This window comes from Colias eurytheme, chromosome 11, assembly GCF_061535395.1.
Source record: "Colias eurytheme isolate Ceu_HAF_F1 chromosome 11, ilColEury1 Martin Lab GWU primary, whole genome shotgun sequence".
Classification (NCBI taxonomy): domain Eukaryota; kingdom Metazoa; phylum Arthropoda; class Insecta; order Lepidoptera; family Pieridae; genus Colias; species Colias eurytheme.
Genome location: NC_142990.1, coordinates 3,505,699 through 3,609,633, shown reverse-complemented (window position 1 = coordinate 3,609,633; position 103,935 = coordinate 3,505,699). Strand labels below are relative to the sequence as shown.

Here is a 103,935-nt window from a genome sequence, read left to right as displayed (position 1 = left end):
AATTCCGATTTGAATGACATTAACTTATGGTCTGAACGCAATTCTTTAATTCTGAACCCATCCAAGACAAAGTTTATGATATTAGGCAATCCAAAAATAATCAATAGAATTAATCAATTTGACATAAATGTATTAATTAATAATAGGAAACTTGACCGCGTACACGAAGCTCGTAATTTAGGAATAATTTTTGACGAGAACTTAAGATTCGAGAAACATATAAATACCATTATTTCCAACTGCTTTTATCGACTTAAGACTCTGTATAGAATACGAAAATATATTGACACTTCTCTCCGTATTCGACTTTGTGACGCGCTTGTACTATCCAAGTTTCATTATGCTGACACAATGTACGGACCTAGATTGCTCTCACGGACAAAAGCAGCAATTCAACGTGTACAAAATGCTTGTGCACGTTATTGCTGGAATATACCGCCTCGAACTCATGTTAGTCCATATATTCGAAGTGCTAAGATATTAAATATGGAAGCTCGAAGGCGCTTACATTTTGCCACTCTTCTTTTCGGTGTCATGCAAACCAAAGTTCCATCATACCTATACCAAAAACTTGCCTGGATGGGTGAGCGCAGTGCCCTAAGCTATCAAACAAGATCAGCATTTCAAAAGCTGGCCATACCTAGACACCACTCCGCAGGGTTCAAGGGAAGTTTCCGATACAGTGCCACCAAGTGTTGGAATAATCTTCCACCACCACTACGTAATTTGCGCAATAAGGAAAATTTTCGACGCAAATATCGAAATCACTTACTTTTAAACCCTCCATAGGGGACTTGGTGGCGCTGTGTAACTCCCTTTTGTAAATATGTCATTTGTATTGTGTATGTCTAAGTAAAATAAAAAAGGTGATGTTTTGAGTTTAAGTTTATTTATTTTCAATTGTTTTTCTTCGTAAGTGTTTGATGTTTTGATTGCATGATTTGCTTTGTTTCTCCTTTGGTTTTATTTATTCTGTTTTATTTTTTTATCTTTTCTTCGTTTTGTTTTCATTACTTTATTTTTTTATTATTTTTATCTCTTTTAGGTTTAAGGTGTAATGTATTTTTTCATTATTTTATTGTTCAGTGTGTAATTGTCAACTCCAAATGTCATAAGGGGCCACTGAAAATCAGTGGTGCGAATGGTCCATCTCATCATTCGTGCCAGATACTGAGTGGTCCCTTTTGTCAACAGAGAAATGTTCAATACCTATTATTAACATATGCTTTTCTTATATTTTATTTCTATTGTTATCTCTTATTTTTGCTTTGAATGTTACTTTTGTTTTTATTTTTAATCTTGTATTGTATGTTTTTGTGTGCTGTTGACAATAAATGTTTTATTATTATTATTATTATTATGTTTCTCATTTCCATAATACTCGGGTACCACCAGAAGGACAGTACCCGGATCTTTGGAAGGCTTACGTGGGGACACAGATCCAACACGCAGAGGCCCTTTCGAGAATTTTAATGTGTTGTGGGATACCAGCCGCAGCCTGCCCATGACTGCACTATAGAGATACAGCCCTAGGCAGTCCGCGGCCGATGTAGGACTATTGCAGGGTATGTAAATTTAATAATTGGGCTATGGATTGGGATGCTAAATGGACTGGTATTGGGGACTATGGGAAACTATGGCACCTGCCTTTCTACTAAAATAAAGTAAAAATATGTTGGCAGGTGGTGACTCGCCCTCTCACTGTATGGGCCCCCGAAATAAGTCGCTGCAAAAGTGCGACAAGGGGGCAACATATTGCGAGCAGCTAAGGGTGGAGAGGCGTCCCTGGACTTTAAACTACGATCACGCGCTCCCTGAGGGTCCAGCATCACGTGCCCACTCGCCACTTACGCTTCGCATCCACCCTTCGAGCTAAAAGCTCTCGCGACTCCACTCTGGCCGGCCGGTTAAGGCAAGCCAGAGGTGGGGGTCCTGTCCTCGTCAGGCTTCACTCCGACCGGCCGGTGAAGGCGAGCCGGAGATGAAGACAGGGGCCTCCCCCGGGAGCACTCGGTTCCCGCGGGGTCGCTACTCCCCGACACCCCGCCACAAGGTGTCCTGCGGGTTGACTGATTGCACGGGTGGAATATCTATTGTCAAGTAAACAATAGATATTCCAACCGTGGGCGATGGGGTCGTCACATCCCTACGCCCTTATTATTATTATTATTATTAGATCTCGAGGGAGGAAATCTGCTTTGAATCAATTTTTATAATTTTCCCAAAATGAATGAACTGTTTGTATTTGCAGTGTAACCTAGGTATTTGTAGTGTAGATATCTTTTTCAAATATCCTTTTGACTTTTCGTCGTATTATTTGGAATAAAGTTAAATTGACAATCACATAAGTAAGAGAAAAATCAGTCTTAATTATTTCTATTACCTACTTATTCTGTATTCACTATAAATTTTAAATTTCTACCCACAAGTGATTGGAGTTGTAAAATACAAGTTACCGGTTTTAATCTTTTAGCTAACAATTTACCTCGAGGTTCAGTAACACATTAATAGAGATATTTCAGCAAATTGCCGTTAAAATTGCTATAATGATTGTCAGTGTTGGATAAGATAATTGAGCATTTGATATTTTGTAATTTTCTAACATCGCACCCATACTATAATAATATAAGAACTTATTGAGTTATTAGTTAACAATAAGGTGAACTGAGGTGGGGTTAAATTATATAGTTTTATGCAATTAAGTATTATTCGGTAAGTGAATGTTAAAATCAAATTAATGCATACCTAGCTTTCGACCGCCCTTTCAGTGATTATTTTTATAAAGTAGGTAACTAAAGAAATCTTATGGTGAACTTTTAAGTACAAAATTTGTTGAATTATGTAGAGATACTTCAGTTATAACGTTGCACATTATTCTTGCTACATGCAAGTATGTAAAAAATAAATAAACTAATCATAGTAAATAGTATTAAAATGCCAAAGGCAGGAATGATAGGGACAGTATTTGATGATATTCAAAGATCATTTTGAAAATATCCTAAGATATCTATAGAATATAAAGATGTATTAATAGGTATCTATTCATCTTTGTAATTTACATGACTTTTATAAAACGTTAATTTGCTCCTGCCACTAAAGCAATAAGCAAATGTGAATAGGCACCTTGTAGGTATAAAACATGCTCTAACTAAGGACGCATTGTCACTTAGGGTATAAGGTGAAACAGTGGCAAAATGTAATCTATTTATGATAAAAAAACGGTTCATATTATGAGGACCTGTGACCAACCAATGTACCTACCTAATCTCCGGTCTTCCACAACAAATCCGGAAGCGTCCCACGGCCAGGTAATTAAACTAAGGTATATTTAGTGATGAAATATTCTAATCAGTCACTACTATAGGGCCCGGGCGATGTACGATAAGGCTGTGACACACGCGCGGGCCGCACACGGCGTTGCGCGCTTTGCATAACAAAAGACGCAATTTGGTCGAAAAATGGCTACAATCGCTTCATCTCCAGTACGGGGACTTGAGTCTTGGGTGTCTTGATACTAATGTTATCTGTGTTCTCTATAATTCTGATGTTCTAACCTTTTTGTTTACACAACCTTTTTGTAACCTTTTTGTACGAGTAAAGTGAATTAGTAAGATGATGCTTACCTACTTAAGAACGTGTAAGTCATACATCCATACTAATATTATAAATGCGAAAGTAACTCTGTCTGTCTGACTGTTACTAAATCACGCCTTAACTACTGAACCAATTTTCATGATATTTGGTATAGAGATATTTTGATACCCGAGAAAGGACATAGGATAGGTTTTATCCCGGAAATCCTACGGGAACGGGTTTTTCTTTGAAAACGCGGGCGAAGCCACGGGCGGAAAGCTAGTTAATTATAAAAGCTAAGATAGGCCCTACTCTACGTTATTTTTATAGTACAATGAATAAGTATTTTTTCTAGTTCTAGGTAGGTACTATTCATTTTGTGATAGAGAAGGTAATACAAATACCTATACGTTTTTATAAGCGTTTGTTTGTAATTTTTTCCCCCAAAACCATAGATAGCCTAATTGATTTCACATCGTTATACAGTTATAGTTACCTATTGTAATTTGGTTTATCATTTTAGGTTTTATTATAAGGAAGCCACATGAAAAAATGTGTCACAAGAATAACATAGAGTCATGTTCTTAATCAAAGACTATTTAAAGTGTAGGTAAACTTTTAAGAGCTAGCACGCAAGAGCAACTTTTCTCTCCGCAACTATTTTGTCTCTCCCATCAAATCAACCTATGGGCTAGTAAGAAAATGCGCGCACGTAGCGACGCAACTCCCGGGAGACTTTTGACGTGACAACGTCTTATAATTCGATAGAGCCGGCTGCACGCACGAAAAAACATGTCTCATGCGGCGTTACCTCGCTCTGAGGCGTTCCATGTAAGGCTTGAAGTGCAAGCGAGAGCGCGGAACGAGCGACAAAGAAGCACAATCGGACGTTGTCACGTTCAACTATCGTCAGTAATCCGACTTTACAGACAACCAATTTTTTTTACTAGCCCATAGAGTTGATGCGAGAGACAAAATAGTTGCGGAGACAAAAGTTGCTCTTGCGCGCTAGCTCTAACTATATAAATTTATTGTAAACCATTTTCTTAAACCGTGAACTTTCTTCCAAGCACATAATTACAAATGAAGTAAAGCCAGTAATCTAATTCCAGGCATGTCTGCACTGTTACAGATTCAAATATGGCGATATTATCTAGATATTTATTATTCCCAGCCGCGCCGCACGACTTCTATTTCTCCTAATGAATATTTTAAAAGATTTATGTTGAAACACGAAACTGTGTTTATGTAGCTCTATGATTTTATGCTTTTATTGCTTCCGCGGTTTGTAGTGAACAAGGTGTTTGGATGCCAGTCTAAAGATTATGGTGACATGTAGATTGTAGAAACATTTTTTTTTCATATTTTCAATACGTATAAAAGTAATAACAGATACAATTTTCACTTGCACAAAAGTCCAAAAGATTACCTACTTCTATAAATTCTATGGATTTATGAGAAACTGATTGAATCATAATCTGATTAAAGTCTTAATCTTAAGTGTATTTATTAATTATAATCTACCTAAGTTCACATATTATATATATATGTAACTTGTATTCATAAAATTAAACAAATAGATAATTATCAGTTTGTAAGCTAATTGATCAATTAGCCAACGTTCTCTATCCTAACTTTTCATTTAACTCTGCGAACAATATGCCGAGTACGTAGTTTCATCATTATTTTATTCCTGAACGAAGGAACAGAAATCTGTTCCCTTAACGATAACCCTTCCAATGTCCGTACCAATTAGACACAGTTACTAGCTCTATCGACAATGCTCTGAGTCTGGAATTAAATAGATTTTGAATAGGTTATAGGTTTTATTGTAGTAACTAGTGAGTAAAACACATTTTTTTTTATTTCTACACAAAATGCACAAAAATGCCTCAAAATTTTTGACATCAAACTTTTTGTAAAAAAAATTCGTTGAGTATCACTACAATCTAAAGGTTCATTGAACTTCCTAAATCATGAAAAACATGATAAACGTAAAACAATCATCTATCCATTGAATAATTCTCTCATTCAAGGATGCATAACTATGCATACGAGTAACTACTCGTACATTACGTATTATAACAATTGTTAGTTTTTAGTAAATTTACATGCGAGCGATAGAACAATGCAGTTGTATCGGAATTAACCGGGAGTGGGTTGTCGCGTACTCGCACAATAAACAATACAAAATGTTACTGAACAAAAAGGAACTACAGAAACGTCGAGCAACAAGAAGAATAGGAAAATTGCTTTAAAAAATCTATTTGTTCGCGTCTCGAGATGAACGTCTGTGCGTTTGCGGCGGACCAATCGCGCGCAGGCCGTTTCCCGCCTCCCACCCGCCGGCCAATCAGGCGCGCCCGCCGCAAGAGCAGTTTGCTTTTTTAAAACTTTCTGCCGAGACTTCATCCGATTTCCCGCCTTAACTTCTTAAGTTATGGAAGTTGGAAATACGATGTTTTTGTTTCAGTATTTTTTGGGTTATGGTGTTACTGAAAATTGAATAGGTACTGTATGATTTTAAATAGAAGGATGTAATTGGTGATTAAAAATTTTGGTTAGATATAATAAATTTTTGATTAATTAAAAATAATTTATTTAATTGGTCTCCTGAGCATGACTGTTTATTACACAGAATATTAGATAGATACTTAGATACTTCCTTTTTTAGAAAATAAAACACCTAAGAAATTCAGTAAGAAATTTATTTAAAAATATACTTAACTAACTAAAAATTTTGGTAATTTATTTCAAATATTTGTTCATATATTTGAAACTTATTTCTTCAATTTATAATTTTATAGTTATGTATTAGGTATCTAGATACCTATGAGATCTAAGCCAGGTAGGTATTTCAAATTTATAGCAGTAGGTAGGTAAGCTAAATTTTAAACAATAATACTTATAATTTAATTTTCTGAAAGCCTTACTCGATATAAATACCTCAGTCAATAAGTTATAACAAACATGTCACATTTCGCATTTAATATTTCAAAATTATTGATTTAATGTTGGATTTCTTGAATGTTGTATTAGGTAATAAAACTGATAAATCTAAGTAACTATGTCTTTGTCATAGCGATACAATAAATAAAGTTACTTGAATCTTACAAAGAAAATGCACTTACCCAATAGTCATTCTAATAATGATTATTTAAAATTTTACGCAGTTTTTGCTGTCTCCCCCAAAATCGTGTTTGTGGGAAAAACATTCTACGCTTTCATACTTATTATACCTACCTAGGTAGGTAAGTCATGGTTAATCTATCATTAAGAAAACAATTACTCTGCCATTAATTATTATTATGAAAATATCGGTTCAATCTACTGCGATTGCGGAGGTAAGGTCATAAATCCATACTAATATTATAAATGCGAAAGTAACTCTGTCTGTCTGTCTGTTACTCAATCACGCCTTAACTACTGAACAGATTTGCATGAAATTTGATGTAGAGATATCTTGATACCCGAGAAAGGACATAGGCTACTTTTTACCATACCAAATTTCATGCAAATTGGTTCAGTAGTTAAGGCGTGATTGAGTAACAGACAGACAGACAGAGTTACTTTCGCATTTATAATATTAGTATGGATTAAGTGTGAGTAAAATAACGTACCCAAATGCATTACGAAATCTAAAGTTGAGACTTAAAAACAAATCTTAGCTTCTTTTATAATGAGCCAATTTAACTTTTAGGGAAAATTAAAATACCCATTTGGATTTAGATACATTGCATTACGAATTCAGTCACTCTGGTAAAATGGTCATTAATAGGTATCCCTTACCTATAGATTCTTACTTAAAAAAAATCATTCATGAAATTGTCATTGTAGGCAATAAGATTATACCTAGATATTAAATATCAGTCATAATTTCTTTATATATAAAAATGAATCGCAAAATGTGTTGGTAAGCGCATAACTCGAGAACGGCTGAACCGATTTCGATAATTCTTTTTTTATTATATTCCTTGAAGTACGAGGATGGTTCGTATGTAGAGAAAATGTAAATATGTACCACGGGCGAAGCCGGGGCGGACCGCTAGTTTTTTATATTATTTAAATATGTTCTTGGACGTTTCAAGGTATCATTAGCAAATTAATAATTTAATTTGCTGATGTTTAATTAAGTATAATAGGTTAATAATATGTATAAAATGATCTTTATTAACTTGCCTACTTTCTGTCTCTAAATTAAATAAATTAAATCAACACACTATAGTTTCACAGACATAATGTAGAGCCTTGGTAGAGCCTTACTACTAGTGTATGATTTTTCAAAATCAGTCCAATAACGTCTTAGATTATTTTATTCGATCTCTTATAATAATGTAAACCTACGTCGTTTAAAAGCTGTCTGTTGTACCGACTACCAAATATATTATTCGATATAATAGATATCTACCTATAACAGTAGTCAATAAATACAATGGATATTTACTTGTAGATAAGGATGTTTATACCTACAATATTACAATTAGGTACATTAACTTATTTCATATTTTTAGTTTTTTTTTTTACTTTTAAATCAGGTCGTAATAAGAGAGTCAGCAATACGATCAGAGAAAAATAAACGATTTTTTTATATCGTTGGTACCTACGTGTTAGAATCATACATTAATTGGAATTTAATAATTACACCGAATTTTTTTATTATTTACATAACTACAAGCTATCGTTTTGTTACTGAAGAAAAGCATTTAAAATTGACCAGAAACAAGTTCTTCCAACAATTTTTGTTACGCGTACCTAATCGTTATTTTTTTTCTGTGCCATCAACAGTACAAATCTACCGAATATTTAACTGGGTGTATTTTATTATCTGTCTCCATGATCCACACTTCAGATTATCACAATCTTAACAATCAATAAACATTCAATCAAAAATCAATTATACCATAGCGCAGCCTATCATAAATCGATTTTTCGAAAACACATATCATTTACCTAATTAGATTGGGCGTTAAATCGCCAAACAACCATTTATAATCTGTTCATTTAAAAATAATGCCGCATAAAAAACTCGTCAAAGATATTGTCAGGAGATACCGTCCAGTGTTCGCAGGCATCGTTTGAAAAAACTAAAAAAACTCCCGAGGCGATCCGTGACTCCTATTTTTTTGTTTTATTATTTTTAATTCATATTATCGTACGGCTATCCCCTTTAATTTTGTTTTTAAGTATGGGGCTCGGTATGCTGCCAGCTACGTTTATGGATATATACAGAATTCCGTGGAGTATCGTCTACGGGCCGATTTCGTTTATGTAAATGCGCTGCGCCTGCGCAGGTGTGTTTTAATAATTGTGACAGATGTAAATGCTTCAACCATTGCCAGTAATTAAATTATAAACATTAAATGTGCATCGTTTTAACATAATAACCACAATCATCTATATATTTTTAATTTGAAAGTGCGGCAGTAAAAAAACATATATTTATTATTACTATACTGCATTACTTTCGTTTTATTTTTACCCGACTGCCAAAGAAGGAGGGTAATGTTTTTCGAGTGTATGTAAGTATGTATGTATGTCTTTTCCTTTGTGACCACCTGTAGCCTAAACGGCTTGATGGGTTTTGATGTATGAGGTATCGTTAGATTTGTCTTGATTACGGGAGTGTCATAGGATACATTTTATCCTAAAAGTCCCACGGGATAAAGACATAATAATATTTTTTCTAAATTTTTACTCTTTTTTTAGTGTGCAGTCGGGTATTTTGTTTTTTTAATAATAATAATCTTGTTCCTCATTAACACGACGTAGGAGCAATATGTAGAGTCGGATATTAATATGGTAGAGTATCTATATGTCATTTGTAACTAACTATTAAAATTAAAATAATGCTGATAATATTGCTTTCGTCTGGGAGTATACATACCTCAGTATTTAGGTATCGTCCTTTTATAATTTTATGCAGTCTATTATACTAGGTATAAGTAATAGAGAATTTCTTCATAAGTTCATATATTTTCAAGGAGTTGTAGCATCCATAAATCGGTTAATGTCTAAATCTGTGTTGGCGTTAGATAAGTTCGGACGAAGATTTGATTCATCGTGGTCGAAGGGCCAAGCATCGCACCATCGACTCCGCCTACAAGCGCCTCATCGCTGACTTATGAAGTGGGAAACGGATAGTACAATTAGTTTTCGAATAACTTAACAGGATAAATGAATATTCGATATTTATGCGAACCACAAATGGTTGCGTTAATTGCATTGTATCAAGTGTCGTGCGAAATAGCTGTTTTCTCAGACTCGTTCGAATTTCAATGATACCATCGTATATGCATAAACAATATTTATAAGCGTAGAAACTATTACGTTGGTAATATATTATGATAGCATCTACAATCAATGAGCACCTAATTACTTCAAAATTATGGCAAACGTTCAGCTATAAAATAAATATTCTCAAATAGTATTAACGAGTGTATGCAAATGTATATTGACATTAACTTAATATGAAGCAAATAATTGTATTAAAAGATCGGAAAAATAAAATGCTACATCCTAGATTATGCTCATTCGAAGTCAGTAAATAAATATAATTATTATACTGACGTACATAGTAAATTTATTCTCAATAAAAATTTATGTATACCTACCGAATATTTCTGTCCTTTATTCGTGCATTTAGTTACTTGGTTGATAAGTAGATATATGTACATACTTATTTTTGTTACTTAAAAATGACTTGACTATCGAAGATCAAGTATTGCAAACATAAAATAGATATATTTCATAGTTGTTAAACTATAGGTATGTCTTTGAAGATATTTCCAGTAATGCTAACACAAAAAAAATATAAACTTTATATAATGAAATCTACGAAATAGAAATCACAATTACTACAACATTAACGAGCACAACGATATTTTGCATTTAATAAGGGCTATAGAGAGCCCAAGGCGAGAGATGGACGTAGCGATACAGAAACTTTTCGATCGAGTCTCGTTGAGTATGAAATTATTGGAAAACTCACTTCGTGCACGATGCATCTGCCCGCTAATGTTGTAAACGATCCGAGAAAGCCGAGTAGGTTTTAAGAGATAAATCTGAAAGATATCGACTGTGCCTTAACTGAACTCGCATACGATTTGCGTTGAGCAAAAGCTCAAACGGTAGTTGCTATTTAAAGTTTATTTTATTGAATGTTTAATTTTGTTTGAAGATCTAATCTTACAGGCTATAAAATTAAACTTCAGAGGACATAATTATAATGTGTAAAGAAAAATCAATTAGCAAGAAACCAATATGTTTGAAGAATATACCTACCTACTTATAAATTAAGCTAGAGGCCATGTAGAAAATATTGCAATGATAGATCCTTGATATTGATCCTTCTTTAGTGACTTATTTAAACGTGTTCTGAGTAATTCTGATCAGACCTTAATCTAGGTACTAGATTCTTGTAATCACAAGAAGCACTACTTCAAATTTGATATTTTTATAAATTTTCCTTTTAAGTTATTTGGCCTTCGAAGTAAATGAAGAAGTTATGACTTTTTCTGTATACAATTCCAAAGATAAACAACAGTAACTAGATAGATCTTACGACGATTAAGCAATTTCTTGTCCGTTCCACAAAAAAGCGATGAAGTCATCCACAAAATAATAGGAATACGTAAATATGGAATAATAATAATAAAACATTTAACATATAACTGTTATTGAGTGTGGAGAGCTCGAGGGCTGGGCGGGTCCAGACACCTGTACCATACATTTGAATATTCTCCAAATCGATATTTTATTATCGCCCTGTAATTAAGTACGAATTAAGCGTCGATTGTTGAGGATCGAATGTTCACGCCTAGGTGTTGCTGCGGACACTGCAAGATGGGTCTTGTTTGTTTTGTGTATTCGTATTTTGATGACCTTTGGACTTTATATGAGGTTGTATTAACCTCTTTTGGTATGTTTGTAGATTTTAGGGTTTGTTATTAATAAGAATTTTGGGCGATATTTAATCCCTAAACGATTAAAGAAGGCCTATGAATTTCCTCGTCCTTCCCAATCTATTCCTTTATTGCTGTCGTTATTCCTTTCTTTATTCTCATCATGCCAAGAAGCTGAAAATAATTTGTAGAGATATAACCTTTGCAAATGTCCATTGTCAATGGACGGTGGTAGTCGCTTACTATCACATGAGCTTCAAACCCAGTCGTCTGCTATGGTATGAAAAAATCTTCGGAAGATTTTTTTTAAATGCGGAAACTTTTGAAAATCATAAATCAATTTACATTTTATGGCGTTTTATATTAAAAGCCATATTGCAAAAATGGTTCAACATTTAGTTATTAAGAGAGGATCCCACCGCATTGAGTGTACACATTATACACATAAGATCATAAATAAATAAATAAGGCCGAATTTAATAACAAGCCTGCGCCTAAGTAATGGCCGCCAGGAGGCAACGCTACATATATTATGAGGTCCGTCATTTTATAACTTTTACGTACATTTTTTAGCGTTATATTAAAACGGTTAAACACTATAATTTGATCGTCGTTGTCGACCTTTTTCGTTTATCCAATGTTCGGAGAGGAATTTCTTGATGTGGAAAGCTCCGTTTGATGAATGATGCTTTTCTACCAATAATATCCTCATGAATTTTAAATGTTTTTAAGATGAAATTCTTTTAACGTTAATCAGATCGACCGAGTAATTCACATTAATACTTACTTGTATACCAATAAAGAAAAAAGCATAAAGGTTTTGACATTATATTTTCGCGAACATTTATGAAGTTATAAATTCATATCTTGTTAATCATAATAATTATTGTGCATCGCGCAAGCCGTATTGTTGCTCGAATTAATTGCATATTTATGTTAAAAAAGTTAAGAATTCATATGACATCGTCCGCTCGGCCACCGCCTATAGGTCCGATATCGACACCATCAGTGACGAAACTCACAGTGCATAAAAAACAGTTAATGGCATTCTGATACAGCGCATTGCATTGATTTTCTTGTTGCGACCATTATGACAGATTTTCGTCAATACAGATCGATACTTTGTGTTTTTGCGGCGCGTTCGCACGAGAATTACAATGAGAGCTTATTATCAATGGATGAAGTTGTGCACTGAATCGCAACGACGATGTATGAAAAAATGTGGTGTTAAAGCGAGTGCGATAGGTTCTAGGATGCCATCACGATCGGCGGTGTCGAATGGTTCTCAAAGGCGTGCTTGCGCGGGTGCTTGTCGCCTCGTCGCATGTGAAGACTTTATCCGTCGAGGGCATGTCTTTGGCCCGTAGCCGCGATCTAGATTGGCGGCGCCGGCGACTGGTCGGCACGATGCTATCGTTAAGCTGTGCCCGCGCGACAATTGCTAACAACGGCGCTGAACAACGCCGAGAATTATTCGCACCGAAACCGAGTTCCCTGCGTTTGTAATCATTGACATTCCAATGTCTTATGACCATATGCTCGGTGCCTACATACCGGAGGTGTAGACTGTACGTGCATCTCGGGTAAAAAGCGATGAGATATCTTGATTATAAGGAGAAATTATACGAGCTTCACAAGTTTTAGTTCACGTTGAATGCCTCTAGATGCGGATTGATATCATTGGACAATTTAAATATTTCTGCTATCTCAAAGTAACAGGTTTGCCGCCTTTGTGGCGAAATTGTATGTCATTAATATTTATTAACCCTTGCCAAACATAGTGTATGAAAGTTATGTGCGGTTAAATATCAAGGAAAATAGCAAGGAAGCAATATCAACCTGCTCTTGTTTGTGCCCATATAATAATTTAATGACAGTAAAAATCAACTTAAATTTGATAATATTATATTACATCAATCAATACTTAATGGAAAATCATTAGACGATCCTGCAAAAAGTATTTTTTGCAGTCACCGATTTCAAATAGTCTCAATACAACAATAGCAACGGAAAAAAACATGTTCAAAGCTTTTTCAATAGCATTGCAATCATACTTTTTACCTTTGTATGACCATAGTATGACGTTATGCAATCCACAGTTGTATAGAAGCTTCTTTAACTGTAGGTAGACTAGTAAGCGGCTACCTCAAAGGATTCGTGCAATCACGTACCATACATAGGTAAGTTTAATAGTTTCTAGGAAGCTAGATGAAAGGCCAGTTTTCTAATCCCTATCTATATGGTAGAGTACATCTTGCTAAGCGTGCACGTTTAATCATATTTTTACATTTGTTTTGCGATGAGTCATGGTAATCTCAGTTTTATATTAGACAACATAAATGAACAACAATTTAAGATCTTTAAAACTACTGTGCTGTTTTTATGATGTCTCTATGTGCTCAATCTGAAAATACCTTTGTAAAAAAATCCTAATCAACTTTCTTAATTAAATATAAGTCATGAAGACTAGAGCTCTGAACATAAAGTGATATAAATAAACATACAATAAAAATACAATTTTAAAGTCATTATAAACTTAACTGACCCGTCTTTTATTTTTCTTAAGAATATGTGGCGACCCTTTAATTAATGTTACCTGCCTATTTTAAAAAAAGTTTCCACAAAAAAAAATTAAAATGTTTCAATAGTTTTGCATATTTATCGTTCTTTCATTTTGTTTTACGCTGCATCAGGATTTGCAGTAGAATGATAAATAAGTGTCCCTCATGCAATCCTTTCATTCAAAAACTCCTTTTTATATTAGAGTAAGTACCTCGTTTGTGGTTCAACCACCTACCACGGATCACCCAAGAGTTTATCACTCAATCAAACTACTTCTACGCGTGCTCTACGCATTCGTCCCGACATTTTCATACTAATGAAGTTCCAGCAAATTATCTTATGGTCAAGATGTACCGTTTCGTGGAAGGCGTAGTAGGAAGAATGGTAGAATGCCAACACGTGCGTTGGATCTGATAGCTGCGTACAACTCGACATGCAAAACTCCAAGTAGTTATAGTGAAATATAGTTCAAATGTCACTACTTATCTCACGATCTGCCGTGCCTTATAACGTTCTCCATGACTTAAATGGTGGTAAACTTTGTACGGATATTATGCTTATTACAAATTCGTTGCTTTAGGATTTTGTAATCCGGCTGTTTACTACAATTCAAAATATAATTATAAAAGATTTATAAAATCTACTATGTATTAAGTATGTATACCTATTCGCTTAGTTACTCTTGTATAATTATTACCTAATACGATGATATGATTAAGACATCTCTACATCCTTTTTACCTACCCAGTGATTTGAATTCCTTAATTCTATTATTTTGTGAGAATGTTCGAGTAGATAATTTGTTATCAATCGGCCATCACGGTAGGTAGTTGCTACTTTATATAGCTTGTCATCACGTGAAGAAAGGTTAACTCTACTAGTTTCTCTTTTTATCTGGTAATGCTATCCAGGATTTTGTCATTTTCAGGTTGACATCCGTAATTTTCTAAGTTGCATAATAATTGATCTTTTGTTTTGTTAAAGCTCTTGGTTGTGGATTTTCATCATCCAATACAACGGATTGGCATTAGGTAGATATTAAATACTTTTTTTTCGGGGATATAATTTACAAACTTGATGAAAGTATGGTATGATTTTATTGATTAGGTTTATATTACTTATGTGGAAATTGTTGGATCAATATTAAATTATGAGGTAGAGCTTTCATACTAAGTATGTATATCTACTTTTAGAGCCTACTAACTATATAAACTGTTATAAGCAAGAGTTATAAAACGAAAACTAAATGAAATAACAATAAACCGTCATAAATAGCAAAGACAAAATCTTACAAATGTAACAAATAACAATGGTCTATATACTACACCCGCTAATAGGCACAAAACGCGGCAATAAACAATGTTTCAGTGTTCAACAATTCTTTCACTTAGCAGACAATTACGAATTCCTCTCACGAAATTCACCTGCATCACTCAAACAACAAAGGTCTGAATGTGATCGCAGATAAAAAATATATCATCGAAAATCAAATATCGTTATGAAAATTTGTTTGACGTACGAAAAAGCGCGAGGAACGACGCATGCGCGGGAGACCGCCGGGCGCGCGCGCATTCCCGCCTTTTTGTGCTCCCTCGACGTATTTATTGCGAGCTCTGGAGCATTGCTGCTCTTCGCTGAAGATACCAGATTCGACAACGATTTCTCCCACTTCGATATCTAAGCTATTGTATCTCCGCCAGTTTTTATTACATGAGTTATATGCGATCGCGTTAGACTTTTGTGAATGGTTGTAAATTTGTGTTTCTTTCCATTTACCTTCCATATAAGTACAAAGTACCGAAAGCGACGCTTTTCCCACGCTTTTTTGTCCTTTCCTTTCCAATTTTAGCAATTTCTTTTATTAGAAATGTGAGGAGCTTTCAGCATATACGAAGGAATGTGTTCTATATCAGAAAACATTGATACAACAATTCTGAAAGTGCTTTATGAAAATTTAAAGCCTCGAAATATACGACACAATAAATTTTAATAAAAAATTGGATATCGATTTAATAATGCAAGCGGTTTTGTTTTAATTTAGCTCTTGGACATCGATTTGGATGGCGGCGGCGGGATCAGCACAAATATGAATACCTAAATTGCATAAATATTTATCAGCACGCATTATGCTACCGCGGCCCGAGGCCGGCGTCTAGAGACAAAACGAACAATACAAGAGTCGCAGCCGACATAATTGTTTTTGTAGATTCGCCAATCTTATCGAAACACCGCTAGTGCTACTTCTGTGAAACTGATTTATACTTTGTATCTGAAACCTAGATAAATGGCAAATACAAATGTAATGATTGCGTATTTTTGTACTTATAAGTGAACTGAAGCAATAGAAGGGAGATGGAGAAAGAATACGTACTTCCAAGTTAACAAATTTTATAAAAGAACAAAAACATTAGAATTCTTTGAAGTTGTAAATGTTATGTGACGATTGATAATCTTATTGAATGTTAATTTAATAGAAATAAATGGTTAATTAAATATCAAAGACCATATTATTACATTTAGCTCTACATTTTATCGTAAAAAGCTCTTATTTTAAATGAAACAAAATAACTCTTCTTCATTGAAGATGGCATAAGCTTTTTTGGTATTTTATATTTCTTCTAGACCGGAGTGATAGAAAAATCTTGTGTTACCGACGGTCAATACTTGCTGCAGCATACATTTTCATGCTCTAAAACAAACGATTTTACCTGAAAATGATTTAATATTACTGCAATAACAATTTCAATTAGTATTAAGTATAATTTACTATATATGCGTATGACAATGTGAACGTACGTAACAACACTTTTGTACCCCATATTATATCTATGTACTAAAATAGTTTAGAACTTAGAATACCATTCCACCAAACACTCCAGTAATGCAGCATCCCGTCAGAATGCAAAACAAAAGGCGGTGAACAATTTTTCAAATCGTCCAGCTACATGAGGTATTGTCAGCGTTGCATTGCAGTAAATCAAATCGTAGCTCTATCCGTCGAGGGCCCTCGGCTCGGCGTCCCGCTGTTTAACCGCACAAATTTACGATCGCCCCTGAACATTTCCCGAGACCATACTACACGATCCTGATCGGCTCCTCCGCGTTATTTCAACAAAATATCGTGATTTATACAAAAGCTCGATTCGCGGATTTATTGTGGTATAGCCCGCTTTTACGTTTCAGCTAGTTTAGTAATCTGTATAGGTTCTTTAATATTTGTAGTAGGCAATATCGAATATCTGTCCTTCCTGCTTTTTATACAAGAACTATCGTATCTGCCTATTGCTCTATCTGCAGGGTGCAGTGGTAGGAAAGAATGAAACAAAAACTAAGCTAAATGGTTGTACTCAAGCACTATTTTACCAATGTTGCTTCGTCTTTTCCAAGTAAGTATAGGCGGCGTTTCTACTTTCCAAACATTTCGAAATTGAGGTTATGAATTCCCAAGCACGCAGGACATACAATACACACCGGAGGTTTTACGAAAGCAACATGAATAAATATTCCTTTTATTCCAATTTGTCAGCTAAGCCACTCTCAGCGGCGACTTATCTCCGTATTCAACGGTAAGCTCTCGCCAAAACAATACGCCTGAATCGTTAAAAAACGTGCTCGAATACAGCATTTATCATCGTTGATTAAATACCATTGTTTTGTATCGGCCGGAGACGGGAACTCCGCGAGTCTTGCTCCTTTTGCGTCTCCCTGCGCCTCGCATTATGGGCCCTCGGAGACAATAAGTCTGTTAAATTGGCCTCCTATGCTTTGTATATTGTATTGCGTATATTTATTTCTGGTTATTCGTGTATGCTTCAACGTAATGATGTACATACGATTTAGTATTTTAATAGCAGCTGTGTTGTAGTATTGATAAGTACTATGAGAGAACATGGAAAGTTCTTATCGAACTAGCCGTAGACTGTAGATGTAGCTAAAGGATACAAACTGGAGACTATTTATAAAATAAAACATTAATGTATTTTTCTATGATAAGTATATAAAATTCCTTCACATAACATAAATTAACTTTGTTCAAATATCTAACATCCTTTTTCCACATGCTATGCTGTTCCAACTTGTAGAGACATTTAAGTTTTTTTGTTTTTACTCTTTCCTATTTCAACCAAAAGGTATTAATACGATTATTTGAATAATTTCAGGAACTGTTGTTTTAGTAGGTAGTAAGAGCTCAATTCTTTTAAGCTAACGTTTGCTTGGTCTCCATTATATTATGTTCTTCCCAAAGCTTTCAACAATCTGTGTTGAACTTTCATGTCCTTGCAAAACTGTCAAATGTTGGAATATTACATAGAAATCCAAATAGAAATATATACCTATTTAGATGTCTATGGTATATTGTATGTATGGATGGTTGAAGCTATATTAAAAAAAATAACACTTATGGGTTGCTATTCAATTGATAGAGCCTAAATTGCATAATTAATAGAAAGTGTTACGTTTTGAAACAACGAATCTCACTTATCTTATGCCCACAAGACTCAGTAACACGTACGTATCTAGATAGATGGCGACTGGCCAGGGTTCTTGAAAGTGTACATCATTTTGAGAATATACCATCTAGTACGTGACATACCTCTGTCGGCATACATCAATGGCTCTCGTTTGGCCTGCATGGAAAAAGCATACGAAGTGTTATGTAGGAATTTTATATGGGACTAGCTGTGCTCCGCGGTTTTACCCGCAGTGCTATGCTCCTGTTGGTCTCAGCGAGATAATATATAGCTTATAGCCTTCCTCGATAAATGGGCTATCAAACACCGAAAGAATTTTTCAAATCAGACCAGTAGTTCCCGAGATTAGAGCGTTCAAACAAACAAACAAACTGTAAGCTCTTATGTAGATGCTTCTATTGTAAACAATGTAATATTGTAGAGCATATTTCTTATTCCTAGTTAAAACTAATTTCAAAGCTTGTCTCTTGTATCTTAATAAAGTTATTATTTATGTTTAACCAATATTGAAGACATTAAATATACATATTAATAATTTATTTTTATGTATTGGAATTAAATTATATAATTACGTATGATTAATATTTAAAAACCAGTAAGAACTGGATATTATATTAATTTGATAGCCACGCCTCAAGTTCAGTATGACAAAAATCCCGAATACATAAAAGTTGCAAAACATATTGACACATAATTTTAATTAAAATCCGGATCAGTGTAAGTAATTAAAATATGACTGCACCTCGTTAATTAGGCTCAATTGGGAGTTCGTCCAATTAGGACGTATCGATTCACACTTCTTAATAAATTAATTACATAATTATACACTATCTCCATTAACATATAAAATATTAAAACATCTCTTACAAAACTTATAATTTCAACATTTCTTTTACCGTTGCCCATTACCTACTAATTACATGAAAAATACGTGATTAATGCTAAGATGTACCAAGAAACGAACTCATTGAAGCATCTCATTGACATGGTTAATTAATTTATTAATTAGAATCGATTGATGATGTGGCGGTGCGACGGCCCTCAGTCGATGCTCCAGTAGTTTCCAGGAAACATATATTCTGTATGACAATTACAGCGTAAAGTTCTTGTATATTACGGATTCGTAAAGCTACCGACACTTTTTACTGTATCGCTACGATTGATAGAGTTGCTTATAAAAAACTGTATCGATCGATTTACAATGCTCTTATGCTCACACGTTAAGTAACATTGGCTAGAAATATTCAATTGTAATGTAAAAACCATTTTCACTTAAGATTTAATACAGAAAACAATTATTACAATAGAAGTAATAGAATTTATTCATATCGTAAAAACAAGAAACGGTTGCTTGGTCTTGATTAATGTTTCTATGGAGGATGTTTTTCTAAAAACAAAACTTCACAAAGGATAAATAATTTTCTGAAGGATAAAAAAAACAATCAATAAAGGTGTTATTTTGCTTTTAAATGTAAAGTCGTGTATTTAAATTTAATCTTGCATTGCACCTGCAATGTGTGTTTATCCATACCAATATTGTTTATCTAACAAAATTTGACGAGAATCTTTCAGTGAATCAATCCTTTATCAACGGAGCAAATAGTTTAGGACACATTTGCACGATCCATTTATGTATTACATTTTCACTCAGCGTAATACATTGAGTGCTGTTCAATATTTTAAAGAGGGTAAAGAGACACAAGTCAATGCAAGCATTGAAATACGGCACTCTAATTAATTAAGAAATCAACTAGCTGACGCTGAACAAAAAACGTCTTGTCTGAAAATAGAATGTCTAGTATTTTTTCGTAACCGGTCACAGCTAATCACGAATACAGGTAGCATATCGGTGTATCTTGCGACACTATCCGATCCGGTTATTAATGAACACGGGGCATTTACGAAATTCGCTCAGACACTGCATTGACAGCTGTTTATTTGTCAATGTCCATACTCCGAATGAATCTGAAAGAAATTAGAGTAACGTATAGGCTTCAAAAGCTCGTATCATGTGCAATTACTTATTCATTGCAGTTTTTATTAGAGGCTTTTTGCTGAGTGTGGAAGAAACATGCTTCTGCAATTACTTTACTCATTAGATTGTTGTACGGATATTATGACTTTTTACAAAAAAAAATAATGCTTCTGTTACTTTTTTGTTTAAAAAAAGCGTGAATCATCACCAATATATTTTAACTTCATTTCTATTACTCTCTTAAACTTAAAAAAATGCATAGATATTTTTATTAAAATGCCATAAGATCTTATAAATTCCGATGTATCTTTAGGTATATCTTGTGAGAAATAATAACGATCATTTTTATAATCCATTAATGCTCACAGCGAACATGCAAGACAAACATCAAATTTCTTATCGGAATTATATTTAATAATCTTAATGACATATATGAATGCTACTGTAAGTTTCGGTAGCTATATGCACTTATCTATTATCAGTTTTCTGTTTAGCTATTGACGTTTTTACTAGTGTTTTTATATGGTACCAAATGAATGTTGGATCACAGATCAGATAAGGTTACTAGGGGTTACAATTCGGAGATTACGGACATGGGATCGTTAAAGAAATACTTTGAATTTTTCAATGAAGAAACTGGAATTTTATTTTGGATATTTTGTAACTAGATGGTACCTACTTATGTTAGGCGTAGGTTTGTATTGAAATTTTGGAATTGATAGGTTATCCCATTTATTTAATAAGTTTATTATCATCACAGAATGAAAGATAATGTCAATTGTAAATGTGGAAAAATTGATCTTAGGTTCTAAATTTGATTTCAAATAGTATTATTCAAGATTTTTCTTATAATCTAACGAACATATTTTTGAGATAGTAAATGATTCAACATTGCTATTCTGCAATATTATGCTATGTGATTCAGTATATAATAATGTACCTAGTTATTCTAGTAGGGTGATTGATTATCATTAAAATGAACATGTTAATAAGTTATAAAACTGTCCTGTTAGGAATATTAATTATAGAGACAAAAAGTATTGATTTAAAGTTATTAGAGAATGTATAAACATTCTATCTATTTTTGAGGATTTTTTGTCACTATGGGTAATAAAATAGAAAAAACAAACTTGTTATAACCATGAAATATCCAATCCATTGTTGTCAGATTATTAAACAAAACAATCAAAATATACCAAAAACGATGAAATTTTAATTCATTGGTCTATTAAGTGACGTGACGCCGGCGGGGGGCGCAGGGCTACCGGGGCTTGGGGCTTTGCCCCCCGGGGTATTAGGGACATGTAGTTCTGTCTAGTCGAATATTATCTGTCATTTTTAATTTTAAAACAAACGACGATTCATAAAAATGTCAGTTTTTTAAGCCACAAATTCTACATAAATGCAGTTTTAGGTAGGTATACTTACTCATGAAAAAGTTAATGTATTTAGTCCATTAGTTTAAGTACATTAATCAGTAGTGTATATAGTCATTGTAATTTTATAGTTTCTAAATTCTAACTAATAAAATATATTATTAGATTTCAGATTAATTTATTGAGCGATATAAATATTGTATTGTGTCTTACCTATCACTTAACTAGATACCAACGCAATAATACAAATAACATTGTATCCAGTTAAACACAATATTAATTTACAACACTCTATATTAATATCATTGTTATGAGATATTATAAATACCGGTACGAAGCTAGCCACCTACGAGAGACGCTTTCTTGGAAACGAACATAAGCCTTCCGGAGTACCAACAACCAGCTATCATCAGTCACTGCTTTTCAGTTATAATGATGTTAAAAATGTAACCTAACAGCCGTGCTTGTCCACCCATTGTACGAGCTCAATATCCAAAAAAATAACGTTTAAAAAATGACTTCCAATTTATTTGAAGTATAAAAAGTCTCATTTCCCATGACACCCGCCTGGGCGTTCCGTTTATTCACATCGGAGCACCATCCTTCTTTATATCTCGATGTCGTTTTTTATTTAAACAGCTTTGACATTTGGAAGCCGGGTCACTTATTAAATTAGCCTTTGTATTTAAATGAACAATTATAATTATCTGTGTCGCTTCGGTTGGCACATTTCGATGTTAAATGGGTAGTTAAGAGACAGATTTAACTAACAGTTTTGACTTAATGATTGCCATAATAACTGTAGATATGAACCAATTGTTATGATAGTTGGAAAAAATCGCGTGAACCGGTGACTTCCTGTGACCTCCTCTACTGATTTATAGTGATGGAATATTCAGTTTTGTTTGAAGTAAATATCCTTTGGTAATACAAATTATACCTGTATACAAACATTATTATTAGTGAATGATTATTTAGGGCCGTACTCCTACACATAATTAGGTTAATTGGTGTTTATTGAGATATGCGATAGTATGTAGAGACAAGAGCGATATGTAGAGACGTTTTTATTATTCTTAATTACAAAATCACAAATGCATGCAAATAGCACGAACTAAATAATTTACCGTTTAGCACATAGATGAATTAAACCAACAAAAACTTACCTGTGTTTCAATTATTTTGAGGAAATCCATCATACACATGGGATAACTCGTCACGATTATGCTAATGCCTAATTCGTAATATTTTATGTCGCAATCAGTAGGCTGATACAGTAGCATCAGATGTATGGAGCCGAGCTCGTATATCAAAAGTCGATACAGATCAATCGATCTTTCGAATCAAGCGATTGTGTCGGCATTCCGATAATGTACAGTAATGAACGATATGATGAACGATTCTCTATCGACATTCTTGCTTTATTTATTACGGATATTTGTTTTATGATTACTTGGTGTGGTATTTTTATATAAAATGTTTTTTAGATGTAAATGATAACATTAATATGAATGTAAAGGTGGGCATACTTGATAGTTACCTACTATATAAGCATGCTGTCATACAAGTATCGCTGAAATTAAAAACAAGGAAGGGTTTATGAAATAAGAGCCATGAAACAGAACCCTTTTAAAGGTTCCAAAGAGCTGGTAAACAAAAGATTCGATAAGGATACCAAGAAAGGCGCGTTACCGAACACGTAACACAGTATTCAAGTTTAACCATTAAATATTCGATTGTCGTGTCAGTTCGCCATCAGAACACAACAATATAAGGAGACAAGCGGATAACTGATGCCCGACATTAATCCTAATGTAGCGATCTACCTAAACGTCATTTTATCTAAACAAATATTTCAATGCACCAATAAAAGTATAGCAATGAAAAAAGCAGAATGGTGCTCGTAAGGTATTCGATGAGTACGGGTTCTGGGAAGCTGCAGACCACTGTCATATCACGACAGATAGTGATGCGCGCTGATATTTGAGGAATTTTTGTCGATGCTTTTGTTTCTAACTCGTTAGGTTACACGTGGATCGGGTATTTTGGGAATTTTATCGTTCGTGAGATACTTCCGTTTTATAATTATTGAAGTTGGATATAGTTAAATTTGCTTCAGTTGTTTTCTTTTATTTATGTGAGTTAGGTCTCTATTTCCACATTGAATGTCATTTCTCTATCAATTATATTCTTAAAATAATTCGCACTCTACAAATTATTGTTCAAAATTAAACAATTTTCTATTACATTAACTTCGAATCGAACTAGAAAAATAACATGCACAGGTAAATAAACAAAAACTATCGATAACACAGCACATCACTAGTTGCGCAAGCGCAGGCGCACGACAGATGATCAGTCATGACCAGATGCTGCGATAAGCCAGCAGTAGCCACTCATTAATCTCCCCACTCCCCACCAATAATTAACCCGAAGCAACATAGACACTGATTCTACGAATCTTGGCTCAACCAAATTTCTACGCTGGTAAAATTTAAACCAGTTGTAATCCAATCCGAATAGTTTATTGACAAAGCAGTCGATGCCCGTGATTTATCAAGATAGAACTTTCTATAATGTTCACTAGAACAGTTTTATGCTAAAGTATTTTAGAATTTTTATTAGTAACGATAGGTAGAGACAGATAGATTGAAATTCTTTTCGTTCCCAAACTTATGAAGTCAAATATTTCGCATTAGGTATTCTTGAAATGTTTATTACTTACAGTAATAAAATGCATACTAATAAAAAGTTTGAATCGCATAAAAATTATTTCAATAGGTAAAGAAAATAAACTGCATATTTATAATTATTTTCATTTATATGCACCTACAGCATAATTAGCCAAATATAGGAAGACATGGAGTTAAGCCGTGATGGATCAGCGGATAAAACTTCCGACGTTATAAAAAATGCGAGGGTTCGGTACTAGTTGAATGCGTAAACAATAATAATGATTGAAGTGTTCAATTTGTCTAAAAATAGCTCCTCACGTCACCAAACTCTACTTTGGTCAGCGTTATGAATTAGGCTTAAAGCTCTCATATGATGATCTGCAGTGGGCATCAGATGATGGTGATGAAGATGATTAAAATTAAAAAACAACATAGGACTTACCTACGTGATAGCTTGAAATAATAAGCAGCTTGCATATACAGTGTGAAAACTAAATTTATCATTCACTATCAGAATCATTAGCAATTACTGAAATTTTATGTTCCCTCACAATTAATCATTAAATTTTTAATCATACAGCAAATTAATTCCAAATGTTTAGATTAATCATTTGATATGTATAATCGGTTTAAGATTTGCTTAATTGAGGGAGTTATCTCTCTACGGGGGGTGCTGCTGTATAACCCACTGTTTTGTGATTTACATTCAACCCTATAATAAAATGTATCCTTTTATATTCATTGTCAATTAGATAGTAATATTAATGACCATATTAAGGGAACTAAATGGACAGTAGTACCTATTAAAAATACAGATTTACTGATAACTCCATCCGTTCTGATTATGAATCTGAATGAAAATTTTGATTAATTTTAAATATATATCTAACTGGATTCAAATAAGTATTTACTATTTAGAACAGGAGAAGGAATAAAATATTATGTAATAATACAAAATACAGAAAAAGACAGGATAACCATAAAAAAGCTTCATTGGGAGCTTTTTTCTTTGGATAGGAAAATAGTATTGCTTATTTCAGTATTCCTCTTTTTAATATTTTTTCAGGAATTTGGACATAAGTCGGCGGTAATTTGTATGACATAACGATATTTGGATCTGAGGAGAAGCTTATACCTACCTACCTTAAATGTAAATTTAACATAAATGGTACATTTTTAAACCTAATCGTCATTGTAAAATATTATTTAATCACAAACTGCATGTCACTCGTATCGCTGCAACGAAAATCGTTTGTAAATCCATAAAAATAAATGAATCCACAAAAAGCTGGTTTTGGTGAACGCAAAAGAATGTTAATCTGGTTTGTTTTACGACTAAGAACGAATTCGTTTAGACAACATCAGTTCAGTTGTCACGAGTCGCCTCCGCCTAATTTAATTTAGACAATTTACCGTTTTCATTGGCCGCATCGTGCCTTACCTTTGTGGTTTCTCGGAACTCGTAAAATGGTCGGCCCGGGCGCATCGCAGTACATATCCACTTTCTATATAAAGACGCCTACTCAATGTAGGAACTCGATAGTGACAAATGTACAGAGCTTTATAAGTATGTGACGGTGCAAGTGACTGATTGTAAATATCTTTAAACACTTGGATGGATAAATTATTTTTTTTGTCTGATTTAAATGGTAGCAAGATTTATGGACGGTATTGATGAACTGCTTCTTCATCACAATATTTCATTGTAATAATAATAAGGCGTGTTCAACTCACTGATTCCTATATAAAACTAATAGCATAAAAATCAATTGTTTTCATATTTTACATTTCCTTCCAAGTTTTAGATCATCTACTTATTTCAAGGTGAGTGTAGGTAGGACGGTAAGGAAATTCCCATACCAATAAGAGCCTGGTATAGGAGCCTGAACAGAAGCTCCAGACACAAAAATTATACAATGAAATTGCTCCGGTGCGACGCGACGTGAAGGAAAGAAAAACACACTCGCATATTTTATAATACCTAAGGATAAACAAGCTGAACCGGCAAACGTAGTTCTACCCTTCTACCACACACCCTTATGTTAAGAGATACCTATATGTTGGCTGATTCTCAGACCTAACCGATATAAACATAAAATTTTACAAAAAATGGTTCAGCCGCTTGGCTTGAGTTTGGTAACAAACCGCTACGAAACAATTTTATATAATTTCTTACATGTTCTGCAATAAAACTGCTTGTTACAAACTAATTAAGTACATATTTGTAAATTTTCACAATCAAATTTTAAATTGAATTTTGAATTTTGAATTTAATTTTTAATTTCACATCAAATAAAAAATAAAAGTTTAAGATATTTGGTACAAGATATGCAAAAGACTCTTTATTAATGTCCTCAGTCAACAAACACCATCTTAATGTTGAATAGCTGTAGTTTAAAAGCTCTTTACTTTTTATTAGTTTATTAATTAGTTTATTATGATACAAACAACATAGGTACAAGAATTCACTGTATTTAACAGAATTAATAATAATTATTGTAGATACACCTGTTTGACAATAATGCAATTAATAGTTATGGCATAGCCCCGTTAAAAATAAAATGACAAAGCTTACGTTGTTTCAGAGCTTTTGTTTGCTTCACAACTATAGGAATATCCTAAGAACAATGCTAATTTTTTTTTCATAAATATCAAATAAATCCTATTCACACATGTAACTGCAGTATTGTCACAATAGGTATATATTATTTACATTACTAGGTTTAAAACATAAATCATAATCGCTATGAGCAAGTGGTTTAAAGCCACAAAGAACATGGAAGACTATGTTTTATTCATAACAACGGGTAATGCACGTCAGTTTGCGTTGCAAGTGCTGCTACAGTGCAATAAATCTTGTGACGAAATTGTAACCATCTCGTTTGTCGGAACACATCTATTTGTCTAATAACATTAATGTAACTTGGGGTGAAATAGAGATAAACTGTGTATTTTTCTATACTTTCTTTGAAATTGCAAAAACTCTGACAATATTTCTTGTAAGAAAACTATATAGTCCGGGATACATCGCCCATTTTTGCAAGTGATTACTATCAAGCTAATTTTTCGTGAGTAGCTTTATTTTGATGAGATGCCCAATAATTTCATGAATGAAACTCTCGATTGTGGTAGCTTACAGAGGTATCAAGGATAAATTTTTTTGATTTGACGGTTCTCAAATATTTATTACGCAATTTGTAGGACAATATGTCTGTTGAATTATTTAAGTATTAAATAAGTGAAAATAAAAAAATCAGCTGGTTACTAATCATTTATGATAACTTCGTTATCGATACACATTGGAAAGGGGGACTCTTTGATCAAACCATAGATTTTGTAGGACAAATATTTTTTCGAATAATTTAGATAATTATCTTGAGATTGTAGGTACAAAAAAAAACATTCAATTAGTAGATAATTAATATTTGAGAACCATCAAATCAAAATATTTTATCCTTGTTTCCACTGGTAGCTACCACAATCGAGAGTTTCATACATGAAATTATTGGGCATCTCATCAAAATAAAGCTACTCACGAAAAATTAGCTTGATAGTAATCACTTGCAAAAATGGGCGATGTATCCCGGACTAATAATAGGCCTGTTTTCTGATAAATAAAAATAACCACGTAGAATAAGAAAATATCTGAAATATGTTGACTTCTAAATTTAATTTTTCTACCATTATGCTGTGTTGCAGAAGTCACTTTTCTCCTTTAAAATTATGCGCTAAATTCACAAAATCTCTTTCTAATTGCAACAAACAAAACCAAAATCTATTCATAAACATTAACAAGCTCTAGAAGCATTTAATTTCAATCATACATTATTTATTATAACCAACAATCGTGGCACAAATCCCTGCGGATTGTAACGAGCAAGAATTAAAAATATAAATAACCCAAGTGCGTGATGACATGAATAATTGTAACCGCGGCTATGGTTTAAACTCTACTCCATTTCCATGTCATTATCAAGCGCGGATCCAGGGGGGGGGTCACGGGGTCATGACCCCCCCCTGGGCTAGGTCCACGACCTAAGTGGACCACTAATTTAATATTAACTTTTTTAAATTAACAAATTAATACTGTTCAATATGATGTTTTTTTTTTTTTTTTTTTTTATTGTGTGATAGGGAAGCGCTTGACCACGATCTCGCCTGATGGTAAGCTGAGATGTGGTCTATGATGGAGCGCGCTTCCCTAGAAGGTACCCGTTCACTCTTCGCTTGAAGACCCCCATATTGTACTCGTCGGGGAACACATACTCAGGAAGCATGTTCCAGTCCCTCGCGGTTCGGATGAAGAATGTCGATCCGAACCGCTTTGTCCGGGTACATGGAACATCCACCATATGGCGATGCCTAGAGTCTGTGCGCCTCGACGATCGATGGAAAAACGGGGATGGCGGAATTAAATCGTGCAATTCCGCAGCGCACTCACCAAAGTGTATCCGATAAAATACCGATAAACTTGCCACTCTGCGACGGTGGGCGAGGCTCTGGAGTTTTTTGCCTACTAGCTCATCGTCGTTTATTAGCCTCTTGGCACGCCTCTCTATCGCCTCAAGCGCCTCCAGCTGGTACTTGGCGGAACCGTCCCAGAGGTGAGAGCAGTACTCCATGCACGATCGGACTTGTGCTTGATAAAGGTTGAGCAGCTGTCCCGGGCTGAAATACTGTCTCACCTTCGCCAGAATTCCAAGCTTTTTTGAGGCTACTTGGGCTTTGGATTCTATATACGAGCCAAAGTTCAGAGTAGGCGTCAGGGTAATGCCAAGAAGCTCGAGGTGGTTGGTTATCGGCACGGGTACACCCTGGAAAGTCGGAGTCAGATGGAATGGACTCCGTTTAGCGGAGAATAGACACGCCTGGGTCTTAGTCGCATTGAACTTGACCAGATTGGCATCGCCCCAATCGGAGACCGCCTGTAAGGACAAGTTCATGCGATCGACCATCGACTCTCGTAGAGACTGGATTTGTGCCGTACTGGTTCGCGCGCTGGATACATATCTCTCCACAACAGTGCTATCGTCTGCGTACCCATAGATACCGGGTTTCAGCAGATCGTTGATGTGTAGCAAGAAGAGTGTTGCGGAGAGAACTGATCCCTGAGGGACCCCGGCATTAATAGCCATTTGGTCGGACGAGCAGCCGTCGACGACTACCCGAAGCGACCGGTCTCTCAGAAAATCTGAGATCCAGGCGCAGAGACCAGCAGGCAGACCGTAGGATGGAAGCTTGCCAATAAGACTATCATGCCAGACCCTATCGAAGGCCTTCGAGATATCAAGGGAGACAGCAAGTGCTTCACCATGATTCTCGATGGCCTCGCTCCAGATGTAGGTGGCGTACGCTAGAAGATCCCTAGTGGACCGGTTTCGGCGGAACCCGTACTGACGGTCACTGAGGAGGTCATTCGCTTCTAGGTGTGCCAGGAGCCGGCTGTTCAGTACACGTTCCATAGTCTTACAGAGTATGGACGTGACTGAAATTGGCCTATAGTTGGAGGGGTCGGCACGACTGCCTTTTTTGGGCACGGGCTGCACGTTGGCAAGTTTCCAAGATTTCGGTACTATTCCAGTCGTCATCGAGAGACGAAAGAGGCGTGTCAGAACAGGAGCAAGTTCAGGCGCACAGGTTTTAAGTACTATGGCTGGAATTCCATCAGGGCCACTGGCTTTATTCACATCAAGATTCCGCAGCGTTTTAAGAACCTCCGTCTGACGGATGCGAATTTCCGGCATTTTCGCCTCGCATCCGGGTAGACTGGGAGGTTTCGCGCTTGCGGGATCCAGACGAGAATTTTCCGCAAATAGAGAAGCAAATAGGTTCGCTTTCTCTACGGCGGTGTGAGCCAGCGTCCCGTCAGGTTTCAGCAGTGGAGGAAGTGAGGGGCGGCAGAAATTCGATTCAACCGACTTTGCCAGGGACCAAAACGCTTTACTACCGGAGGGGTAAGAAGCCAGTTTGTTCCCTATGCGGCTAACGTGGTCGAATCGAGCTTTCCGTAGAGCCTTCTTGCAGGACTTGGCAGCCCGGTTAAAGGCTTTCTTCTTTTCAGATACGTCCCTCGCTTTGCGGTGTCGAGCGTCAACCCAAGCCAGATATGCCTCTTGCTTTAGCGCTTCAGCGCGTCTGCAATCGGCTCTGAACCAGGGCTGAGCTTTGCCGGACATGGCTACGTCGGAGAATGGAATAAAGTACTCCATTCCCTGTCGCAACACATCAGTCACAGCGTCCGCGCAGGTCGAGGGGTCTTCAGAAGAAAAGCAGACAGGCCGCCAAGGATATGATGCAAAAAAGGAGCGCATCTCATCCCAATCTGCAGACTTGTATCGCCACACGCGCCGAGATCCCCTAGGACTGGGATCGGGCGGCGAGTAGACAGATACAGATTTCACCAGACAGTGATCGGAGCTGCCAAGCGGCGAAGAAATCGCCACCGAGTAACGGTCTGGATCTGTTGTCAGCAGAAGGTCCAAGCAATTGGCTGTATGGCTCTCAACATCAGGAACCCGCGTCGCTCCTTGAACCAGCTGGGTGAGATTTAATGCTATGGAGAGTTTACGCATCTCTCTCCCAGCCAGGTCAGTGCACTGGTATGGGTATAGCCACTCCTGGTGGTGGGCATTAAAATCCCCCAGTAACACAAGCTGAGCGGAAGGGTATTTGTGTTGAGCAGCATCCGCCACCTCACTAAGGTACTCTGTGAGCCTGATCGTCTCCTGGTCTCCGCTGTGCGCCCGGTAGACACAGGCATAGAGAAGTTTCTCTGGGCCTGTGTCCACCAGCATCCATAGCACGGAAAAATGGGGGTCTTCAAGATGTCGGAGACGCCGACAACAGATGTCATCTCGGACGTACGCGCACACACCTGACCGAGCCTTAAAATTATGCTCCAGGGTGTAGCCGGGATAGGATAGGTACGCCAAGTCAGACGGACATCTAATCTGCGTCTCCGTGAGGAACAAGATACACGGTTTGCTAGTCTCAAGGTGGAAGTGGACTGCAGCGAGATTAGAGTGGAGACCTCTGATGTTGGTTAGGTCCACTTTTAACGAGAGGGAGTGCTGCCGCTGTGCAACCTTATACTTGTATCTTGCCTTTTTCATGATCGATTGATAAGAGAGTGAAGTAGGTATGAAGACGGCAGTGAGTCGAGGCGCTTAACATCAGGACCGGGACACACACTTAGTAGCCGCATTATTGGGGACTAGTCTGGAGACTGCGGGGACGCCCGAGCCCCCCCAAGTTGTCCATAGGGCCCTCTCATCCGGTCGCCAACCGGCACTATGACGCAACTTGGGATTTTTCGCTGGTTGGCGGGGCAGCCTTTCGCGTGTGGCTAGCACGCTACTTGGGCCCCCTACTGACCAGCGGTCGGCCAGCGGTGCACCGTGCCTCGGATCCCGCTAACCTCCATGACTAGGCACCAGATGCAGCAACATCAGTGTATGTCAGATCGTCCCGATTGTCAAAGCGCAACTGACTCGACCCGTCTTCACTAAGGCTACATCAGCTTCATCAAGTCGGAACACGGACGCTTGGCGACTCGTCTTCAGCTGATGGGTGGTCATTATAGCCGCGACAACTGTCTCCCACCATGACACCTGTTTAGCACCACCCAGGGGCCACGTGTAGGGTTTCTGAGTTCTGGGTATACTCCTACGGACGGAGGTGACTCGGCCCCCATTTTATTGAATTTTGAGACATAAAAGTAATATAGAACAATGAAATCAATTACAAACGGTAACGGACGAGAATATAACAAAAATTATGGAAAAAGTTTATTAGGGTCGACCTGTGGTCGAAATTTAAGGACAAATAACAGGTTTTTCGATTAAAAAAAAAAAACTATAACTGCGGAATAAAGTGTAGGTACCTAATGGTAAAGTTGTATGTAATTAATTTATTTTTTCTACAACTTTTGCTGTTACACTTTTCACACAAAACCTCAAATATCCCAGTTCGTGGATAAGACATAAAATAGCAAATTTTTTTTCAAATGAACACTATAAAATACAGTCAAATTACATACAACAAAAAATCGGCCAAGTGCGCGTCGGACTCGCGCACCGAGGACTCCGAGCAAACATATTTTTTCATTATGTTGTATCTTACAATTTTGTTTAAAGGATTTTTTTCTTTATCTGTGCTTGTAAGTGCTTAAGTCGTTGCTTTTAACCAAATTTCAAGACTGTGTTCACGGGGAGTACCTAGTAGGTTTTGATTGATAATTCCCTTGCAAGTAGTTGCGAATAACAGAATATGCGGCTCTAATTGCTTTTTCTTCAGATTGCGTTGACATAGCATTTGAATTAAATAACAGATTTAAGTTATTATAGACCTGAGTTCTGATGTGAATATCAATTAAATACATGTAGACGTTCATGAGTAAAGGGATTGTAAGTTTAAAATTATTTAAAAATATATTTTTATTTAATTTAATTAAATAATTAGGGTTTTCGCAGTTATTACTACATCTGTGCTATAACACGATACTTTTTACTCAATTTCAAGACTGTGTTTACGGGACAGGTATTGATTCCCTTGCTTATGTCGAAATCCTACGGTCTAGGTCCCTTGATGCTGTGAATAATTCAAACGTTTTAGCCAACGCAATCAAAAGATGCAGCTGTAATTGCTGAAATTTTTCGACACTCCCTAAGAAATCAAAACCTACAGGGTAGTTCCCGAGTACACAGAGTCATGAAATTTAGTACAATCAAACGTCTTATAACGCAGACTAGCTTACCGCCCGCGCCTTCGCCCGTTTTCTCTAAAACCTTATAAATTATATACTATTCCTCTTAAATCACTCTATCTTTAAAAAAACTGCATCGAAATTCGTTGTGTAGTTTTAAAGATTTAATCATACATAGGGACATAGGCACAGAGACAACGACTTTGTTTACTAATTGCGAAAAGCATGAATTTTCCCTTAGATTATAATATAAAAAAATATTAAAAAAAATTTTTAACTTACAACCCTGTTACTCACGAACGCTGACATGTATTAACTTGATATTCATACCAAAAACGAAAGTCTAAAATACCTTTACGCTATAATAAAATCAAACTTCTATGTCAACGAATCAGAAGATACAGCCGTAAATGCCGAAAAATTTCGCAAATTTCGACATTCGCAAGGGAATCAAAACTCAAAACCTACAGGGTACTTTCCGTAAACTCAGAATCTTGAAATTCGGTACAAAGCAACATCTTATAGTACAGATCATACAGGTATAATTGCAAAAAATATATATTTTTCAAGTTTGTCTGCCTGTGAAGACCCTTTTTCTCAGGAACGCGTGGAGGTATCAATCTGAAATTCATACCGAATACTCAAATTTACGGTTCCTTATAGCTGTGAAAAAATCAAACTTATAAGCCAACGCAATCAAAAGATACAGCCATTTATGCCGTAAATTATCGCAAATTTCGACATTATCGCAAGGGAATCAAAATCTATAGGTATTGTACTACTTCCTGTGAACACAGAGTTCTGAAATTTGGTTAAAAGCAACGTCAGCACAGATGGAGGAAAAATTGCTAAAACATACATTTCATGCTTATCAACATTCGCAAGTGTTGCCAGGAATCAAAACCTACAGGGTACTTCCCGTGAACACAGAATCTTGATATTTAATCTTTATTTAATAGAAACTTACGTCTTATAGCACAGATAAAGGAAAAATCCCAAAAAGCATAAATTTAATATTAAAACATATAAAAATGTTTGTACGGAACTCTTGGTTCGCCAATCCGACTCGCACTTGACCATTTTTTTTTAAATCTACGTATCAATTAAATTACCAAAATATAGCTTTTGAAAATTGACCACGTCTATGTGACCCCCCCCTGGCACTAAAGCTGGATCCGCCCTTGGTCATTATGGGGTTTTATTCCGCTTGAAGCTATTGTTTGACACCTGTTTTTTAATAGCGTCGTTAATATTGTATGCAATTCCCTTGTGTGTAATTTGTTGGAGATTAAAAATATATTTTTTTGCCTACAGGTAAATAATAGTTATGTAATTAAACTTTTGGATACTTAAGCGCTTAGTAATGTACAAGAAAATTTAAATTAAGTAGATACCTATGTTCTCTGTAAACATGTTACTATATACCTAGTAATTTATAGTTACTTTAGAAGTGTGTAATGTTTAGTAAGTTCAAAATTTAAAAAAATATATCATAACATCTTGTATTTGAAAAAATCGAATAGAATAGAAAATAATCTATTGCTGATTATGGTCTAGTTGTCCAAGTTGTCGCCACGGAAGGGAGAACTTAAAAAGAAAGCAAAGAAAAAATAATGTATGTAGACCGCGCTAACACTGACACATTGGTACTTAGTAGTTTTTTATTAATGTTTGGTTGATAGCAATTTTTGTCTCAATATAAAAATAAAGGGACGGAGCCAAGCAGAACAGCACACCGAATGTGAGTACAGGCCAGTGTTGAATAGACAGCTTATTAATACGATATTGCGGTCAAAAGTTAATCGGGTTTAAGTCGCTCGCATCGCCCACGAAGATCCATCACAATCGTCATTATTCACACACAAATTATGTAATTTCAATAAATGGAACTTATTGAATAGTGATGAGCGTCAGTAGGCCCCGGCGGGACCCCCGTCGCGAGCCTCGCGCAACCTACCATCATTCATACAATATGTTACAACAAAAATCACCAACCACAATCCATTACCCATTTTTCTTACTTACGTTTTTTGATATTAATTTCAACGAGCGATGTATCGAGACTTTTGTTATCCGTCCTGTATTTCGTGGTAAGAGAGCTCAATAAGCACTTAGATCATCATTGTCCAAAATAAATGTATTTTGTTTGAATAAATCAAGCGTCTGGAGGTCGTAGCGGTGTTAATGAATCTCAATGTTGTACAAGGAATAGTACCTACCTTAAAACTGTAATAGCAAACATGACGAACACAATGAAATGAAATATTCATGAGAATATAAAAGCTCAAAATGAAAACATATAGATAGGTACGTAAGAGGTTAGAGCCCCATGGCTCTAGGTATCTCTTTAAAAAGAGTTTTTTCAGGTAGCAACTTATTATTCTCGAATTACCTTCTATTATAAGATACCTATTGGCTATTAGGTACCTACTTCTCAAGCAAAGAAAGGTTTTTTTGCAATGCTACAGAGGAACATTGTCGCACAGATTTAGGGTCATTCTCAACAAGGATAAAAAACACACAGGTTAAATATCCAAATCGATCCCAAAACAAAATCAGTTTGTCCACTACAAGTGACTGATTAACTATCAGATGTAATCGATTATCTGCCATTATACATGTTTTTTAATGTGGGTTAGGATAGCGAGGAATTCACAGAGGAACTCGTATCTATCATGCGTGTAGAGCGAATGTAAACGTCACCCGCCGGCCCAGTGCACAAACATCACTTATCAAAACAATACAAAATGGGGATGTTATCGATAAGCATCGCGATCACGACGAGCCTCTAAAACCATTTTTTGTGGGTTGACATCGCGCTAATAATACTCATGAGAAAAATGCGCTGGACCCCTGTCATCCTCCTTTTGTTTTTAATTTCTACCTCAGTGGCACCGATTTAATTGGGCTCAACTCGAACGAGCTCGCCTTCGTATTTCACCTCGGCTCGCTTCATTTGAATATTTAAAGCATTCGGGGTCCCCGTCGCATTATTTTCTTTATACAAATACAATATTTATATATTTATTTCAGGGCCAGCGTCATTTATTCGGTGACGTGACTTACCGATGTCGCGTCCTTCCCAGTATCGGCATAGTTACGCGGTGAATTCTCTCGCGTTCCATTTAAAAGTATGTAGTTTTGTTTATTTGTTTTTGTTGCTCGTGCGCATCGCAGCCGCGTGTGGCTGCGCTCTTCGTTGTTTTCTCGCCAGCTCTTATCTTGGACAAGATTGCTCGTTTTTAAATGAAGTTATATCGTCCCGATTGAACACCAGGCTACGGAGGCGAGGCGAATTTTTAATTAGTTTCCGAAGATAGGGGATTTTAAGGAGGAATGCAGGAGCCGTGTTGCGAGTGTGCCTCGGTTTCTTAATTGAGATGTGAATGCACAAATTTAGGAACAAAGTAAGATTTGTTGCACGTGTTACACCAATTAATATTCAATTAGATCTGTTATCATTTTTTCACGGATACGTTTGTATTTTTCTGATAAAGATGGTAAATTGTATTAAATACGGAACGTCTTTGTTGTTACCAGTTAATAAAAGTTGAAGAATGAACAATGTGATTACTTATAACTACAACATTTTAGTTTGTTTTGTATTGGGAATCTTAAAGCTAAAAGGGAAAAAATATAAACAAATGATCTATTGTCATAAAAGAACTTATTTATTTTATGAAACTAATTGTGTTCATGCACATTTCACTACCAAATAAAATTAATCATCAAATATATTACTCAGAAGAAACGAGAGCAATAACATTGAACCCAATATTGTCCGGTTCTCTGGCAATAAATTCGCGACATATTTTTGCAGCGTCTTCCAAAAACGTCTCTGGTGTTGTAGCACCATGTTCTATGGGAAAAGATTTTCTGCCGTCCAGCTCAAATAACTTTCCATCCTTATGGATGAATGTTACGAAATGATTAGACGCTTCGTTGACATCGGTTTCGTCATTACCACCTCCAACCAAATCTTTGTAAGCATCAAGCAAAGCTGCAGAGTTCTCCAAAAGAGCTCCTTTGGCCGCTGCATCGAGGCCTTTAGCGTCATTCAAGAACCTTTTCAATGGGCCTTCTTCTATTTCAATCGTATGTGCGTTGTTGGCTACACTATGAACTAGAGCTATCGTTCCACATACATTGCTAAGTACTTGTCTTAGGTGGAACACATCGTTGACTTCCTGGGCTTTGCTTCTTAGCTCGATTTCCTCTTGGGAGCGGTGCTGTTCGTAACTTTCTGAAAGGGGAAATAGAAGAAGAACAGCGAGGACCGGACGTGGAACCCATTGCAGAGCATCTTTCTCCAAACCTAGAACATCGACCATCTTCCATTTACTCGATACGCCTAGCTTTTGGAGGTACTTGTTCATTACCTCAGGGTTGGATTCCATCGGTAAAGCGACAGCCATGGTAGTTAAATTTTTCTCCGCACAAAAGATAACAGTTAAGGATATTCCGCAAAATTTTCTTTGACTTACAATTTCAATGTCAATTTTGGTTTTCGGTAAATTGTTTGACTGCCAGACCAAATAGGAAAATAACAAAACGTACCTATACAATATTGTAAGATTAAATATTTTATTTGCCATGGCCGTTGCGAAATACTAACTAAACTAATAGGTCTTCATTTCTAAGATTTTTTTTAGTTATTTACAGTAGGAATTAGATAGTGTAAACTTTAATCAAACGGGAACATTTGTATTTAAAAATTCCTATGACCTATTTGCCTTGCAAATTCAATACAACATAACTTTAAATTACACATATGAGTCAAGCTATACATGTAAAGGCCAGGTTGCATCCTACACGAGTCAGTCAAACTCTTCCCTCTAATTAAGGTGTCACATTTTGTCAAACACTCTCTACATCCATTAAGGGCAGCAGAGGGGCGTGGCTATTGAACAACGCTTCGATACACACGAGATAGTTATAGTTAAGACATAAGATATTCAACTTTTGTTTAATAATTTTGGAGGAAATGTGTATGTTTTATTTTCTTAAAATAGGTATTATTTGATAGTGACTCATTATTTAAATTGCAAAGTAGTGGTTTATGGCAACAACTTAATATTAGTAAAAAATATAATTTGCTACTTGTAAATAAAAAATATAAGTAAATCGGCAGTACAAAATTATTCACTTCATTACTTCAATAATATTTATACCCAACGCAAAGAAAAATTATATCTCTAGACCAAGCTCTAGACATATCCATAAAACCAAATCTCGTCTACATCAAGGCGTGGCCAATCGACGCGACTACCTTCAATTATAACCTAAGAGCGGCTATTACTTCGAAATTCACTCGTTAAATACAATAATCGTTTCGCATGACAACACCCGATGGCAGTAGGCGTTTACTGCACTTTCCATTTTATGTTACGTTAGATATAAACTGCGTAATATAATGATTAGATTTCAACAAATTGTACTAGAACTGTGAATATGTAGTAGGTATTGATTTTGAATACGATTAAGATATCCTACAATCTACGTATTCAGTGAGCAGAGTGTCAGTTCATTTATAAGTGAATTAATTAGGGCCTATTTGGCTTTGTATATCATGTTTTTTATATTCCAATAATTCTGAAAAAATGTATGCTACTCAATTTATGAGATATCAATAACAAATTGTATAAAAGTCAAGTTCGTTGTTAAATTACGTAAATTTGGGTAGGAGGTGTTAGTCAAAAATAAAACAAATCCCTTGATCTAAATATTTATTTCGCTCAAATGCATACATTTTTGGAAATGGCATACAATTTCAATTCACTATAGCAACACCGTTAACCTAACCGCTACTCTTTGTACTGATCGCTTTACGTCACTCCATAATCTCAACTATTGCCAATGGACATCGTCAAAGAAAATGATAAAATAATCCCATTAGTTCCCATATATAGCTCCAAAACTTCATATTTCTAAATAACATATTTAATAAATAGGGGGAGTGGAAAAAAAATAATCCACTGGCAACACTCACCATACATTTAATTGGTAACCCAATACATTTTGAGCGACGCGTCGAATAAATAAAATGTTCATACAATTCCATTACAAAAATAGCCGAAGAAATATTTGGTTATATTAAATTACATTAAAATGTATTATATTCCACTAGAACTACTGAGAAATGTCTAACAATAATGACGTGGAATTAATTCAAAAATCAACTACACAATAAGTTCAGTCAAAACCACCTCACTTCGGTAACTACATTATATTGGCGTATTGGACATTATTTTTTTCTGTGAATAAAAATAATTTAATCTATAAGAATGCGTATTTTGAAAACAACAATTAAAGTACACTTCGTCAAATATATGAATCAGAAATAATATGGTATAAATTTTCCGGTGGGTTTCTATGCTCAAGAATATCACATCAAAATAATGTCCAAACCCAACGTACTCCAACGTAATAAGAATACAATAAACAGACAATCAATGACAAATACAATAATTATAACTATCATTAATGGATTAACATGTATCATAATATAATATTGTTCGTTGGAAAAGTCAAATTATTGCTAGCACTTAAACACTATTGGTTTAGAAAATATATTGTAAATTTCACAAAATATCACCTGGTAAATGGAAAGACATTGTTTTTTGTTGGATGATCAAACGTTAATATTAAATATGTATTAAATCTGATAACACCGATTGATGTGACAACACCTAGTAATGGCAACATTTTCTTTAAGGATAATTACTTAGATTATAATTCAGAGACTTTATGACACTTGCAATATTTGCCACATAATAATATATCCTAATATCTAACGATAAAACACCAGCTAATACAATATTAAGGAAAAAATAATAAAATACTGAGCTAAAAATTTATTACAGCCAATATATAAAAGTACTCATTACAATGTTTCGTTTTTAATGAAGAGATCCGAGTTTAAAGCCAAAAATTTAAGGAAAAGAAAAATCTATCCTACGATAATACAATATTATTAATATTTGGACACGATAAAATGTAATAAACATCCACTTAAATTATTAAAAATCTCAAAAATGCATTATAATAATTATGTTAAAATTGCACTGTGTTTGTGTTGGTTAAAAAATAAAAATATTTTGTGAATTGTCACTTCACATCAAATATCATTAAAATGTTAATATGATTCAAACGTTGGATTTTCATTTATTTCATAAAATAAATAGTTTTATTCACGAATTATATAATATTAGTGAATTCCAATTGCGTGAATGAAAGAAAACTTAAATACTGAATAATATTTTCTTACAGCTAAATTCTCCAAAATGTTTAAAAACACGTTTTAAATGAATTTGACCAAACAGTCAGAATATCGATACATTAATAATATAAAACATATAGTTGATAGTAAATAGAAAACTTTTAAAAACTTGTCGCAAAAGCCGGTTCAAAATGGAAGCTATATCACACTATGAGTAAAAATATTTAGTGAACCTTATTGTGTGCGTAAAAGCTTGTATTAAAGAAGTATAATTTTCTTTATATGCATGGTTTCAAAAATCTTATTAATAATGTATTCTGGCCCCGAAGAATAGTTTGCAAGTCTATTACTGCTTTGTAGCTTTGTGCATGAAAAAACTAACGCCTGACTGAATAAAATAGCAATTTCGTTTTAAAACATATTTTTTTTAATCCTAAAAGTGAATTTAAAACTAATATAAAATTAAATAATTATAAATGTTGTGCATAAATGACAAGTTAAAAGCTTAAAAAAATAATACATCATAAAAAAATAGAAAAATATAATATATTATGTGAATGTAGATAGTATATTTAACTAAATTAAAACCTAAAAATAAATTCGTACTGCATCCATGTACTTTAAACATTGGTCACACAATATAATGAAATTTAATACTTCATGGGGATAATATCAAACAATGGCATGATTAGAAAAAATAAATAATATTATCATCAACTAATCTTGACCAAACTTAGAGCAAAAATGTTAAGTCCAGTTATAATTAAGTGACCAACTTTTATAACACTAGGCTCTAAAGTACTTCATTTTTTGTTAGCACTTGCTATTTGAATACGATATCTGTTAAAAGTTACTGTTAAATTTGGACGATATGAAACAATCATATTTATGAGGGTTTACCATAAAAGATAAAACGGAGTTAATCTTTAAAAAAATCGGACAGATGAAGTAATTATACACAAGAAGAAAAAAGTTGATGACAGTAGAATGAGGGTAGTAGAAGAATTATTTATTTATACTATTTTAAAGTTATTCGAGTTACTTTTTTCAACATCAAAGATACATTACAAATCAAAGCTAAAAACATTAGAAAAGTGTAACTGTGAACTCTAAAGTCTGTGTGTCTAAAGTAACAGCCAATACCTAATTTAGTGGTACTTTGCACGTTCAGAAATTAAAAGATTGTACAACTAATTGATATTGCGATGAATTATTTATAATGAAATATGTGTGCGGGCATACACAGGTATTAAAATCTTTTTTTTCCTTTGCTATGTTGTTATTATCTTCAATTTCGAGACCGTGTAAAAATGAATCACAAGATACATTTCACCTATTGAATAACAATGAATTCATAGCGATAAATCACAGTGATTTTTCCCAGACGTTTTATGCATATTAAATTAAAAACAAGCCTTTTAGCCTGTAAAATGAACCATGTAAGCGGCAGTGAAAAATCACTGTGATTTTTCAAGCGACTCTTTTATTTTTTTGCAGAGGTGTATCTATTCGAGCCGACGCGGACGTTCTGATATTATGCATATAATCTCTTTGTAATACAAAGATTTGTAACAACTGATTAAACAGGCCAAAAGTAGTTTCCACATTATGTTAAAGTGACAAATCACTACGATTTTCACTGGCGTTTTTATGTTCAAGTAAGACCTATAACTTTTGGCCTATCAAAAAGAGCTGTTACATCGAAAATCACATGTGATATATCACAGTGACAAATCACAGTGATTTCACGTATATTTACTTAACAATGTGACTCGCCGTTCTCATGATGTCCCGAATCAAAACTGCTGAGGTGTCCGAGTCCTTTTGGCGGTATGGGGGGAGGAGTTTCACCTTCATCTACACGTAATGGTTCCGACATCATGGATATAATTTCTTCGTAACGCAGGGACTCGACTAAATCTATATCTGAAATTGATTAATATGGCATATTATTTTGTTAGGTGGTTATTTATTAAGTTGTTGAGAAAATGATATGTACAGAAATGAGAAAAATTTTTCATTATTGCAACATTAAGGTATTTGAATTGAATGAAGTTGTTTTTGCTATAAAACAAGTTGAGAACATTGAGGTATTATTATAGAGAGGGCACCACGAACAAAATCTGTGCGACAAGCGCGGCGGTGCGGGCCGGCTAGTGAGTCATACACTTTGTAGATATTCCGCCCTTTATTAATTATAAATTAAAACCAATCAATGTAACAAATAAATATTGTTTATCTTATTAAAAAAATATGAATAAACTTATCAATTTAAACTAATCAATGTACTTAACAAAAAAAAAATGAGTTTGAGACGATTGACTCTAACTCGTGTTATAAATAGAGTAGTAGCGATGCCCTCTCTAGTACGTAGTAATGTAACTCAATGGTTGAGAAACTCATTCTTTTACAATAGATAATATTTAAAATATAAATCAGGAAGTTTTCAGCAAAGCTTTATTCCCCTAATAAACCTTGTACATTGGAGACCTTGTAGAAAGAGTGCAATTATCAACTTGAACATTCCACCTCCCGTAACTACCACCAGATGCATTTTACTTTTGTTACGTTCAAGATCACTACTTGACGTGTTGTGATGTGTTTATTTTAAGTAAATATGAAATTGCATAAAAAATGCCTGCTTGATAAAAATATTTTATGAGATGAAGTATGCAAGTGCACTTTTTTGCTCACATATACATCGTATAATTAAAAATGATTTCCAATAGTATGAAAATATACATGCATGTGTGAATATGGGCCGATTTGTAATGAGTGAAATGGTTTCCTGTGCCGAAATAAAATTAAGCTCTTTAACATCTTTGCTTACATAGATGGTCTGTGGTCGTTTATCGTCCCTGCGCGTAGACAATTATACTGTATGATAAAATATATTGTATAATATAATACCGCTTTATAATATAGGAACTCGTAGAAATATGTAATATTCAAAAGACAACACTGATTAAAGAAGATTAGAGCTATGGTTATTTTTATTCTATTATTTTCACATAACAAAATATCACATAAATAATGTCATGGGTGTTTTTTATAACTTTTCGTAGTGTCTGATGTGTTAGTGTTATTTCTAAAAAATGCTTTGTGTTGTTTCTTATCTTCATTTGTGGTATGCCTGATTATTATTTATTTGGCTCTCATTATGTTTTTGTTTATATACTATTCATCTTTCATTCCCTTTGGAATATGTGTGTCTATTTATGCTTGTACTAGCTTAGCCCGCATTTTCAAAGAAAAGCCGCTAAATAGTTCCCGTTCCCGTGGGATTTCCGGGATAAAACCTATCCTATGTGTTAATCCAAGTTACCCTCTATGTGTGTGCTTAGTTTCATTGTAATCGATTCAGTAATATTTGCGTGAAAGAGAAACAAACACACACACACATCCTCACAAACTTTCGCATTTATAATATTATAGTAGGAAGGATGTGTCTCGTCTCTATGTGTGCGCTTGTTTGTGTCGGTCTATATCTATAGCTTGTGCGTTTACTTGTAGAGATTGTCTAATCTAAAAATGAACGCCCCTCCACTAAACTTAATTGTTTCAATGTGTGAGGACAAATAATTATTGAACCACTTTATATGTGTGCGCGCGTCGATTCTACTGCAAACTTTGACACTCGCGCACTGATTTGTCAACTAATCGGGCGATCAGTTCAGGTGCCTAGCATTGTATGGCGGGGAGAGCGCGCTATGTACGGAATGACACGTCCGTTCTGTCGTGCATCGCGTCATTTATGCACTAGTTGGCCAACTGGTCCTGTCGTTCGGGCATGGACGGGACTGGAGGACTGAACGACCAATGAGGCAGACCAATTTGTGTGTATTGCGTCTATACACGTACTTTGAATGTGAGCGTAAACACAGTGGAGGGGCGTTCATTTTTAGATTAGACAATCTCTACCTATTTATGGTTGTCTGCCTGTGACCTTTGTATATATGTGTTTCTAATTGTATCTGTGTGTTTTCTTGTAATAGATGTGTAGATGTTCACATTGTATATACGTTACCATTATGCCGATGGTCATCCGCATTAGTATACGCATGCGCGTCAACGCTAACTCCGGAATCCCGTTCGTCGGTAGCGCGGCCCGCACGACGCGGCACTGCGGGTGCTTCGCCCCATATACGTTTCTCACCTGTAAGAGACAGCAAAGATTATTTCACAACACATATAGGTACAGTACTATTCAAACTTAGTGGCGGCTTGGAACATCGAACTATCAGATGCGCAGAAAACAATTTTAGATATTGCCGGAACGTTGAGGGTAATACCTACGCGCTCGTATATTCGCAGCTAATTTGAGAACCGCCATTAAATTTGGATCGAACTGTAATAACTAATAAGTATATGTTATGTGGAAATACACACCACCCAAACACAAAAGTAAAGTAGGTGCTTGAAGTCATTTCTATAAATTCAAAGTCGAAGTCACATTCGAATACAATTATTCCAATTTTTTTTAGACAACAAGACTTAAAAAGGACCTAAACTGGACCTACCAAACATTTGACTGACCGGTTGGCTTGATTGGTAGTGGCCCTGCCTTCCAAGCCAGAGGTCGTGGGTTCGATTCCCACCCGGGGCAAATATTTGTGTGATGAACATAGATGTTTGCTCAGTGTCTGGGTGTTAATTATCTACATAAGTATTTATTTAAAATTATATATGTATGTTTATCAGCCACCTGGTTATAACACAAGCGAAAGCTTAGTATGATCGTGTGTGAAAATTGTCCTGAAATATTTATTTATTTATTTTTATTTGAACTAACACTGGATAAAAACAGTATACTTTACTCACCAGAAACTCTTGGCGGCAATGGCGGCGCATCGTGTTCACTCCAAGAGGCGCGGCTGTGTCTGCGCGTCTCTACTTCGTCGTCCATCTCGCTATAAATATAAATATAAATAAATAAATATTTCAGGACAATTTCGCTATAAATATTTTGAATTATAATTGTGTATTTCAATAAACATCACTAATGTATGTTTTATTACCATAAGCTTACTTGAGAGCTTATTTTCAGCACCTAAACAACCTAAGAATCTTTGCCTCGGATGTATTTAATTAGCAATACACTAATAATAAACTAAGTACAATTGTTTATTAGTTCTCATCGCATCACATTTACAAGTTATAGAATACACAATGAAAATGGTTCTCTCAAAATTTCATTCTTAACACTCAACTTCCACTAGCTTTTACAGGACAATTTTTCAAGAAACTTTCAATAAACCGATACCTATTAGTCTAAATTCATTCATATTTATTATGTATACTAACCGATATTTTTCAGGTCGTGTAGGACTCCTAGGATCACCCGACTTTGGTCTAGACGGTAATGGCGGCGCAGATTTCACCATAGACATGCTGTCTTCACAATCTCGATTGTCGCTTATCGGCAAACTGCTCGACATAATACTTGCTTGTTGTTCTATTGAATCTTCGAGGGAATACTGGGAAAAGGATATATGTAGTTTTAAAAGGAATAATTAATGATATAGAGACGCTGAAAAATAAATATAGGGAACTCATTTTTTTTTTGCAAAATTAGCTAATGTATTGATGGTTTATCTGACAATCTAATTGATATAATAAATAAATAAAATTCGGTACATTAATTTATTTCCTTTTCTTTAACATTACGGGATCCATTTTTTCTGTGGCGTTTTAAATTTACATATCCGACAATATTATGAACGATGTAGCAAATATTATATTGTTTTGCTTACGATCGGTTTATTGTACAGATGTCCATCCTCGTAATACCCATCGCCTTGTTGTATGCTGTGAGATCGTTTATCCAGCGCAGGGACTGGAGGTAATGGAGTGCTGTAAAGGAATAAAAAATAAAATATGTGTGCGTGTACTAGTGTACACACGTAAGAAGTGAAACTTCTTTATGACCTTATTTTTCAAAAAATAATTTACTATATGCAACTTTACAGAAATACGTCAATCACACGTGATAAAAACAAGATGGCGCGTAACGAAAAAATGTTACACTAAATTTTTTTCCAACCCCGATAAAGAGTTTCACTTCAAAAAAAATATTTCAATATTTTTTACAAAATACAAAAAGAAAACATATCCAATGAAGAAAGCGCTATTCAGGTAAAGGGCAAAAACATGAAAGTATGTAATTGTTTTGTTTCCGTATTCCAGATTGAAATTTTATTCTAAAAAAATCAAATTTCTATTTGTGAATTCATATAATAATACATTGCGTATACTTACTTGACAATACTTTCAGAGAGTTGACGACGAGCTCGAGCTAGTCCAGGGCCCAAGTTTTGTCGCAGTTGAGTGAATCGTTCAACTAAACGCCTGTAATATAAAATAAATGTATTTATTTAACATTACGGTAGTGATTATGATTAAACTTTCTGATGTGCACTTAAGAGCCTGTTCAGATGAGGTGTTTTACGCGTGTTCTATCTGGGTTCCGTTCAGAGTTCCGTATGAAAGTTATCACGCTCCATTGTTATCAAATTCGTTCACTCACAACGGACTCGTGCGTATTACTGGACGTTGCAATGGCACCTGAGTATCTCACTCACGCATCGTTTGCGAGTTAAACGGGCGAGTCAAGAATCCCGCTCATTGCACGCGTAAAACGCCTCATTTGTATGGACTCGAAGGATTATAATTTTTCGACAGTTTCAATCTCTCTTTACAATATTAATTTACTCACCTATGCAGCGGCTTCACTTCCTCCGGCGCCAACCTCCCATGCAATCCCAGCCCTGCTTCCAATACTGCCAGTTGCGATGCTACCAATCTCCTCAATTTCGCTGCAGCAGCCACTTCTCTAACACTAGCGTTTCTACCAAACTCCGCTGTGAGGAAAGCTTGTTCGTATTTAGAGAAGCCCCCTTGTACATTTGCGTCTATCGTGCCTTGGAGTCGCATGGAAAAGGGGTTAATGTTGCGTGTCGGATCGGCCGTGTATTGCGATATGAGGTTGCGCAGTTCGCGTTCCGTTGATTCCATCGTTTCGCATGCGAACTGGGGATAAATGTTATTGCTTAGTAAGTTCATAAAGAAATATGTACATACAATCAAATCGACATATTATTTAAAAGATTGAGTTTAATTCAAAATTAAAAAATATATTACGAATTGTAGTGTTAATAATAAAAAAGGGCACACGTGTCAGAAGTGAAACTTCTTTAGCAAGATTCAAAGATACCATAATCGTCACCTTACTCCATGGTGTGACGTTATTGCCATGACGCGACCTTGAAATTTTACTCTCAACGCGCCTAAAGAAGTTTCACTTCAATAAATACCACTAATTATAATGAAATGACGGTCTATGTATTTGTAAAAAAAAGACGTGTGGCACTCGGGGACTGCCGCGGTAAAGCTATTGCTATGCTATGCTATGCATTCAAGCCACACCTCCGCGCCCGTCGGAGTGGGGACCGTGAGGTTTTTCGTTACTAAATTTCTGGATTCGGTCCCCGCGCTCAAGGCCCGCGATAGAAGCTATGCAATAGCTTAAAATTAGGTAAATTAATTGTGTTGGCTACTAACAGTGACATATTATCACATTATTAATTTTATACTCACTTCCACTGGTGGTATTTCTTCAACAGATCTGGTGACTACTTCGGACCATCGCAATATCCCCGGAAGCGTATTCTCTGTCACCAACGTTGTGCGTTCAATCCACAAACTCTGAAATTAAATGTTAATGTAAAACATGAACAAAACGAATGTTTATTATCTTTTCATTTTGTAAAATAACAAAGGAGAATGGGCATTTTAATAGTAAAATGCCCATTAGGAAGTTGGGCCTGAACCCTTGAGTTGGACCAATACACATGAGATATTGTTTTTATAATAGATCATAACACATAGATAACGGGAAAAATATATATAAAAAAATAATCAACCGGGTTTTTGTACAGTCACATCAAGTTTATATTTCTTTGTGTATAATATTTTTTGCAATTAATAACTGTTATAAGACAATGATAATATCTTTATGTTACTCCAATTCACTTTCACTTACCAATACGTACTAATCTTAAGCCTTCTAATAACCGAAATACACAAATATTATGTTTTGTAACAGGTACCTACCTATACCGTGTTTATTATAATTCAACGTAGTTAGACGTTTTTTGTGGTTAAACTCAGTCACTCCACTGACATTTAGATTTATATTTACTTCACTCGAATTAAAAACACCGTTATTGTGCGCAAAATAATAGCCAAATAAATAAAACTTTTTGCCTTGACTGTACAAGAACCCGGTTGATTTATTTTTTTATTTTATTTTTTTCGTAAGGTATGTGTAATGATCTATCACAAAAACAATATTTCGTGTGTATTGGTCTTAGCCCAAGTTTCAGGCCCAATTTGCCCATTCTCCTTTGTTATCAGTTTATTCAAATAATAATTTAAGAATGTAGAATGCGATTTCAATTCATAGAATATTGATGATTTGTAATGAAGCTCAGTCTACTACCTTTTAAAAATATTAAGCTTCATTTTTTATTAGTATTTAAATAAGCACGTCGCAGACGATATGCGTTTCTAGTATAAAATATAATCACAAACCAACCTTAAACTCATTATCCTTATCTATTGGAGGTTTATGCAATGGCCGATCACACAAAAAGGTATCGACGTCATTGAAAGCGTAGAACCGCTTCACTTGTTCCGGCGCGTGCGCAGGACACGATTGTTGTCTCGTTACCGGCTTTACATTGCAGATTTGGATGTCTATAAAATAAATTATCAATTAAGATAAAACAAAAAGACGGAGAACGTGATAGAGCGATTATCTAAATAAATGTATATTCTATTTCATAAAAATAAGTTTCAAAGTTGTATACAACAATGTCATCAGAAAAAGTATTAACTACTGTACCATCTACTTACCTATATCTACATATAATAAATATGGTGAGCAAGATGAAATTACTTTTAAGTGAATAACCAATCTAAAGTAGTTCTTTACGATTGGTAATATTAATATTAAAATATTTAAGAATATCAGAGTATCTACAAGTAAATAACGTGCATATAATCACATATCCTCATTTCAATTAACTTTTATTACATAAAAAACTCACACTGTCCATCAGCAGCTATAACAGATTCATCTGGGGGAGTATTTCTCATTAAAATATGCGCTGACACGTATTCAGATTGTAAACGTTGCGTGAACGCACCGATGCGTTCGTACTCGTGCCCGCGGTATACGAACTGTTTGTTCTGAAAAAAAAAAAATAAGAAAGGTTAATTACAATGATGTTTTTTATTATGATTGGTTAAAAGTCAAATATTTCATGATAACACGAACGGAATTGTCATTATGATAAATATATGAATTTGAGTTTGAGTTTAAACGTGATTTTCAAGACTATATTTTATTTTTATTTTATCAATTTTTGTTTCAATAAATTTATGTTAAATGGATTAAGATTTTTTTTAAATGGTTAGGTACCTTTAAAGCATACCTTTTAAATACATACTTTACCATAAAACATAGGCTTCCTTACAACATATTATCGAGTATATTACCAGAGAGAGAGTTGGCAATTTATCTATAGGTAAACGGAATAAAAAATTACTCACCCTCACAAAAAGCGGACACCCTTTTCCATAGAATCCGACTCTGAAATACTCCGGCTCAGGCCTCAATTCCTTCAACACAGAGTCGAGGAAAGTCGCGTGCGTTCGCAAGCAATGTGCCAGACGAGCGTAGTCGCATAGCTTCACTTCGTATAGTGTTGCTAATTCACGAAGTAGGGGAAGACCTTTTTCCCAACACTAGAAAGATAATTAATATGTGTATTAGATTGATTATTTTTTTTAAACATACACACAACAAATTGTGCTGCCAAAATAACTATTTTTATGTTGGCAGCACAATAAAGTGTTTAAAATAAATGAATATGTAAATTAGTGTATAGTAGAACTTTACAGCTAGTTAGGTGCAACCAATTTGTTATAATATGTACATATAATCAAAAACGGACGTTTATAAATAGATGAATAATTCTTCCAAGATGTATGTTGTACAAAATCCCTGCTTTCCCTACTATTATTATAGATTTATAAAATGTCTGTACTTATTCTTACCTAAAACACTGAATCGATTTGGATACAATTTGATAGGACCAGGACACAGATACCCGGGAAGGGACATAGGGAGAGGTTTTATCCCAGAAATCACACATGAACACATACAGGTTTGTCTTTTACAATGCGGGTGAAAAGCCAGCAAATAATATATGTAGTATGTACCTTAATTATATTTATAGGTGTTAGATAAGGGATTTATAAGCTCTACTTATAGTAGAGCATCAAAAATTGAGTTAGACTCATTTGAGTGTTCCCCTCCACGGAAATCTTTAGTAAAAGGCGAAAGATTTATACGTTTTGAAGGGAAACCAGAGTGACTACCGCAGCTCTTAGGAAATTACTTACGTTGTCCAAAAACCAAAACGATAGTGCGATGTAAATGACAACTAGTGACATCTAGTTAACGTTTTAAGTGTCAAATTCGTATGAATCATACTGTATATTATATTATAATATTATTATAGTTTTAATAAAAAACCAAGTGGGTAAAATTAAAATTAAATCATTTTTAGTGACTAAATTCAATGAAGACCAAAAAAATTTCAATTTCGTTTCTTTCAATTTAATGATGATATTAGCGCCATCTGTGTACATATTAACAAAACTCGTTACAATTATGGCGCTAAGAAAGAAGATTACCACTAGAGAATAAGTTTATAACTCCAAGCTATAGATGGCGTTAAAATATAAATTTTTCGATGTAAAAATTTGCATACATTAACACACACATAATGCAAAATAATAAGTGTGCCTTAACATTGTTTTTTCTTATTCATTATAAACTGCCCTTTTTAAATATGCGAATCCTTTTTTCATAATACAAAAATTTTCAATACGAGCTACTAAAGTTGTTTGATTACGACGACGACGACGATTGATTACGTCAATCTCGTACATTCATAATCTATTCTATTGAACTTTACGCTAATAGAAAGCCACTTGTCTAGGGGGCAGATAATTTATATGGATACGATACCAAAAGTTTACCATGCATGCCAATAATGGAATTCTGCTCAACCAGCTAAATGCTGCAGCTGCAACTGAAAGTTACCTGGCAGAGATGGCTTAGGACCATAAGGCCGCCATTTGAACATTGAACTTGAATAAGATATTTATGAAATAAGTTAAGACCCATTGTACAATGAAGAATAAATAAACAAATGCCAAACGTGACATATTGCAGATCAAGAAGAGATAAAACAAAAAATAGGACACGTACCTTTCCCCTATCGAAGTATTGCAGGACTTGATTGTAAAGCGCCTCTTTCCTCTTCCATTCTGGGGTTTCCGGATGTTCAGAATCAACACCAATCTGATCGCTGTCCCAGCTTAGTGTTTCGGCATATAACTATGAATTTGTGTAAAATAAACTTTAAAAAATTATAATATCAGTTAAATTGTAAGAAATAACTGGAGACATTTGACTGATTTGAAATTTCTTTAGCGCGATTAAATATTTCATACTGTATAATTATTTTTGTTTAAATTATGAAACCTACATATAAAACTAAAAATAAATAATTACATTGACGTTATGATAAATAATAAGTTACCAAAAGAGTACATCCAGCTTCTACAAAGTTATCCGAGGCGATGTGCAGATCATGCAACTTGTACACGTAGCGGAGATACATCTCTTTACGGTCGATTTCATTTTTGTAAAAGTTCTGAAAAAAATATTATAACGTTAAAATTACAAAAGTAAAAATTCTAACATAAATGCACTTACACACGCCTACACACACAGTTTAACCAGAAGTTCGCATTCGAATTCTAGAACAATCCCACATCATCATCAGCCCATTATGTTCCCACTGCTGGGACGCTTACTAGCAATAAGTATGTGAACGCCATTGAGTTAAAAAAGTACTACGTACTAGAGAGAGCATCGCTACTAAACTATTTGTAATACGAGTTAGAGTCAATCGTCTCAAACGATTTTTTTTATACATTGATGGGTTTTAATTGATAATTTTATTCATATTTTTTTAATAAGATACACAATATTTACATTGATTGGTTTTAATTTATAAGTAATAAGAGGCAGAATATCTACAAAGTGTATGACTCACTAGCCGCCCCGCGCCGCCGCGCTTGTTGCACAGATTTTGTTTTTGGTGTCCTCTCTATAATAATACCTCAATGGTGAACGCGTGTTCGAATTCTAGAACATTCCACCTTGCACCTTGCTTCCAGATTGCACTATGACCATTAACTTGTAACAAGAAAATATGACGTTGAATGACGCCTGTATATTTTTTATCCCTTTCACACCAACTTGCCTAGTTATGGTCATAGTGCAATCTCCAGTGTATTAGATATAAGCTTCTTGTTTCCACCACTCACCAGCAAGTTGACAGTGGCCGCCATACGTTTGTGTCTATGTTCAGCGCCCTGCATCACGGCACGATAGTCGAGTAGTCTTTCTAATAAGCGGGTAACACATCCTACGAAGGCTGCGCCTGCTTCCCGCCAACCCTCGGTTGATACGCGTTCCATGAGACTGATAATAAAATATATAAATGTTGAAATTATATCGATTTTTATGACAGACAAGTAAGAATTTTTATATTGTAGAAAAATGTTAATTAGCTAGAAATTAACCTTCGCAATTTTTATAAATAGATTGATAAGATCGCCTTAATTAGTTTAACACCTCATTTTTTTACACAACATTGCTGTTGCAGATGAAAGTAACCATTTTTTCTGTTAGTTCTCAAGACAAGTATGCTATTTGTATGTAGCCTTACATATTCTGTAACATAAGTTATATGAAATAATAAAATATGTCATATTTTACCAAATAATTAAACTGCGAATTGATAAACCTCGATCAATGTACATATTAACATCTATTCAATAATATAACTGTGTTAAATTTGATGTCAACTATTAATACTTAAATTTACTATCAATAATTGGTATTTATACTCACACTGAACTCAAATGTTCCCTGATGTACGTAAGCATGTGTAATATTTTTTCCATCATTAACATTTTAACAAAACTTATCGATGAACACAGACCAGAACACAACATTGTATACTTATTTTTTAAATAATATAAACCGTTCATTCATGCCGAAAAGCACTTACTTAATGGTATATTTATCAAGAAATAAACTATCGTTTATACATTTTAGTAATTTGTATAACGTATATAATGATCTCTTCTATTCAGTTATCATTTAATTACCTATTTATAGGCTATTTGAAAGTAATTTGATAATAATATATTCATGTAAGTACTCCTTGTTTTGGTAGTAACATTTTAGTGTCTGCTAGTATATTTCAATAATAATGAAGGTTTGCATAACCATAAAAAAATATTTTACTTGGAAGTACAAAAATGAAGTTTCATTTATGTGTATTCATTTTAGACATTCCTCTATCATGTTAAACAAGGGTACCTTCTTCTACTTTGAATGATTAAATCAGTGAGTGAATGTGTGTTTAACATTTACTCACTTACTCACTCATTCTATACGGATATTGCAGTTAAAATACACAGGTTCCAAACAGTTTTGACTATCCTGTGTCACTTTCAGCATGCTTATTTTTATCATTTTGTATGAAAAAATTAAAATGTTGTGTCAATTCTTTCTCAATTCTTTCTCAATTCTTTCTCAATTATCCCTCCCCCATACTTACACGGTATCAAACAGCCGTCGATAGTGATCATCCGCCTTATTATCCGCAACTAACGAGTCCAGTTTATCAACAAGTGCCGCTTCAGTGCGTCTAGCGGAGCCGGTAGCAGCTCGTTCCGCCGCCATTAGAGCGACTAGAGCGCCTAGAGCTGCTCTACGGAGCTCCCCTACTAGGGTGATCTCTAGAAGCGCTCCTACTGCCGCCCCTATTAGCTGGAGTTGTGCTGCCCCTGTGGATGTGGGCATATTTTATGATTATGAAAAGAGGAAAACATGATGAGTGAGATTGAGTTGGCAAAATAAGATTACTTGGATAATAAATGCATACAATAATACTCTTTATAGCTCCAAGTGAAGATGATATTTTGATATGTAAATGTGCTGTGTTATTATTAGCTCGTTATAAAATGTAATTTGTATATAATAATAATTATGAAGGAGTCAATTGTTAATTTTATGTAAGTAAATTTAATATCAGTTTAATTACTTACATTATTATTATTTTATTATCTCCACATATTTTACTAAATCACAACCATATTTCTGCTTAATTGAACTTGCAAATGTCTTGAAAATAGGAATTAAATGTGGCTACCCCCAGCTCCATATAACCAGACCCTTACAATACAAGCACTAACCCAGTCGACTCCACACGGCCAACACTTGCAGGCCCGCGGCGGCTCGCATGCCGCTCCTGTCGGGCCCTTTGCCCGTCCACCGCTCCGTTTGTAGCGCGCTAGATGTCACTAGGGCCACACCTAGCTCCATGTAACCCGACCATAACTGGAACAAACACATTTGTATATGCTCAAAATACAATTCTTTTTTAAGGAGTAGAAAGACAGCTATTAACACTACTCGAAGCCCGAAATTTTGCTAAGTATAGATGATAAGTTATGTCTGGCAGCACTGGCCTTTTGAAACATAAAAGATAATGTCATTACGAGTAGGAAAAGACAAGAAAAACATTCATGAACAGTACGATTCAAACTAAATGGCGGCTCGGAACATCGTACGATCCGATGCGCAGAAAACAATTTTAGGTATTAGCGGGACGATATGGGACCTGTGCGCACTCACACTCGCACCTACACCTAATTGAATCGAACTGTAACACATATTTTAGTTGCGCATTCATTACAAGTGGCAGGATTCGTAAATAACTACATAATATGTAATGTTTTAATTGAGGGGAAAAAACTTAACTCTAATTAATTTGATTTAAATGTAAACTATATCAAGTATACTAACTTGTGAATCGAATTGCGGTGGTTCATCTCCCAAGAATCTTTCGAGTAGAGGTTTAGCTAAATCCTGCAGCGCTGATAACAAAACTTTGCAACTCTGTACACGCAGGACCATCCAATCCGATGGGAATACCTAAAAATGTAATAATTTTATAATATAGGAACTACGATTTCACAAGCAAATTTTATTACCATAATAAAAACTCTACTAATTGTACTGTAAACGTAATATGATCTCTCATATGTAAATAATAATACATATATGTACTTTAACTTTAGTACAGATATCTTTAAGCTACTTTTTCTACGCGAGCAAACCCGCCGGTTCTACTTAGTTATCAATATACTTACATCTTGTTCAATCAAATGCCGGAATACAAGAAACGCTCGCATCAGGAAGTCCTTTAGCGGTTTCCTATCATGCGGGTGTGGGGCGAGATGGCTCCATAATCTCTGGTAATGTGCTGGCTTCAATAGCTCCATCACGCCTAGTAAACCAGCTACCATTGACCCCTAGAAGATAATTAAATAAGCTTTTTTTCTGTCATCAAAGTTTGTTAATTTTTAGCGAGTAAAAAACTTCACCATAATGTTACCCGAGTTCCTAACGTGCAAGCATTAAACTTACAATTCACGAATGTTGCCTTGCCTTATTTATGGGAAAAAAGAAACATTTGCGAATTTGAGTGAGCGGCATTCTGGTGAACCAATCAATGTTCAGAACTGGTCATGACTTTTCTTTATCGCCAGAAGGCGTTGTAAGCGTTTTCTTTAGTCATAACACGAATTTCTCGACATGGATATTTTACGGTAACCCAACACGCCATAACGTCACTAGCTGTGACAATTACACTAAAATATATACTTACAAGTACTGGCGAATTGCCACCAATCAAATGCAGTACAGTTTCAACGAGTACATCCACCGTGTTCAAGCAGAGCACATCTACATCTGGATCCAGTGCATCATCATCTAACGGTATATCTGGATCTTCTTTCTTTCATAGTAACGTGACCCGCTAGCTGAACATGACGTCACTAAGCGCTATTATACTATAATACTCACAAGTACGGGCGAATTTCCGCCAATCAAATGCAGTACAGTTTCAACGAGTACATCCAGCGTGTTCAAGCAGAGCACATCTACGTCAGGATCCAATGCATCATCATCCAATGGAATGTCAGGGTCTTCTTTCTTCCACAATAACGTGACAAGTTCACCTAACATATCGGCACATTGCGATAGTTCATCGCGTCGTGCTAAGTGTACTCGTAGATGGTGACATGCTGTCGTTAGGACTATGTTTCTCGCTTCTGTAGAAAATTAGATCAAATTGAGTCGATATAACTGAATTTATTTAATCATTTGTAATTTTTTAACCTTAGAATTAACTTAAACTACAAGAGACTTTATATCTTTAAGTTACATAATATTACACATCTACATAATATTATAAAAATTACATCCCATAAATAAATAGTTCCTAACCACATCAGTTTATTCAAATACTGGAAATTTAGTTACTAAATATGTCTAATATTTTTTTTTTTTCAAAAATACAGAATAAATATGATATTTATAATTAACATGATAGAATGAGAATAAGTAAAACATAGTCGCGGTCGAAATACAAGAACTTATTCCCAACTTACCAGGCTCTTGTCCCAACGGCCCTTTCAATATCTCCTGTGCCGCAGCCAGCCTTGCTCTAACCAATGGCGCCGGTACATTCGCTGCGAATGCATCCAACATGGCCGCCGATATTCTGGCAGCTTCTACCGGACTTAGCGCTGAAGATACCTCCTTGGCGACGCTCGCCCATGACGTCATTAGGGCAACCTTAAAAAATGTCGATTCCTAGTAATTGAAAAGAAAAAGGAAACAAACAAATGGAATAAGAATAAATTAAATTATAGTACATTTTACATGTGATTCTGTTTTATGCTTCTTTAAATATTATAAAAATTGTAATAACATTGACAACAAGATTACACAACTGCAAATTAAACTATTAATTGTTTGATGCAGCCAAGATGTGTTTTAATGTACCCAGTATCACTTCACAACATATAATAACACGACAAGCCGTTAAGGCTCTAGGGCGTGTCTACAGGGTGTAATCGTTAAGTGTGCACAAGCGATTATTCCGTAACTATTGCAGATATCAAAAAACTTTAAACTGATATCGAAAGTACTTAACCTAATGAGTAAAATGGCCATAATAAATTTTTAAAAATAAAACGAGAAATAACCAAAAATGTTACATTAAACGCTCCCATACAATTTATTTCCCATACATTTTGTATTCATAGTAGATTTTCGAAGTGACGTCCTTATTGTGCAATACAATGAGGAGGTCTATTTACAGTTTCTAAATGAACTTCCCTCCAAATTTGCGAAGTAATTAAAGCAGAAAACCAAAAAAAACAAAAAAAGAGCTAAAATCTTTCATATTAAATGTATAGGTTGATCCAAAAGTAATGATAATTGGGTATTTCCTGTGCACATAAAAATATAATATAAATGTTTTATGCTTGCTCATGTAATCACTAAGTTATCACAAAAAAATTATATCTACAGGCCACGTTTCCAAGTATTAACATTAATTTTAATGTGAACAGTGCGAGCCAGAATGTTTCCCGACGAAAAGAAGAAACAACGATTCGACATTTAGAGGGTGAATTTCTAAATTTTTAATGAGATCAGGATAATTTTTTGTCACGATTTGTGACCATGGGCGTTACCTGGGTTCACCATGTTTATGCTGAAACCAAGAAACAATCAATGGCCTGGATGCGAGCTTCCAAAGTGACGGTGAAGATTTTCAAAGTGAAAATTAGTGGGATAGATTAAAGCCGTAGTTTTTTGGGACGCTGAAGAAATGTGGAATATTTTAAGAAGGTAGCCACTACTACACAGGGCTCTTACTACACAGACCAAATTAAAAGATTGCGCGTAGGTTAGTAAGAAAAAGAGACATGGCAAACTTCGGTCTTGAATGTTGGTTCACCAAGACAACGCACCAGATCACAAAGCGTCAGTTGCGATGGCTGCCAATCAAAAATCGGCATTGAAAATGCTTGAACACCCACCCTGTTTGTAAGATCTAGCTCCTAGTTAATTCTATCTCTTACCTTGGCACAAGAAACACCGTCGATACAAGAAATTTTAAGACGACAGCGAAGTGATGGCCGATTTTGAGGGGTTTTTGTAGATGAAGTCAAAGTTTTTTTTTTCTAAGTTAAGGAAAAAAAAATATCGAAGTATATTATCTAGTTAGAAGACTATCTAGAGAAATACATAATTATTTTAACTGTAATGTTAACCTTGTTTAATATTGATTATCATTACTTTTGGATCAACCCATGTACATGGGATATTCATATCTCATACTAAATGTATGGGAGGGTTTAAAGTTAATTTTTTTAGATATTTCTCGTATTATTTTTTAAAATTTATTATGGCCATTTTACTCATTAGGTTAAGTACTTTCGATATCAGTTTAAAGTTTTTTGATATCTGTAATAGTTACGGAATAATCGCCTGTGCACACTTAACGATTACACCCTGTATAGCTGTTACAAAATACAAAATACAAAAATCTTTATTGTTACTTAAACATTTTGTAGATAGTACAATGCACTAATCTCCACACTAGGATTCCCTGTGTTGTGGAGAATAGTCTCTTCCAGCTTACATCTAGTTACCTGGGAAGGCGCCAAGTGCTCTCTATGCGGGTGTTGAGCCAGTGCTTTTAGCGAGTGTAACGCAGCCCTAACATCCCGTCTAAAGCTTTCTTCATACTGTCCGCCAGTGCAACCATTGACAAGCAACTTTGCACCCATTATTTATCCGAATAATTACCTGGGCGGGCGCCAAGTGCTCTCTATGCGGGTGTTGAGCCAGTGCTTTTAGCGCGTGTAACGCCGCCCTAACATCCCTTCTAAAGCTATCTTCATACTGTCCGCCAGTAGCTCGCGCGAATAAGCAGCGCGAGCGAACAGCTAATCGGAATACAGCGCCAAGAGAACGAAGACATTTGCGTATTGGCTCCTGGCCTTCAGCGCCGGCCGCCCATTCGGCGCAGTGTTGTACGGAGGAGAGGAGGCCCCTGGAAAGTTTTTTTTTTACTATTTTTTACTGGCATAGAAAATAAATAAACTACTTCTACTCCTACTGTCTACCGAGACAAACTATACTATTAGAAAATTATAATTTGTATTTACAAGCATATAAATGCAATGAATACAAATTTGGCGAATTGTTTAGTTCAATCGCGGTAATAGTATATTCGTTAACATTTTAATTCATAAAACGTTTATTCTATTTTAACTTTTAGGCTGGGATAATTTTTTTCTCTTCCTTAAATTTAAAATTGATACCAACAAGAAATATAGATAAATCTTCTGAATAAGACAACTAACAAAAATACTATTTTATCTACAAATGTACTTACTTGTAAACAAGAGCAGCGGAGAAATGTTCTTCAATATACACATCCAGTACAGGTCTAAAGTGTTGAAATCGACTTTCATCTAATAAACTGCATATTGATACCAGGACTAGAAAAACTGTTCCAGAATGAGGCGTACTGAAAAGAAAAGAATGAATAGTTATCTAGTTATTTATTCACTATTTAATTAAAGCTTATAATATATGTAGTTTAATATACTTTATAGATGATACATTAGTTCATATTGAGTCTAATATAATATGTTGTATTAAATCCTTTAAATATTTTTTTTTAAATACAAACTAAGAAAAAGAGCTATCAAAAATTGAGTACCTGTTGCCATCTTCAGTGGAAAACAAAGCGAAAAGCGCGTCCAACACATCTCTAAGGAACTTGATAAGCTCCTCACAGCTGAGACCGTCACCCAAACGCAACACTCTCAGTAATGTTTCTTGCACTTTTTCCGGGTGAGCCCGCCATTGTAATAATGCTAGGAGGTCCTCTGAAAAACAAGATAAAAAACATTATAAAGCTTTTGTATTCTTATTATTTTTTCATATTATATTATCTAATATTATTTTTAGTGTGAAGCTTAGCTAAGCCTAATTCATAGCCATATTTTAAGTGAGATTTATTACTTTGAACTATTTTTAATGTAATAATTGATAAAAGAATCACAACAAAGACTTAAAAAAATCACGATAGTCTGATTCGAGTTGAAATTTTACAAAGATAAATCATCCAGTGGAATAAAAATATTGAGATATGCATGACATAATGTCTAACAAAATAAAAACTACATCTACTGCCACTACAGAAATGTAATTTCCTAAAAAAAATTGGTTGTCTGTAAAGTCGGTTTACTGACGATAGTTGAACGTAACAACGTCCGATTGTGCTTCTTTGTCGCTCGTTCCGCGCTCTCGCTTGCACTTCAAGCCTTACATGGAACGCCTCAGAGCGAGGTAACGCCGCATGAGTCATGTTTTTATCGAATTATAAGACGTTGTCACGTCAAAAAAACAAGTCTCACCATTCTGTGTAAGTTTAGTAGAACACAAAACCGTACTAATAGTACAGTTTTCTTTGGTACTTCTCGGGAAAGATGTGACGAGTCCGTTGGTTGCGTTCGCACGCACAGAGTCGTTCGCACACGACGGTAAGGATAGATAGTTTGCTGATATTAACCTTTTGAAAAACACATTTTATTAGTATTATCACCTTAATTATCCTCCATTCTCCGATCTATGAAGTATTCTTACTTAAAAAGCTACCTGTGTTTTAATTTCATAATTATATTTTAAAAAGTGGATGAAAGAGCAAGTGGATTCGTTGTTCGCAAATATCTAACATTGCTAAAATGTTAGTAGATTGGCAAATTGCTCCTTTTTACGTAATTAAGAAGTACGCAGACCACTTGTTCACCTAATTTTAATAGAATAATATTATCATCTTGATAAAAAAAAAAAATTCAATGCTCAACCACAATAATCAGTAAATAAATTTTAAATTAAGGTTTAAAATACCTAAAAAAGTTGATGAAGCAACTGTCTCAATCCTATCTTAAAACCTTGCAAAACTACAAAATTGCATATTAAACTACCCTCCATAAATATAATAACTCACTTGCTAGGATCATCACACTTGTACACATACAACTCGTGAGCTCCATCTCTGAGCGTAGCGCCGCTCGCTTCCATTAGTCTTGCGAATGCGAAACCGTATAGTTTCCTTTCGTTTTTGTCTCTCGCTGTAAGTATAAATAAGTTATTAAAATGATCTTATTTTTCCGTCATTCATATTTTAAGTATATTTTAATGTGTAGGCATATCTAGCTTTCGTTCGAGTTTGAGTCTTTAAAATTGTAATAAGTATTTCGGAATTGCTATTGCATTTGAATGCGTGTGCGTGCGTGAACGTTTCCAACGGTACAGTGAGACGCAACTGTTCACCCCAAATCAAACCGTTCTTAGCACTAGAAATTTGCATGAAGTGGAGCCAATACTATTATAGTCGAGCCAATTTAATAGGCAACATTTGACGTCTATCAATTTTATCTTCAAAGAGAGGTAACCTGCTTTAAAACATCGATTAAAGTGAATTAATCGATACGGATTTGAAACATTTGTCAATCGAATTTATTAATTTATGATGATTTTTATTCACAAGTAATCAATGCATTCGATTCTAGATGTCAGATTTCGATTTTTAGAGTAACGTCTCTGGTATTTAAAAAGAAAAATGGTTTATTGACACAAAATTGTAGCGACGTCAGTTCTTCAATTCAGAAATTGTTTATTATGTTTAGAATGGTTTATCAGTAAAATGAAATCTTAAAATTACTTGTATCGGTCATTATTATTATAAATATGTGGTCGTCATTAAAAAAAGTTAAGCAAATGTGCAGTTCTAACAAAACGAAATATCATGTTATTCTATGTTGTCGTTACTAGGTTACGTTGTTGAATTTTGTTGAACTGTCAAATGTTGCCTATTAAAATGGCTCTACTATAGCACCTCATATTATGCTATCTTATAGTACAATATAGGTACTCACTCGAACAATGCCGAAACTCGATGCGTACGTGTGCGTGTGTGAACGTTTCTAGCGGTACAGTGAGTCGTAGTTGTTCACCCCACGCCAAACTGTTCTAGTAATTTAGCACTAGAAACTTGTATGAAGTAAAACCAATACCGCTTGTATCGCATACATAATACTATAGTACAATATACTCACTGGAACAGTGCCGAAATTCGATGCGTACGTGTGCGTGCGTGAACGTTTCTAGCGGTACAGTAAGTCGTAGTTGTTCACCCCACGCTGGGCTGTTGTTATGGTATAGTACTAGAGATTCGTATGAAGTAGAGCCTATACCACTGGCACCCCAAACGCAATCCTGTAAGAAGAAAAATCATTAAAATGTACAGACCAATAAGACAGCATTGCGTTTATTTTTATTGAAAGAAAGTAGAACGACTTTATTACAATAAAAACTTAAAATATAACTTGGACATATTGAGAATCATACACAGAGCGAAAACAAACAACATCAGTAATAACTACAATTTTATAGAAAAAATCCATTTGAATAATAGAGATGATCGTCGACACGATATTTAAACACAATATTTTTTCCAGTAATAAGGATCAAGTAACATTTGATAATATTATTTTATGACATTATTTTTTCTCCAAACAAAGATTGGTTACTTAATACTTTTAATTACAACCAACTTACACTTATAACCAGTCCCGTACTATCGTGCACGCTGACAGTTGCGAGAACATTCTTCGCCGTACTTTTCCCGCCCCTTTCGAACTCTGCCCTCTCCAATGTTAGATACAGATCATTTCGCACATCTCCCGGCATTATGACATCGGGAAATCCCCGTTTCGCTGTAACAGTGGCTCCGGAGGCCACTGCTTCTGATATACTGCCTTGGTTCGTGAGTAATCTGAGGGCGACGACGATTCCTACAAGCAAGAGGGTAGTTAGAGATAGTTAATAGTGTAGAACTGATTTTATTTGTCATTATAATGTATTTTGTAAAAGATAAATAAATAGTGGGCAAGATAAGTATAGTAATATTGGTGATGAAATTGATCGCTAATTACAACAAAACGTTCCTTATTATTTTTGTAACGAAGGAAGTAAAATTGTCTTAAAAGCATCGTAGATTACATTTAAGCCATAGGAGACTACACTTTATTAAGAATCTAAATAATATAAATACCATAATTAGGTTGTCCTGGTAAAATATTGCACTTATTTGTTTGCTTCCGGATCAACATATCATGAAGCTGATGAAAGTCTTTCTCTTCACATTGGTAAACCTGAAATTGGTCCATAAATTTACTTTTTATGTTCTATTAGAAATAATCCAAATTCCCTGATGAATACTCATATTTTTTAATTGTATTATACATTGGACGTTCCAGATATAATATTATTTTGCATTTATTTAGATCGCAAATTGCTTTGCATCATTGCAACAGACTGTGCCGTGTTTAGTAAACAAAGCTTTGAGTAACCCAGCAAATATTATGACAACGACATATAGTTTGCCTATGTCGATTCGTAACGTAAACATAAACAATGAATGCTAATTTTAACTACACTCTGGTCTATAATTTCCAAATATTTTGCACTGCATAAATAATGGTAAGAAGATCGTTCCAGATCTTATTCATAAACTACTTTTAAAATATAGTTTCTCTTTAAATAATATTTATATAACCCTGTGGCGGAACCATTCCGTGTTATTATTTTTTATTACATACACAAATAAAGTGAACTAGTTACTTTTCCTATTTAGCTTAACAGTTACTCAACTTGTTAAATACAGAGCAAACGAAAACGCTTTTACCTCTTGACCTAAGCTTACAAAACACAATTTTCTTCAATACTCATCACAAGTATAAAATATTATTCGTTATTTTACATATTATTCGTTACTAGAAAATATAAAATTCAGAACACTGCAACTGTATGAACTTAGATACAGTAAAAGTTACCAACATCCTCAAAAACATACGAAAATAACCAACAAAAAATGTCCAAATCACCCCAAAACTTCCACCCACCTTAAAAGTATACTCCTTCTCTGCAGTCGGCTGTTCGGTTTGTCTCAGAAACTCAACCAATGGCAACACACCAGCTCCCAAAGGCCGTCTAGCTACTGGACCACGTCTCTCCCCAGTCCCACTACCGATACTACCCGCACCAGACCATCTCCCCACTCGTACTACCCAGGCCACCAGCCAGAGCTCGCGGGAGAGATCTGTTGCTGATAGATCCTGGATATGGAAGAATGGGTTATTTAATTTCATACATTATTTGTCATTTTAACTGACATATAAGTAACTAGCTTTTAACCCGCAGCTTCGCCCGCGCAGTCAAAGAAAAACCCGCATAGTTCCCGATCCCGTGGAATTTCCGGGATAAAACCTATCCTATGTCCCGGGGTAAAAAGTAGCCTATGTCCTTTCTCGGGTATCAAAATATCTCTATACCAAATTTCATGAAAATTGGTTCAGTAGTTTAGGCGTGATTGAGTTACAGACAGACAGACAGAGTTACTTTCGCATTTATAATATTAATATAAGTAAATATAAGTAATTGAATGCGGCCCTAAATCCTCCTCTTCAATGCTATTAATATTCCACATCAAGTCTATGTTGCAGCTATAAGGTCAATAACAAACGTTCGGGAACAATTATTGTTCTTGGAAGTTCCGTCAAAAAAGCAATAATATTTTAACGTTGAGATAAATAGCAAACTTGACCACAAAAATTAAACAGCTCATTCATTGACAGGATAATGAAAGTACATAATATTCGCTTAGGTAAATTAAGTATGTGGCCGACTGCTGTGGTTTTAGAAAAATCCCCATAAATGACAATTAAGAATCAAAACTTGCAAGTCATTTTAAATTGAATTATAAACTCTTAAGGAAATCGACTCAATATAATGAGTAAAAGTTTTTATATTGCAACTAGCTTTCCGCCTGCGGCTTCGCCCGCGTTTTCAAAAAAAAACCCGCATAGTTCCCGTTCCCGTGGGATTTCCGGGATAAAACCTAGCCTATGTCACTCAGAAATGATGTAGCTTTCCAACAGTGAAAGAATTTTTCAAATCTGCCAAGTAGTTTCGGAGCCTATTCAATTCATACAAACAAACAAACAAAAAATCAAACCTTTCCTCTTTATAATATTTGTATAGATGTATAGATTAGGTACATATTGTAATTCTTACGAACACTAAAGCTTCATGTCAAATAGTATATAAGTAGTATATACCTATACAGAGTGAATATGGAGATTTTTGTCCAATTTCAGTTTCGATTTTTTATTTTATTTCATCGTTTAAAGAGTCATTTATTTTAAAACAACAGTTTTATTAAATACCATATCATACATCGAGTAAATCTATTAAAACAAGAAGCCAAGCATTTATAAGCGTAACTCGCAGGTATTTCTCATTAACTATATTTTCGGGTATATTAACACCATAATTACAGTTTTTTTTTATTCAAGTTTAGGTACAATAGAGAGTACATTTTAAGATATATAAAGTACCCGCAACATTTTAAGATTTTATTATTATGTCTATTGCGAGCTTTTTTCATGAGTGATTAATTCTAACCCAACTACCAATAGGGGCGATGTTCACACGATTAAAGCTACCCATTCACACCTTTCTTGCTCCACCTGAAAATAAAGCTGTCCACTCACCGCAAACAGCGTGCTATTCGCGTGCAGCCGATCTATATAGTTCGAGAAGCCGTCCCTCGCTATCCGGACCCTGAACCTCTCCGACAATGGCTGGGCTCGTCTAGCATCGTGTAACCATAGCAACAATTCTGCTTCGTCCCCACCGGCTGTGTGACCGAAGTCTCTCATACTGCACATGAGGTAGTGGGACTGTACTGTGGGTGTAGTGATGGTTGAGTTTGTTAGTGTGCCCGAGTTGAAACTGCTGCCCGAGCCACCGGCGCGTCGGAGCGTGCCGCGCCACTGGGAAAAAATTATATCGTGTGAACAAATTGGATGCATACAATTTTACGATACAGCCAAAAAAGTGATGCATTAATTTATACTACTGAAAAATTTATAGTATAATGGATTAAAACACTTATGGTATTACCACAAAACAATTTAAACACAGTCTAACATTAAACCAGGGATCTGTCACTTTAATAGTTGTCTATGTGGAATACGACAAAACCAGATTAAAGAGAACCCGCGCTTAAAGTTAAACCCTGTCTAAAGTTTTTTTTGTGGTAAGACGGATAATTTTTATTTTTTCTTAAATGTGGCCAGATTATTTTTAAATCCATCATATTTTATTTTAGTAAACATCATTCAACGCATGTAGTAGTTTGTTACTTGCTTTTGTCTGACAGATAAAAACACCTTTTAAACTTTCAAATATTCATGTTATAAGACCAAAAAAGATTTTGCATATTTTTCACAATGTATATCTTATGAAAACTCATTTGAGTACCTATCTACCAAGTGGTCTATGTGCATTTAATGGCACACGATCACACTATGTTGTGACACATAAACATTTTAACAAAAAGAAACATGACCTTTCGGACCAACTCTATCTGTATCAGTTACGTAAACTATCCATCTACGGTTATGATACTGAGCAACATATGGATTGAAAGGAGGCCATTAAAAGTAACAAATGGGTATAAATTATACAGTATGCAACTATATGAAATTATTCTATTAAATCGGTCGCATGGCCGGCATGGGTCAATTTGACCCATTTATAGACAGGCTAACTAAGAACCAAAAGTAGTAGGAAAAATAATCTATCGTTTGATACAGGGACCACGGTGTATTCAAGTTACGCTAGTTGAAAAATATATCAACTTGCAACTAATTTTTATATTGCAAAATTTAAGCTGTAAGTTTTATGTCTACCCGCAAATTGGGCATTTCAAATCTAATGATAGGAATAAGACGATCACTATTACGGCTTGGTTGGTAGTGGCCCTGCCTTCCAAGCCAGAGGTTGTGGGTTCGATTCCCACCCAGGGCAAATATTTTTGTGTGATGAACATAGATGTTTGCTCTGTGTCTGGGTGTTGATTATCTATATAAGTATTTGTTTAAAAATAAATATATATGTATGTTTATCAGCCATCTGGTTTCCATAACACAAGCGAAAGCTTAGTATGGGATCAGATTGTGCCGTGTGTGAAAACTGACCTGAAATATTTATTTACTATGGCTAACTACTAAACATTCTGTGCTTTCATTGAGATATCTGGCTGTTCCTACACTCTCATTTGAAATCATTTCCTAATAACCTTGCGTTATCTTTGTAATTGAAAACATAAGCTTAATACTATCCTTGAAATAAAAGTGATCCGTAAATAAAAGACGTAATCATCTATTCACATTATGATTGCCGCTTGTACGTGATACGAATACAAACTCGTAGACAGATATATCAGCACAAAATGTTTTGCGATCTCATCACATTAAGAATGCACGAGACTAGAGACGCATGCTAAATAACACATTTGTATTTATATTATCTGAAAATATCATATAAAACAATAAAGCTCGATTGCTTTATAAATTCTCCGGTCTGTAAAATCTAGCTGCGACACTAAAAAAGTATCTCCAACGCACGCATCTCTTTTATTATGTGTGTCTTGCATCTCTAGTAATTAGTGATTAACTAAGTAAGAATAACATATTTAAATATGTATCAAAACTCACTGCTGCAGCCCTTTCAGCGCTTTCCACGTGAACCCTGTACAGTTCCACCAGACTGGACTCCTCGGGGTCCACCGCTTCAGCGCCACGCCGCGGCACCAGCTCCAAACCCAATTTGCTGCAAACAAGATAGAATAGCTTGTTAATTCATTTTATTATATTTTCTTTCGGATTTTAAAAGAAATGGTTGTACATAGAAATGGGTAAAGAGCACCACTTCTTTCATTTTAATATATCCCATGATTCCTAGGTATATGTTCTTAAACTAAGTAACGATGCGATGGTAGCTAGAGGTACATCACTATATCATAGTGATGTACTATTAGCTAACATCGAATTTCATCACTATTCATCGAATTTGGTTCCATATACATATATATGTATATAAAGCAAAGGCATACAAAATGCATCAAACTCCTAAATTGGACAACTACAAACATTAAAATATGAAATATTATGTACAAAGCAACGTGATGCGCCGCACGAGTTTCGCGCATTTCACTTGAATCACACAGAAAACCGCAAAACCAGTCTTTCCCGTATTCAGAATACCAACTCTAATATTGATTCATATTGTCAACGCATAAAAAGATTTTGCCGAAACATAATTCTGCTTACAAAATGTACCTGAACACAATGCAAATGGCCACACTATGTGAATATTGTGAATCACTTAATAACGATTCTGAGAATCTTTACCCAACACCTACCGGATACTCGAAATGACCAGAGCAACATTATAGGACAACGTTTTAATAATATCCAATGAAGTATTCTAAATAAAAAAGGTTAAAAAAGTAAATGCCTCGATTTGCATATCGTTTCGCGATAAATCTTGACGCTAATCATTCTGATATATAATCATATGTTTCAGAAACTTTATCCTATAAGCGAAATTAGATGTTTGGATAATCGGTCACGTAACAACCGTTAAAACAAGCTTTCAATCAACTCACGTATTTTATAGTGAGAACAAGATAATGCAAGCGAAACACGACTTTCACATTCTGAGAATTAAGTTAAAAATCATGTCATGCGTTGTTTAAATATTATTAAATAATCTAATTCGTCGCATACCTACCTAAAGAAGATGGTATTAGCTCGCCATAAACGTGAAAAGAATGTATTGGTATTTCAGAATTCCCAAAAGCCTTAAGTAAGTGAACGTAAGTATTGTGAAACAAATGTAAAGAACAATGGATAGTAAATGACTTGCATATTATTGCAGGCTTACGAATATCATCATCATAATAATTATGTAGAATGTGCATACAATTGTAGTATAAACGTATTACAATATTAAGATTTTTTGCTATTTTAATCAATGTCTGCATTTAATGATGTTTGCATGTGATAGAACTTCTAATGATGTAACAAAACGAGTCTGGGCGGTAACACCGTAGAAATGTGCACAACTTCCGACAGATTGATCAGTGAAGCAGAAAAAGCTATAGATTTTGTTGGACTGCAGCAGAAAGGTCACCAAACCTGTTGCCGCGCCGATCCCCACTCACTCGTTGGCTCTGGTTGCTAACCAAATAACCAATACAAGAACCAATATTCCTTGTATAAAAAACTAATTTTAAATAAATGCTAGATATGATTGAACCGTTTTGTTAGTGTCGAATAAAGCTTTCTTTTATCGCACTTAAATTTGCATACAAAATTGCGTCGATCAATCTCTCGCTGAATACTTGAAGCTGCTATAAGATGCAACAATATAACCAATAAAATATAACCGAATATTTTACTCATATGAAATTCTTGGTTACGCAGACGTCTACATAGCTCAAAATATGATACTAAAAAAGACTGGAGAATCAAGTTTAGCAAGTATATTCGGCGCATCGAACTCTTCTTTCTAACAATAATAATAATAATTAATCAATATTTGATTTAGCTTCACGGTCTCGCACATAATATTTTTTCGTTACATAAGTTCTCACTACCGTCTGAAGATAATCAAAAGCTCTAAAAGCTGACTTGTACGGTGACTTAATTTTCAAGTTTTGAAAAAGTGGGACGATACATTTTATTCATTTTTTTGCGGTATACTGGACTGAATTTTATTTCATATTAAGTATTCTGTTACATAATATTAAAATATTCAAATACATATATACAAGCTAAATAATAAATATAGAGTTTAGCCATTTTAATACGAGCTAATATCAAAATTATTTGGATGATAAATAAAATAATTTGTTTCGAGCAAAACTTCTAAAAATTGTTAAATTACCAATTAATATTACATATATTTACGAAGATAAATATATGTAATTCAATTGCCATACGACTAGATATATAGAAAAGAACTAAAATTCTGACCATTTGTTAAAATATGTCTCCGCTAATCCGATAATTTTTTTAAGTAGAAAAATAATTCTGAAATCTGTGTTAAATGTAATTAGGTACATACCTACCTACGTAGATATATTAAAATGAGTTATAATTTGAAATGTGGTGATTCAACCAGTCAATATAGGTACTACCTATAGATTGTTTCCTCCTCTCACCACAAGACAAAGATCACGTAATGTAACACATTTTAACAATGACTACAAACTATTGGAAATTAACGAATGTTGGTAGGTAGGATATTATTTCTGAATAATTGGAATGTGTCCGCGATTCTTGTGAATACATTTTGTACCTGTGAATATTACAATTAAAAATGCTGTTGTCTGTAAATTATTAATATTGAAGCAGTAGGTACTGACCTACCAATACAAATTAAAAATAAGTCCAAACTTACAATTTCTAAATTCCACTGTCAGGTGTATTAGGTTATTTTTTATCTAATAAGCATTCCTTTGTCCTATGTTGTACGCAAATAGATCTGAGGTATTTAAAATATTCAATTCTGTTATTAATAAATAATTAGGTATGAGAACAAAACACACAAAATGGATAGATATGTTTGATTCTCGAGTCACGACAGATGTTTACGCAAGCTCAGCTTGAAGTTTGAACATCCTCGTTTGAGTCTTCATCTTTTGTTTAAATTATTAATTCGTCATTCACGATTAACCTACTTCCTTCATTATTTACTTTAAATTGTGTTTCAAAAGCAAACAGCCAACTACCTTATTTATTATTATCATGAAAACCCAAAAATACCTCAGTAATAATTATTGCATATCTTTCTCATTGTGCTATATCTTTACTGCATCGTATTGTCTCTTTTACATCTTTTAGTGACATATCACACTAGCGGATTGCGAGCGGTTTCAAAGCGGAGCGGGTGCGCAACGAATACGTTGCGGTTGCGCAGCGAATTCGTTGCGGACGCGTGGCAGATGCGCAACGTTTACGTCGCAGTCATGTACACTCATTAACAAAATGGAATCCGTGCTGGTTGTTACTTATAACTTGTGATAGTATAATAATTATGAGATCATTATTTTTTACGAGTTTCATAACATGTTAATGTTTAGGGTATTGTTTTATCTATTAAATCTTGGTCGAAATGCAATCAGATAACTTAATTGCTCATTAAGAAAGTTCATTAGTGAAATAAATGTTAAAGCTCCTTAACTAAAACAGGGCTATCTTATTATTAGATAAATAGCAGTGAATAGAAAATTTTATCAAGCAACCAGCAACTCACTATCACTTTGCTCATAATTAGGTTCACAAAATCTCTTTATAACATACGTTGCTATGGGAGAGATTATACTGGTCAGTCGTTACATACTTTTGGAATGTATGGTACATTCTAAAAGTCCTAGTAATTCAATTTTATAGCACCTTTTTTTAACAACTCCAGTTGTTATTACATCTTTAGTTAACTGTTAAGTAAGTGCATTTCCACAGTACGGTTAAAAAATTGAGTGCTACAGAAACGATGGAAATATTGAATGGAAGTTAGGCAAGGCGGAAGGGCTGGCTTTTGTGCGAGAGTATACAAAATGACGCGTCCGCAACGAATTCGCTGCGCAACCGCGGCGTGTTCGTTGCGCGCCCGCAACGTATTCGTTGCGCACCCGCTCCGCTTTGAAACCGCTCGCAATCCGCTAGTGTGATATGGCACTTATTGTCATATTAAAATAGTGTAAAATAAAAAAAATATATAATTATATACTTAAGCCAAATATCATAACATAGCAAACTATCTACACCGCTCCGGATTCTTCAAGCGCGATTTTCTTTTATTTCTCACGAGGCAGGTAGATGCCCGCATGCCTAGCCAATGACAACGAGGCCCACAGACCACATTTGACCTCATAATGAATCGAGCCCTGATCGATAATGATGCAAAACTTGAGATTAAAATGAACAGCAAGTGCTCTCATAATACTCTGGCTTTAACATGAATACTTGCATAAATGATTAAAACATTCCTAATAAAATAATGTATGAATTTGCATTGTTCTCATTATTATGTATTAAAAAAATAATAATAATCATCACATAAAACAGAACTAATAACTTATTTAATTACCTATAGAATCGTACTAGCTTCTGTTTTAATAAATCATAATAAATAAAGCATAATCAAGTTAAGTTTAAACTCATGAAGATAGTCAATAGTAATATTTCAACGATGACATAATACACATAACAAATAATGTGTTAATTAAAAGCCTCGAGCATTTTCACCGGCTAAAACCCGTAATCATAACCGCGATAAAAAATTTGCTGAGAAACAAAGTACTGGAGAAAACGCAAGAAGTCACGAACCGAACTCGTTTCCCGATGGATTCTCGAATCTGACTACTGTGCATTTGCACGGGTCGGAGTGAGAAAGGGACGGCTGGTAGCGAGCGAGCGCGGCAGGTGTGCGACAGAGCGAGACAAATATAGTTGCGCGTACGCCGCTAGCTTCGTTCGGTAGTTAGACTCGCAGGAGGTCGATCGAGTGCGCTTTTCAGTTCCAGTTTGTGTTCCCGTCTCGCTAGCAGCTGGCGTGCGGCACGACCGCACTTGCCACTCGTTTTACTCAAAATTATTCATTCGCTCATACCCCCGAATAGTGTGCCGTAAAATCTCATGTGCGCCAGCGTACGCGCAGTTGTGTATATTGTGTTGTGATTGAGTTATCGAACGTCGGCGGCGAGAATTACAGTTACTTTTGAAAAGGTAAGTTATGCCACAAAAGCTCAGATGTATTGGGACGCGCTTAGCAGTTATCGACGACGACGTCGGAATGCAGTTTGACGGCATACGTTATAAGCATGTGCAGGAACAAAAGCCTTGTGCACAGTCATCGAGCCTCTTTTTTTTCATACCCGCTTTCACGGGCGAGCCGCTTGTTAAATGAGATGAACGAGGGTGACCGATTTCCAAGTTATGAATTAAAACTTGTTATTAGGTGCTAGAATTTCAATATTCTCACAGGTAGCGTCCTCGTCATTTACCTGGCGGCTGGGGACGCTTTGTATAGCACCCCATATTTGAACAAAAAATCAAAATACAACAAATACTTTTTGCTAAAGACCATGCATATATCGCGTTAGATTTGTAGTAAATCTACATAAATTAGTAAATTAGAGTCGTTAGGCATCAAGTTAAATAAGTGAATGTTTAATAGATAGTAAAGACGTAATAGATTTATAAATCGAATACAGAGAATAAAATAGCGAGTGTTATTAAGACGAGTTCTAACTATTTGTTAACGATTCACAAAGATAACGAGATTAACTATGAATCTTTCAAAATAATTTCACTAATAATCCAGTCTGTAGGTATTTATGCTCTACAAAAGGTGGCGTAGAAAATGTTTTGAAACGATATTGTTTAGGTATGAAAGGTTAATAAAAATCCTAGTTTTCGACCTTGACGGACCCAGGCGTTAGCCGCCATCTTGATTTAAAAGTGCTAAAATTAGGCATATTTTAAATAACTTCTCAATTGTTTACTAAATCACAAAAGTGTCTATGAGGGGTTCAAAGAAGACAAAATTACCTACATTTTTTGCATACATGATTATTCTGTAAGTCTTAAAGGTAAAAAGTTACAAGCGACGGAAATAATAATATTTACAGAAATCATATAATTTTAATTTTGTTTAAAAATTGTACAGCTATCATTTTTTAATTCTCTTTGATGACCCGTGCTGGTTAATGGTGGCTTCTTCATTATCGTCGCTGAAATTTTCTGTTTCATTGTCTGTATTTTTAGTTTCCAACCATGAAATTTCGTCGTCATGACCAGAAGAAATCGAAGACGCTGGAGCACGCTTTCTAGTAACTTTGTACGGAGGGGACATGGATAAGGAATCCTTAGAAGATATCCGATATGAACCATTCGTAAAGTCATCAATAAAAAGTAAATTTAATCTTGCTTCTTTGCCGCCAACAAAGGACGCTGCACGGTATCATGCGTTTAGGACATACCACCAAGTCCAAAAATGGTATGGAATTTTAAAAAATCCAGAAGACTGGGGCTGGAGATATGACACCAATAGGCTCACTCCAATAACAACGACAGAGAAAGCAGCACCTCAGACGCTTTTAAGTGTAATTTCTTGCCACTGTAAAAAAGGATGCAGCAAAGCATGTAGTTGCAGAAAAGCTGGATTAAAATGCTCTATTGTTTGTGGATTCTCTAGTGGTCAGCTGTGAGAAAATGCAGTAGAGATTCAGATAGATAACGAAGACTGTGATGACGACGAAATTTCATGGTTGGAAACTAAAAATACAGACAATGAAACAGAAAATTTCAGCGACGATAATGAAGAAGCCACCATTAACCAATTCGGGCCATCAAAGAGAATTAAAAAATGATAGCTGTACAATTTTTAAACAAAATTAAAATTATATGATTTCTGTTAATATTATTATTTCCGTCGCTTGTAACTTTTTACCTTTAAGACTTACAGAATAATCATGTATGCAAAAAATGTAGGTAATTTTGTCTTCTTTGAACCCCTCATAGACATTTTTGTGATTTAGTAAACAATTGAGAAGTTATTTAAAATATACCTAATTTTAGCACCTTTAATTCAAGATGGCGGCTAGCGCCTGGGTCCGTCAAGGTCGAAAACTTGGATTTTTATTAACCTTTCATACCTAAACAATATTGTTTCAAAACATTTTCTACGCCACCTTTTGTAGAGCAGAGGCTTTTACATTTCCCCACAGACTGGACTATAAAGATTTGCAATCTGTCCGCTCACCGCTGTATCGTGCAATAATCGATTGAGAGAGCTAACTGAGTTTGAAAAGTATAGCACAAGTAGGCACCTATACTAGTTTTTACATTCCAAATAAAGTTATCATAGTTTACACAAGATATCGAATGTTGACCATAATATGTAACATACAATTTTAAAATATTTTATATCATTCTTGTAACATTTGTGACAAAATTTAAAAGGTCGCTGTTTGGCAATTTGCTTGCAGATATCACTATTATTTTGAAAATGTGAAAACACTGCACAGTTATAGGATTATATTCATCATAATTATGTGATAGTAATAGACCGTACATTTAATATGTTTTTTTTTTCTTTCTTCTTTCATCAAAATTTATTAAAAACAGCCTCGTTTTTAACGCAAGTCATGTCTTAACTCACTCGGTAAATACCGTACGGTGTTCTTAGAAAAGCAAAAGGATATTGGTGGCTCAGATTTTCAATAATCATTATCATATTTTTATGTAAATTTAATTGAATTATAATGATTTTTGTTGATTTCAATAAATGCTATGTACAAGTACCAGTACTAGTTTTTAAAGCGGTCTCAAGAGCATTGTTGGTAATTTCAAGGTGTAGCCTGATACTGTATAATACAAGATAACTTTAAATAGATTAACTTAAATGAAGTATGATCTCAAATGTTTAAAACATATGAACGTAGAAGAAAAAGAAGCATCTATATATACACATCAACAATATGGCAAGATTATGATTATCTGGGTACAAATTCAAAGACAATTAAAACTTTTTGTGGCGCCTAGCTATAGAACAATCAAAATGAATTCCTCTTAGATTAAATACTACAAAGCAAAACAAAAAAATCTTAATAGGCACTTTCGTGTTTTTTATAGGTTGTTAAAGTGGAATCAAATCAAGCGTAATCCCTTGCATTAACATGCATATCACACACCATAGAAGGAGTTTGCAAAAACATCTGTGATTATTGTGAGAAAGGTACCACATAGTAGTAACTACTACGTAGAATACATTACCATAATCGATACTAATACATATTATAAAGCTGAAGAGTGTGTTTGTTTGAACGCGCTAATCTCAGGAACTATAGATCCGATTTGAAAAATTCTTTCGGTGTTAGATAGCCCATTTATCGAGGAAGGCTATAGGCTATATATATCATCACGCTAAGACCAACAGGAGCGGAACACAGCTAATCAAACACGTAGACTATAGTAATTGTTGATAAACAATTTCAACCTGTTTAAGCCACAATACCTCCATATCTTTACAGGTCACACACATTGCATTCTGTCACGCTGTATGATCACCGCTAGTACATATTTTAATTTTTAAATAAACACTACTAACCCCATTGCTGATGTTCAATTTGTAATAGATTTTATTTAACTTCTTTAACAGTAATTAATATACTTAATTACTTACATTTTACTGTTAAACTAAAACGCACTAGATGTCTTACTACGTGTAATTTATTTAACCTACTCTAAGGAATTTATTTAAATTAGATTTTTTTACTCATTTAAATAATCGAAATTACGATATATGTACTTGTTTACATAACACATCAGCGGTCGAGGTTACGCACAGTTCAATTTACAATAACTATCGGCTTTGCAACACGAATAGATACCAATAATAAATAATAAATTTACACAAACTACGACACACAAAAGCTACAAACCCTTTGTGGATAATGATTCACTGAACTGAAACAATTGTGGGGTACAGACGATAATTCTCATCGCGTATTCCGCACACGTGGTAGCAATTAAACTTGAACAAGTTTTACAATACGCTTTTTGTTTGTGAAACGTATTTGTATGTTTGAACCCATTGATAAGTGATAACGACGTATTTTCGCTTCCCCTGGTTTTTACGACAATTTATATTTTATACATAAACAATCCGTATTAATTATACATTCGTGTTCTCAGGCCATCTTAACTAAACAGTTAACAATCGCTTTTATGTGTGAACATCTTTTATCACAGATTTCCCGAGAGCGTTATTCAATATCAACATTGAATGTCATCCTGACATTGTAACGTAAATCCATGCCGTCTACCGTAACCACAGTCCAGATACGCTGTATTTCCGCAACACTTGATATTATCTCGATGACAAACCGAACCAATGAGCCAGGGACACCGGATACGGTGACAAATACGTGTTTATCTAAATGCACTTAGCGACATTAAATCATTTTGACGCCTAATTCATTAGGGAGCAGTGTTGTATTCAATTTGTTCAAGTGTTATAGTCAAACATGATTAGTTATATCAAAAATTATACTTATAACTCATCAAATTATATCTTAAGTAGGTATAGAACTTAAATTTGCTTTATTCTATTTATTATATCCAACTCTGAAAATTTTTGATATTCAACTCTCAGGCTTTAGAAAATTAACAACCTGGAACGAACAGCGGTCAATGAAAGTTAATTATATCTGTGGACAGAAGACGTTTGTGAGCACAAGTGTGACAAACACCATCGCGTTCATTCTTATTAAATTCATTCACTATAATATGGGTTCACTATTTCATCATCTTTAACACCTTTACCTCAATCGTTTTCTACTAGAGATTGAAGAACGACTAGTAATTGTTTTTAATTTAAGAGATAATTGCCCGCGTTCAATGGAGGAATAAATTGCTTAATTGAAAAAATAACGATAAGATTTCTCACGTCAACAATATACAACCGACAACGGCCATACCGGTCGCGGGCGCATCATGCAATTAGAATCCATTGAGTTCAGACCAGTCGTCGCGTGCCATGCGACAACCCGACTGTTATTGCTTACATATTATGTTTCATCGTGTTATATAAACCGACATTTAATATTAAAACTTCAACACAATATCAAGTCGCGGCCTGTCGTCATAAAAATGCAGGAGACGTCAAAGCTAAACTCGGCGTCTGTGCTTATCGTAAAAACTGGAATGTAGCTGTGCCCAGCTTATTTAAATATCTGTTAGCGTTATGTAAACAGCACATACACGAATTGAAGAGATAGTACCTACGATAAGTAATAGTATAATTTAAGTTATAAAAATATTGAGTACGATATGTCTATAATCTGATACAACTAGAATCGATGTTCTGAGTTAAACCTTGACAAAATTTCATAAGACTTGAGCGATTTGTGAGCGTAAATAATTTGGAACAAGTAAAGTCGTGATTGCGGCTCGCCGGTGAGCGACGTGCGAATCTGGTAAAGATTGTCGTCGGTAAACTGGTTTCCGCGTCAAATTCGCGTTGCCACGCGGTGCATCAGTCTGCCCTGAGAAGGCACCGGGGGGGGGGGAGGGGACTAGTAAGCGCAGGAGGCGATCAGCGGTCGACGACCCGCCTGCCCTGCGCCGGCGCACCATTCGCCTTCAGCGGCCACGGCCTATACTAACACTTAAATGTAGTCGCGTTAACAAATTTATGATCATAATCATGATAACGAGCTTCTTAATAAGCCCATTATTTATGTCAGCCCTATCTATACTATCAGTTAGCTTATGTGCATTACATTCCCTACAACCTAGGACCGCATTCAATATAAATTGATTGCACGTGTTGAAATTGTCGTTCATTGGTAAATTGAATATTAATTTTGCCCCTACATACGTTGGTACGTAATACATCTTGGACACACGACACCGCGTAGGAACAGGATCAAGAAGTATTCAAGGTTGGATCCATTTGATGAATTGGTACTAAAATTGTCTACGTCCATTGAGATAGAGTTCTAACAATTGTTAAACAAATTAATAGATTTTTAACGTCAACGTTTTATGCTTTATAAATAGATCGGAAATTTATCACCCACCGTGAAACTGGTTGAAGTAAGTCACAAAAAACGAGAGACGAAAGACGAATGCGGCGTGGGCATGAGGTAGCCGAAACTTTAAATTGTGTGATGTCATTCATTGAACGTACCTACTGTATTATAGTAATGAACTTCATAGTCGAATTATAATTTTTTTTCAGTAAGTAGATATTTAGGATCAAAAGTGAAATCGCCAATGATTATATTTTTATAACTTAACAAGAACTCAAAACGTTCAAGTTACCTCTATCTATTCGTTTCAAGTAAAAGCAGTTAAATATACCGTTTTAACCCTAAATCAGTATGACCGGCGTGTGGCACTTGTCATGGCACTGTTTTCGACGGCAGCTTATTTATAGATTCATACTTGTAAGTCGTAATAGTTACCATTGTTTGGTTTCACACATTCAAGTCTTCACTTCATTGGAAATAGATATGATCGCACACGAGATTTAAATGGTGCATTCCTTTGTTTCAGAAGTTGTAGGAAACTTAAATCAAGATGGCGATTTTCGGCATGGCGTCCGCGGTGGCGGGCTTCGTGAAAGTCCGCTACCTGATCGACAAAGCTGTCATCGATAATATGGTCTTCCGAATGCACTACAGAATCACCTCCGCCATAATGTTCCTGTGCTGCATACTTGTGACCGCAAACAATCTTATAGGTGAGTTAAAAATTTTAATAAACATGTTTATTTAAAAATAAGGGGTACTTGACTTCTTGAGCTGTTCTAGCATAGGTTATAATCATAGTAACAACGTATCAGTAATCTTTTATGATCAATTTTACATAGCACTTGACCGGGTTAAACGCTCGCGCTGTGCTTAAATGCATATTAATGTATTATCTAACGACACATATAATTTGTGATGGATACATAATAATTCATAGGAAATGTAGGTCGATGCAAATAATGCACCCGCATTGCAACCTAATTTCTTTGTGTTAAACATTATGATATTTATCTATCTTCTAAGTAGTTATGCGCATTAATTCAGCTTTATTTTGCACACATGCTTTTAAGTATTATTTCTCATTTTAATTATTTTATATCCCAAAAAAAATGTATAATCACGAGAAAGTAAATCACAAAACGGAAAAGAGAAAGTTAATTAGGAGAATTAAGAAACGCCTCCACAAATTATCACTGCATCCTAAAGCCAGACCTAATAACCTAGACGGAATAACAGTGTGTCTGGCCCGGCTCGGTGAAAATGAGTCATTTTCAGTTTCCCGTTGAAGAAGTCATTCGTAAATTCGTAACAGTTACCCAAATTGACACGTCACGAGCAAATTGTTTGTACACACAAACATTGGGAGGTGTGTACTGTGTACGTGCCAAGTTTAGAGCCATTGAAACAAATCGGGGCACTGAACTATTGCATTGATTCCGATTTGACCCGTCTTCGTTAATTGTTGACCAATTTAGTTCAATTCGGATAAAGACGTAAATAATGTCATTGCGGTATTTCCTGTAACAGTACTTCATAATAATTAATTAATTAATCGTTAATCACCTACAAATAGACTACAAACACGTTTACAATGCGGTTTGATAATAACGAACTCGCTCTGGGTCACCGTTCAGAGGTATGATGACAGGATTTACAACATTTTTGCAGTTTTTGTTGACTAGAGTAATCTTAAACCTTGTTAGTTGATAATCTAGGTCAAGTACTAGACGCTAGCGGATGAAATAATGACTTCAATTAATGTTAATTTTATAAAAGGTACCCGTGTTTAGTGACCATCAAAATTCTAATACAAAGTCGTTTACATTTTCAATTTTAACTTTCAATTGGATTCACAAAGTGAACAATACGTGACATTATCTATTTATTCTAAGATCATCGTAATGCAATGCAAAGTTCAACACAAGTGTACTCAGCGTCATCGTCCAATATTACGATTATAAAGTAACAAAATCCTTGCACGTAATTAAGTCCAAGCTGCTTATCTTCCTACAAACGTGCCAGAACATTAATAAACACGAATCCCACACACCTCTGCTTACCCAACAATTACATAATACAAGAAAGGATTGTATTGCAAGGTATAGAGTGTATCAAATCAGCATGTAAAACGCTGGCAATGCAAGATATCTAGCCATAATGTGCTGCACACATCTGCACACCAGGTGTGGGCAATCAAAACAAATGCGATAACAATTGTTACTGAACCGTTGTTGTTAAGGCTTTTATTGCAAACTGAAAATCATAACTGATTGCAATTTGCAATACATTGCGGTTACCGACTGCATATGCGGGATAAGTCTGGTACCCACATAAAACGCTACAAAAGCATAGAAGCCTTCGTATTGTATACTTAGATTAGAAAAAACGAAATCGTTATGACTTATGAACTTTGACTTATAAATTGAGAAATATAAACTTTATTATTCCCTACAATAAGATATTCAGAAAAGACAAATTACAGCAAAAAAGAATACCCATTTAGGTAATATTGTAGGTATAAAGAATTTTTCGTTGAAACAAAAATAAGATATTCACGTCCATTAGTCAAGTGACATAAGACGAATTTAATATCGTGGTCGTCAAATTTCCATAAACTTCCATTGTTTTCATACAGAACATAATACCACAGTATTACCATATTTCCTACAGTAGTGCGACGAATGTACTTGTGCAGAGAAACGGAGGGGAACTGGCGGGGGTCGGGCGACGCGGGCCGCGTAAAGCAAACACGCTTAGTTTGCTTTACCTAGCGCGAAAGGACGACGCAATCGTATTTTTTGTGTAATAATTTTATTATACATAGGTACTTACATATTCTATTATGGCGCGCACAAACTGTTCCGTTTACGGATGTAAATCTACATTGAAATCCCAGAAGGAAATAATATTTCAGAAAGATTGTATTACCTAATTGTATCTGTTGAATTAAAATCAAAGCTATGTATATGTTGTCCTCATTTTTTTCTAATCAGATTGTACATCCCAATGCGAATGCATTACTTAGTTAAATGTTATAATATACAATTACTTTACACGTAAATAATATTTAGCAGTGCAATATCTGTAATTATATTATATTTATGAACAAATAATTACATCAGATTTAATAATCGCAATTATTTTGAATGTACATATGAATAAATGATTTCATCATAATATTAATAATCACAATTGTTTTATTTCCCATTTGTTGCAACCCTAGCGTATTTTCGTGTGGCAGCGTAAGTACCTACGCTGGCGGCGGCATCGCGCGACATCAAAGGCGATTCCTTACTGTAGGAAATAATATTGTAATACTGTGATAATACGGTATTCAAGCCATTTAATTCAATAAAAGAAACGGCGTGGAAAATAAACAAACGTTCCGAAACATCCCAATGTTTATAAATATTTTTTATATTGAGACAAAATTATTTTACCTGTCTGTATCTTGGCTGAGTCACATTTAAGGCACACAATTTAATAACTCCAAAATTCTGGGTTAAACGACCGCTTTGTGAAACAATGTGTTGCAATGAGACAATAGTTCGTTAATATTTTAAGACATTTTCAAACAAGGATTATCTTTTGAGCTGCCATAAAAATATTAAAGCATAACATAAAGTATCCTTTATTCTCCATAGTACTTGTATTGCCTTAGAAATAATCTCAATACAGTTTGAGTTCGAACGTTTTTGTTCTTTCATACTATTTATAAGGCCATGTATTAGGTTTACAACTTGCATCGACAGGTGAACATAACCACACCCCGGACACTCCATACAAAATGATCGTTTTGACAGTCACACTGTAGAGACTGCAAATGTGTGTGTTAACGCTTTATGGTTGGCACATTTGTGACTAGCGTAAAAAAAATTCGCGTTTTTCTGATGAAATACATCCGTAAACAGCACAATATCTAACCATTTTCTACGAAAAACGATAATCACAAATCCAAAATAATAAAATTACTTTAAGTCAATTTGATTAATGTTGTCAATCTTCGTTGCGTATCGTCCTTGCAGAAAAATATGGCCCATTTTATGTCTGATCGCGCGGGGGTGAGGTAAGTTTAATTTTGGCGGGAGGCGGAGAGTGTCCGTTCTGTAGCGTTTAGCTACTATTATGTATTCTGTGACATAACAGTAAACTTTATCGTCTGAAGTTTACCGTGACCCAGTAACAACTTACAGCAATATAATCGTATTAAATATATTGTTTTACATTACATTATATAATGATATACTTCTCTAACACAATGAGTTATTTCTTAGTACTTTATTTAAAAAGCTGGAACAAAAAGGACTTTATCCTGAAATAAAAATATATCAAGACAAAACGATTTATCTTTTCTTAAAATTATACCTAAGTTGAGCACATTTTGTAAATTATTAAATTTTTCTATACCGTACCATACTTTTTCCATCCAGTATTTAACAAGAGCATTAATATTATTTCCTTTTATTTCAAATGCACTTTATAAGAGACATCGTTTATATCAACAATGGCTCGATATAATTTGCACATCCATTAGTTATCGAATAGCGATTTCTCAGATTCCATTCTCGTACAAGTATATCGAGTCTAATTAGATGATAAACGCTCTAACTATTCTAAGTGCTCGTTAAGGAGTAATTAGCTGCATATGACTGGAAGACACCCGACTCGAGTGTGGAGCAGCTTTTAATAGCATATTATATTTCCTATATTTCTTAGGTTACCACATTTATCTTTGTTAATTGGCGAACACAATGTACATATTATGTACTTGTGCGAATTGCATAAGCAATCAATCATATTTATCTTGATGATGGTTATAAAATATAAATGCTCATAAAGACTATTGAAAAAATTTCTTTACAATATGTGAATTAGTTTATACCCCGGAAATGAAAATAGGTTACTATAACGAGGGCAAGAAAAATGTATTAACTAAACTAATATGTCGCCAGTTGACTAACAAAAAATTAGTTTCATCTTTTCTATGAAACTACACTTATCATTAAAAGTTTACGGCTAAGATGATACTCTTAAACGCTCATTAAAACATCCGTGTTTATATCTCTTAAATTCAGTAGGTATGTACGTCATACAATACTCCAATTTGTTGACATGTTAACCCGTTCAATGTCACAACACAGCCTATATAATCACAAACCATACAATTGTGGCATGAATGAATGAAATACAAGCCTATACAATAAATAGAACTACAAAGTATCATGTCATATAGGTACTTGGTTTAGATTTAATGTAAAATTTGAGGCTATAAGTGGTCAATAATGACAATACTTAGTCTTAAATCATGACCAAATTCCCAGAAATTAAGCATTCTGGGAATTTATAGCATCGCGTAGATTTTTCCTTACTTTGCGTCTTGAAAACAATAGTGCAATACTTTCGAAGAGTTACTACTCGATACTATTGTTAAATACATAGAGTTAACAATAACTAATTATGCAAGCAAAGCATATGAGATGATAAAAGTCACGGTCGACAATTGTTAGACAGGTAGGGGAAGAAACGTACTATCATTAGCGAACATTAGTTAGCATCCGCAACGCTCACGGATGCAATGTCGAGGCCACTGGGGAAATTATAAGTTCATATCTTTTAAACGTTCTAAATTAAACCTCAAAGCATTTGTGTGCATGATTCACACTTTTCACAACCTTTCGCTTACTATAGACGTATTTTACCGATGACTAATGTGTGTCAACATTAAGGTCAACATAAAGCAAATGATGCAAAGCTAAATATTAAAATTTTTTTGTCAAGTTTCATTTTACCTATTATACTGGCGATAAGTGCATACCAAACTTAAATATTGTTTCAATCAACTATAAAAAAGATACACGATACGATAAAGACCGTCTCAAGCTCTTCCTATAATTTCCAGTGTCATCTTCCTCCTACTAAATTCTTACATAATACTATTTCAGGTGACCCAATATCCTGCATCAACGACGGTGTCATACCGAACCACGTGATCAATACATATTGCTGGATCACGTACACATTCACTCTGCCGAACACAGCTTCGAAGGGCATCTCGCATCCCGGTCTGGGCAACGAATATGGAGAAGAGAAAAGGATCCATTCCTACTACCAGTGGGTGCCGTTCATGCTTTTCTTCCAGGTAAGATATAGTTTATTTCAATACTTGTAAATGTTTGTTTTTATGATCAACTAAAGTCAAAAAATTTTAACAAAAGTAGTTTAGTGTGCTGTGAATCTCGTTTTAAATTAAATCATACATATACCTATCTCAGATGAGGAAAATTATTCTGATCGAATAACATCCATATCACAAATGTATTTAAGACTGGTAAATAATAAAAATAAAAAAGTTGGCAATAAATTGGCCACCTATCAATAAATACATGCCTTTAATCTACAATACATTTAATTTATAATATGTCATATGTTAATTCTACTTGCAGGGAGTATTGTTCTACCTCCCTCATTGGATTTGGAAGAACTGGGAAGAAGGCAAAGTCCGCATGATCTCAGATGGTATGCGAGGCACCATGGCAACGATTGACGACAGTAGGACTAACCGTCAGGTAAACATTTATCTTATATATTAATGTATTTCTTATGTTTCAATGAATGAAAATAGATATTTTTCACAAAATATTTTTCGAAAATATTTAAATTTAAGCAACTCGGTATTGTCTTTATAGTATGTATCATAAAAGTTAGTACTTATAAAGTTTGTAATAATTACTTGTGACTTTTTATTCTGATAAGATCACGGCATAAATTTTATGAAGCCACTACCAATAAAACTATAAAAATGCCATTCTAAGATAATGCAGGTAAACAATGTCTTCACTGTCCTCATTCATTTATTACGTATGTAAATGTACTCTTTGATCGCACAGACACAGCAGCCTCATCAATTGGTACAATTGAGATAAGACTGTACTAATAAAACTTGTCCATGTCCATGTCCCTAATAATTGACCTCAGTATCGTCATCGCGTCGCGTTATCGTGTCTTGAAAATATTTCATGCTTATTACAATTTACGATTGATTGTTTCTCTTTCAGAGTCGACTAGTTCAATATCTGATAGACACCATTCACATGCACAACACCTACTCTTTTGGTTACTTCTTCTGCGAAGTTTTAAATTTCGTTAATGCTGTAAGTATCAAAATAGTAAAATAATGGACAAACCATCTACCTATTTGTTCTTACCATATTGTATGTTATTTATTCTAATTAATTTCGTTAACTTTTAGGTTGGGAATATATTCTTCTTGGACACATTCCTTGGTGGCGCTTTCTTGACGTATGGTACGGATGTCGTGAAGTTCTCAAATATGAATCAAGAAGACAGAACCGATCCTATGGTAAGCATTAATGTTAATAAATCTCTAAATTGCATCCCTCATATCTCTTAAATAATAATTAAAAAATATGAGAATATAAGTAGCGTTTACGAAACATTTTGCTAATATGCAACATTAATTTACAGATTGAAGTATTCCCAAGAGTCACCAAATGTACATTCCACAAATTCGGAGCTTCTGGAACAATCCAGAAACACGACTCGCTATGCGTTCTTGCCCTCAACATTCTGAATGAGAAGATATTCATTTTCCTTTGGTTCTGGTAAGTGCTAACACTGAATAGACTGATAAATTGAATTGATATGAAGTTATTTAAGTGTGCTATTTAAATCAGTAGAACTAGTTATATAAGGAAACTAATTTAGAAATTGTGTAATTCCAGGTTGATCATCCTCTCAGTTGTATCTGGTCTGGCGCTAGTTTACTCAGCTGCTGTCATACTTCTACCTAGTACACGCGAAACAATTCTCAAGAGACGCTTCCGATTTGGTACACCTAACGGTGTCGAAGCCCTAGTTAGAAAGACACAGGTATGCATAATTCAATACACGTATTGTAAACAATCAGTAATAGAAACATTGATGTAATCAAATTCTATACGACTATAAATATGTTTTGATTAAATTTGTATCTTATTCAGGTTGGCGACTTCCTTCTCCTGCATCTACTGGGACAAAATATGTCGCTTCGTGTGTTTGGAGAAGTGTTAGACGAATTAGCGAGAAGACTACACTTCGGTTCGAACCCACCTTCTGCTCCTTCCACCATCGAAATGGCCCCGATTTACCCCGATATTGATAAGTTCTCCAAGGAAACAGAGACGTAAGCATTCTTGTTGGAGAACAATACACCCCTGTACTGAAATCTGTTTAAAACAAAGGCTCAAATACGTTCCTTGAGTTCATTACGAAATTTTAAATATTATCAAGAAATTCTCCTCGAGATTCGAATTTGAGCCTTGGCAGTTACTGTTCCTACTGGTTGTATTGTTCTATTATCTGAGCAAGTTGCTATTAGCAGCTAAAATGTAAATTGATATTTCCATTGTGAACGTATAGCGAACTCATGACATTCCTATTTTTATGTAGACAATGTTTTTAACGAAGCCACATATTGCCTTTAATGCTGAGACAGACAGAAATAAAAGTGTGAATGAATGAATATTTTTATATGGAAAAATAATAAGTGGGTCGATCAACTTTTAATGGTCCGACGGTACACGCATCATGTCCCTGAACGATAATTAATAAACATGAAATCATAAAGAGTTAAATTGGTTTTAATTATATTCTTTTTAATATTTTCTAACATTATTGTAAACAAAATTTTAATTGTTTTATTAATTTGTGCGTAGTTTCATGGTTGTCCAGAGACTAAATGCAATTTTCCAGTACTATCACATTTGTCCCCAAGCTACAATGCATTAACAAACTTCGCATCACGAACACATACTATCACGACCATAAATACTAAATACACTTCTTGTTTCAGTTAATGATTATTGACATAAAAACATACAAATAATTTTTTTTTTATTGGATATAATACGATTTTCAGGCATTTTACTTTTGTCCCCATAAATCATCTACATGGCACAGGTCTCACAGACAACCGTAATTTAGTTATGAAAACAAAACACAGATGGCGCGGTAGATTCCTAAACAACAAGCTAAACACAATAATTAACTGTCGGGCTTAAACGCCATTTTGATTTGTATAAAATCACGGCAACAGTCGTCCGAGCAACGTTGGTGAGTGTGGGGTGGCTTTATTGTCAGTCCGTCAGACAACTGTGATTAAAACATAAGTACTTGATGCATTGTTATCAATTATACTACACGAGATGCGCTTTCGTCTATAATTTAGTGTGAGCTGAGATTAATATATAAAATAACAATAGTATTTGCTTGGCGGGTCAAAATTTAAAAAATATCCCGCAGACAACCAGTCACTTGGCCAACCAAAGTGGTTGCACCATGGACAATTTGGTTGTCCCTAGGACAATATTTATATAAAACTTATACTTTAACAGTTAAATAGTTCATGTTTTGTTTATTACTCGGCTGTTTCGGGAACACATTTTTATTACGCAATTTTATGTCTAGTTTAATTGTAATTTTAACATTTCAAAAATCAAGACGACTAAGATGTCCCCATATGAAAATCACATTATACTTCATTCATTCAGTTATATCGAGAATCAGTTCATTTTAATTAAGTAAAATCAATAATACGATACGTAACAAGCTCGCCTTAATAGTTTTTTTGTAAAAAATATCACTATTTCCGCTTTACTGAAACTTTTTTATATATGAAACATTGTTTGGTTGTTCAAAAGACATCATTCGTTTCAATTTTAATAAAAATATTTCGTATTTTGGGTGTAAATAGAACAAATATCAAAATATTATTAATTATTTAATATTAGAAGAATATATTTTAATTCTGAAGGGAATTTAACATTTAAAAAAGTACTATTGTGTAAGTTGTCCAAAGGACATTATTTCCCGTGAATAGATCGGTTCGTGAAGTTAAATCCACAAATGTATGTAATCAACATCACTGCTGCCTATATAATCTTAATCTACGAAGAATTATCTTCTAAATGAAATAGTAAAATGCTGAAAATTAAGTTAAAAAAAAAAATACGAGAAAATTTAGATCGGGACCTTTAAAAATTGATTGACCCAAGTATGTAAAGTTTTGTGATTTCGTAAATGTGTTGTTGCTGTACGATTGTTTAAAATCAAAAACATATCAGGGTAATATTTGTGAAGTACTATTGATTGGTGGACTAAAATACGATTATAATGTTATTGTAAAAAAAGACACTTGTTATGATATTAAAAAAGCAGTCCGGCTTAGGGCTGCTCAATATTCAAAGGCTGTCAAAATTTAAATTTGTTAATATGAATTTAGAACTAACAAAGTTCGTTCACATGCTTTGTGATTTGTGATTTGAAAGACGCAACAAATTCTTGCAACTTTCAATCATACATCGATATGATTAGATTCAAACCGCGCGCAAATTAGCATTGTATGATTTATTATTTTAGAATCTATTCTTTTTGTAGCATATTAATTTCAGGTAATGTATAAATCAATGTATACAAGAGCTATATTGTAGGCTATTGCATGCTTCTTATTTACTGTTAATTACCTAACAGAAAAGACAAGTAAAAGTCAACGTTCGAGTACAAAGTAGTGTTGTGTACAGACACTTTGACTAGCCTTATTGGGTATTTCTAAAGATTTATATAATTTTGATGATATTAGGATAAGTATATTGGTGCAAGTGGCAGTGTCAAATGATATTTTTATACTCGCGTTATTTACTCCCAACGTTGTGCCATTATATAGAAAGAATTTTTGGCGTAAAAAGTTTATAACCAGAAGTGCATTTTACTAGAACATCTACGGAATGCCCTAACTCATTTAGGACCAATTTATTGTATGCCTTTTTGTATTTAGTATAAGACTTTTCAGTCAATTTAGCCATATTCATAATTATAAGAATTATATGTTAAGTGACTTCCAAGAATCTCGACAAATGTTTCTTCCATATAAATAAAGTTAGCATAATAAGTTCCCAGTATAATACTGTTATCATAGAACTATTTCGATATTCGGTTATACGACAATATGATGTACGTAGTCGCATTTTTTGTTTATAATTTGACAAGCTATATCTCTCAATCATTCCTACTATAGCTTATAGTGCTAGGAAGACTGTTCTTGTGAATTTTTATTTTACGGTATTCAATGTAGTTTTGGTTATATTTTCATTCAAATAAAGTATTAAAAATTCGGGAGTGTTTTATTTTCTTTTCATCCATACTATAATATAATGTAATATGTAATCAGTTGATAAGATTAAATAGTTTAAAGGTAAGTATTGAATTTTTTTAATAAATCTTAATTTTTATAATGCTATCCCAATCCCTCAATCTAATGTCATTTCACTTACATAAATTACACACCCACATATCAAAAAACACAAGAAGAATGGGAAATATAGGACCTTTACATGCAAAGTTAGATACAATCACAAAGTACACGTGTTCTTTTTATCAAAAAAATAAATGCCAGTCTGCAAACTGCCCTCCAAAATACTAATAAATTGAATGATTTCTGTTAATCCATTATTTCAAATTCACATCACAGTATGCATCAAGTTTACCCCTTCCCCAGTTGAATTACAAAATACTCAAAAAAAGAAATCAAAGTAAAATAACTTACCGATTACCCCAATCGAGTTTGGCGACTAATTTCAAACGTAACGCCCTCGTTTGATCCTGCGTCAGGGTTCCAGTGAGCAGAGCGCGCCGACCACTCAGGAGTTCGCGCATTACTTTTGCGACTGCACTGAACCGATAGGTTTCGCGCTCCTGAAACATTAGTTCGATTGTAGTTCGTCTATTTACGAATAGATGGCGTTGAAATTAATATTGGATCAACTTCTAATGGGGTACTAGAAGATGATTTGGGGCTGTGGATAAATTCAAACTTGCCACTTGTCTATTGCTCTCTGGCCAGGAGTCAGTCAACGTAAATATCTCTATATTGTTTCCTTTCATGAGGATTGAGAGTATTGGATATAAACAAAATATGCAAAGATTAAACTTTTCTTGGTTGGGAGAAGATTTTTATAAGGATCATAGAAAGAGAAAGAACACCAATAAAACTATAAAGAAATGCATATCGGTGAAATTTGATTAATTCTGAAGAAAATAACAATACTGTGCAACTTTTAAAAATAATTGCCATTTAAATTGCAATTTACACAAATAAATGTAGTTTACCAACAGAGCAGCTGAGTAAGTACAAAAGAATTTTTGCTCATTAGTCAAACAATGAAACTAATTATAACTTTACATATTCAACACCATTTTATCTTAGTCAGTTGTCATTTGACTCAGTATTTCTAACGAATATCACTAGTTTATACAAATATAACATCGTCAGACATTCCCATTTCATCCATACTAATATTATAAATGCGAAAGTAACTCTGTCTGTCTGTCTGTTACTCAATCACGCCTAAACTACTGAACCAATTTGCATGAAATTTGGTATGGAGATATTTTGATACCCGAGAAAGGACATAGGCTACCTTTTATTGCGAAATATGTACCACGGGCGAAGCCGGGGCGGACCTCTAGTTTCATATATTTTAGGGCCAACTAAATGTGGACAATTGAGTAATGTAAGATTAGATACACTACAAATGCATACATAAGCATGGCCAAACAGCCCTTCAGTTACATAAAAGCTCAATTATTAAGATACCTGAAAAACAAATTTACAATTTATTTTTAAATTAAAATGACATAAGTACCACATATAGCTTCTTCCACAACCGTGCCCATTCCCTCAGCACGCAGGCTATTTCCCGCACCAGAGGGTCGTCTTTCAATTCAGCGATCGCCGATAAGCCACTCCCCTTGATTGTACATGGTCGTATCGTCACTACGGATGCGGGAAAAATACCCCACGCCGATCTGTTTTTCGAGCTGAAACCTCTGTACCAACCTAACAGAAAAGATTATATTTTACTTGATTACCAGCCAGTAACCCATATTTACTATAAATAAGGATGTCGAAAAAAAATATACTTGATAATTTGATTCAAATATTTAAAACCCGTTATATACCTATTCATTTGCAAAATGAAACAAGTATTACAGTTAATCAATGCAGAAATAATAAATTTACATATCAACAGAAACTTTTGTGTATGTATGTTTTAAAGAAAACAGCTAATAGAACATTTGAAACAGTTTCAAGGATAATATTTTGAAGACTCACCTCCATTTTCCTCCAAGATCTGAACGGTTTCTCCAATCTCTAAAGGTAACCCTGATCGTACATCTCCTTTCCAATTGTACACAGCTGAAAATTTTAATTGATTAAAGAAATCATTAATCCGTCAGTCCTCGGATCACAGACACAATAGAAAATCTATTGTGTCTCGGCCCGATCGGGCCGCTCGGTGGTCAATGGGTTAATGTATCGTGCAAAAAATAATAATCTGCATCCATTCCCAGTTTTGTATGGTGTGATAATAAAAAATAAAGAATTACAAAGTGAATATTTTAATAACTGTAATAGAGAATGACTGTATCGCTATAACAAGTTAACTATGTGACTTTGTAATGAAAATGAACCGAACTATAAATTTGCAGTAAAAGTTTAATTTAATTCAGTTTCATTCATTGGTTAGCTAAATAAGATACTGGATAGAACAATTTAAGAAACTTCTTACTTATATTTCTTTTTTATACAATCAGGTAAATAACTGGATACTTTAATAGAGAATAACATATTCATTGTTATTTGTTAGTAACTTTTTATGTATATGTGTTATATTTGTCTCTAAATAACTTAATATATATTTTTTATAACATTAATTTTCTTAGTTCTTATCTCTACTTAATCCATATCTATATATCATCCATACATAAGTTAAAATAATATAAAAAAATATATTTTTATGTACCACTTCTGTAATATTTTCAAATGGAAGTATTAATAAATACATGGACTTGCAGAAATTAGGAAATATAGTATAAGCAAGAACTCGGAAGTTCTTACGTGGGTTTGTTTTCGGAAGCAATTTGTTTTATATTCATATCAAGTCCTAACATTTCCTGTAATTGTGCAGGATGTAATACTGATTGAGACAAAACGTCAAACTCACCGACTGCAAGTTTAGGAGTTTTCAATGGAATCCACATTTTTACACTTAATTCAACACCACAAAACACACAATTAATATTTTAGCGAATCATTTTTTACTATAAATTATTTATTTTACATTGTCATAATGTTCAATCGGGATAATAAAAAAACTGCGCTGAAGAGTGAAGGCTAAAGAAATATCGCCTCGACCCTTGTCTTGTGTTGATTAATAATAGTGATGTTTTGTTGATAGTTGATGAAGATTTAAGATTGACGATAGAAATTAAAATCGGTTTAATGTTTTAACTTAAGTTAAGAGTGTTTAAAATAAGTTATTTAGTTTATTAGTTAGTTATCTTGAAAACGAATACATAGTAAGGAAAATTTGCAATATTTTGATTTCATTTATATAGAGAAATGTATTTCTAAAAAAAAATAGAAGAGACAAGTAGTTTTATTTTAAAATATTTTGTAATGTTCAGGCGGGTAAAAAAAGCATATTTTAATTTATATAGAACTAGGTACAATATAGAACTAAATTAAACTACAATAATTTTTATATTTGAATAACAAAGTTATAAAATCGGTATTTCATCCATCACTAGTTTCGAAAAATTTATTTGACGTTGCATCTGTGACACTGATGACATATGCCATTTTGAATTTGATAAACAATAAACATATAAAAAATCGTTTTTAATAATCACACATTGAAGTGAAAAAAACAAATGTGAATATTTATTGTCGTTAGATCTTTGACCTTACAGGATTCCATTGATATCTATATAAGTTTTAAAATGTCGGACAACTTTATACCGCTAAATCAAAGTACACCAGTACATGATAGATGGAACAACAGAAATCAGAACCACAGTGGTTACCAAAACGGATGGCAACAAAATAGCAACAGGAATCGAAGTCACCAAAAGTGGGGAAACAATTCAAGGAGAAATAGCAGCTTTGGAGTAGGTTCATCACAAGTTTTTATCAATTACATTTATAGAAAGTCATTGCTATTACTTTACTTTAATTAAAAAAAAATATGGTGTTTACTATTGATAATCATAATCGTCATTACCTACTTTGTTTTATGCTTAACAAGCAATCCGCCTGCGGCTTCGCCCGCGTTTTCAAAAAAAAACCCGCATAGTTCCCGTTCCCGTGGGATTTCCGGGATAAAACCTAGCCTATGTCACTCAGAAATGATGTAGCTTTCCAACAGTGAAAGAATTTTTCAAATCTGCCAAGTAGTTTCGGAGCCTATTCAATTCATACAAACAAACAAACAAAAAATCAAACCTTTCCTCTTTATAATATGTATTGATAATATAATAAGCAGGGAATAATCCTTAATTTATTGTTTCAGAGTGAAAGCAATAGCAGCTATGGCAGAGATAACAAAAGCAATAACATAGATGCATATCTACATCCCTCTATGTTACAAGACCCTTGGGCACATCTTAGAAAAAATGAATGATAAATAATAAGTTAGTTGTATATCCCTAAAAGATTTAAAATACTTATGTATGTGTAAATATATGTACTTATTTTAAGTCTAATTTATTAAATTGGGTAGTTCATTTTTATTTATATGTATTGTTTTTTAAATGCATTGATGGTTAACTTACACAATAATAATGTAAAAATTGCTACACAAATTTCGATGAATGGAATAAATAAATACAATAAATATTAGTTTTTTTTCTACACAATGAATAGCCTTAATACTCAGACTCGGACAATATTGCATATTAGATCTATGTACCAGTAGTGATGAAGGGACCTAAGGTATATGTAAATACTATGTATGTATACCTATATGCATTATCTATACTATAGCTTTTTACTTCAGAAATAATTTCTAAAATTCATCAATTACAAATTAAACCAAGTGTTCCTGATACAAACATACTATTATGGGCTAATTTTACAATCTTTGGTTAAAACTTCTTCGTTGAATAACATATAAAACTACCATTCCAAAATGTATTCTTATTGCCCGCAATTGACAGTTTATATGTGACATCTTAACATTATCATGTAATACTTTATTGGACGGATAAGTTTTAACCAGGGATTGAAAAATCGGCCCTAAATATTAAATCTTTTCCATATCATCCAAACACTATAATTATTTTTCTTTGATTGTTTTTGTTACATTAACCATAAGTTAAGTACTATACTATACTACTACTATAAGCATTGTGACAATTGTTTTTGAAATTGATAAGGTCTTTATTTAAAACAGGTGGTATGAAGAATTAGTAGTCTGCAGTGGGTGGAATACCAGAATACAGCATATCTAGAAGGAGGTACATACTTCTTAACACTTTCTTACAATTTGCATCAGTTTTCCATTTTATTCATAGAGAACTTCTACGAAGTACTTAAAGTTTATACCTACTATATTCACCTGTTAGAGAACTGAATAATGTTTGTTATTAATATCAGACTGCTATAAACAATAGTTATTTTGAGCAAATTTCATCAGTGGCAAACTACTCTTAAGACTTCCCAACCTCACAGAAGATACTAATATTTAGAAATTAAAGACTTCAACAGATTTCAAAGGCGATTTAGTAATTACATTTTTTAATCCAAAGCCTTTAATTTCTAAATGTATAATATTCGCGAATAATCAAGCACGAGAAGGTACTAGCTACCAAGGTACTTAATATTTTAAACTAGCTGGAACCCGCGGCATCACTCGCGTGGTACTAGGGCGAAAAATAGGCTATGTGTTAATCTAGATTATATTTATTAATCTATATGTCTAGAGTTTTAAACTCAGTTCGAAACATTTTCGACCCCACCTTTCGAATGCATTAAAATTTAGCCAAAAAAACAGTGATAATTGGCTATCTCATTTTTTTTATCGAGAGATATAACTAATCATTAGGTATGTTTAACCCATTGAGCCCCGAACGGCCCGATCGGTCCACGACACAATAGATTTTCTATTGTGTCTGTGATTCCGGGGCCTGAGTTATTAAAAATAAAATATGGATTAAAGTATAACTAGCTTTTCGCTATTCGCGTCTTCGCCTGTGTAGTCAATGAGGGCAAAGAGTTTCACCGTTATTTAAAGTAGCTTATGTCGCTATCTGGCGTCCTAACTGTGTCTAGGTTCAAAAATTGCCATAAAATCGCTCCGCAACAAAAGGATAATTTAGTACTTTTAAATGTAATCACATAAAGTGGGAAATCCGAAATTTCTAAAATTAAATATCTCCTAAAGGACCCGTTTTTAAATGGGGATAGGTAAGTATAAGAGTTGATATGTAACTACGGATAATAGCTGTGTTTTACCTGAAAATAAAACACATATTAAATACTTACCTATATTTGAAGCTTACTTCATTGAGAAGGTACCTAGCTTTTTCCGCCTATTTTTCCCTCTCTTTCCGTTGTATATATGCTATCTCTCTCGCACACCTCTCCACCAGGTGGCGGGGCGCACGATAATGTCGGGCGCTGGATGTTTTTCATTGAGTCGAAATCCACAACAGGTGGACGTTAAGTGTAAGCTTCAAATATAGGTAAGTATTTAATATGTGTTTTATTTTCAGGTAAAACACAGCTATTAAACACTTGACCGTAATTTGAAGCTTACTTCATTGAGACCTGTTTGTTACCCACCTGGTGTACAATATATGGACGCCAATGTGAATTTGAATACATAAGTAATTACTTATTTCTTTATTTGAAAGAGTAAGGTGTGCAGATAGTATACCTACCAATAAATCACACAAATTTTTATATTATATAATATATTAACAATCCCAGATGAAAAGTTAATCAAATAAGAACCAAAAAGTTAATCATAATGATTAAAAGTATTAGAACTTATGAGATTGGTTCAAGCGTACCTTAGTTAACCTTTTGGGCTTGAAAAGTTAAAGTTACTACAATTTTCACTATCTTTAGCGTAAATCTGCGAAAGCGCCAGTAACGACTTTCAATTACGCATTTAGATGTTACTTACAAAATGAAGCAACAGCTGATCCCGACGAGGCAAAAATACCTCAAACTCAAACCTTTATTTATTCAATTAGAACTCTGTAGAAGCACAATTGAATCATCTTTACATAGAATTACCACCTGTCTCAACTCACACAGTTTTAACCCAACCTGCTACAAGCGGACAAGAAGAGAACTTGGTCCTTACTTTTGGGGTCAGAAATATTAATTATTATTAATTTAAAAGGTCACCCCTTGAATAAGGCAATAAAATATCAAAACAGGTAAACGGTTTTAATTATAATACAGATTTTTAACATCAAACCAAACCGTGCGGTATCTATTAATGTTTAGAGCCAACGCCACCAATCATAATCTAAACATGGCTAGTACTTTCAGTACAATGCATGAATTATTTATTTAAAACTGATAGGTCATAAACTCTGTACTGGAAACAAATATACTGAACTTAACTCTTAAGAGACTAAAATGATAAGGAGCTTATCTGTGTCCCAAAACTGCAATTACTAAAGCCAAGTACGTTACTTTTAATCAATTCGGTTTTAAGATATAATTATGATTTACATAAGAACTTATATACCGAAAGCCTCGGGACTACATAACGTGACTTATCTTCTTATATATAAAAATGAATCGCAAAATGTGTTGGTAAGCGCATAACTCGAGAACGGCTGAACCGATTTCGATAATTCTTTTATTATATTCCTTGAAGTACGAGGATGGTTTTTATGTAGAGAAAACGTAAGTACCACGAGCGAAGCCGGGGCGGACCGCTAGTTTATAATAATAGTGTTTGTGCACAACACTAGGCAGTCAACAGCTATATGAACGTCAGATAGGAAAAGAGCCAAATTTATCCAGTCAGTAACAAAGGATTTTAACTATAGTTACTTTATTCTAATTCAACCAACTACTACTAGCTACTCCGTATGTCTTTTGGATAGACGGAGGCAAATAGGATTTTTATTCCAACTATATCATTTGATATTTTGAAAATGTACTCCACATTTTCATACCGTCAGAGTCATTTTGCAGATTATAGTGGTGCAGCACTGAACACTGTCTATTAGGTGGCTGATGCTGCTGACCGGGCCTTCAGTTCCGCTTTCCAGAATACCTTCACCCTTCTAGGTGTTACTACTACTGAAATAGCGGTACTCTATCGCGTCGTTCAGGTCTCTAACTGACTAGGATTTCTCATATTATCGTAACAACCCTCGCTCGTTCTAACGAGGATAAATTATCGCCAAGGAATTCTGCTGCAGGATAATGGCAAGAGAGATTATAAGCTTAACTATGCAATATTATGTTAAGGAATATGGTGGGTTTTGAATACTATCGTCGTCTGAAAGTATCTCCTTTCGATTAACTGCATTAAGGATGCAGATCTGATCCCATCTTTGTTCCGTAGGAATGCTACGACAGTCTAAACGTTACACTGAACAAAGAAAATTGCCCTGAATATAGTCGGTTGTTCCAACATCCGTAATATGGCTAGCCTAAGGTTAGTTATCCCTTGATTGTAACTGCTACCAATGGAGGCATTGCTCTTGTGTTGTCCACAGTTGTGCGAGTGCAAAAATGAAGAACTGAGCTCGTGGGGAGCTATGTCGAATGAATCTGTGTTAAGATTATGACAGTATAGGACAGTTAGCTGTGGATGCGAAGACAGGACATTACTTTATTCATCCGTAAACACGCGAGGCAGCCACGGACAGCGATATAGCAAGAACTAAACTAGCAAAGTTTAGTTCGCTTACCAGACTTTGTCATGTTTTAAATGCAGTATATCCTCTGAATAGCATTACATTTATGACTATTGATAAACTTAATTCACCCGTAAACACGAGAAACAGGCACGGATAGCGATATAGCAAGAACTAAACCAGCAAAGTTTAGTTCGCTTACCAGACTTATATTTTAAAAGCCGTATAGCCTGTACATTTCATTTATTGCCCCCCCCCCCCCTCAAAGCAAAGAAATGAGAAGTCATTTGGCAGAGCTTTCTCGTTAAGGGTAGGGGTTCCAAGTAATATCTAATAATAAGAGGCTTTTGTTTGGAAAGATTGACTTTCCGTTATTTATCCTCTATCCTATGTAACTCAACAGTCAGTATTCTCAGCATTCGTTGAGTACTTAAACGTTTTACGTTAATAGTTGTATATAACTTTATTATACAATATAATAATCCTGGTGGGATGACAAAAAAAAAAAAAAAAAAAAAAAAAAAAAAAAAAAAAAAAAAAAAACTTGTCTAACAAACGATTATCCTAATCCCTCAGCGATTTATTGTTTGAGCCCCGAAGAAAAATCTCATGGGTGCAATAATGAGGTCAAATGGGTTGAAAAACGAGTCAAATAAATTGCCTACAAGACCGGGCAACTAAAATAGGCCTATGAGAGGTCAACTATACGTAATCAATCGTCATTTGTTACATTCAATCGCTTTGCGATTAAAAAATCTCTTCCGATGTTTGTATATGTAAATTGGTCGGCTAGTGCCATTTAATTACGATACCAAACATACCGTTGACACAAGGCTTGGTGACAATCCTCGAAACCACCGCCACAAATCATCTGCGAGATGATATTTGATCCGACTCGCCTTCCTTTGTTGTAGGCTTTGCATTGGTAAATACAATTTGTTCAATTCCAATTTCCATAATTGGTAAACCAATGGTGGTTTCCTGATTCCTGAAGCGTAAACTTTTAGGATACGAAGTATCAATTTCATGCGCCCATTATTTGACGTATCTAACCTTTATTGTATTTATTAGGTCATTTACTATACTGCCCACTGTGAAGTAGATTTCAAAACCTTTTTCTACCTACCTTAGAAGAGTGAAGATCCGATACGGTCATATCCAAAACTTCTTTCGTGGGTCCTCGTTGACAAAAGCAAATATCTATGATCATTTTAATGATCAATCCTTTGTATATTTGCACCAATCGCCATTAAAGCCCCGCGAGGGCTGATATATATTTGCACCATTTCCCCGTGGGGACGGTTGTTATCAAAGCCCCGCGAAGGCTGATATATATTTGCACCATGTCTCCGTGAGGTACTGTTGTAATCAAAGCCCCGCGAGGGCTGATATATATTTGCACCATTTCTCCATGAGGGACGGTTGTAATCAAAGCCCCGCGAGGGCTGATATATATTCGCACCATCTTTTCCGTGAGGGACGATTGTAATCAAAGCCCCGCGAGGGCCGATATATATTTGCACCATTTCCCTGCGAGCGACAGCTGCGCGAGGGATGTTTGTAACTAGAAATAAGTAGGGCCTGCCAAAAAATGCTTAAGAGACACCCTGCGAGGGTGAATTTGACCTGGCTAACCCCTGCGAGGAGTAGTGGCCACATTTATGTATTCTGCTTCGAGCAAGAATACACCTTAGTGCTAATATAAAAATAGCAGTAAATAATCATTTAAATAATATAGCAATTAACAAGGTCCTTTAACTTATTTTCCAATGTTAGCGACATTTAATAAATTCATAATTCAAATCAATTCACTAAATTTTAAAATGAACTTCGATTCATATTTATTTTTGTTCATGCAATCGATGTAACATTTAGTTGCTTTATATCCGTTAACATTCCTTACGAACGCAACCATACCGTCGTAGGACGTTATATTTAATTGCACAAAATAATCTCCACTCACCCGCAATTTTTTACTTTTTGTCAAGGTGTACAAGTTTATAATATTATTCTAAAACGTTAGAAGTGAATTGTAAATCCTTTGAAATAAGTGTATCTAAATCTAATTTATATTAAGATATCTCGATAATTATTATACGATAACCCTTTCAGCACAAGTTCAGTAAACCAAAGAATTTAATTGTAAAATTTTGGTACTTACTCGTTTTAACAAAAAAGTTGCATCATTTGAACATAGGAAACGTAATTTTCAATCAAATTAGCCGTGTGTAATATGTCTATTTTCACATAAAAACGGATCAGAATAATACTCATAAAAGGACACGTATAGACTACGGATAGTTTTGAATGTGTGGAACATTCATGGTACGTATCTACTATACATGAGCGAATTCCATCATTATTCAGTTGAGCGGTAACTCCCGTACGATTTATAAAATAAAATCACAACATGTTCTGACATGTCGTGACTTCTTGGAGCTGACTCATCTCGTTCGATAATTTTTAGTAATAAACTATGATAGGAATTCCGAACCGTTCCTAGCGATAACGACAATGTAATAAAGTCGTAGCAATGGATTGTATGCCTGTAAAGCTTTGAGTTGGCTCATATCCATACTAAGTATTAATTGTAATTTTTCCACGAAAAATTCACTTGTACCCTTGTAATAAAAACACATTATTAAAAATGAAATAAAATATTAAAAATATCTATATACAAGAGAGGGTATTTGATATATCTAGTAATATCAAATAATCACAAAAGTAATATTAACGATTCGAGTAAAGCCGAACGGTAACACCGTTAAAATAGCTTTACTCACAGTATTAAAAATTCAAATATTAATTAGTACATATTGCATAATGAAATATTTCAAAAGAAAAGTTACTATTTCAAGTAAAATGTAACGGTTTTATCGTTAATTTTAAATATCTTTATTCATGCTATTAAGTATTTAAGCATATTGAAAAATAAACTATTGCTGAAGGATTCATTAAAAACCTCAGCATTTTAAATAAAGTCCAACGATTATACCGTTGACTTTAAAGATTTTTACTCATTTTTAAGTAAAATATTATTAGAATAGATGTAAAAATAACTCACTGTACCGATCCGACGGGATACACTTTTTAACACTTTTAGCACTTGCTTTAAGCAATACTTAATACTTAATAGCACCAAGGTTGTAGTCTTGTAGACAACCTTCTCGCGGCGGAAGCTAGACGCCAATGAAAAACATCCAGCGCCCGACATTATCGTGCGCCCCGCCACCTGGTGGAGAGGTGTGCGAGAGAGATAGCATATATACAACGGAAAGAGAGGGAAAAATAGGCGGAAAAAGCTAGGTACCTTCTCAATGAAGTAAGCTTCAAATTACGGTCAAGTGTTTAATAAAACTTAAACCATTCCAAATACCTATTACGTATACGTAGTATATTATTATTAGTCTGTGCTATTACTTATATTGTACGTGTTCAGTACTTCCGGCATGATACAGTCATGATAAATCTAGAGAAACTGACAATATTTTTCAAATGCAAGAACAAGTAAAGTTGTGACTGCTGTCCAATACAAATTTTATTTTTTTGGTTGATATAAAGACTGATAAACGCTTGAGGTGATTGTAAATCACTGGTTTTTAATTGTTAAATACGTATAGAAGTAGATTATTAATTAAATTATTTCCCAAAATGGTGTAGGTAATTATATAGTGCGTACCTACTTACGTGACTTGTTGAATTATCTGCTATCTATCCATTAGGTACATAATGCTAATGTATACTTTGCGAGCTTAGACACTTGTATAATAATAGTGCTCTACAGTTTTATTGGACAACATTAATATTTTTATAACCCATTTTCGGTATCATTAAAAACCCAATCTACTTGTCAATCAAGATACGAAATGACATTCGAATTGGTCAATTAAAGGGGTGGTGACGCTCTGCTTAGCCAAAGCATTATGTACTCAAACACCATGAAATAGAGTCCATTTGTAATAATCTGTCCTCATAGGTCCGTTTCCTAGAGTCCATAATAAAATATTCCACAAAATAATTTCTTTTGAAATGACAGTATTAAGTAAAGTGTTCATACACTGGAAACAAGTGAACGCCTTACCATTATTAGGACTTATCGATGGAGATAATAATTATTATTTTAATGACTATTATATTACCTACCTACCTTATCAATACCTTAACATAAAATCCATATTATGGGTACATAGGTTTTTTTGTAATTAAATTTTCTTAAAGCATTTTACGTAGTTATTAGGTAGGTACATATTGGAACTTTATGAATATTCCTATATTTATATAGGTCTATTGTAGGGAATTGAATTACCTAACTATAGCCTAAATAACAGACCTATCACTTTATTTGGAGTAGTTACAGAAGCTGTAAAGTACGAATGAAATATCAATTATCCTGCTAAAAATAAGCTATCATTACCGTGTCGTCAGTTTCTCACAGCCAAAGAAGTATAAATAAAAATACAATCCACAAAATTACCCTAATCAATTCTGCGGCAGGACCCCACGCTATTTCGAAATTAAGAACTCGAGTTCAGGGGTTATTTGGTTTTACCTTCAAGAAAATACCTGCTTTTATAAATCACGGCGAAATGCTGACGAGCCATATTAAGAATGTAGGACCTCTACACTTTTTGTATTAACGTTTAGTTGATATCAAGTGACCCTTATTATATTATGTTCGTATTATCTGAAACTTGGTCCAGATAAACGAAACTGAAATAGATATTATAAGTAATTCCATGTAACTACCTCTCATACTGTGTGAGTGTGAGTTAAAAAAATGTTTTCTCATAGACCTTTAGACCTTTCTTAAGCCTACTTTAAGATCCAGTACGTACTACTTACCTAACAAGTGATTATATTATATAACTAATATAGTAGTCTTTTTTTTATTTTTTTTTTTATTGTACAATAGGGGAGCGCTTGGCCACAATCTCGCCTGATGGTAAGCTGAGATGTGGCCTAAGATGGAGCGCGCTTCCCTAAAATGTACCTGTTCACTCTCCTCTTGAAGACCTCCAAATTAAACTATGTAGTAAATAAAACATGGCATTAAACAGATCAACTTAATACCGCTTAATACCCTGTCATGCTAACTATTATATAGATCGTGAAAATTACACTACCGTATCGTAACG

General features: G+C 34.5%; 2 protein-coding genes, 1 long non-coding RNA gene, 1 other non-coding gene and 1 pseudogene across 4 annotated transcripts; 2 read left to right on the top strand and 3 right to left on the bottom strand.

Annotated features, from left to right (window-relative positions):
* Nucleotides 1-36,975: 36,975 nt before the first annotated feature.
* Nucleotides 36,976-37,653, bottom strand: LOC149904434 (ubiquitin carboxyl-terminal hydrolase pseudogene; annotated as a pseudogene).
* A 2,920-nt stretch (nucleotides 37,654-40,573) lies between these two features.
* Nucleotides 40,574-93,191, bottom strand: spg (dedicator of cytokinesis spg). The gene is made up of 35 exons (XM_090107011.1): nucleotides 93,133-93,191; nucleotides 92,241-92,324; nucleotides 91,771-91,964; nucleotides 90,672-90,820; nucleotides 68,178-68,292; nucleotides 66,168-66,449; nucleotides 64,518-64,730; nucleotides 63,668-63,767; nucleotides 63,172-63,407; nucleotides 62,670-62,829; nucleotides 61,559-61,682; nucleotides 60,966-61,120; nucleotides 60,266-60,434; nucleotides 59,936-60,070; nucleotides 59,344-59,590; nucleotides 57,132-57,318; nucleotides 56,545-56,792; nucleotides 55,830-55,991; nucleotides 55,483-55,611; nucleotides 54,870-55,014; nucleotides 54,233-54,461; nucleotides 52,929-53,085; nucleotides 52,136-52,249; nucleotides 51,802-51,930; nucleotides 50,073-50,267; nucleotides 49,568-49,709; nucleotides 49,054-49,214; nucleotides 48,054-48,161; nucleotides 47,173-47,486; nucleotides 46,716-46,805; nucleotides 46,211-46,310; nucleotides 45,762-45,934; nucleotides 45,279-45,367; nucleotides 44,485-44,613; nucleotides 40,574-42,383 (listed from the first exon to the last, which is right to left on the bottom strand). The coding sequence occupies exons 1-35, from the start codon at nucleotides 93,167-93,169 to the stop codon at nucleotides 42,217-42,219; spliced, it is 5,568 nt and encodes a 1,855-aa protein (XP_089963137.1). The 5' UTR covers nucleotides 93,170-93,191; the 3' UTR covers nucleotides 40,574-42,216.
* On the bottom strand, nucleotides 50,783-50,899 carry LOC149904433 (U5 spliceosomal RNA). The gene has a single exon (XR_016457291.1). It is a non-coding gene; the product is annotated as a U5 spliceosomal RNA (small nuclear RNA).
* Nucleotides 73,040-87,618, top strand: Inx3 (innexin 3). Its single transcript, XM_090107010.1, has 9 exons — nucleotides 73,040-73,256; nucleotides 79,596-79,782; nucleotides 85,015-85,211; nucleotides 85,516-85,638; nucleotides 86,128-86,223; nucleotides 86,322-86,432; nucleotides 86,558-86,694; nucleotides 86,815-86,962; nucleotides 87,073-87,618. The coding sequence occupies exons 2-9, from the start codon at nucleotides 79,620-79,622 to the stop codon at nucleotides 87,256-87,258; spliced, it is 1,161 nt and encodes a 386-aa protein (XP_089963136.1). The 5' UTR covers nucleotides 73,040-73,256; nucleotides 79,596-79,619; the 3' UTR covers nucleotides 87,259-87,618.
* Nucleotides 93,192-93,771: 580 nt separating the features above from the next.
* Nucleotides 93,772-94,796, top strand: LOC149904430 (uncharacterized). The gene is made up of 2 exons (XR_016457282.1): nucleotides 93,772-94,078; nucleotides 94,480-94,796. It is a non-coding gene; the product is annotated as an uncharacterized LOC149904430 (long non-coding RNA).
* The last annotated feature ends 9,139 nt before the right edge of the window (nucleotides 94,797-103,935 follow it).

Bases quoted from the DNA above. Each gene is read 5' to 3' on its own strand.
- Inx3 (XM_090107010.1), top strand. From the start codon at position 79,620: ATGGCGATTTTCGGCATGGCGTCCGCGGTGGCGGGCTTCGTGAAAGTC. The intron at 85,639-86,127 runs GTAAACATTTAT...TTTCTCTTTCAG, and splicing joins ACAGTAGGACTAACCGTCAG to AGTCGACTAGTTCAATATCT. The intron at 86,224-86,321 runs GTAAGTATCAAA...GTTAACTTTTAG, and splicing joins TTTTAAATTTCGTTAATGCT to GTTGGGAATATATTCTTCTT.
- spg (XM_090107011.1), bottom strand. From the start codon at position 93,169: ATGTGGATTCCATTGAAAACTCCTAAACTTGCAGTCG. The intron at 66,450-68,177 runs GTGAGTTTTGAT...ATTTTTTCCCAG, and splicing joins GCGCTGAAAGGGCTGCAGCA to TGGCGCGGCACGCTCCGACG. The intron at 62,830-63,171 runs GTAAGTTGGTTG...TTCTTCTTACAG, and splicing joins GTACGGGACTGGTTATAAGT to GATTGCGTTTGGGGTGCCAG.